We start from the raw sequence: 128,000 nt of genomic DNA on the forward strand, positions 1-128,000 counted from the left end.
TCCCTTGTGGTTTTTGGGTTTCCCTAGAAATGGCTTCTTAATTAGACTCTGTATCTAACTCTCTCAGTTATAATCCACTTTTATTATACTGGAGCCCTATTATAATAATGAAGTATTGGGGAGGGGAGGAAGGGAGACATTCTATAATCATCTGCTTAAATCTCTCTCTCGCTCTCTTTTTTTTTTTTTTTCTCAAATGAGCAAAGTCCCTGGGCTGTAACTTCCAGAATAATTTCTTAGCCTTTTTTCCCCTTCTTTATGTGAGACAAGATGGGTAGAGTGCACTAGAGCTGTCTAATTGTCCCTATGTTTGATCAGATAAGGCCCTGGTAAAGTAGTTTGGGTTGAGCGCAGGTCTTTGTTATGAAGAATAGAACACTCTGGGCCAATTTCAAAAGGACTGCTTTCCTGTTTTCCCCTGCCCAAAGCACAAGGAGATGTTTTCTTTCCTTTTCACTGTGAGACCCTTGGTTGGGCTTTTAGAAGTAAAATCATAAGTGTGGGGAACCCTACGCTGGGTCACCAGGAGTTTTTAATTCTCAAGCTAATTTGCAATCAGTTTGTAGCGATTTGTCAATTACTATTTAAGTGTTCCTATCAGTTACTGACTTCAACAGTTTCCGCTCCTGGTAAGTTGTGATTCACTGTATCTGCCCATCTCTCTGGCTTTCAGAGTGGCGGTTTGCCCTGTGACCTCAATTCTCTGGGAGATCTCAGTTGGTGATTTTTAATTTGTTCAGCTTTTTTCTTGTTGTGTCAGTGTTTTCTTGTTGGGTTAAATAAAATCATTAAAATTAATTTTACCTGTTTCTTTTTAATTTTTAATGTGGCTACTAGAAAATTTGAAATTACACATTTGGCTCACATTTTTCCATTTGTCTACACTACTCTATGGTTTAAAATATGTATATTTGATTTATTATAATCTACTTTTAAATGTTGTAATGATATTTCACATATAATTTGAAACGCTTAAAGTAGTATTTTATTCCCCATTCTGTCCCTTGTGTTATTGTTGTCATACATTTTATTTCTGCATGTTATGAACCACACACTAAATTATTTTGATCTTAGAATTAAATTATCCATTAAAGATCTTAAAAATGAAGGGAATAGTCTTTTTTATGTAACCACATATATCCGATCTGCAGTACTCTTCATTCGTTTGTGTAGATAGAAGTTTGCAAGTTACACCATTTTCCTTATGTCTGGAGAACTTCATTTAACATTTCTTGTAATGTAGACCTGCTTCTACTTAATTTTCTCAGCTTTTGTTTATCTGAAAAAAAAGTTTTGATTTAGTATTCATTTTTCTTTTATTTTGATTTTTATTTTACTTTAAGTTCTGGGAATATGTACAGAACATGCAGATTTGTTACACAGGTATACCTGTTCCATGGTATTTTGCTGCACCTATTGACCTGTCCTCTAAGTTCCCTCCCCTCGCCTCCCAACCCCCAACAGGCCCTGGTGTGTGTTGTTCCCCTCCCTGTGTCCATCTGTTCTCATTGTTCAACTCCCACTTCTGAGTGAGAACATACGGTGTTTGGTTTTCGTTCCTGTGTTAGTTTGCTGAGGATGATGGCTTCCAGCCTCATCCATGTCACTGCAAAGGACATGATCCCATTCCTTTTTATAACTGTATACTATTCCACAGTGTATATGTACCACATTTTCTTTATCCAGTCTGTCATTGATGGGCATTTGGGAGTTCCATGACTTTGCTATTATAAATAGTGCTGTAATAAACATATGTGTGCATGTGTCTTTATAGCAGAATGATTTATATTCCTTTGGGTATATACCCAGTAATGGAATTGCTGGGTCAAATGGTATTTCTGGTTCTAGATCCTTGAGGAATTTCCTTACTGTCTTCCACAATGGTTGAACTATTTACATTCCCGCCAAGAGTGTAAAAGTGTTCCTATTTCTCCACAGCCTCACCAGCATCTATTGTTTGTTGACTTTTTAATAATCCTCATTCTGACTGACATGAGATGGTATCTCATTGTGGTTTTGACTTGCATTACTCTAATGATCAGAGATGTTGAACTTTTTTTCATATGTGTGTTGGCCCTGTAAATGTTTTCTTTTGAGAAGTATCTGTTCATGTACTTGACCTAGTTTTTGATGGAGTTGTTTGTTTCTTTCTTGTAAATTTAAGTTCCTTGTAAATTCTGGATATTAGCCCTTCATCAGATGGGTAGGTTGCAAAAAATTTCAACCATTCTGTAGGTTGCCTGTTCACTCTGGTGATAGTTTCTTTTGCTGTGCAGAAACTGTAGTTCAATTAGATCCCATTTGTCAATTTTAGCTTTTGTTGCAATTGCTTTTAGTGATTTCATCATAAAATCTTTGACCATGCCTATGTCCTGAATGGTATTGCCTAGATTTTCTTGTCCTTGTCTTGTTTCAGTTTTCAAAGGGAATGCTTCCACCTTTTGCACATTCAGTATGATATTGGCTGTGGGTTTGTCATAAATAGCTCTTAGTATTTTGAGATATGTTTCTTCAATACCTAGTTTATTGACAGTTGTAAACATAAAGGAATGTTGAATTTTATCAAATGCCTTTTCTGCATCCATTGAGATAATCACGTGGTTTTTGTCTTTGGGTCTGTTTATGTGATGGATTACATTTATTGATTTGTGTATGTTGAACCAGCCTTGCATCTCAGCAATGAAGCTGACTTGTTCGTGGTGGATATGTTTTTTGATGTGCTACTCAATTTGGTTTGTCCGTATTTTATTGAAGATTTTTGGATTGATATTCATCAGAAATATTGGCCTGAAGTTTTCTTTTTTTGTTGTGTCTCTGCCAGGCTTTGGTATCAGGATGATGCTGGCCTCATAAAATGAGTTAGGGAGGAGTCCCTCCTTTTCAATTGTTTGGAATAGTTTCAGAAGAAAAGGTACCAGCTCCTATTTGAACCTCTGGTAGAATTTGGCTGTGAATCCATCTGGTCCTGGGCTTTTTTTGGTTGGCAGGCTATTAATTACTGCCTCAATTTCATAACTTGTTATTGATCTATTCAAAGATTTTACCTCTTCCTGGTTTCTTCTTGGGAGGGTGTATGTGTCCAGAAATTTCTCCATTTCTTCTAGATTTTCTAGTTTATTTGCGTAGAGGTGTTTATAGTATTCTCTGATGGTAGTTTGTATTTCTGCGGGGTCAGTGATGATATCACCTTTATCATTTTTTATTGTGTCTATTTGATTCTTCTGTCTTTTTTTAAAATTTATTTATTTTTTATTATTATTATACTTTAAGTTCTAGGGTACATGTGCATAATGTGGAGGTTCGTTACATATGTATACTTGTGCCATGTTGGTGTGCTGCACCCATCAACTCGTCAGCACCCATCAACTCGTCATTTACATCAGGTATAACTCCCAATGCAATCCCTCCCCCCTCCCCCCTCCTCCCTCCCCATGATAGGCCCCGGTGTGTGATGTTCCCCTTCCCGAGTCCAAGTGATGTCATTGTTCAGTTCCCACCTATGAGTGAGAACATGCGGTGTTTGGTTTTCTGTTCTTGTGATAGTTTGCTAAGAATGATGGTTTCCAGCTGCATCCATGTCTAGTTTTTTGAATTTTTTATTTGTTTTTGCTTTGTTGACACTATAGTCAAGATTGAAAAGGAAAAGTTGAAAGTTTTGCTTTTATGAATTTGGTAGGCAATGGAAATGACGAGTGTTGCTTAGAAACCCAAGTGACAATTTGTGGCAGGGTGGTGTGGAAAGGTCTGATCCAGTAAGCACTACATGCAATCCAGCACTGCCCTCTCTCCTGAGCATGGCAGATTTAAGAGAGTTCAGATAGAGAACACTTGTCATGGAGTTGGGGTTTAATGAGGGACACTATTAGCAGTGTCTTCTCAGAGAGTCCTTCAGGCAGCCTCTGAGGGGTAGGCATCAGTCACAGAAGGTGACTAGCAAAAGCATCATGGCAGAGACCACAGGGTTAATGTAGTGAACATGGTGGATGGCAAGCTGGAATAAGTCATCCTAAGGAACCATCCGAAAGTAAGAAGTGGTGGCAGTGCCAAGAAACAAAAATCATGCTGGTGGAAATGCCATTTCATATAAATTAAAATACAGTAATTACGTTAAAATACAGTTTGAGCATTAAAAGAAATTTCATATCATAGATTTTGATAACAGGACATGTAAGATCCATGTATGAGTGTGACTATGTAGTATTTTCCATGAAAATAATTTTTCTGTATACTATTTCATTACTTCCTTTTATTTTGCTTAGTAATATAATGTGAATATTATGCCACATCATTAAATCTTTGAAAATTTAAATGCAAAAAAAAAGTTGATTGTGTCATACTCCCTTTATCTGAGATTCTGTTATCATTTTCTTTCATTTCAAAAGACCAGACATTGGGTATAAATTTCAGTTTCCTCTTCTTACAAGATGTACGGTAGTGATATTCCTATTTTGAAATTTGCTGAGCTCATCCAAAATAGCCAGCAATTACCTCCCTGCCTCTCAGGGCATCTTTCTCCTAGCGGTGGATATGTTTCTAAGGAAAGGGCAAGATAAGTGTCAGCTCTCAGTAATTTAGTATCACAACCCAGTATATATTTTTTTCCATCAAAAGAGATTCATTTATTGAATTGTTTCCTAAACTATAAATGTATACATGGATGTGCCAGGGAATAATAGAAGTCATAGGTTAAAGCTGGTGCAACTGTTTGGGTCATCCATTGTAATTTTGGTTGGTAATAAGAGGGTAGAGGAAAATAAAAAGGATACTTACAAAAAAAAAAAAAAGTTTAAGGCTCCCTCTGGAGTCAATTACATAATCAATTTTTATAAATGTCTCATGGTATATAAAAAACTTGTATATTCTTTTTTAAGGTATGTTAAGTTCTATATATTATCTCTTAAATCAAATTTTATTGTATTGCTCAATTTCTCCAAGTTCTTCTTTATCCATTAGCTGTAGCTAATTCTAAAAGACTTTTTTTTTTTAAAATACATTTTAAGTTCTAGGATACATGTGCAGAATGTGCAGGTTTGTTACATAGGTATACACATGCCATAGTGATTTGCTGCACCCGTCTACCCGTCATCTACATTAGATATTTCTCCTAATGCTATCCCTCCCCTGGCCCAGTAACCCCCGACAGGCCCTGGTGTATGATGTTCCCCTCCATGTGTCCATGTGTTCTTACTGTTCAACTCCCACTTATGGGAGTGAGAACATGCGGTGTTTGATTTTCTGTTCCCATGTTAGTTTGCTGAGAATGATGGTTTCCAGCTTCATCCATGTCCCTGCAAAGGACATGAACTCATCCATTTTATTTTGGATGCACAGTATTCCATGGTGTATGTGTGTCACATTTTTTAAATCCAGTCTATCATTGATGGGCATTTGGGTTGGTTCCAAGTCTTTGCTATTGTGAACAGTGCTGCAATAAGCATACATGTGCATGAGTCTTTATAGAATGATTTATAATAATTGGGGTATATACCCAGTAATGGGGTTGCTGGATCAAATGGTATTTTTTGTTCTAGATCCTTGAGGAATCACCACACTGTCTTCGACACTGGTTGAACTAATTTACACTACCACCAACAGTGTAAAAGCATTCCTATTTCTCCACATCCTCTCCTTATGCTCCCACCAGCAGCGTAAAAGCGTTCCTATTTCTCCACATCCTCTCCAGCATCTGTTGTTTCCTGGCTTTTTAATTATTGCCATTCTAACTGGCATGAGTGGTATCTCATTGTGGTTTTGATTTGCATTTCTCTAATGACCAGTGATGATGAGCTTTTTTTCATGTTTTTTGGCCGCATAAATGTCCTCTTTTGAGAAGTGTCTGTTCATATCCTTCACCCACTTTTGATGGGTTTTTTTTCTTGTAAATTTATTTAAGTTCTTTGTAGATTCTGGATATTAGCCCTTTGTCAGATGAGTAGATTGCAAAAATTTTCTCCCATTCTGTAGGTTGCCTGTTCATTCTGATGATAGTTTATTTTGCTGTTCAGAAGCTCTTTAAATAGATCCCATTTGTGAATTCTGGCTTTTGTTGCCATTGCTTTTGGTGTTTTAGACATGAAGTCTTTGCCCATGCCTATGTTCTGAATGGTATTGCCTAGGTTTTCTTTTAGGGTTTTTATGGTTTTAGGTCTTATATTTAAGTCTTTAATCCATTTTGAGTTAATTTTCATATAAGGTGTAACGAAGGGGTCCAGTTTCGGTTTTCAGGATATGGCTAGCCAATTTTCCCAACATCATTTATTAAATAGGGAAGCCTTTCCCCATTGCTTGTTTTTGTCAGGTTTGTCAAAGATCAAATGGTTGTAGATGTGCGGTGTTATTTCTGAGGCCTCTCTTCTGTTCTATTGGTATATATCTGTTTTGATACCAGTACTATGCCGTTTTGGTTACTGTAGTCTTGTAGTATAGTTTGAAGTCAGGTAGCATGATGCCTCCAGCTTTGTTCTTTTTGCTTAGGGTTGTCTTGGCTATACAGGATACAGGATAGCATTGAATCTATAAATTACTTTGAGCAGTATGGCCATTTTCACGATATTGAGTCTTCCTATCCATGAGGATGGAATGTTTTTCCATTTGTTTGTGTTCTTTCTTACTGCCTTGAGCAGTGGTTTGTAGTTCTCCTTGAAGAGGTCCTTCGCATATCTTGTAAGTTGTACTGCTGCATATTTAATTCTTTTTGTAGCAAATGTGAACGGACATTCCCTCGTGATTTGGCTATCTGTTTGTCTATTATTGGTGTATAGGAATGCTTGTGATTTTTGCACATTGATTTTGTATCCTGAGACTTTGCCGAAGTGGTTTATCACTCCTTAAGAGTTCTGGGGCTGTGACAATGGGGTTTTCTTTTTTTTTTTTTTTTTCATTTGAGATGGAGTCTCCCTCTATCACCAGGCTGGAGTGCAGTGGCACAATCTCGGCCCACTGCAACCTCCACCTCCTGGGTTCAAGCGATTCTCCTGCCTCAGCCTCCCGAGTAGCTGGGACTACAGGCACACACTACCACAGCCAGCTAATTTTTGTATTTTTAGTAGAGATAGGTTTCACCATGTTGGCCAGGATGTTCTTAATCTCTTGACCTTGTGATCCACCCACCTCAGCCTCCCAAAGTGCTGGGGATTACAGGCGTGAGCCACTGCATCCAGCCGACAATGGGGTTTTCTAAATATACAATCATGTCAACTGCAAACAAAGACAATTTGACTTCCTCCCTTCCGATTTGAATACCCTTTATTTTTTTCTCTTGCCTAATTGCCCTGGCTAGAACTTCCAATACTATGTTGAATAGGAGTGGTGAGAGAGGACATCCTTGTCTTGTGCTGGTTTTCAAAGGGAATGCTTCCAGCTTTTGCCTATTCAGTATGATATTTATTGGCTGTGGGTTTCTCATAAATAGATCTTATTATTTTGAGATATGTTCCATCAATACCTAGTTTATTGAGTGTTTTTAGCATGAAGGGGTGTTGAATTTTATCAAAGGCCTTTTCTTCTATTGAGATAATCATGTGGTTTTTGTCATTGGTTCTGTTTATGTGATGGATTACAATGACTGATTTGTGTATGTTGAACCAGCCTTCCATCCTAGGGATGAAGCTGACTTGATCATAGTGGATAAGCTTTTTAATGTGCTGCTGGATTCAGTTTGCCAGTATTTTATTGAGGATATTCGCATTGATGTTCATCAGGGATATTGGCCTGAAATTTTCTTTTGTTGTTGTGTCTCTGCCAGGTTTTGATATCAGCATGATGCTGGCCTCATAAAATGAGAGGGAGAAGTCCCTCTTTTTCTATTGTTTGGAATAGTTACAGAAGGAATGGTATCAGCTCCTCTTTGTACCTCTGGTAGAATTCGGTTGTGAATCCATCTGGACCTGGGCCTTTTTTGGTTGGTAGGCTACTAATTACTGCCTCAATTTCAGAAATTGTTACTTGTCTGTTCAGGGATTTGACTTCCTGGTTTAGTCTTGGGAGGGTATATACATCCAGGAATTTATCCATTTCTTCTAGATTTTCTAGTTTATTTGCATAGAGGTGTTTATAGTTTTCTCTGATGGTAGTTTGTATTTCTGTGGGATCAGTGGTGATCTCCCCTTTATCATTTTTTATTGTGTCTATTTGATTCTTCTCTCTTTCCTTCTTTATTAGTCTGGTTAGTGGTCTATTTTGTTAATCTTTCCATAAAACCAGCTCCCGGATTCACTGATTTTTTTGAAGGGTTTTTCATGTCTCTATCTCCTTCAGTTCTGCTTTGATCTTAGTTATTTCTTGTCTTCTGCTAGCTTTTGAATGTGTTTGCTCTTGCTTCTGTAGTTCTTTTCATTGTGACGTTAGGGTGTCTATTTTAGAACTTTCCCGCTTTCTCCTGTGGGCATTTAGTGCTGTAAATTTTCCTCTAAACACTGCTTTAGCTGTGTCCCAGAGATTCTGTTATGTTGTGTCTTTGTTCTCATTGGTTTCAAAGAACTTATTTATTTCTGCCTTAATATCATCATTTACCCAGTAGTCACTCAGGAACAGGTTGTTCAGTTTTCATGTAGTTGTGCAGTTTTGAGTGAGTTTCTTAATCCTGAATTCTAATTTGATTGCACTGTGGTCTCAGAGACTGTTATGATTTCCATTCTTTTGCATTTGCTGAGGAGTATTTTACTTCCAATTATGTGGTCAATTTTAGAATAAGTGTGATGTGGTGCTGAGAAGAATGTATATTCTGTTGATTTGGGGTGGACAGTTCTGTAGATATCTATTAGGTCCACTTGGTCCAGAGCTGAGTTCAAGTCCCAGATATCCTTGTTAATTTTCTGTCTTGCTGATCTGTCTAATATTGACAGTGGGGTGTTAAAGTCTCCCATTATTATTGTGTAGGAGTCTATGTCTCTGTAGATCTCTAAGAACTTGCTTTATGAATCTGGGTGCTCCTGTATTGTGTATATTTAGGATAGTTAGCTCTTCTTGTTGCATTGATCTCTTTACCATTATGTAATGCCCTTCTTTGTCTTTTTTGATCTTTGTTGGTTTAAAGTCTGTTTTATCAGAGACTAGGATTGCAATCCCTGCTTCTTTTGCTTTCTATTTGATTGGCAAATATTCCCTCATCCCTTTATTTTGAGCCTATGCGTCTTTGCACATGAGATGGGTCTCCTGAATATGGCACACTGATGGGTCTTGATTCTTTATCCAATTTGCCAGTGTGTGTCTTTCAATTGGGGCATTTAGCCCATTTACATTTAAGGTTAATATTGTTATGTGTGAATCTGATCCTGTTGTCATGAGGTTAACTGGTTATTTTGCACATTAGTTGATGCAGTTTCTTCATAGTGTCATTGGTCTTTATATTTTGGCATGTTTTTGCAGTGGCTGGTACTGATTTTTCCTTTCCATATTTAGTGCTTCCTTCAGGAGCTCTTGTAAGGCAGGCCTGGTGGTGACAAAATCCCTCAGCATTTGCTTGTCTGGAAAGGATTTTATTTCTCCTTCACTTATGAAGTTTAGTTTGGCTGGATAAGAAATTCTGCATTGAAAGTTATTTTCTTTAAGAATGTTGAATATTGGCCCCCACTCTCTTCTGGCTTGTAGGGTCTCCACAGAGAGATCCGCTGTTAGTCTGATGGGCTTCCCTTTGTGGGTAACCTGACCTTTCTCTCTGGCTGCCCTTAACATTTTTTCTTCATTTCAACCTTGGTGAATCTCACAATTATGTGTCTTGGGGTTGCTCTTCTCGAGGAGTATCTTTGTGGTGTTCTTTGTATTTCCTGAATTTGAATGTTGGCCTGTCTCTCTAGTTTGGGGAAGTTCTCCTGGATAATATCCTGAAGTGTTTTCCAACTTGGTTCCATTCTCCCTGTCACTTTCAGGTACACCAATCAATTGTAGATTTGGTCTTTTCACATAGTCTCATATGTCTTGGAGGCTTTGTTCGTTCCTTTTCATTTTTTTTTCTCTAATCTTGTTTTCACACTTTATTTAACTAAGTTGATCTTCAATCTCTGATATCCTTTCTTCCGCTTGATCAATTCAGCTATTGATACTTGTGGATGCTTCACAAAACTCTCATGCTGTGTTTTTCAGTTCCATCAGGTCATTTACATTCTTCTCTAAACTAGTTATTCTAGTTAGCATTTCCTGTAACCTTTTATCAAGGTTTCTTAGCTTCCTTGCATTGGATTAGAACATGCTCCTTTAGCTCAGAGGAGTTTGTTATTACCCACCTTCTGAAGCCTACTTCTCTCAATTTATCAAACTCATTCTCTATCCAGTTTTGTTCCCTTGCTGGTGAGGAGTTGTGATCCTTTCAAAGAGGAGAGGCATCTGGTTTTTGGAATTTTCAGCATTTCTGCACTGGTTTTTCCTTATCTTCATGGATTTATCTACCTTTGATGTTTGATGCTGAGGACCTTTGGATGGGGTTTTTACATGGGCTTTTTTTTTGTTGATGTTGATATTATTGCTTTCTGTTTCATAGTTTTCCTTCTAACAGTCAGGCCCCTCTTCTGCAGGTCTGCTGGAGTTTGCTGGAGGCCCATTCCAGACCCTGTTTGCCTGGGTATCACCAGCAGAGCCTGCAGAACAGCAAAGACTGCTGCCTGTTCCTTCCTCTCAAAGCTTCATCCCAGAGGGGCACGAGCCTTATTGTGAATACTGCTGTAATAAACATGTGAATGCAGGTTTTCCTTTGATATATTGCTTTTTTTTCCTTTTAGTAGATACCTAGTAGTGGGACTGCTAGATTAAATGGTAATTCTATTTGAGTTTTTTGAGAAATCTCCATACTGTTTTCCACAGTGGTTGTACTAGTTTACATTCCCACCCATAGTGAATAAGAGTTCCCTTTTCTCTGCATTCTTGCCAGTTTTTTTTAGTTTTGTTTTTGTTTTTGTTTTTTTTGAGACGGAGTCTCGCTCTGTCGCCCAGGCTGGAGTGCAGTGGCCGGATCTCAGCTCACTGCAAGCTCTGCCTCCCGGGTCCACGCCATTCTTCTGCCTCAGCCTCCCGAGTAGCTGGGACTACAGGCGCCCGCCACCTCGCCTGGCTAGTTTTTTGTATTTTTTTAGTAGAGACGGGGTTTCACCGTGTTCGCCAGGATGGTCTCAATCTCCTGACCTCGTGATCCGCCCGTCTCGGCCTCCCAAAGTGCTGGGATTACAGGCTTGAGCCACCGCGCCCGGCCTTTTTTTTGTCTTTTAAATGGTAGACATTCTGCCTAGGGTAAGATATTATCTCATTGTGGTTTTGATTTGCATTTACCTGATGATTAGTGATGTTAAGCCTTTTTTTTTTTTTTTTTTTTTAACCTCTTGGCCATTTGTATGTCTTCTTTTGAGAGTTGTCTATTATGTCCTTTGCCCACTTTTTTATTCTTTTGTTGACTGTTGAGTTGTTCAAGGTCCTTGTGTATTCTGGATATTAGTCACTTGTCAAATGAACAGGTTGCAAATATTTTCTCCCATTTAATAGGTTGTCTCTTCACTCTGTTATTTGTTTTGCTATAAAGAAGCTTTTTAGTTTAATCAAGTCCCATTTTTGTTTTTGGTTTTGTTGCCTGTGCTTTTGAGGTCTTAAGTCATACATTCTTTGCCTAGAACAATATCCAAGAGAGTTTTCCCTAAAATTGCTTCTAGTATTTTTATAGTTTTGGGTCTTATTTTACAGTCTTTAATGCATTTTGAATTTACTTTATGTATGGTGAGAGGTAAGGGGTCCAGTTTCATTCTTCTACAGGTGGCTATCCAATTTTCCCAGCACTATTTGTTGAAGATAGTGTTTCTTCCCCAGTGTAAGGTCTTGTTGGCTTTGTTGAAGATCAGCTGGCTGCAAATGCGTGGCTTTATGTCTGGATCCTCTATTCTGCTCCACTGGTCTATGTGTTTATTTTTATACTAATACCATGCTGTTTTGGTTACTATAGCTTTGTAATATATTTTGAAGTCAGGTTATGTGATGTCTCCAGTTTTGTTCTTTTTTTAAATTATACTTTAAGTTCTAGAGTACATGTGCACAATGTGCAGGTTTGTTACATATCTACATATGCCATGTTGGTGTGCTACACCCATCAACTTGTCAGCACCCATCAACTCGTCATTTACATCAGGTATAACTCCCAATGCCATCCCTCTCCCCTCCCTACTCCCCACAATAGGCCCCGGTGTGTGATGTTCCCCTTCCCGTGTCCAAGTTCAATTCCCACCTATGAGTGAGAACATGCGGTGTTTGGTTTTCTGTTCTTGGGATAGTTTGCTGAGAATGATGGTTTCCAGCTGCATCCATGTCCCTACAAAGGACACAAACTCATCCTTTTTTATGGCTGCATAGTATTCCATGGTGTATATGTGCCACATTTTCTTAATCCAGTCTGTCACTGATGGACATTTGGGTTGATTCCAAGTCTTTGCTATTGTGAATAGTGCTGCAATAAACATACGTGTGCATGTGTCTTTATAGCAGCATGATTTATAATCCTTTGGGTATATACCCAGTAATGGGATGGCTGGGTCATATGGTATTTCTAGTTCTAGATCCTTGAGGAATCGCCACACTGTTTTCCATAATGGTTGAACTAGTTTACAATCCCACCAACAGTGTAAAAGTGTTCCTATTTCTCCACATCCTCTCCAGCACCTGTTGTTTCCTGACTTTTTAATGATTGCCATTCTAACTGGTGTGAGATGGTATCTCATTGTGGTTTTGATTTGCATTTCTCTGATGAGTAGTGATGATGAGCATTTTTTCATGTGTCTGTTGGCTGTATGAATGTCTTCTTTTGAGAAATGTCTGTTCATATCCCTTGCCTACTTTTTGATGGGGTTTTTTTTTCTTGTAAATTTGTTTGAGTTCTTTGTAGGTTCTGGATATTAGCCCTTTGTCAGATGAGTAGATTGCAAAAATTTCCTCCCATTCTGTAAGTTGCCTGTTCACTCTGATGGTAGTTTCTTTTGCTGTGCAGAAGCTCTTGAGCTTAATTAGATCCCATTTGTCAATTTTGGCTTTTGTTGCCATTGCTTTTGGTGTTTTAGACATGAAGTCCTTGCCCATGCCTATGTCCTGAATGGTATTACCTAGGTTTTCTTCTAGGGTTTTTATGGTATTAGGTCTAACATTTAAGTCTCTAATCCACCTTGAATTAATTTTCGTATAAGGAGTAAGGAAAGGATCCAGTTTCAGCTTTCTACTTATGGCTAGCCAATTTTCCCAGCACCATTTATTAAATAGGGAATCCTTTCCCCATTTCTTGCTTTTGTCAGGTTTGTCAAAGATCAGATGGCTGTAGATGTGTGGTATTATTTCTGAGGGGTCTGTTCTGTTCTGTTCTATTGGTCTATATCTTTGTTTTGGTACCACAGTTTTGTTCTTTTTGCTCAGGATTGCTGGAAAATAACTCTGAAACAAATTTTATATTTAGCCAGTAATTTATTCAAATGTGTATGAATAGTAAAAGATTCTGAACTACACTAAGTTCCTAAAGTGGGGTGATGGAGTGAGACATGTTAGCAAGGTAGTAAAGTGGTCCAGGCCAGCATCTGCTGGTTCTATTTCTCTTATTTAAATAGTTCCTCCAAAAATGTTTTTAAAATGAGTACTTTGTGGCAAAACCACTGAGACTTTTGGAGATGTCATTATATGTCTAGGTATGGGTTCTCATCTCTTCTACTTAGTACTCTCTGAACACTGTCAATTTGAAGCAGTTTATCTTTCTTTAATGAGAAATTTGTCTCCAATATTTATTCTAATAATTTTTCATCTCCATTTTAATCTTTCTGTCCTGTATAATGCTATTATCCAGATGTTGTCATGTCTATCCTCCTATATATGCATTTTTAAATTTTCCTTTTCAAATTTGTTTAACTTGACATATAAAATTGTATTTATCATGTACAACATGATGTTCTTAAGTATATATACATTGCAGAATGGTTAAATCTAGCTAATTAAGAAATGCATTATCTCATATATTTTTGATGACAAACATCCATTCTAAACATTTTTCAATAATCATTAATGTCATCTTATTGTACATTAGCAAGATAATGCTGTACCCTAGATGTCTTGAACTTATTTCTCCTAATTGTAAATATGTACTCATTGCCAACATCTCCCCAACTCCCCAAGACCACTAACCACCCAAGCCTCTGGTAACCACCATTCTGTCTCTACTTTGGAGATCAACTTCTTAAGATTCCACATATAAGGGAAATCACATGGTATTTTTCTGTGTCTGGTTTATTTTGCTAAACATACATCCTCCATGTTCATCTGTGTTGTCACAAATTACAGGCTGAATAGTAAGTATTCTGTTGTGTATACATATATTTTCTTTATTTAGCCACTGATGAACACTTAGCTTCCATATCTTAGCTATTGTGCATAATGTTGCAGTGAACAAGGGAGAACAGATATCTTCAGCATACTGATTTCATTTTCTTTGGATACAGACCCAGTAGTGGGATTGCTCAATCATATGTTGTCATATGGTAGTTTCGTTTTTAATTTTCCAAGGTACTTCCATACTGTTTTCCATAATGGCTGTACTAATTTATATTCCTACTTAATGGTGTGTAAGGGTTCCCTTTACTTCATATCCTTGCCAACACTTATCTTTTTTTTGATAACAGCAATTCTAACAGGAGGTGATATTTCATTGTAGTTTTGACATGTATTTCCCTTATGATTAGTGATGTTGAGCATTTATTTCATATACCTGTTGGTCATTTGTATGTCTTCTTTGAGAAATGTCTATTGAGATCTTTGGCCCATCTAAAATATCCAGTTATTTGTTTCTTTCTATTGCATTATTTCAGTTCCTTATATATTTTGGATATTAATCCCTTATCAGATACATACTTCGCAAACATTTTCTCCCATTTTGTAGGGTATGTCTTCACTTTGTTGATTGTTTGCTGTGCAGAAGGTTTGCAGTGTGATGTAATTCCATTTGTCTATTTTTGCTTTTGTTACTTATGCTATTTAGGTCATATCATTGCCTGGACCAATGTCATAAAGCTCTCCACCTACGTTTTCTTTTAGGAGTTTCACAGTTTCAGGTCTTTAATCCATTTTGAATTGATTTTTTTTTTTCTTATAAAAGATGAGAGAGAAGAATTTAATTTCATTCTTCTGCATGTGGTATCCAGTTTTTCCAGCATCATTTATTGAAGACATGTCCTTTCCTCATTGTGTATTCTTGGTGTCTTTGTAAAGAATCTTTACTGTAAATGTGTGAATTTATTTTTCGTCTCTCTATTCTGTTTCATTGATCTGTGTCTGTTCTTATGCCAGTACCATGCTGTTTGAGTTACTACAGCTTTGTAGTACATTTTGAAGTCAGAGAATGTGGTATTTCCAGCTTTGTTCTTTATGCTCAAGACTGCTTTGGCTATTCAGGATCTTCTGTGGTTCAATACAAATTTAGCATTTTTTTCTATTTCACTTTGATAGGGATTGTATTCAATCTATATATAGATTGCTTTGGGTAGTATAGACATTTTATAACAATATTAATTTTTCCAATCTGTGAACAAAGACTATCTTTATTGTATTTTCTTTAATTTATGAATGTTTTACAGTCTTTAGTGTAGAAATCTTTCACCTCCTTGGTTAAATCTTTCTTCCTAAGTATTTTGGTTTTTGGTAGCTATTGCAAATGGATTGTTTTCTTAATTTTTTAGATAGTTTGCTGTTACTGCATAGAAATTCTATTGATTTTTGTATCCCTCACCTTTACTGAATTTATTAGTTCTAACAGTTTTTTTGATGGAGAGTTTAGGGTTTCTTATATAAGATCATGTCTCTGCAAACAGGGACAATTTAACTTCTTCCTTTCCAATTTCAATTACTTTTCTTTCTCTTGCTAGCACTTTTAGTACCATGTTGAATAGATGTGGCCAACGTGAGCATGCTTGTCTTGTTCCAGATCTTACCATAAAGGGTTTCAACTTTTCCCCATTCGGTATGATGTTAGCTATGGGTTTGTCATATATGGTCTTTATTGTTTTGAGGTACAATCCTTCTATACATAATTTGTTTAGAGTTTTTATCATAAAGGAATTTTGAATTTTGTCAAATGCCTTTTCTACATCTATTGAAATGATTATAAGGTTTTCGTCATTCTGTTAACACTGTGTATCATTTATTGATTTGTGTGAATGGAACCACCCTCAAATTCCTGGGATGAATTGCACTTGATCATGATGGATGACCTTTTTCATGGGTTGTTGAATTTGGTTTGCTGAATTTTGTTGTTGAAGATTTTTACATCTATGTTCATCAGGGATATTGGCCTGTAGTTCTCTCTTTTTTTGTTATATCCTTGTTTGGTTTTGGTTTGACTGTTGGTATTGGGATAATGCTGACCTTGTAGGATAAGTTTGGAAGTATTCCATTTTCTTAATTTTTTGGTACTAATTCTTTATAAATGTTTGTTAGAATTCAGGAGTGAAGCCATCTGTTCCTGGGCTTTTCTTTCCTGGGAGGCTTTTTATTACTGGTTTAATCTCCTTGTTCTTTATTGGTCTGTTCAGATTTTTTTTTTTTTTTTTTTTTTTAGACAGTGTCTTGCTCTGTTGCCCAGGCTGGAGTGTTCTGGTGTGATCATAGCTCACTGCAGCCTCAAACTCCTGGGCTCAAGTAGTCCTCCCTCAGCCTCCTGAGTAGCTGGCACCACAGGTGCAAACCACCACACCCAACTAATTTTTCATTTTATTTTTAGTAGAAACAGGGTCTTACTCTGTTGTCCAGGCCAGTCTCTCACTTCTAGGCTCAAGTGATCCACCCACCTCAAAAATGCTCAGATTACAGGTGTGAACCACTACACCTGACCTCTATTCAGATTTTTTGTCTTTATAATTCAGTTTTGGTAGATTGGATGTGTCCAAGAATTTGCCTATTTCTTCATTGGCATATAATTATTCATAATAGTTTCTTATCTTTTTTTTTTTTTTTTTTGAGATTGAGTTTTGCTCTGTTGCCCAGGTTGGAGTACACTGGTGCAATCTCGACTCACTGCAACCTCTGCCTCCCAGGTTCAAGCAATTCTTCTGCCTCAGCCTCCCAAGTAGCTGGGATTACAGGTGCTGACATCTATTTTTAGTAGAGATGGGGTTTCAGCATGTTGGCCAGGCTGTTCTTGAACTCCTGACCTCAAGTGGATCTGCCTGCCTCAGCCTCCCAAAGTGCTGGGACTATAGACATGAGCCACCACGCCCAGCCTGATCCCTTATATTTCTGTAGAATCAGTTGCAACATCTCCTTCATCTCTGATTTGGAGTCTTTTTTCTTAGTCCAGCTAAAGATTTATCTTTTCAAAAACCAACTCTTCATCTTGTTGATCTTTTGTAATTTTATTTTTATTTTTTGAGATGGAGTCTTGCTCTGTCACCCAGGCAATCTTGGCTCACTGCAAGCTCCACCTCCTGGGTTCAAGCCATTCTCCTGCCTCAGCCTCCCAAGTAGCTGGGACTACAGGCACCTGCCACCACGCCTAATTTTTTGTATTTTTAGTAGAGACAGGGTTTCACTGTGTTGGTCAGGATGGTCTCAATCTCCTGACCTCGTGATCCACCTGCCTTGGTCTCCCAAAGTGCTGGGATTACAGGTATGAGCCACCGCACCCAGCCCATCTTTTGTAATTTTTTAAGTCTCTATTCCATTTATTTCTGCTCTGATCTTTATTATTTCCTTTCTTCTACTAATTTTTTTTTTTAGTTTGTTTTTTTTTCTAGTTCCTTGAGTTATAATACATTGCTGGGGATCTTCCTTCTTTTGTGATTAGGCACTTACTGCTATAAACGTCCCACTAAGAACTGCTTTTGCTGTATTCCATGGGTTTTAGTGTGTGTTCATTTTCATTTGTCTCAAGAAATTCATTCCTCTTTATTTCATTCCAGCCTGGGAAACAGAGTGAGACTCTATCTCAAAAAAAAAGGTGGGGGAGGGGGCAGGCGTGGTGGTTCATGCCTGTAATCCCAGCAGTTTGGAAGGCCAAAGCGGGTGGATCACGAGGTCAAGATATCGAGACTATCCTGACCAACATGGTAAAACCCTGTCTATACTAAAAATAGAGAAATTAGCTGGGGATGATGGCATGTGCCTGTAGTCCCAGCTACTTGGAAGGCTGAGGCAGGACAATTGCTCGAACCTGGGAGGCGGAGGTTGCAGTGAGCCGAGATCGCACCACTGCACTCCAGCCTGGTGACAGAGTGAGACTCCATCTCAAAAAAATAAAGGGGGCAACTGCTAGTCTGACACCATGAAAATAACGTTTTTTTCCATATTCTCATTTTAAGATTTAAACTATAATTAAGATTAATTAGAGTTTATTATAGTCCCCAAATTGATAGCTAGTTATTTCCATAAAATTTCAACTCAACAAAGATTTGAGTGTCAGCTTACTGGTTTGAAATTTTTCTAAGTATAGCCTCATATTTTCTTGACTTTTAATACATTTTTCTTTACCTTGTAACAAGCCTACGACTTCTTTTATTTTTTTGCCCCCAAAAAACTATTTTCTATTAAGTTAATTAACCCTTTAAAAATATAGCTTAAATCAGTCCTTTTTTCTCAAAGACCTCGCTGTCCAGGCAAGGGTTAAGTAAATACACTGATGAGAACATAGGGAGCTATGTAAGTGCTATAAACCCAGCTATCATTGGTAGCCCTGCGAGATTACAATTTAGTGGGAATGTAGAAAATGCCTTTTTCTGGGTTATTAAAGACTAGATTTGATAGGGGATGATGGATGCTGGGAAAATAATTTAGAGGAGTAAGGCAGTCGAGGAAGAGGCACCAGCATAAGGAGACACACCAGCATGAGCCCAAGTGAGAAACTGCAGATGTCTTTTGGAAACAAGAAGGCAGACTGTGGTGAAAAGTAAGTAATGCTAGAGTGAGTTTACACAGTCAGCCCTCTGTATCCGTGGCATCTACATCTATGGATTAAACCAACTGTGGACGAAAAATATTTTTTAAAAATTACATATGTGTTGACCATGTACAGACTGTTTTCCTTGTCATTATTTCCTAAACAATATAGTATGACAACTATTTACATAGCATTTACATCTTATTAGGTATTATAATCTAGAGATGATTTAAAGTATACAGGGGGATGTGAGGTTATATGCAAATACTATGCCATTTTGTATATAGGATTTGAGCATCCCCAGATCTTGGTATCCATGGGAGGTCCTGGAACCAATCCGCCATGGATACTCAGGGACAACTGCTTCAGTTAGTCGATGGGAAAACAGAAAACACAGACGTAGAAATAGTTTAGGGCTCAAAAATGGCTGATCCAAGCTGTATTTTTAAAGGGTTAATTAATACAGTTTTTATGGGGCAAAAAATGAAGTTGTAGGCTTGTTATAAGACAAATGTATTAAAAGTCAAGAAAATACGAGCCTATACTTACAGAAGAATTTCAGCAGACTTAAGGTCCTCACTGTCTCAATAAGTGGGATTTTTATACTCATGGTTAGGATGCACAAAAGCTGATGTTTAGTCTACAAAAGCTCAACGGTGAATAAAATCTGGTATCATCCTCCTGGCTCCATCCTCAGAGGGGACAGTGAGATGGCATCAAGATATGGTGTGGAAGAAAGAAAACAAGCCCTTGGGGTAAATAGAATAGATAGCTGCTCTCATTCTATGTTCCCAGAGAATGATACCACTTTGATAGAAAGAATGGATTATAAAAAATAGGGCAGATTTCTGAATACGTAGTAGGACAGTGTTTTTGACTCTGAAGAGTTAAGAGAGGTGGGCAAGCAAATCAGGGCACTGCCACTGAGAAGTGACCCCATACTGAAGGGAGAATGTGCTACATGGGTTTTCTGATCTTCCTCCATATTGTTTATGCCCAGCTTACCAAAAGACCAAGGTTCATGGGTCAGGGACTACATCCAGAGAAAAATCCCACATGACTGGAGCATGGTAGACAGAATAGGGGGAGTTCTAATCTTGCTTCCAGTTGTAGGCAAGACTTAAGATACAAATCTTAAAGATTTGTATCTTTGTAAAGATACAAATCTTAAGATAAAATCTTAAAGTTGTTATAATAATCTACATGTTAAGGATGGTGGAAAGAGTAGTGGATAGGAGGCAGTTAAAATCGATGCAAGTTTTGGGAGAAAAAAATTTAAGGAATGCTGAATTTTTGATGAAACAGGTCTTCAGCATGATGCTATATACCTAAGGGTGAATATGTGAGAAGAGAGTCAGAATAGGAAAATGCAGGTACCACCTTCCTTAGAAGACCATGGTCCTGGCTCTGAGTCCAAAAGCCAGGGTTCCCCATATCAAAGCCCAGGACTGAGACTTCTCATGAGGTCTCCATAGCACTCTAGGTGTTGATGGCCTCAAGTCAGCAGAAATGTTGCTGGGTGAGGATACTCAGCCAAGACTGAGACACACCCAAGTGTGAAAAGCCACGACTTAGAGTCTTCCCTCCATGACTCCTTCTCTGTTGGTACTTGGTCTCCTACCCTCCCCAGTATCATCAGTCATGCTGTGATGGGATTGCACCCTTTTCACAATTCCCTTATTCCTTGAAGCTGAATTGGATTTGGTGGCTAGGAGAAAAAAGATCCTATGGTTTTTCTGAAGTCACATTTGACAAGCTCTAGATCAATGTATTTTTTCCAGATCTTGATGTTGTGCAGTGCAAAAAGGAGAAGGAAGTACACTATTTGTCTGGATAAAGAATCTCACTTCTCAGTCTCTCTTCCTGGGTCCTTTCTTTTTGAAGGCATGAACTGGCTGAAGGTGCTTCCGGCTCCCAGAGCCACTCTGTTCTGTGACCTTTCATATCTCCTTAATCCATACGGCCTTTCCCTCTATAAAGTAATCATTCTGGTAGAGGAGAAGAAAACTAAATACAGGGGGAAAGAAAGCAATAAAACCATTAGGAATGGATAATTTATTATTATGCAACTAGCAAGCTGGGGTCAAAGGGCTTTCCCAAAAAAGCTGTGTTTCCCTATATTACAGGTGCCAAAACAGAGCAAAACATCCAGGAGAACCACACTGAAACTCAGAAAAGAGACAATTTTTGAGGCCCACCAGATCCTGATTCCATTTTGAAATATTCTATTGCAGTAGCTCTGGGTAAATATTAGCTGGTTGCTAAAGACAGGATCTGAGGCTGGGCCAATTGTTAAGGCACCAGCTGTCTTGAGGAGGAAGATGAGGACTGTGAATAAAGGACACTAGACTTGCTTCTAGGAAAATAATATCTGATAAGGATGGTCAAGGAAGATACATGTCATCACTTTAAAACTAACTTTACCAAAACGACTAGTTCTCTAGTAATCACTGAAATAACTGTTCTAGAAGTAGTATACTTTAATTCTCTTTCACGATATCATAAATACTTTCAATATTGTTAGTACTTATTGCTGCTATTGTTTTCGGGGTACTAAAACTCTTTACATACTGCTCGAATTGTGCAAGCACATAAAAGCTGGCTTCTCTACTAAGTTTTTATAGTGATTTAAGTATCTTGAAGACCATTACTGAGTGAATTTCAGTCAAATATCTAAGTAAAAAGATGGAGTTGCTGTGTGATTATAGCATTTGGGGGTCAATTCTGCTTTCTCTAGTAATTTTGGGACTCAGTAAAATAGTTCAAAATATGCTAACTTATATAGCAAGGAGGTCACTAGAAGAAAACACTAGTCTAACTAAAGTAGATCATGACTTCATGGTTAAAATAAATGTCATACTGCCTTTTAATAATACATCAAAAAAGTTCAGGAATATTATTGTATTCACTTATTTGTTTGCTTAACTGTTCATTAAAATGAACGGTATGAAGTTCTTAGAATTACGCCTTGTTCCACAGACCTGAAGGATCTCTAGAGAAGTCATGTGACTCAATATGTTACCAAATTAACAATTGCTCAATTAATTCTCCCCTTCATGTATCTTTTAACTTATCTGCTAGCATCCAGCAATGCTTGGATGTGTTGATCTTGTTGGGTATACATATTTGATATACACAAGTTAGAAAGCGCTTCTTACTTTGTCTCACTGAAGAGGGGGAGAGTAAAGACTGTGGCAAGAAGAAACTTGGCCTTGAATTAAGCAGTGACACCAGAAAATGAACACATTTTCCCTCTTGGTTTGGGAGAACACACAATTAAGATCACAAAAGGATACATGTAAGTTGGGATGCCTCTTGCAGCCAGATGTTTCCGAATAAGTCGCTCAGTACCATACCAGTTAAAACCTTTCGTGGCATGTCCAATACGTGGAAGATGAACACTTGCTATTATGAAGAGAAGAACAGATGTCTTCACTCATCAAAAATTGATTGATGGGTATAAAATATACATGGGAGAAAATAATTATTGACTATCTCACTCAAAGCACGTAATTATAATGTCAAAAATATTCTGCGGGAAGAATTGTAATAAGAAAAATTAAATTATTCTGTTGAACACAAGGACCCACATGTTCTAGAAATACATACAATGGAAAAAGATTACGATTGGTGGAGGCAAAATTAAAATAAGCAAAGATTCTCTAACAAGCCAATCAATTCAATAAGCTCTGAGACACACTAGGTTTGGAAACAAAACTAAACTCAATTTTTGTTGAAGAACTGTCTGTTACTGGGAACTGTGATTAAATAAACAGCATTTACCAACTACATATGACCAAGTTGCTTCATGTCTAGTCCTCTGCCTCCTCATCTGTAAAATTATGATAAAAATACCCAGGGAATGGAGACGGCCTACAGAGATAACCAACATTAAAAGTGTTTTGGAAAGGACGGCTATATGACTACAAGATGGTGGGGTGATCACTTCTGTGGTTTGCCTTTACCATGCATATTAAGTGGGGTCTTGAAAAGTCCTATCAAAAGTCATATCACATGCCTAGACACAAATTCATCTACTCTTGAGCACAGGTGGAAGAGCTTACCTTTCTTCTTCTTTGCTGCTAAAAATATCTTCTTCAGGCCCTCTTCTAGTGCTGCCATCTTAATGCCAGACAGGACATTGGAGCGATCACGATGCTGAGCCACAATCAAGGCCAACTGGAAAGAACCTCCATCAGATGACCAACCCGACATGAGACAGCCACACCATCAACCAAGTGACCGCCCATGGAGGCGGCACAACCCTTAATGGATCACTGGGCCTTGGCTCCATCTCTTTCAGATGCTGTGTCTGAACAGCAATGTCCTAACTGTGTGTGTGACTTCACATGCCATCATAATTCTCACTTGGTGGTCACTTTATACAGGCTTTTCTTCTTCTTTTTAAAGTATGTTAAAACCAGAGAATGAGTCCAAAACATATACTTTCCAAAAGTTCTCAAGGGTTAAAAAAAAAAAAAAAAAAAAGGAATGTTTCTGAATTGTAGGCATGGAAAAGATCTTAGAGGCTCCTGTATCCCAGCCCTTTGATACCTGAGTCAGCTCCACAACCCCCAGGACAAGCAGTCATTCCATCTGTTTGAACAATTCCCATGAAGACAAAATGCTAAGTATCTCTCAACCATCCTAACCTAAGTGGGCAGAGCTGGAGAGTGTCAAGGGAGCTTCCGGGATAACATCAGCACAGTCATATCATAGACATGGCACTCTACTCACTGTAAACAGTTTTCCTGAATCACTGGATTCTGAGTTTCTCATGCACAGACACTTTACTTTTCTCCTTTTTTAGCATTTTAGAAGTTACTGAAGGAGTGACTCTACAGGAACCACTTTGCTATTAGTCACTGTGTAGTCTGGATGTGTGTCCCCCTCCAAATCTCATGTTGGGATGTAATTCCCAGTGTTGAAGGTGGGGCCAAGTGGGAGGTATTGGATCATAGGGTGGATCCCTCATGGATGGCTTAGTGCCATACCCTTGGTGATGAGTTCCTGCTCTGGTAGTTCACATGAGATCTAGTTATTTAAAGCAGTGTGGCACCTTCTCCCACTTTCTCTCTTGATCCTGCTCTTGCCATGTGTCATACACTAGCTCCCCCTTTGCCTTTAACCATGACTGTGAGCTTCCTGAAGCCTCCACCGGGAGCAGATGTCAGTACCACGCTTCCTGTACAGCATCAGAACCATGAGCAAATAAACCTCTTTTCTTTATAAATTACCCAGTCTCAGGGAATTCTTTTATCACAATGCAAAAACAGCCTAACACAGTCACACAGACAGCAACCTCAAGAGGATGAGTCTCTCTTTTGGCCTGGTTTTGAAATTTCTTCTTAATTCTGGCTTAAAATTTGAATGTGAATTCAGGCCTTGGAGAAAGCCGTTACGTAGGGTAAATCAAACTCACTACAGGCATCCCAAGATGCCTAAGATGCAAAAGGATTCTGAGGTGGGCACAGGATACATGTATTAGTTCCTGTCCCCTGCTTTATTATGGCTGACTAGAAAACACAATCTTTCACAGAAATTTTCACATAATAAGAAATGAAACCCTCAGAGTTCTGAGTCATGCCTTCTTACTCATGCAGTAAATGTTTATGGAGCATTTCTTACGAGCTAGTACTATGTAGGGTACTGAGGATAAAAACACAAATAGAAACCCTGTACTTAGTTGGGGTCTACTGTCTGGACAGTGCTCCGGGGACGGATGGATGGAAGCCTGGGGACACGGGAAGTGCAGTGAAGGCTATAGCCCAATCTGCTTGTTATGGGCTGAACTGTGTCCCCACCAAATTCATACATTGAAGCCCTAACCTGTGGTACCTCATGTTGACTGTATTTAGAGACAGGGTCTTTAAAGGGGCAGTGAAGTTAAAACAAGGGTTTAGGGTGGGGCCTGATCCATTGTGAGTGCTATCCTTATAAGAAAGGAAATCTGGACACACAGACACCAGGGCTGTGCATGCACAGCAAGACAACCGCCATCTGCAAGCCAAGGAGAGAATCCTTGGGAGAAACCAAACCTGCCGACACCTTAATCTTGGACTTTCAGCCTCCAGAATTGTGAGGAAATACATTTCTGCTGTTTAAGCTACCTAGTCTGTGGCTTTCTGTTATGGCAGCCCTAACAAACTAATACACTAGTAGAGAGGCCAATGGGGGCAGGGGACACTTCAAGAGAAGTTGATGTGAGTCCACTTTTAGTTCTGAAAAGAGATGGGTTTTACTTACCAAATCCTGCCCTTTGTTTCTTGATTCTTTATCATCAACAGGAAATAAAAGGACACCTCCCAAACTCAAGTCTGAGGTAAAACAGAAAGGAGTAAAGAACACCAAGTTCACTAAGGAATGAATCCTCCTTGTATCTCGCCTTCTTCAAATTCAGTTGAGTTTCAGGACCCACCTTCCTACATAGCCCTTTCTCACTTTCCTGGCCTCAGTCAACCTCTTAGCTGGGTACTCACCTGCTTCACTCCTGAATTTTTATGATCTCCTAATTTAATGCTCCTCAAACGTTAACAACAAAGTACCCTTATAGACATCAGAAAGTGAATACAAAACCCAGAGGTAGCTGGGGGGCTTTGGGGAGGGAGCATTATGAGCTTGAAACTCCTTTGGTAGTTTTGTGCTTGTCTTAAATCATTCAAATTATTACATTCTACTTTATCTGTATCTGTTTGTATATTTTCCTACTCTATCCAAATCAAATAAAACTGATAGTGAAGAAAAATGCACTAATTTAATTCTATGGCTTTACATAAGCTGATGTGAAAGCAGTTAGAATCAAAATAGAGATACTTGTGTTAAAAACTCTAACAAATATGGCTGGGCACAGTGACTCACGACTATAATCCCAGTGCTCTGGGAGGCTGAGGTGGGAGGACTGCTGGAAGCCAGGGGTTCCAGACTAACCTGGGCAACAAGGCAAGACCCAGTCTCTACAAAAAATAAGAAAAAATTAGTTAGGTTTGGTGTTGTGAACCTGTAGTCTTAGCTACTTAGGAGGCTGAGGCGGGAGGATCTCTTGAGCAAAGGAGTTCAAGGCCGCGGTGAGCTATGATCACGCCAATGCACTCCAGCCTGGGTGACAGGGTAAGACCCTATCTCAAAAAATAAAACAAAACTCTGACAAATACAGCCAGGGAAGGCCATGAAGGGAAGGTTGTAATGCACGAATGTCTGAATACAAGAACTGTCACAACAGATTTTACAAAAACCACAACCTTGCACAAGGGCCTTGGCAACCTTACATAAAAATATACTTCTGCAAAGACATCTGTTCATCAACTGCCTGCCCAACCACGGCCTGGTGCCACCCTTGTTACTAATCCTTGTAGCCAAGGATAACTGATTCAAAAAAAGTAGGTAATCTTCCTCATTTCTCCTTAAAAACCTCAGGCTGGGTGCAGTGGCTTATGTGCGTAATCCTAGCACTTGGGGAGGCTGAGGGAGGTGGATCACTTGAGCTCTGGAGTTCAAGGCCAGCCTGGGCAGCATGGCAAAACCCTGTCTCTACCAAAAATTCAAAAGAGTGACCAGGTGTGGTGGTGTGCACCTGTGGGACAAGCTACTTGGGAGGCTGAAGCAGGAGGATCGCCTGAGCCTGGGAGGTGGAAACTGCAGTGAGCCAAGATCATGCCACTGCACTCTAGACAGTGAGACTCCATCTCAAAAACAAAAACAGAACAAAACAACAAAAAACCTTTGTTCATTTTATTTTACAGACACTGTCTATTGGTTAGGCTGATACCAGTTTGAACGTTTTGTTCAGTCATTCTAAAATACTGGTTGTGCTACGCCATCCTTTTGATCAAATCCCCCAAAAACAACCAGCCATTACCCATTCCATTAGATAAGGTTCTGCTCAGAATGGCATCTCCCTGGACAAATCATATGAGGACTTCAGGCCCAAGCCTCCGGTGAAAACAAAACTCTCCTCTATTCTTCTGCCTCAACCCTCCACTCTGGCCTGTATGCCATCCTCCACACAAAGGAACGGGGTAACTGCCGGGGTCCTTCAATATCCACACACGAGGAATACTAGGTGTGGTAATGAGCAGTTGGGAACCCTCTTGCCATTTCACTCCACCTACTCAAATTCGACCCACCTTTCCAGGCCCAGGACCTCCATGAAGCCTTCCCTGGGAATTCTAGTCTACAGTTTCATCTACTTTGCTGCACCCTGCTTCAATCCTTCTTCAGAGAAAACCGCACACTCCCATCTCCATTTCCTTACTGAGCACTCAGGCCTTAAGTCCAAGCTTCCCACTCTCCTCAAAGTGCTCCAAGGTGAGCAACCTTGGGTCAAATCCATGGCCTTTTCCCAATTCATCCTCACTTCAGTGTCTGACACCATGAACTTCTTTGCCTTCTTGACATACTTGCCTCCCTTGTACCTCAAAATACTGCACAAGATTCCCTAATTTTCTGACAATTCCTTCTGTCAGATATTCCATCTTCTTGTCTCAAGTCCTAAGTGGAGGTGTTTTCCAGGTCTGTTCTATGCCTCTCATTTCTCCATCCTCTCTCCCACATGGTTTCAAACACAGACTCTAAACAGGGACTCCTCAATCTGCACCTCCAGGTCTGACCTTTCCTGGGTTTTGCTTTGCCAGCTGCCCAATCAGCATCTAGATCTGGATTGACTATTTCAACACACATTAAACTGTTCTTTCAGTAACTTGTTTTACTAGAAAAAGTAGTCATTCTAAGTTCTTATATCCCTTTCCACCATAGAGAACTGGGCAGAATTAGGAAAAAACAATCTCTAAGGAATCTGGAGGGCCCTTCTCTATCATATGAGGTCCTTCAATCTCCAGAAAATAACCACAACAATAATTTTATTCCTCTTGCCACTTTTTTATTTCTGGATGTAAAAGGAGGTGCCTTTTTCCCTTCTCCTTGCCAAGGGACAATATTGTTCAGGCTTCTAAGTTCCCCTGGCACCAAACAGCTTTATTTCTGTCTCCAGGGAGTGTTATACCCCAGGTTGTGCTGACCTCGTAAAACCTCTTCATTCCCCTCAGCACCAAACCAAAGCTCTTGTCAGTATTTTAATGGTATGTCTGATTTCTCTCCCACAGGTCTTTTCCTTGAGTCAGTCTTGCTCAGTCACCCAGGCTGGAGTGCAATGGCATATCTCAGCTCATTGCAACCTCCACCTCCCAGGTTCAAGTGATTCTTCTGCCTCAGCCTCCTCCTGAATAGCCAGGATTACAGGCATGTGCCACCACGCCTGGCTAATTCTGTATTTTTTTAGTAGAGACAGGGTTTTGCCACGTTGGAGAGGCTGGTTTTGAATTCCTTGCCTCGTCTCAGCCTTCCAAAGGGCTGAGATTACAGGTGTGAGCCACCACACCCAGCTTCCCATAGATCTTTGATGTTTCCATGACATATTCCTTCATCTTTATTCCAAAACTTTTTTTTTATGAGACAGGGTCTCACTCTCTCTCAGGCTGTAGTACAGTGGTGCAATCACAGCTCACTGCAACCTCAACCTCTTAGGCTCAAGTGATCCTCCCACCTCGGCCTCCTGAGTAGCTGCGACTACAGGTGTGCACCACCACATCCAGCCAATTTTTAAATTTTTGGTAGAGACAGGATCTCACTATGTTGCCCACACTGGTCTCAAACTCCTGGCCTCAAGCAATCCTCCTGCCTCAGCCTCCCAAAGTCTGCGATTACAGGCATGGGCCACTGTGTCCAGCCCATTCCAATACTTTAACATGTATGCAGGGATCAACATTTTTCAGAATACACACATTCATTATGCTCACTACAGTTCCATGAAGTAGGTAGAACAAATATTATTCACAAATCACAGATGAGGAAACAGGTACAGAAAAGGTAAGGGAATATCTTGAATTCACAGAACAAGTAGCTAATTTATGACAGAATTCAGTTCCCAATCAGTTATTCTGATTCCTTATCCAGTGCTATGTAACCCTCACGATACAGTCTTAGGTGTCCTTTCCTCTCTTATTCCACCCATAACCTTTCCCTCTGCTTTGCTTCTTACCTTTCATTTTCCCCGCCAGCTCATATATTTTTCTTGGCTCAGCAGATCGTTTTTCCAGAGCTGTAAATAAACCACCTCTGCCCCAGTGGCCAGAGTCATCTGATTGAAGAAAAAGATTTGCATCTATAGGAGGTAAAGTCCAGTCCCCAATTTAGAAAAACAAAGGCACACAAAAGGGACTTGTGGAAGAATGATTTTTCAAAGGGAAGAAACAAAATATCTTATCTCCTAGGAATATCACAGGTTGGACTTTCCAAATATGTTTATGTTTTCTGGAAGATATAGCTGGGGCCATCATAATAGGAAAGCATCTCAAAAATTAGTGTTCTCAATGAGCAAAATCTCTGTGGTGCATCTGTGATTCCTGGGAGATGACTGCGGAAGGACAGAGAGTAGACGGAACATTACAGAGAGAGGAGAAGCAATGGTTATACAACAGCACACAGGCAAGGTTATAGAACAGCACACAGGAAAGGTTAAATGACTTATTCAAGCTGGTACTAACAAAGCTGCTTAGTATCTTAGCATTTGTAGGCATTCATTCACACTACAAACGTTGGGTAGCATGTATTACGTGTAAGGCATTGTTCTAGGCACCAGAGTCACAGCAGCAAACAAGAAAAAACCCCTGCTTCCATGAAGTGTATTTTTAATGCAATGCAACAGCCAAATAAACAAATATGTAGGTAATATGTCAGGTGGGACAGGTGTGATAAAGGAAAATATGGGAGAAGGGACAGAGAATAACAGAGGGAGGATGTGGCCTGTTTTATATGAGGTAATCACAGAAGACCTCTCTGAGAAACAGACATCTGAACAACATTTGATGTGGTTATTTGGGAAGAAATGGTTTTAGGTAGATGAAGTAAAAAGTACAAAGGTCAAGCAAGGGAACGAGCTTGAAGTTTTGCTTTTTCTCAAAGGATTTGTCTGTCTTGTCAATGCTGCTTCACTTCACCCTCTTAAAAACCTTGTGCAGAGGATAAGGCAGATATTGTCCCATTCTGTGGATAAGGAAGTGGAAGTTGAGAGACAGGGTAACTAAACCAGGTAAACGAGAGAGCCAAGAGTGAAATGATTCTGGAATGTGTCCTGACTTTAAAATTCACACTTTTTTGACCGCGCAATACTACACTGGGACCACCACCCCTGGGTCAGGGCTCTGCCCCATCCTCCCCAGCTCTTGGCACCATAAGGATTGAGGCCCCCATCCTCAGCCCATACCACTTCTCGTACCTACGCAGTGCACGATGAGAGCATCCTCGGCCCCAGCCTGAGGGTGGGTGACATCACCACTAACGTACTTGAGGGAAGTAGCATCTGGGTCTTGGTAATCCAGCTCAGCAGAGCTCTCATCTTCCCCATTCTCAAGGTCCTCTGGCTCGCTCTCCTCAGAGGGCAGGCAGAAGGACTGATAATGGTTGGATTCCCACCAGGCCATCCTTTATTTAGCAGGCCAGAAAGAAAAGGAAATTAACCCAGACAATCACAATTTTCCTTGGAGCACATTTTATACTGCTGTTCACAAACAATATCTGCCAAGTAGAAATGCAATTAGAAACTCACTCTGATTGAAGTTTTCTACTTATTTGTAAATAAACAAGTCTTACTGATTAGGCTAACTGCTTCCTGACTACAGTTCAATAATGAGCACTCACTGAATGTTCCTGTTTTTAAGAACATGACTAAAAGAGATTGTTCAAGTAAACTACTCGTTGTCAGACAGCTACAATAAAATCTTAAAATTTTCTGGTTTTGGCCAGGCAGAGTAGCTCATGCCTGTAATCCCAGCACTTTGGAGGCCAAGGCAGAAAGATAGCTTGGGCCCAGGATCTTGAGACCAGCCTGGGCAACACAGTGAAACTCTGTCTCTACAAATAATAAAAAAAAAAATTAGCCAGGCATGGTGGCACACACCTGTGTTCCCAGCTACTAGGGAGGTTATAGTGGGGAGATCACTGAGCATGGGAGATTGAGGCTGCAGTGAGCTGTGACCGTACCACTGTACTCCAGCCTGGGTGACAGAGCAAGAACCCATCTCAAAAAAAAAAAATTTCTGGTTTCAATGGAATGCATCTTCCCTGCCTTATGCACTGAGACTTTTCACTTACATAGAGGAAATGTTTTTAAAAAGTATTCTGTTACCAATAGGAACCAGCTTAAAAGAAATTTTCTGTATTTTTAAAGTGATGTTCAGCTATGGTCTCACTATACAATAGTGACTCCTTCAACTGTGGTCCCCAGCTTGGTTAACGCAGACATACTTTTTCTTATGTTCAGCCTCTTCCTTTTGCCTCTTCTTCTCCTCTATCAGTCTCCTTCTCTTGGCAGCGGCTTCTTGTCTTTTCTTCTGTCTGTCCTCCAGTTCTTCTGGACTCAGAACCTGCTTCCTTTTGGTGGATCCCTCCACAAGGCCTGGGATGAGAACCTAGAGGAGGAACAAGATCCATCACCAGGGTCAAGAAGATTCCTCCCCAAGTTTCACTATCTCTAATGCACACGGTACATTAGCAACATGCTTAACATTCCACAGAACACTGCATCTCCACCCACCCTGCAAGGTGGGAACTGGAGCCAAAGCGCTTGGAGGCACTGTTCATACTACACACTTCTCAGGCACAGTGGTCAGGATACCATGCTGTAAACTCAGCCACAGCATTGGCATGGTTGAAACAGTCATTTTGATTCATTTCATTAGGAATAAGGTACTTCAGAAAAGTAACTTTTTTCCTTGACTAAAAGCATACCCTGCAGGATGCCACTTCACCCATTTTTAATGGAAATCTTTCTGCAATGTATTATATAGCTTTTTTAAGACTATATTTCAACATCATGATTATCTTAGTGATAGCTAGCATTTAATGAACACATATGAACTGCCAAACACTGTGAACACTACATGTATCATTTATGATTGCCATCCTCTTATTGCCATAGGGTCATCATTACCAACAGCAGGATATGGTATTTTGGTATAATATAGGGATGCCTTTAGGGGTGACTTAGATGGACAACGCTGCTTTCCCCTGCATTAACTCGTACAATATATTCTCTCCTTCGTAATGTTTTTTATGCTGACTTTCTTACATAGTTTTTATACTGGGGTATAGTTATTATATTAACATTTCAACAAACACATACTTATTTCTTGACAAATCATCCTAAGAGAACAAAATGACGCCAGCATCATTTTTTGGTTTGTTTTGTTTTTTTAGAATGAGAGTTTGGAAGAACAACTTTTAAATAAATTAACAGTTCTTACACTGCCTTTATTTCGGAGTGATCGGCCCTCTTGACTAGTTTTCTCCAAAAGGGTTTTCTGAAGGTTTACCAGTTGTTCAAATGATTTTCTGTCTTCCTTACTGGGCTCTTTAGAATAATCTTTACCTTCAAATAAGTACATATGATTTTCTAACAACATAAAACACAGAGAGAGAAATGTTAGATACCAAGGAAAAATAGATTAATGCTATTCAAAACAATAACTAGAGTGGACAAGAGAACAGCCTACATTCTAAATGGGCTAAGTCTGGATGAAGGTTATTTCATTTCCCATCCCACTGACACTGAAGATTGTGGGTTCTACATGGGGATCCCATGTGTTTACTTTTCCAAGGGGAAAGCATGGCTTAAAGCCCTTTTGTTCATCCCTAGATGGTTTGTGAATCTCTGCTGGATTCCTCCATTCATTGTTCATTCATTCATTCCCAACTATTCCTCAGCACAAATCTCACTGACATTAAGATCATCTAATAAAATCTATACTTTTTTATCCCAAACACACTTTTAATATTCAACTTGGCAAATCTATGAGAGAATGAAGAATCACAAGAATAATCCCTTGGATTTACAATATTCTTTACAGATCTTGGCAAGCATCTTCATCATGATCCTCACCACAATCCTGGTATAACTAATCCTACTTTTGAAAGGGAAAACTTTCTGCTCAGGCAGAAATTAAGGGACTCTGTAATTCTCACTAGAAGAGGCGGGATCTTCTGATTCTAAGGCCAGTGTGCTCTTTTCAGTATTTAACTGGGTCTCTAGAAGGGTGGAGAGATAGGCTAGCAAATAATAATTGTGGTAATAACAGTAACAGTGAAGACAGTAGTATCATCTTGAATAGTACTTCATGCTGTCAGATTACTTTCACAACTATTATCCTGTCTGATTGTTCCAACTGTGTAAAAGAGTAAAGCAGGCATTAATAGGACCATTTTACAGATGAGAACACAAAGGCTCAATGAGGTGGAGTGATCTGCCAACATCATGAATCAAGTGATTAAGAAAAGTTAGGACCAGCCGAGACTAGCAACCACAGATAGGTAAGATAATGATTCAATAGGGAAGCATCTTTAGTAGCACATGTTACCAAATAATGTATTTTCACAACATTTGTGAAATCTGCTATAAGTATGTTTTCCCTAGAGAGTATGAAAGCAAAACATTTTCATTCTCAAGAGATCAATTGCTTCACACTTGTACCCAGATCTAACCAGCTGTAATTCTAATTGGCATTTGCTAATTAAATCAGCAGGGGGCTTTCAATGAGGCACTCTATCAACAAGCAGAAAAAAATAGAGCTGAGAAGTGTCAAATATGATCAACATATGTAGCTTCATACTGCATGTAAGTCTCAACTTCCAAACATGCTTTTTAAAAAAAAAAACCCTGGCATTCAAGATAAAGCAACCCTGTTTTTTATTTAATTCTGACTGGGGCCACATTAATTACCAGTCTTTCCTATCCACTTACATTCTTAGTAATCATGCTCCCTATCTTCACTCTGCCATCACAAGCCTAGACGCGCATCTCTGTCCTACCAGGATAATCATTTACCACAGGGCAGACCCATACCCATTCATCAAAGAGAAAAATCCAAAGTTTAATACAACTGGGGATTTTTCCTGGCAGTTGGACTGTCTAAAAAAAGTAAAATTATTTTAGGCAGTTGGATTGACTGAGAAATATAATTATCTTTCTGGAAAAGAGTGTGACTTTATTTTGTTCTAGTAAACGTTAGGAAAATAAGCTGAAATTATCTGGATCAGTACAGAACTGAGTGTAAGTGTTGCTATTTAATATAATCAATTATAACTTAAAAATATGATCACATGCATCTATTTCTTCTCTCACTTGAAACCACCAAGTGACAGTTAAAGGAATTTTAAAAAAGATATATGAGGCAATGGTGGATGAAAAAGTTCAATAACCTTTTGGAAAATGCAGAGTAGCTGGAGGGATAATGACAGATTAAGAAGAGTCATGGAAACAAAACACAGGTGCCTAGCCAAGGGCTCATTAGAAGTCTAGAGACCCTCTCAATCTCCAAAGAGCTTAGGACTTATAAGTACAGAGTACTGCAAAGGGGGGAACTGAGAGAAGATGTGCACCCCAAGGAGCAGGAGTGCTATGAGCCCTTGACTCACCCTGCCTTTTCAGTTTGAGCAACCAGATGAACTCCATTCTCACCTCTGCCAGGGAAAATACTAGAGGATTAGTCTCAGGAGAAAATGGGCTGCCCAGTGAAAAGATGTCAAATATGGATCAGGGAAGGTGCCCTCCACGTAAAAACTGACTCGCCAACCAGGAATAAGGCCCCAAGGCCCATGCCCCTGCCCATGCCAGAGCTGCCATCAGCTTTGTGGCACTTCATCAGCACATGTGATCAGACAGCCAGGGAATACCAGACAGTTGGGGAAACTATCAATGAGAACAAGAGACCCCCAAACAAGTTTTCTTTTTTAGAAAAAGAGGTACCATGGTGACTAAAACTAATGATGACATATTGTATTCCTGAGAAATACTAGGAAGGTGGATGTTAAGTGTTCTCACCACAAATATATAACCATATGAAGTGATGTATGTTCATTAACTAGATTTAACGATTCCACAATGTACGTGTGCTTCAAGAAATCATGTTGTACATGATAAACACAATTTTATCTGCAAATTTCAATGAATAGATAAATAAACAAATATATATATGTGGTTTTTTTACAAAAAAAGAAGGAGAAGTAAAAGTCAATGCAGTGGGAAGAGAAATACTTTTTAAAAAGATATAATAAATATCCTCCCTGGAATACATATTAAAAAGCCATAATAAATGTCCCCAGAGAAGACAGTATGTCCTTGAAATGAGAACAGAGTACAATTAAAACAATAAGCAGAGAACAAGAAAGAGTTCTTGAAGAATACGAACAAGATATTTTTATAAAGAATTTTAAAGTAAAACATAAAAAAAGTCAAAAAGCAGTTTCCTGTAAAACAATGCCAGCTGCCCAAATTCCAACTTTTCCACCTATCCTACAAAAACTATACAGATCAACAAGGAGAACAAAGCCGCCCCAATCCATGCCTACTACACTAGGAGTCAGAAAATACTACACACTTCAACTTACGGAAGTAAGAGAAATGAACCCCCAAAACCAGCTGAGCCAGCACCAAAGCCCACACTAAAGTAGACAGTCAGGCAGAGACTATGCCGAGGAGAGGGCAGGGGGGTTCCGGAAAGGTCAGAGATAAAATTTACCCGCAAAAGAGGGTCACAATCCAAGTGGCAAGATAATGAGGATAGGTCTGAGACCTGGTGGATCAGAGAAGTGGCTACTAAGGAACTGAATGGAAGGGAAGGTATAAAAACACATGCAGCCAGGAATTTGGGAAGGCATTGCTTCTGGCAGGAAGAGAGAGACAACTTAGAAGTGGGGAGACATCCTTTGACAAGTTTGTGGCAAAAAGAAAGAGAAAGCAAGTGATGGAAATTCACAGTCCTATAGAAACAAAAGAGAACTGCAAAACCAGAAATCATGCCACTACCACTACCCAACATGAAAAGGAGCTACCATCTAGTAAAGAAACAGCACTACTCTCTATTATTGAAAGAAAGCACTGGTGAATTAAGAAGCCTAGTAAGACTCCCAAACCTCTCACCCCAGTCCATATTGAATCTCTGCTGCAGCTGGTCCAGAAAAATAAGTCATTTCAAAATAACTACAAGATGCCAGGGAATGCCTTTACAAAGTTACCATGGGAAAAATTACTTCAAGTCAGAAATTTAAATACTCAGAATAGCAAAGAAGAAAATGACAAATGCTGACCAAATTCAGAAAAGAAAATTTAAGAGAAAGGGAACCATCTCCTACATCTCATGGCGTATTGTGGAAATTAAATGGAGAAAGCACATGACAAAGTCCACACTATTGATGAACACAAAGTAAATGCTCAATGTTAGCTGCAATGTAACAAACAAGTAATTCTCCTGTTTAGAAGAGGAATAATTATGTGCAGAGCATCATCCCAAGGATGGTAGAGGCTCCACTAATAAACAAAGGAGAAGATGCTTGCAACCAAGGGAGGAAAGCGACACATTCAAAGTCTTAAGATTGATACTATCACAAACATTAATACTATGATTTTGGTTCACAGTTCAGCTACAAGGGAAGAGCCACACATATTTCCAGTTAGTCTGGGTACAGTTCTTGTATCAAGCAAGTCTTAAACAGTGTGCCCAAGATGACAATAGGGTAGAGTAGAAAAAAGATGTCCCAGAGAGCAGCATCCAAAACTTTCCATGGGGACGTGAGCTCTAGCTTGGGGTGGTTGTGCCATTTGCTCTGCTCTAATCTCCGACTTACTTCCTTCCTCTTGCTCTCTTATCCCTCCTTGTGCTGCAGGCAAGGCATCAGAGACCCACTGGCCATCTTTTGTTTCTCCCAGGATGGACTCCAGGTCTATTTCATCCATGGTACTCCCCTCAGAGGCAAGCAGTTTATCCAAACCGAATTTGAGTATCTCACTCAACTTGAATAGAGGAAACAAAAAAGCCCAGTAAGTTCTCATGAAAAGAAACATTAGGATATCAGTGATTGGCTAAGTGGATTAGCGACACCAGGCACAGTCCTTCTCTAATGAACAGGCAGCCTTTCTGCTGTCCCCATCATAGATGGTAACAGCCAGGGACATTCCATAGTTGGAGGATGGGTAAGCAGAGAGGTGATAAATGATTATCGGAGGTAATGACTTTCACAGTTCTGCATAAAAACAAAAAAATATATATAAGCCTCCAATTTTTTTGAAGAATAACAGTAATTTCCGGCATTTTCTACAGCACCTCTCACTGACTCTTTTTCATAAGCATTCCCAGCAGCCACCTGAGGTCAGAGACCCTGTTAGCTACTTTCCGACCTCTCCACTGCCAGACTCCTTAGAAAGGGAAGGTTACACTGGGAACTTTACCTCTACCATGAACTGACTCCTTTTCTTTGGCAATTTGTTTTCCTAACGCAGTGGTCTATGGAAAACACCTTGGCAAAGACCAGTAACAACTTCTGACCACCAGACCCGAAGGCCTTTTCTCTGTTTGAATTTTTCTGGATGTTCCTCTGGCATTGCACTATCCTGCTTCTCTTCTCTCGTCCCTCTCTGGAGTACTGTCAGTCTACTGCCTATGGCTGTAGGAACCACACAGAAAGCATAGATCATTTTTCCTGGCTTTCACTTGCTACTTCCAACTTTGCACCTCCCTAAGTACTAATGCTGAGATCCTGACCCAAGGTGGATTCCAACCTTGGGCCCTTGTTCTCATCTTGCCCTTTTAGACTGGGTTAATTATCTCCAGATCGTCTATTTTGTGAGTAACTTGGAAATCTTAAGGTATTCTGTAATAGCTTGAAAAAACAATAGACAGCTCACTTAAGTATGAATGTACCTAGATATATTTATATTTACCCTCCATATATATAACCAGGATGACTGGCTTTGGCAGCTGGTACCAAGAATAGTAGGAAGTCAACTATTCATGATAAGAATTAGTCCATACTGGGACTCTCCCTTCAACCCCCTTGTATTTATGCTCACCTCCTGGCTCTCCCTTGTTATTGCTCACTTGCAGTGTGTCTTAGTCATTAAGGAAATTACATGTGTTTTTATGAGAAGCTGTATATTAACAGTAATTAAGGGCATGTGCTCGGAGGTTAGAGAGTGCTTGGATAGGAATCCTAAATCTGAATAACCTTGGGCAAATTACTTAAGATGGGGATAAAGATAGTGTCTATCTCATCCTGCTATTATTCTTATTTACTGAAACAACTGGAAAAGAGCACTTCAGACAACTCAGCACACAGCATCCAATAAGTGTTCACTATACCTGCATCTGCCTGCCTGTTTCTACTGTGTCCTCCCTGCAGGATAAAAAGCCTGCTTCCTTCTTTCAGGACTTCAGAACTCCATACCTACTGCTTAGATTTACCAAGTCAGAACCACATCTTTTACTTTTGGTTTTCTGGTATTTAAAAAAAAAAAAAAAAAAAAAATTCTACCAGGCGCAGTGGTTCATGCCTGTAATCCCAGCACTTTGGGAGGCCAAGGCGGACGGATCACGAGGTCAGGAGATTAAGACCATTCTGGCCAACATGGTGAAACCCCGTCTCTACTAAAAATGCAAAAATTAGCTAGGTGTGGTGGTGCACGCCTGTAGTCCCAGCTACTCAGGAGGCTGAGGCAGAATTGCTTGAACCTGGGAGGCGGAGGTTGCAGTGAGCTGAGATCGCGCCACTGTACTCCAGCCTGGAGACAGCAAGACTCCATTGCAAAAAAAAAAAAAAATCCCCTGCTTTCCTTCTAGACAAGGGCATCGGGTTATTACCTTTGCTTTTGGCAACCACAACTAACTCATAGCATCTGCTTGGGGAAGAGATAAATCAGACATTAGAGTCAGAAAGTAACTTTCCGATAACCATGAGCTGGGCAGTAAGTCCAATAGAGTCCCTCTCAGCCAACAGTCCATGTTCCCACTAGTATGTGGCCCCATGGGGTGGAAGTATGTCTACACCTTTCACAGTGATGTGTCCAGCAGCCCACATCACAAGATACCCCGCACTGGACCCCTGGAGCTCCCTCCATTGGGAGAGTGCAAACAACCTAAGACATCCTTCCACCTCTAACAAGAGAATGTGGGCCTTCTGCGGCTCTGTCATTTATCCCTTCAACATGCCCAGCAATGCCCTTCTCTTAAGGTTCTATGAAGAACTGTTCTGTAGAAAACTGCATTTAAGGGTATCTACAGCGTACCTCTACCTCTCTCTCAAGCTTTCATCTCACATTTGCAATTGTCTCCTAGACAATGTGAAAACAAAACGTACAGCCTGCCCTATCACCATTATGGTTAATTAAGCATGCATGTGACATAGAGTCAGCAACAAAAGGAAAGTCAGAAAAAGAAAAAAGCCACACTTACCCCCTAAGATAAACAAAGAACAAACAAATAAATAAAACCCAGGGTTACTCTTTCTAGTTCTAGTCCCAAAATTAAGAAAACCTTGAGCCTTTCCTGTAATTACTGACTCCCTAACAAAAACAACAGGATCCCTGACTTTTGCAACACTGATATGTAGAGATATGCATTGGCCTTTGCAGATATGGTAACCATGTGAGAAAACTGCTGTTTTTAAACCCATGCTCAGACTAATTACAAACTTAGTAACTGCTTCTAATATTGTGTAATTTTTTCTCTCTTAAACACTTCTATTTTTTGATAGACTAGTCCTTTCCAAGCCTACTCTATCTTGCAAACTTTTGCAAATAAAATTCTTTCCTTTTGTCTGAGTCTGCCTCTAACAATAGTTTATGTTTATACTGTATTGTTACTGCACACCCTGACTAAAGCCTAAATTATCTTTATCTTCCTAAAACTCTGCCCTACCTCCTATTTTTCTTTCTACTCTCCTCATCATAGGGGCTTAAAACCTCACAGACATCTTTGAGTTTTCTATCTCCCTACTGTTGAGACCCACCTCTAAACAGCAGCCAGCTCCTGTCCTTCCTTCTTTTGCAATGTTTCTCACACCAGACTCTCCCACTGATGCTGCCCTTGACAGACATTTATTACTCCCTTCATACCTGCATCTTTCTAGTATCCTGGGAGTTGGTTTTTTTTGCATCCAGCCCCTCATCCTTAGGGCAAAAACAAAGGATCCAGGAAATGGAAATCTCATGAGTTCTAATTTTAACCCAAGGGTTGCTACAGAATAACTCTAAGTCCTCTTCCAAAAGAGAGCTCTAAAATTTTCCAATCCAGTGTCTGTCTCCCATCCAGTATTCCCTTCTTTAAGCAAATTACCTCTAGTTCTTTCACCCATTTTTTTCTATGGCACAATTTTGAATTCCTGATCTCATTCGCCCTCTTGTGAGTATGAAGTAATGTAAGTCACTGATCAAAGGGTCTGGGATTAAGAAGGAAGTACAGCATTAATTGTTATTGACTATGCTGAGTTCTTTAACTAATTCTCTTAATAGCCCTCTGATGTAACCCGTGGTGTCTTTGTTTTTAGAAATGCAAAAAGAGTAGATCTAAGAGGTTAAGAAAGCTGCTCAAACCCGAACAGCCAAGAAGTGATGAGGCTTGGATCTGAATTATTGGTTCCTACAGACCCTGCACACAGCCAGCACTGTGGCAGGTGTGAGGGAGGCCAAGAACAAATGTGTAGCTGGGGAGAGTGGCTGGTGAGTGCTGGTTCTTTTCATTCACATGCTTCTCTACAAAGGGTACTGGCATATTCCAAAGTGAAGAACAACATATCATATCATACCTGGAGGTCAGCATCGGCAGAGGGTTTCTGAGCTCCCAGAGTAAAATGGCCTCCTTCTATGATCATGTTGGTGAGCTGCAGTTTGGAGGCTGCTTTCCTGTACACTATTTCTTCCACAGTGTCTCGGCCAATTAGTCGAATAACTTTAACAGACCTGGACATAAGTCAAACGAGGGTAGTGTGCTATAAAGGTCTGCAAAGCTGGGCAAAAGTATGGAAGGTAAATACATCTAAAAGCAAACAAAACCAAATACCATATTCAGGGTACAATGAAAGGGAGATTGGTTCAGGTGGACCTGAGCACTTGTTAGAGGAACTTGCCTGAAATTCTCTCTGAACCATTTCAAGAGAGTCAAGGAAAGAATGATGGGGTAACCATGACTGGGATTCCTTATCTGTGGCCAAGGAAAATCTCTGGAAGGTCAAATTATCCTCAAAGGGCAACGTCTATTTTTTATTTTTTAGCTTAGCTCCATAGCCCCATAACCCCATTTTTTAACTGAGTTAGACCTAACTCAAGAAGGATGAGTTAAATGACTTCTAAAGTTTCCTTCTAATCCTTTCACGGTTTGATTTTGCTCTTTCCAATAAAGTCAGTCTGGACTGATAATGTGACCCACCCAATACTACCCTAAGAGTCAACAGCACAGACGGGCTAAAACCTGGTGGTCTCTCAGCTTCCAGTGTGGGACTGTCGCCAGGACTATATTCTTCACCTTTCTCACAACCCGGAACTGCTGCTGGGCAAGCCAAGGTAGCAGAAAAAAATCACTTACTTGTTTTGGCCAATTCGATGAGCCCTGGCAGCTGCTTGCAAGTCATTCTGAGGATTAAAGTCACTGTCAACAAAAATCACAGTATCTGCTGCTGTTAAGTTCATGCCAACTCCACCTGAAAACAATGCAAAAAGGAACGTAATCAGCGGCACACAGACGAGGAGCTAGAAAATAAGCACAAGGCTAGAGAGGGTCAGACTGATAAACTGAAATCAGTCAAAACAATTGGCTTAATCCTTCAAATGGACCCACACCCCCAACTCCAGAGCCTTGTTCTAGCAGTGAGAAGTGCTACCTGACCTCTTATTGCCTGAAGGGAAAATTTTTATAACTGAATGAAACCGAATGAGCGGAGCAGGGGCAGGTGGCAAAAGTGGATACTTAAGTCAGTGCCATGGAGCCACTTTTTCTCTTCTGCTTAAAAACCTTGATTAGGTTTTGATTAGAGTAGTCTGAGGAAAAGGACACATGCTCTTTCAGAAAACAGATCTAAATATGAGAGGACTGCAGCGTGCACTGTCAAGAGAAGAGCGCCAAATGTCTCTTGCAAGTTACAACTAGGAAGAAAGATCTCTGATAAAAAGTTAATGAGAAGAGGGGATGGTATTATCCTCCTGAGCAGAGTGGGAAACCACCTCCCTCTGATTAGGGAAAACTCCAGTGAGTCTTTTTTGTACTTGTTTCCACATTAATCAAAGCGAAAGTAACAAAACCAACGGCAAGACAAGAACACTCCATGGAACAACTTGCTGGTCTTTCTTCAGTGCTGCAGGAAGAGAGCGGAGGAGGTACCTTGAGTTACAGGGATTAATTAAGAGAGCCATGAAGGTAAATTGCAGCCTTCTCTTTGATTAATGTGAAAACAAATACAAAACAGACTCCCTCTTGCCAGGGTCGTTAGAGCTTGTTGCTGAAACAAGCAAGCCTGAAAGGGCTTGTTCCATGAACCTGAATTAAGGACTAACTTTTGAGAAGGACTACTGACCATAAGCTGGATCTCCAGACAAATCAGGGAGGAATATTCTAATTGAAGTCTTCATATCAAGTTGAAGTTGGAACAAGGAGGTAATCATGACTGATTACTGAGAGATGCTATATTATACCTAATAATAATGATAATGTCACTTATGCTGTGCTTACTACTTGCCAGGCATTATTCTAAGCACTCTCTCTATATTAACTCCTTTAACCCTCACAACAACTCTGTCGGGAAGTTGAGTAGTTGCTACGATTATCCCCACTTTATAGATGTTGAAAGGGAGGGTAAGGGACTTCTCTGAAGTTGCAAGGCTAGAAGGTGAAAGAGCCAGGATTCATTCCCTTGCAGTCTGGGTCCAGAGCCCGTGCTTTTATCCACTGTACTGTAATACTTTTCAAGCGCTTATTTCATTTTAAAATGTGTTCCATAAAATTATCTTCTTGAATTCATGTTGTCTAAGTGCAGCTCTTCTTCACTGAGGGGTGAGATTTTTTATAAATAAGCTACACCCACATCCATGAATAGGAACATATTCATGAGCTATCACTGCCATCTGGTGGCAATATGATTCAATCGCAGAAATACTTGAAAGTTGGAAGGAAACCTGTTAAATAAATGAAAATACTGCAAAACTGTGATAGCAAACACAACAGTCAGTGTTTGAAAAAGGCTAATATCCAGGACAGCTTCAGCCCCCAGAAGATCTACTCTGAGTCCTCCAAGGAGATTAAATGAAAAGCAGAGATGTCTTTTTTCCTAATTTTAGACATTTCAGACATAATGCTGCTCTCTGAAGATGATGAAATCATTAAAGCATAAATAAAACTGTCTTCCTGACAGTGATGATGCACTGCCTGATTCTTTCAGTTTCTCCTGAGACTAACCCCGAGGCAACTGATCACATGAGAAAATGGCTGAGATTCTGCGTGCAGTCTATGATCTTGGAAGACTGAGGCCAAATGAATATGTTATTAATTTTATTAGCGAGATAAACACAGGTGAAATAATCTCCTTATGATCAAAAATTGTATCTAACACTTCTTTCACATACCCTTATAGTACTAGGCATTTATAAAGCTTTCTAAATAAGACTGAACTTTCTTTTTAGAAAAATATCAATCTGTCTTTAATAGTGGACACACATCCCTTTCATGTTCCTACATGTACTCCATCCAGATTTATGTCTACAAAACTAAGATAATGAAACTAGGATCTTATGAGTTCAAAACTAAGGTCAGCTTGCTCCAGGACATGAGAATAATTTCTTATTTTATTTTTAAGATAGAGTCTCATTCTGTCACCCACGCTGGAATGCAGTGGTGCAATCTTGGCTCGCTGCAACCTCTGCCTCCTGAATTCCAGCAATTCTCTTGCCTCAGCCTCCCTAGTGGTTGGGATTACAGGCACGCACCACCACATCAAGCTAAGTTTTGTATTTTTTTTAGTAGAGACGGGGTTTCACCATGTTGGCCAGGCTGGTCTCAAACTCCCGACTTCCAGTGATCCACCCATCTCGGCCTCCCAAAGTGCTGGGATTACAGGCGTGGGACACCGCGCTGGCCTCTTTTTTTTTCTCTCAGACACCATAATGACTTAGAGAATCATTTCATCTCCAAGAGCTGATTTCAAATTATGTAACATATTATGAAAGCACTCTGTAACTGGTAAAGCATTACAAATGTCATAATATTCATGATTTAAGTCATATATGGACAATGTCATAAATAATTCTAAAAAGTTGGTAGTTTCAACATAATCATATTTTTAAACAACTAGATTTTTGTTAAGCTTTTCAACACTATTCCAGAGGAATAGTCCAGAGGAAGGACAACTAGCAGACAACTTCACAGCTGGGAAGAAGAGCTACTTCCACTGAATGTAAATGAAACATTCCACAAAATTACAGAAACCTTTCAGGACATTCCCAGGTCAATGGTCAAAGCAGATTAAAATTACTTTCCAATAACCCCAGGTTTCAGCCTTGCTTCTTTGATGAGATGACAGTTTGGACAGGGTGGATAGAAAAGAGCACCATGCTTGAAGTCCAGTACTTTGTTTTACATTCAATAATAACCTCACCTTTCAGAGAATTAAGGAAAAAAGTGTACTAACAGTTGGGATATAATAGTACTCTATTACCCCTCATTTGTCTGTTTCCATCAATGCCTTTGCAGCCTACCTGCCCTAGTACTCAGGAGAAAAACGAAAATGGGCTGCTGTCCAAAGTTCTTAATGGCCAAGTGTCTCTCTTCTCCTCTCACAGAACCATCCACACGCTCATAGCTGTAGCCTTTACAGAGAGAAAGAAAAACAGAAATCTTAACCCTTTTCAAGTAGTCTTTGGGGAATAAAAAATTAAGCCCAAAACCAAAGGCCAATTTTGTCCCTTTGCATATACAGGCACAATCCTACTTTAAGCAAATCCCATGGGAAAAATTTAAACTAACAGGGACAATTATCATTTTACAAAAGAACTCACCATAACATACTCCTCTGGATTTTTTAAGTACATGCAGTTGAAGTCGTTGGCATTTACGGAATTAACACTCAGTTTTGACTATTCTCAAGCAACCCTGAGCATCTATCCTTATGGTAGTTGCAATTTTGCTGAGACATAATTCTTATGCAAACACAAGACAAGTGCTTGGAGGCAGGTGAGTGAGCCCTTCTAACCACCCAGCAATCTGCCTTTCAAAGAGGCTTTAAGAGTTCACCACCTGTCTCCGTGCATCCATGTGTGGAAGGGGGGCTACAAGCTCAGGCGGTCTGTGCATCTGGGGGCCCCTCAATAGCCAGTGGCATGTGCCAACGGCATTTCTGCAAGTGTCCGCTGGACCAGGTATACTACGGAACTCAAGACACCCGGTCTGAACTACTTTTCTAAATTGTAAGGTCTGGAGCCGATACTTATTCAACACTGAGCTCAAGATCAACTCATATTAGGGGCTTTTCTCATCATCTCACACAAATCTTATTACATATTAAACAGACTTCCCAGGTAATAACCAATTATTCTTTATTGTCTATATAGAAAAAGTTGCTCTTACTTTTCCCCTGGCTTATCTGGTATCTCTATAATTTCAGTATTCGCCTTTTCACTGATCATGAGTAAGTGCCCAACTGTTGAGGTGAATGTTACAAGACACTAAAAGTTCTAGTCACCGAAACTTTATCATACATTTTCAAAAACACAACATTTCCACAACATTTGCTCTACAGTCCATAATTTTAAACCACGTGACTGACGGGAAAGTGGGTGTTTACTTCTGCCCACGTGCCTCTTCTCTGCTGTCCATCCTTGCCTTCACACATCACTCTCCTCTCGCCTCACTTTTGATTTTTTGGTTCTGAGTAATGTTCTCACCCTGCTTTCCTTTGTAATATTCTCATATCCCATATTATCCTTCATGAACCTATCTGGACTGTTAAGTCTAACAGAGCCTTAGGTAATGTAGTGGCCAAAAGGTGTCACCTCTGTAATCCATATAGTCTTGGAGAATATCCAACATCTGGGTCATTTGGGAGAAAAGTAAAACCCGATGGCCCCTGGCAAGAAAAAGAAAAGGAAACACTGCCAAGTCTAGTGGTATTTAAGGTCAATTTCCCTCAGGCAAAATTTACCAAAGAATACAAGTTTATAAATAAATACCAAAGTAGAAATATAAATGTCATATGACTTATAGACTGCCTCAGAAACTCCAAATGTTTTCTATGAGAGTACACCTCCACAGGTAGCTGTATCCCTCAGAGCATTCATCCTCAAACTAGAGTGGAGATTATTCCCAGGGGACATGTCAATGCAACAGGGGATATAAGCCCTAGAATAAACAAGGTGCCTCCTTCTGGAATGTCACTTTGCTCAGTGGAAAGAAATATAAGCTTTCACTTTTGTAGCAAAATAAATACCGATATGTGAAGAGTAAAATGCAAAATTCAAACGCACAAAAAAAAAAAAAGAAAGAAAAACTGGAGACTCTGAAGAAAGCTGTGGTTAGTCATCTACAACCCTTCCCTGTCGGGGGTGTAAAGTTACTATCCTCTCATCTACAGCTACATGGGTTGAGAAGTCTGAGAAGCATTACTTTAGAGAAGCAAGGGGTAAGTGACGTCTCATCTTCCATAATACACAAGAAAATTTTTATATAGTGAGAGGAGGGAAGAAAGGAGGAGGCAAAATGATGGAGTAAGTCAAGAACAAAGTCAGGCTTAGAGTCCCTTGTTACTTGCTGTTATTTTAAATGTGCGTAAACAAAGAAGCACAGCACTGTCAAAACAACATTCTCATTATAAAAACTTATTTAATCTGAGCTTGCAACAAGTGTAAGAGGAACAATTATGGGAAACTCTTTCAAGATTCAAGCCCCAAATGGGCAGAGAAAACATTGAACCTGAAAACCTCAATTCTAATCTCATTTCTGCCATTTGTTGGCTGTGTGACCTTGGGCAAGTCATATAACCTTTTTGGGTCTGTGAAATAAAAAACTGGCCAGAAGGCATTTATAGGTCCTTCTCCAACTCTAACATACTTATGGCAGATATATAAGAACCAATTAAATACAGTAAGACATTAAATTATTTAACTTGCACATTCCTAAAGTTGAGCAATTTTGCCAAATCCAAAGTTTTATATTAGTTCAGCCCATACCTAAGACAGTCATCCCAAAGGGATAATTCTGAAACCCATGGGAATCTGGGCTTTTCCTAGACTCCTCTAGAAAGACAGAACTCTGGTGACTAGGAGGATTAGGCATCAGCTGAAGACATGGCTGCTGAACACTAACTAAACCTGGTCTTTTTTTTTTTTTTTTTTTTTTTTGAGATGGTATCTCACTCTGTCACTAGGCTGGAGTGCAGTGGCGTGATCTTGGCTCACTACAACCTCCGCCTCCCGGGTTTAAGCGATTCTCCTGCCTCAGCCTCCCAAGTAGCTGGGACGACAGGCACAAGCCACCATGCTCAGCTAGTTTTTATATTTTTAGTAGAGATGGGGTTTCACTATGTTGGCCAAGATGGTCTCGATCTCTTGACCTCATGATCCGCCCACCTAGGCCTCCCAAAGTGCTGGGATTACAGGTGTGAGCCACAGCACCTGGCTCTAAACCTGGTCTTCTAATGAGCAACTCATGTCTCTGAGAAAGTCCTTGAAGTTCCTCTTGAGTTTAAATCAAATCCCACAGGTTAACAAAAATGAATGTTTACTGAGCCTTCATTATGTGTCAATTCAATGCAAGTTACTAGCAGGCAACTATAAAAGAAATGCTCAGTGTTGTCTCTGTCCTTGTGGAGCTAAACAATATATAGTTGGAGTGATACGGTAAACATACGCCAATTAACCAGACAGCAGATTAAGGCAGCACATTGCCAAGTGCTGGATTAGGATCAAAGTGCTGTAGAAATTCAGGAAAGGAAAGAATGATTGTGGAAGGGGTAAGGTGGGGTGAGATAGAATGGGGTGGGAGTGTAGCCACAGAGAAGGCAGAACCTGATTCAGCGTTAAGAAAAAAAAAAGAAAACTGGAATTGACCTGAACAACTCAGTGAGTTCCTCAATAGTCAGGTCTTAACAGTCGTTAGCTCAGAGCAGCAAATGTGAACCTACCCAGAATACAGGAATGCTAGTAGCTTATCCAGCAGGTGAAGCTTCCCACTGGCCTCAATCAGGTGGTCTCCAACTTCAAAAGGCTCCGGCTCCACACCTAGAAAAGAAAGAACCTACTTCCAGTAATGTGCCCTCAGTAAGGGCAGAAGCCAATAGCTAGGCTACAGGAAGAAAAGCCAAAAGCTCCTCATGTAAGTAGTAGTTTGCATGATGATCTTAGTCCTGTTTAACACCAATTACAGAGCCTGGTACATCCAACAAGCCTAATAAACATCTATCTAAGGAATAAAACCACTCTTCAGGAAACTGAGGCATAAGAAGATGCTAAAGGTCAAGAAGACCCAAAACTGAAATCTTGAGACTCACTGTATAAGTCAAAATGGCAGTCAGAATAACCTGGAGGGCTTCTTTCAAAACCTATGTGTTCCCAACACCCCCTCCTCTTAAAAAAGTTCTCATATGCACCTACTTGAGATTTTGTACAATCTTTAAACAGTTTGTAGCACTACTTGGCAGAGATTCCCTTAAAATGACTGCAGCAAGCCCTCTGTACTGATCCCATCTAGAGTCTCAGCGGCTACAGGAGTGCCTGCTCCAAGGGCTACCAATCAGGGAATCAAAAAAGCCCCAGTCTGAAGAAAAACAAAAACACCACACATCAAAATTCCTAGGATGCAGCTAAAGCAGTGCTCAAGGGAAAATTTACAGAGGTCTGTATGATGAAGTGGAAGCAACAAAGGAGACTGAGAAGGAGCAGATGGAAAAGATAAAGTATATCCCAGAAGCTGAGGGAAGAAAGTGCTTCAAGAAAGAAATGATCAACTGTGCCAAAGGCTTCTGAGAGGGTAACTGAAATGTGAACTGACAAATAACCATTGGTTGGGCAACAGGGAGATCATTAGTGAACCTGGAATAGTGGTGAGGAAAGGCTGACTGAGTCAGTTCAAGACAATGGGAAATCTAATCATGAAGAAATGATTTTTAAAAACCTAGATTATCATGCATTCCACAAAACCACTGGTCTTGACTTTTCATGTCATGAAAGAAAAAAAAGGGGGGAAAAAACACTGAAGAATGTTTCTAGATTATAGAAGAATAAAGAGATATGGCAAATGCAATGCAGGGTCTGCAGGGTCTAGGACTGGATCATGGATTTAACAAAAAAAAGAAAAACATACCCAGAAGGGATATTACTGGGACAATCGAAGATATCTGAACATGAACAATATACGAGTTAACATCAATACAGAGAAATTGAGAATAAACAAAGTAGACAAAGAAAGTATATGCAATTATTTTGAAGAATTTTGGTATGATTTGGCCACAGAAACATTACCAAAGAATAATGTGGGGGGAAAAGGCAGTGCCTCACCATCAAACAAATATGGGTGATCCACACACTTTCGAAGCTGGGACAAGATGTTCTGTAGTTTAACTTTCTTTGCCGTCTCATTTTCAAATGCATCTGAAATTTAAAAAAAGAGAGAGAGAGGGAAAGAGACAGATGGCCTACTGAACAAAAAAAAAAAAAAAAAAAAAACCCTGAGTTTTTATAAATAACCTTAATCATTTCAATTATATCCTTCGAACCTATACTAACCTCCCAAATTTCACTGAATTGTATGGAGAATTAACAGCATGTTCACATAAAATTTTCTTAACCATTTTGTTTTAAGAAAGACCCTCCACTATAAATTGAACTCAGGAGTACTCTGTTACTCTTTAGCAAATTCTAAATGTTCTTTAACTGTTGTTGTGGCGTCAAGGGTCAAAAAAATGCAAATTGAGAAATTATTTCATTTCTATCTCTCCTTTGCCACTTCCAATTCCTCCCAGTGAGTTTGATTCAACAAAAAAGTTTTGCACTCTCTTAAATATAGCAGTTCCCCCTTATCCATGGGGAATATGTTCCAAAACCGTCAGTGGATATTAGAAACCACGAATAGTACCAAACCCTGTACGTATTCTGTGTTTTTTCCCCATACATACATACCTATGAAAAAGTTTAATTTGGCACAGTAAAAGATTAACAATGACTCATAATAAAATACAACAATTATAACAATATACCACTATTCACAATGTTACAAACAGAAGAGTTGTTCTTAGCAATCTCAGCATATAATTGTTTTTCATTTTTTTATTGAGAACTTAAACCTTTTTTTGCTTAAAGGAAGCACTTTATGGCTTCTTTAGCATATCCAAAATGCAGGTATCACTACTCTTGTGCTTTGGGGCCATTTGTAAGTAAAATAAAGGTCACCTGAACAAAAGCACTGTGATACCATGACTATCAGACTGATGACAGAGCAGGCTACTAACGCTGACGGCATGGATCCGCAGAACAAAAGGAGGATTCGTGTCCTGGGTGGAACAGAATGAGATTTCCTCATGCTACTAGCAACCGAGTTTGATTTAAAATTTATGAATTATTTTTGGAATCTTCCATTGAATATTTTCAGACTGCAGTTCAGTGCAGAACTGAAACCTTGGAAAGCAAAACTGCGAATGAAGGCGGACTACCGTGTCTCACAGGGTGGGAGGATGAACGGCGTGACTGGGACACCTGGAATGTTTGCTTAATTACAGGCACTAAGAAAAACTGAGTGAGGGGAGAAAAGGAAATTTCACAACTGCAACAACCGAGGCTGAGTTAACATTTAAGATGCTCCGCCACCGTCCCACTGTAGCTGACCATAATTATTCAGAATACAAAATTCCATCCCATATTCTTGGGATCATACAAATGAGTGTGATTATAAAATATTTTACTACATGAAATCACATCCTCATTTAGTTTCTAAATTGACAAGTGCCCTCTGATTACCTAGGTCTTTCATCAAAATGGCCTTGTAGTATTTCTTCTGCAATGCTGACATGCCATGGTATATCACTACTTCTGTCTTCTTGGGAAGCTCTGTAGCTACGTCAGCTTTCACTCGCCTCAGCAGAAATGGCTGTAAGAGTTTGTGCAGTTCACTTGCTATGTAAGAAAAAAATATATATATAAGAAGTGTCGGACAAAAGTAGAACCAAGGCAATGAACTACTAGAGAACTTAAAGGAATTTATTTTTGTTTCTCATTTCACGCTTATTCTGCATTCTAGGCCAGTATGGTCATTTTTTATAGTATTTCTTCCTTCATTAGGATCTTCTTTTTTCTGGAATCGGGACTGGTTCTTAACCCAAGATCTAGGAACACTCAAAATAGCTTGATTCTTACTTATCTCATTTGCACAAAGCTCTTTTGTTTCCAGAGTATTTTTACATTTAATCTCACTGATCAGCAAAACAGCTTAGAAATTTCAAGTGAGGAATACTGTCCCCACTTTTATAGCTAAGTGAGGCTCAGAAATTAGGCAGCGTATCCAAAGTCACACAGCTGGATGTGAATGTGGCCAGCATTCAAATTTGGTTGACTTAAAAATCCCTTATTCTTTCCCCAGGTGTCTTGAATTTCAAAAATTATTCTAAATTAGAATTACACTACCTTTAGGATTGCCAGATATGCAAATGGAAATAAAAACAGGTGCCCAGTTAAATCTGAATTTCAAATAAATAATGAACAACTTTTTAACACAAGCGTGTCCCATGTAATACAAGTATGTCATGCATTTGACTAGAAGTCTTATATTTTATCAAGTAACCCAAAACATGGGAGTAATCAGAGCAGGTTCACCAGGTAATCTTCAGTCTGTGGTCTGGGGATTTTTGCTGTGAGAAGCCCCCTCAAATTCACACTTACCTAGTACATACAAACTCACTAGTTGGCATACCTCCCATCTGTTTTGAAAAATCATCCCAGGATAGTATCACAGGGATATATAGATAATCCTCCAACACAGAGGGGCAAAGATACAATAACAGAAGACTACAACTCTTGGTTGTATGAATGAGGAAGGGTTCCCATCCCACAATTCTGGTTTTGGTGCAGCATTAAAAGACATACCAGTGCTGTAGAATGCTGAACAGTAGTTTGGGACTACAGCATCCACATACTCTTCTCCCTCAGGAAGTGACATATAAAGTTAACAAAGTCTTTACAGAAATTACAAGTTGGGAAAAAAAAGTCTACAAATCAGCAGGCACTTTCTATTTCTTCCAAAAATGAACTAAAGAAGCTCTACTGCAAAATTACATAGCAAACAAGAGAGTCATGAATAGCAGACAACTGGGAACATGTGTGATCTAACGCCTCCCTAATATCTGCAGCTCTCTGTCTCCCCGGAAGGTGTCCTCTGGTCATCAATTCTCCTTCTTTTCTACCTATAACCATTATGCATGAGGATGGTTTCTGTGCCAAGACTTCTTGGGGATGATTTGTTGGAAAGGAACTTGCCTGACTCAGACTCTTTCTCAATATCCTGGTAGCGCTGAACAAAATCTCCCACCTCTTCCTTGGAAAAGAGATCAGGCTCCACAAAACTGAGGAGGGAGTAGAGCTCTTGGAGGCTGTTCTGGATGGGAGTTCCGGTCAACAGGAGACTGAAGACCACTGAGAACTCAAATACACAAATAAATACAATAAAAATTCCGTAACACTGGAATGCAAGGCTGAGTTACCCCATCACCACCTTTACCCACACAGAGAGAGGCATGATTTAATGGAATGACCAAGGGGACATGAAATCAGATGGCTCAGGTTCAAGCTGCATACTAGCTGTTTGATGCAGGAAATAATACCTCTTCAGTTTCAACTATAAGAAGGGGATAATAATCCTGTGAAGAAAAGACTGTTATATGAGGAGGTAATAACGCTTTGTGAATTCTGAAGTACTGCATGAGGATTTAATATGGCTGTTATTATTCAATTTATGTGGGGATTCAAACTATGTGTTACTACCTGTGTGGGGGAGTCTACTGAGCTATCTCAGACACAATGCACATGCTCATGCAGTTTGAAAACCCAACACTACAGCATCAGGCCCCACCACTGAAAGCAAGAAGTAAGATTTATAATAGGAGGCTGTCCTTTTATAAAATTTAATGGTGTGCCAGATGCAAGATGTCAAGATTTCTGGATGTTTCTGGACATAGGACGACAGAGAATCTCAAATGGAAAAAAAATTTTCTTAAATTTTGAACAACAGAGAAGAACATCAAGAATAAGAGACAGATGAAGTAGAAGGTTAGGAAAAAGAAGAAAAGATATTCGATCAAGCAAAAGATATTCTCTAAGCTGACATTCACAAGAACTTACACCAGTAGAATTAAATAATACATCAAAAGGGGGAAGCCACATCTTGACATCTTGAGTATGTATATCATTTTTTTTCTTTTGTTGAGACAGGGTCTTGCTCTATCACCCAGGCTGGAGTACAGTGGCATGATCTTGGCTCACTGTAACCTCCTCCTCCCAGTTCAAGTGATCCTCCCACTTCAGTCTCTGCAGTAGCTGGAGCTAACAGGCACTTACCACCACACTCAGCTAATTTCTTAATTTTTTTGTAGAGACAAGGTCTCACTATGTTGCCCAGACTGCTCTTGAACTCAAGTGATCTTCCTGCCTCGGCCTCCCAAAGTGCTGGGATTACAGGTGTGAGCCATAACACCCAGCCTGTTTTAAATGTCAAAACATAGTATGTAAATGTATATATATACACACATATATACACATACATACACACACGTACATACACAAGTATACTGTATTTTGATATTTAAAATAATATACATTTTGACTTCTTAAATATTATATGCATATATACACTACTTTTTGGGTATATACACACAGCAAAGATTATGGCAGCATACACACCATTAAAGTGTTAATGTAGGAGTAGGATTACTGGAATATTTTCCTTTTCTTCTTGTCTTTCTATATTTTGATTTGGAGGGGGTCATAGAAGACACTGCTTTTATAATATAAAAAATGATAAATGAATAACACAGTCAATGAAAACATATGTGAACAATTTTTTTTTTGCCATCTCCCTTTTTTGTTTGTTTCTTTTTAAATGTCTAATCAATGTCTACCCATTCATGCTTGTTCTGCTTGTTAGGTGATGTTTTTGTAGTATTTCAAGTATGGGAACTTGTCAAAAGAAATGTTTCCAAAAATCAATTCACATTCTTACAATATGTGTTCACCAAGTAAAGAGCTGAAGTAAATGAAGGCTGTGAGGTGACAAAGGAAACCTAGTCACTATAGGTAACTTAACCTATGACACAAATTAACATTTTGATTCAGTTAGGTCCATTTTGGGATCAAAATTATAACTGAGTAAAGATTAAGAGACTATCTCTGTTTGTAAATAGTATTTTGTAAGCTTTTTTCTGTGTGTATAAAATACTTTGCAAACATTTTCCATGTTATTAAATATTCTTTTACATAATTGTTCTTGGTAGCCTTACCTTTTGCAAATGCACTATGTGAATGTGGCATAAATTGTACAACCAATTCCCTATATTTCACATTTAGGTTGCTTCCAACTTTTATAAACTGAAAACAATATTAGGGGGGAAAAAAAAACCACCAATAGCAGTATGCCCCTCCCCATCTCTCAGTCCAATAAATAAATGTATTTTCTTTCCAACCAACTAGTTATCTGCAACCCAAGCCTCATCTAAAAAGAAATGCTTAGATGACCCAGAACCATTTCTTCACTTAATCCCTTTGAGCCTTAGTTTCCTTATGAATAACAAGAAAAGGCTCTGGGGCCAGCAAAAGAGCTTAGCTTCCCCGCTCAATGTCCAGGTTCTTTAACTATGCCTGCTTCTCTCCTCCCATTGTAAATTAGTAAACTGGCACAGTAGTTTATGAAGTCATCTTTTGTAAGGTTAGATGCCAGGATATGACAACTGCTACGGATTGAATGTGTTTCCTCCAAAATTCAGGTGTTGCCAATGTGATAGTATTAAGAGGTAGTGCCTTTAAGAGGTGGTTAGTTCATGAGAGCTTTTCCCTCGTGAATAAGATTCAGGCCTTTATTTAAAAAAAAAAAAAAGTGTCATGCAGCATTTGGATAGCTTGCTCTTCTGCTCCCTCTTGCCCATTCACCTTCTGTCACGTGAGGATGCAGTTAAGAAGGTTCTTGCCAAATGTTGGCACCTTGACTTTGGACTTCCCAGCCTCTAGAACGGTGAAAAGTAAATTTCTGCTCATATGAATTACCCACTCTGTGAAAAACAGACCAAGACAAGCTCTCAGAAGGAGATACTGTTAAAAGTCCCTACAAAGAAGGCAAAGGACACCAGGGATAGAGGGGGCCCCACCAGGGGACAGTAACCTTTGAGACTGGGCTAATAATACACAGTGATCATATCTACATTAAGAGTCTAAAAACTGCAACTTTTAGGCCAGTAAATGTAGAATTCGTATCTAAGACTTTCCTCCAAATGACCTTTAAATTTATCAATTGGTTTATTATAGGACAAGGAACAAACTTCAATTATCATCACAGAAATTAACATATAAGGTCTCATCAATGAGCAAACCTTTACCAAGTCAGTAAGAAGAAGGGTATTTCACATTGCACTGACTCCTCAGAAAAAAGGACCAATCTAGGCTACAATGATATTTCTCATCTACTTTGCCAGAATGATGCAAGAGATCCAGAGAAAGGAATGAAAGCAAGTGTATTATGCTCAAAAGTAGGAGAAAGACAAGAAACTGGAGGTAATATTCAATAGCATGTAAATGGTCTCTTTATGACCCCAGGTGAACTATCAAATTTTTTCAACAGGTAAATTGGGGAGAGGGGTACATGTCTTGATATATCTACTATTGTGTAGAGAAGAATCATAAGATTTTTTAAAAGAAATTGTCCCTTTGAAGATGTTCAAAAGAGAGTTGAAACATTTCTGAAATAAAATGCATTTTACTGGGGTAGGGTTCTTATTCACCAGATATTAGTAAACCTATCTCCTATATAAAAGAAAGAAGTTAGGCCATATTCAGTACTACTTCTGTCTTCCATAAAATGTTTATTTAGCCCTGCGGAAATCAAACTCGAAAAAAGGTTTCAATTTAATTGACTCTGTATAGGCCTAAACTAGTATTTTTTTAAGGGAGTTACGAAGAAAAGATGAATATGTGGAGCACAGAGAATTTTTAGGGCAGTGAAACTACTCTGTATGATACATAACAGTAGCTATCATGGTATTGTACATTTGTCCAAACCTACAGAATGCACACCACCAAGAGTGAACCCGAATGTAAACTATGGACTTTGGCTGATAGTGATATATCAATGTAGGTTCATCAGTTGCAACAACTGTGCCACTCTGGTGGGGTATGTTGATAACGGGGGAAGCAGTACATGTGTGGGGACAGGGGAGAGCTGTACATGTGTGGGAACATATGCATGGGAAACATCTGTAGTTTCTGTTCAATTTTGTTGTGAATCTAAAATTACTCTAAAATATAATGTCTATTTTAAAAGAAGAGGTTATATAAAAACTAAGGCTACACTGTAAGTTTACCTCTGACAAGGTCTTATGCAGCAGGGAGCTTTGGTTTTTCAACCTGTGAGCTTCATCCACAACAAGAACACTCCAAGGGAATCTGTGAGAGAAAACCCAAGCTTTCAGTTTTGTGTAATTTAAACACATATTTCACAATCAAAAGTCTTACTACAAAACTGTGCCTGTTATTAAAAAGACTAACAGTAAGCCCCTTCTATTACAAGTGCTACCAAATTACCTTCCTATCTGAGAGGCTACCATGTGCATAACACAGTATCTGGATAAGGCAGTAAAACTAAGGGATTTTTTTTTAACAAAATGGGAAAGACCTATGAAGAAAGGAAGAAGCCAGAGACAGAAAGGAAAAGGAAACATTTATGATCTATTACTTTGTGCCAGACACTGACCTCAGGGCTTTATGTGTTATTTAGTCCAAAAGAATATAGCAGGCAGACGATTGTGCTCATTTTACTAACAAAGACACTAAAGCTCAGAAAGGTTAGGTGACTTGGTGGAGGTCATAAAGACAGAGCTGACGTTCAAACACAGAAGAAAAAAATCAAGAGACAGTGGTGCTGCAGGAACTTAAGAAATGTGACTTTACAATGGAGAAGTGGTGAACAGAGTCAAATCTCACAGAGATGTCCAGGAAGACACATCCACTGAATTTGTTGCCATGGAAGTCATTAGTGGCTGCTGCCAGAGCACATCTTATAGCATAGTGGGTCACATCAGCAATTTCTCAAGAAGTTTCAGTCATAAAAGCAAATACATTGACAAACACTACTGGGAAGCTATTTTTAAAAAACTACTGGGAAGCTATTTTTAAAAAATTCAAAATACAGAAGAAGATTTATGTGGGAATTTTTCAAGTTGTATTATTTAAAACAGCAAAAAATGGAAAAATAACCTAAATGTCCAATAATAGATGGTAAAATATTACACGGCATTTTAAATAATAAATATGATTATGTTGCAATTTAGAAGGCCTATAGAATAATAAAAAGATACAAATATCATATATTCTCTTTTACAAATGTAAAAGTCATGCAAAAGATAATAAAGTGGAAATTATAGGATGCTTACTTTTTATTTTATAAACATTCTGGAATCCCACTACTTTATTTTCATATTTAAAAAACTAAATGTATATACTGGTAAAACAGAATATTAGAAAAAGAGTAGGTATGGAAAGGAAAATTCCCCCAAAATTAGAGAAAGATCTTGAGCAGAGGTTCACCTTAAAAGGAGGAGGCCCTCTTCCTGAGGCTACAGAGAAACTCCAGAGGACAGGCGGAGGAAGAGAGGTGCCTACTACACTACCATTCACCTACTGAGAGGAGTGAGTAGAGGGAGGACGGAAGGTCCAAAGAGAGTGCAGGAAGTCGAAGGAGAAGGCTGGGTGGCATGAGCAGAGGATGCATTTAAGGATGGTAAGAAACAACGGCCCGGATGAAGTTGCACAGTGGTCATGAGATAAGGTACAGAAGTTTCTCTAGGATGGTGCCTGGCTGTGTTTGAATTAGCTTTCAAAACAGATTAGGTTCTATTCCCTAGTGAAGAACTAGACATTTAGGTGTCCAAAAAATGCTTGTTCAGTGAAACAGGCTATAGAGAGGTGGATTTTGGCTCATGAAAGGAAGTGGGTCAAATCCCTCATCAAAGGATACTCTAAAGGATGCTCCCTGAAGAGGAAAAGATAGGGGTAATTCCAGCACTGAATGGAAAGTCTGATGAGGTAAATTCTAATCCTCTTGATCCAAAGAGTTTCACAAGTCTATTGTCCAAAACATTTCAAATTTTTCATATTTGTAACATGCACAGCCTTAACTCTTCATAATAAATCTTTTTAGGGCAGAGATGATATTACACTTCCCTGCTATTCTCAGAATGTACAATATGGTAATAAGCAATATAACCTTCCAAATATATTGAAAGAATATAGTTGTTGGGATTCATACTACAAGACAGCATTATAAATATCCCTCTGTTACTTAGGTTCTTAAATCTACCTGAAAATGCATTGAAAACAAATGATCTGAAATAGAAAGATTCTATTTCTGCTGAATAATGTAGAACTCCAGTACAACTAGCTATTTTGAGAAGTTCTCTTAAAAAGAGGCTCCACAGCACCAAATGCTGGGTTTAAATGTCTGCTTTGTTATTTATCATCAGCAACGTAACCTTGGATGGGTTACCAAATCTGTTACTTTCCTCACCCGTAAAATGGATGATAACAGCTGCCTCGTAGGGTTTTCATGAAGATTAAATGGGGTAATTTATGTAAAGTACCCAACAACATTTATGTCCCAATTTTACTGTCTTTTGAGACTTCCCATATATTGCTATGTATTATGGATATCTGTATACTTCTTATCCCTCCACTGGAGTTTATGTCTTCTTAGGGTAGCTCTATGATTTACTTTTCCGAGAGTGCCAATAACTCTCAGAACAATGTCTTTCCAGTGAGTGACTTTCAACAAATATTAAGTTGAATATTAATAACAAAAAGAGAGGGAATGTATATCTTCTTAAGAAAAGTAAGATAATATGCTCACTTAAATGAAATACTGGATAGAAGTCGTGAATCTATGACCTAGCCCCTAGTATTTCAAAATAACACGAAAATAGAAATCCAACTCACAGGAACCTGGATGAGAAATAACATTTAAAATATTGATAAAATACTTTTAAAACAAAAATTTTTGAATATTAAAATACAGAATATCCACCTAACCATGTCATAACTGCAGAGGTTATACAGAATGAAACCCTGTCAACATATCTTTCTTATCTAAACTCTAGCCCTTGTTTAATTTGCATTTTAACTGTTATCTTGACATGACCCTATCATTCCCATTATCAGGTGGTATTGAGAGTTAAATCTGAGTTTCCAATTTCATGGGCCAACATGAGGTCTAAAAGTTAACTAATTAGAGGTACACTTAAAACTCCCTTTCTAAAAAGTTAATTCCATAGCACTGATTGCTACTTTAGGTTATTTCCAACAAACAGCTCAAATGAGTCTCCTTCTATATTACAGTAAAATCTTCAAATGGTAGTACTGAAAGGGGTCTATGCAAGTTTCATGTAAAGAGCCTAATATCTATTAACCATACAAAGTATATTTAATCTCATTTAATTTTCATAACAGCTATTTGAGGTAAGAAACAATTATCCCCATTTTACAGATGAAGAAGCTGAAGTTCATGGAGATTAAATAACTAACCCAAGGACACACAGCTAATGAGTAGAGGACTGTAACATGGGGACTCCCGCCATGCTGCCTACCCATAAAGAGAACTAAGACATAACAGACATGCCAGGAGAGGCAAAGTACTAAAACGTGAAGGAAAGACATGACATTCACGATACATTCAACGCAAGTTCTTAAATAGTACAACCTACTCACGATTTTAGAAATGATGCATCTTTCAAGCAAATCTGAAAAATTAGGAAGACACATTATAAAGGCTGGAATTGATAAATTCTGATATTGATAAGCTAGTTTTCTGTGAACTCTCTTAAACTACAGGATTTATCTAAGTCTCATTTGTTCATTAAGCAAAAAATGTTCTGAAAATAAGTTCTAAGTAGTGCCGTCTTAAAAACAAAGAGAAAAAAAGCCCGATTAAGTGGAAGGTCAGCGGCACACACTGTCTTAGACTGAAGAACGAGGATTTAAAATAAGGCAGCCGAAGCTGTCTTCCATTCCTATCCTCCAATAACAGACATGATTCCTCAGTCCACAAAACCCTTTCCCCTTCCTGCCTGCCTGACTTCTGTTCATCAACCAAGAGGCAGTTCAACTGCCGCCTCCTTGAGAAGCCTTCCCCCTTGATCCACCAAGAAAGGAAAAGATTGAACTAATTTGAAGTGCAATGATCCTTCACTTCTTTTGGTCACAGCCCTCTTTTGAGACTCTGATGAAGGCAGACTCCCTGCCCAGAAAACTGTGTGCTCTCATCAAAACTTAAATATAATTTCAGCAGACTCTACAAATTCTAAGGTCATAGGTTAGGAGTTCTTGCTATAGAGAAATGAATGAATACCTCATAGGTAGTCAGTAGCACATGAAAATGTGACTCCTGTTTCAGGTCTTGCTGAAGGCAGGCTCTTTCCTCCTTGTCGCCTGCATATGTTACACAGGAAAGACCTGGAGCAAATCTGAATCCAAGAAAAGAAGTAGATGAACATAAACACTAGATCCATATGACAGCATGTACATATCTGGAAAATTACATTTCATGGGAGGATTGCAATGTGCCGACCTCATGAGGTCCTACAACCAGAGTCTTAGGGCTCTGAATCTTATCTAAAGTAATGGTTGAACCTCAGAGCAAGTTCCTATGTGAACAGGTAAAGGGATCAGATCTAAAAAGGTCTTGTGCTGACTCTTAAAAATAAAACGATCTCTTCCACATTAGTTACTTGCTACGTCACTATGAAAAATAGGCCGGGCACGGTGGCTCACACCTGCCATCCCAACACTTTGGGAAGCTGAGGCAGGCGGATCACATGAGGTCGGGAGTTTGAGACCAGCCTGACCAACATGGAGAAACCTCGTCTCTACTAAAAATACAAAATTAGCTGGGTGTGGTGGTGCATGCCTGTAATTTCAGCTACTTGGGAGGCTGAGGCAGGAGAATCATGTGAACGCAGGAGGTGGAGGTGGCGGTAAGCCAAGATCGTGCCATTGCGCGCCAGCCTGGGCAACAAGAGTGAAACTCCATCTCAAAAGAAAAAAACAAACAAAAAAACAAAAACAAAACAAAAAATGGCTTCTAAGTTCAATACTTACTATAAACGACTACTGACCTTTAAATTGCCAATTACTCTTCCCCTATTATATCCTCAGTGTCTACCTACACTGCATAAGTTCAAAGTTTTCTGGAATAAACTTACTAATTACAACAATAGGTTGTTTTATCATATTTTATACACCATCCAGAAAAAAAAATCTTAATGAAGATAAACAATAAAATTTCAGCTACATCTACTCTGTACCTTTGCATTTCTTCTTTCCAGTTGCTCAAAACAGACAAGGGACAAAGAATCAGAAATGGTCCTTCATCATTTAATCTTCCTGCCAAATAAATTAAGAGAGCAATAGTCTGGAACACAGAAAAAGAAGGCAGTTTTGATCACATTTCTCCATGAGAAACAACCATGAAGTTCCCACAATCCTGTAGGGAACACACACACTTGTGTAAGACTTGTTTTACAAAGAAATATCGTACAATCTTCCGCACATTAGGAGAGTAATCCATTCGTAGAGCGAAATCATGTAAGCCTCAATATACTTGCCACGGAAATTTATGGAACTCAATTACTTCAGTAGTTAACAAGCAATGAGGCTCAATGTTTAGGTAATTGAACCTCTACTGTAAAGAAAAAGTCAGGAAAGACAATAAAAATCAATGAAAATCCAACTGATGACCAAGATCTGCAATACTCTGAAAATATTAAGCAAGAAGTGCCAAGATATGACTGTAAAAACCACCAATCGCATGGTGGCCCTCTGCTGCCTGCCAGGCTTTCCCGAGGGAGGATGCTTTCCTTCCTCTCTCACTTCCTCCCACCTTCCCCTACTGTTTTCCTTTCTTCCATATGTATTTACAGGGTGTCTTCTATTTGTTAGGCACTGTTGTATACGCCAGTGATATAACAGTGAACAAAACAGACAAAACCCCCAGCCCTCCTGGAGGACACATTCTAATGGGGAAAACAGACAATACGTGATCCTCCTAAGCTTAAGGAAGGGTATAAAATGGAAATACTGGTAAAGGCAAATGAGCATACTTCAGAAGATTCTAGTACACCTTATGACTTGAATGTTGCTGTAATATACAGAGAAAATAACCTATTTTAAAACAAAAATGTGTCAACAGACTCCATCTTCAAATGCTGAGCTATTTCTGAGAAAAATCTGTCCTAAGGATATAATTCAAAATCCTGAGAAAGCTACAAACACAAGGATGTTCCATCAAGATTAAACAGCACAAAAAGAGGAGGAATCATCGTTTCTCATCTGTAGAACATTTAAGTAAATTATAAATTCTCTTGATGGAATATTATGCAATGTTGATAATGATTGTGAAGAATATAACAAAGTAAAACATTATAGTGACACTGTTAGATTAACAAAATACAAACTATATATGCACTATAATTTCAGCCACGGGCTGGGTGCAGTGGCTTACACCTGTAATCCCAGCACTTTGAGAGGCTGAGGCAGGAGGATCACTTGAGCCCGTAAGTTCAAGGCCAGCCTGGGCAACACAGTGAGACCTCATCTCTACAAAAAAAAAATTAAAAATAAGCTGTGCATGGTGGCCTGCGCCTGTAGTTCCAGCTACTCAGGAGACCGAGGATTCCTTGAGCCTGGGAGGCAGAGGTTGCAGTAAGCCAAGATCATGCCACTGAATTCCAGCCTGGGTGACAGAGCAAGACCTTGTCTCAAAAACAAAAGTTCAATCATGCAAAACATTCACTGCAATTCATGGTTATGGTTAGAGTGCTTACATTACAGGGTGGTAGTTAGTTTTTAAAACAGAAATAATTTTCTTTTTAAATTATCTATGTTTTCTCAGCCCAAACTGTGCCTGGAACCATTCTTTAATAAGTGACTTAATGAATTAAAACCATTCAGTCTAGCTTTTCCTGAGGATGCAATTTTGAGAAAGTTTATCTTTTATTCTATAATCCAGGTATGTCTACAAAACAAGTGTGGAGTCACTAGTGAATTCTAGCAAGAATTTAAGGAAGAAATTACAGCAATTCTATATAAACTCTTCCAGAAAATGGAAGAGAAGGGCATACTTCTCAACTCATTCTACAAGGCCAGTTTTACCCCAATACTAAAATTAGATAATGACACTACAAGAAAATTACAGACCAATGTCTTTCATGAACATAGATGCAAAAAGTCTAAACAAAATTTGAGCAAAACAAATTTGGAGGTGGTATCTTTTTAGAGAGCTTAAAGCAGAGCTATGTGAACATCTGAGGAAAGGACAAGTAGCATTTGCTGGCCCTGAATAAAGTCAACAGGGCAACTGCAATGACTGAGGCAGAGAAGACTACAGGGAAGGCCCTTTCCTGGTGCAAGAGCCAGTTAGCCTGGATCCCAGGGACATCTGTGAAACTGAGCTTTGTTTTAGCTCCAGAGCTCTCAGCTCCAGAATGAGTTATAAGGAGGTACTGCAGTGGCAGTGTGCAGTACTCGTCGCATCGTAACACACCTGGCATGTCTTCCCCAGGCCCATCTCATCTCCCAGGATACAGCCATTCTGACAATGGAAGCGCTGGGCGAGCCAGTTTACTCCCTCCAGTTGATAAGAGCGTAGGTGAATCCCTAGAAACAAAAAATAAAGCAAATCCGAAGAGCAGACATTTCAGCACATGCACAGGCAATGTTCTAAGAGTTTGAATGAGGAACACAGCCTAAATTCACGTAACTCTAAACCTCACTGGCCATATCTTTTGCTGAGGAGTTATGGATATCTAAACATCTGCTGACTTCCAAACTACTTTTTGAGCAAACTTATTCACCTTTATATTCAAAGCCCCAAAGTAGCCCGTCATTGTTAGCTGATTCACTTGATAGACGAGAAAGTCAACTTGGGATCTGGCCTCTATACTGCCTGAGACTCACACCAGTGTCCATTCTGGGAAATGAGGCATTACTGATACAACTGAACAAAGAGCAACAACACATGGATTGTACATGTGTCTGCTTGCTTAATTGCACCCATTTAAATATGTCATCAATGCTAAAGGAAAAAACTTAGGACTACATTGAATAACGCTTCAACACAGAAGCGCTGTTTTTAAAAATGGAAATGATGTTTCACAAAGGGTGCTTAACTGTGTACAGGGATGGCAGAAAACGTGTGAAATTAATATGGAGCTTACTGACTCTCTTTTCTCTTTCCCTTGGTGAAAAAAATCAGATTTCAAAGAATAGCCATATCTTGGGAAGGTGAAAAACCGTAAACATACTTTATATAAGAACTATTAGCAAAAACATAACTTTCTGGTTGAACTTATACCTTTAAAAAATCTTCAAAATATATATTAATTGTACAAAATTTTAAAAATTATTTTTCTTAGGCAAAATACCAAAGGAGCAGTAAACACTTTACATAAATTACAGTATCTCAGGCCAGGTGCGGAGGCTCATGCCTGTGATCCCAGCATTTTGGGAGGCTGAGGCGGGCAGATCACCTGAGGTCAGGAGATTAAGACCAGCCTAGCCAACATGATGAAACCCTGTCTCTACTAAATAATACAAAAATTAGCTGGGCGTGGTGGTGCATGCCTGTAATCCTAGCTACTTGGGAGGCTGGGGCAGGGGGAATTGCTTGAATCCAGGAGGCAGAGGTTGTAGTGAGCTGAGATTGCGCCACTGCACTACAGCCTCGGCAACAGACTGAGACTCTGTCTCAAAAAATAATAATAATAAATAAATTACAGTATCTCATTTAATGCTTATAATGATTCTATGGAGTAGGTATTATCCCCGTTTTATAAATTAGAAAATTCAGAGATTTCTATTTCTGATGGGAGTATACTTATTTTCCCTTATTCCTCTTGCTAACTACAAATAAAAACCCTAGACATGCTACAGAAAGCAAGCACAAAACTCTGAAAGCTGCCGGGCGCGGTGGCTCACGCCTGTAATCCCAGCACTTTGGGAGGCCGAGGCAGGCAGATCGCGAGGTCAGGAGATCAAGACCATCCTGGCTAACACGGTGAAACCTCGTCTCTACTAAAAATGCAAAAACATTAGCTGGGCGTGGTGGCGGGCACCTGTAGTCCCAGCTACTCGGGAGGCTGAGGCAGGAGAATGGCGTGAATCCAGCAGGCGGAGCTTGCAGTGAGCCGAGATTGCGCCACTGCACTCCAGCCTGGGCGAGGGAGCGAGACTCGTCTCAAAAAAAAAAAAAAAAAAAAAAGCTGCAGTGAAGAAGCAGACTCGCTAGGGACCTTGGGACCTGAGGAAGGACAGGGTAGTAAGTTCCCTGGAATTTATTTTTGTTTTATATATCCCAGTCTGACAGGTCAAGAAATCAGCAAACCGGAAACACCAACTGATGTAGACCAAAACCAAAATCAGAACACAACCCCCCCATATTAGTCTCTTCTCATGCTGCTAATAATACCTGAGATTGGGTAATTTATAAAGGAAAGAGGTTTAATTGACTCACAGTTCCACATGGATGGAGAGGCCTCACAATCATGGTGGAAGGCAAATGGGGGGCAAAGCCACATCTTACATGGCAGCAGACAAGAGAGCTTGTGCAGGGAACTCCCATTTATAAAACCATCAGATCTTGTGAGATTTCTTCACTACCACGAGAATAATATGGGGGAACTGACCCCATGATTCAAATATCTCCACCTGGCACCACTTTTGACATGTGGAGATTATTACAGTTCAAGGTGAGATTTGGTTGGGGACACAGCCAAACCATCCCACCCCCACCCCTCACAAGTCTGCTCCTGCTAGAAAATGGCAGCCTAGCAAGACAGGAAACTTTTAGATAATAACTGCTCTATTCTAGTAAACAGCACAGGAATAAACCTGTGGTCCCCACCAGCAAAGGCCAAGTGGAAAGCATAGACTTCTCACCTATAGCTATAACGAGTGCGCCAGCACCCCAGCCAGGATGGTATAAGAGAAGGCCAAGTAGGGAGCTGGGATTTTTATCTCCACCAACCAGTAACAAGGCCCTACCCCTTGGCCTTCACCTGCAGGATCAGTAGAGACTCAGGAGGGAGCCACAACTCCCACCCTCGCCCAGCAGGAAGGAGGAGCCCCTTCCCAATCCCCAGATGTGGACAGAGGCTGAAGGGAGAGCCTGGACTTCTATCCCCACCTGGCAATAACAAGGCAGCAGACCCTCTTCCCCTGCCAGAGCAGCATCAAAGACAGACAGTCAAACAGGAGGTTTGAACATGATTTAAACACACACACACACACACCTGGCTCTAATTATTATAAAAATCATTCATTATATCAAGAACTGGGAAGATTTTAAACTGAATGAAAAAGATAATCAATAGGTGCCAACACCCAGATGACACAGACGGTAGAATTATCTGACAAAGACCTTAAAGCAGTAATGATAAAATGCTTCAACGTTATGGATGCACTTGAGCAACTGAAAAAACAGAAAACCTCGGGTAAGAAACAGAAATCTCGGCAAAGAAATAAAAGATATAAAGAAAGACCAAGTGGAAGTTTTAAAACTGAAAAATACGCTAACCAAAATAAAAGGCTACTGATGCTGTTGATGGCATCAACAGCAGAATGGAAGGAAGTGAGGAAAGAATCAGTGAACTCTACAGAACAGAAGTTAGAGAGAGATTACAATCAGAAGAGAGAAAGCAGAGTGAAAACAAATGAACCTCAGGGACCTTCAGGACTACCACAAAAGATCTTACATTTGTTCAATGGTGTCCAATAAAAAAAGGTGAAGGAGGATAGGGCTGAAAAAGTACTTAAATAAATAATAGCTGAAAACTTCCTGAATCTGGCTAAAGACTTACAGTTTCAAGAAACTGAGTAAACTGCAAACATAACAAAATCCTGCCAGGCATGGTGACTCACCCCTGTAATGTCAGCACTTTGGGAGGCCGAGGCAAGCAGATCATGAGGTCAAGAGATTGAGACCAGCCTGGTTTCACATGGTGAAACCCCGTCTCTACTAAAAATACAAAAATTAGCTGGGTGTGGTGGTGGGTGCCTGTAATCCCAGCTACTCAGGAGGCTGAGGCAGGAAAATCGCTTGAACCCAGGAGGCAGAGGTTGCAGTGAGCCAAGATAGCACCACTGCACTCCAGCATGGTGACAAGGAGAGTCTCTGTCTCAAAAAAAAAAGAAAAAAAAAAAAAATCCAAAGAAATACACACCAAGGTAGGTAATTATTAAAATGCTGAAAACAAAAGACAAAGAAAACATCTTAGATGCAGCCAAAACAAAAAACCAAACACTACCTTACTTAAAGAGGAAAAACTATTCAAATGCAAGCAGATTTCTTGTCAGAAATCTTAAAGGCCAGAAAGAAATGGCACAACATGTTTCAAATACTGAAAGAAAAGAACCTCCAATCCAGACTCCTGTAATCAAGAAAAATAGTATTCAGGAATGAAGAGGAAATTCTCAGATGAAGGAAAACAAAGAGAATTTATCATCAACAAACCTACCCTCAAAGAATGGCTAAAGGAAGCCCTTGGAAAAAAAAGGAAATGATAAAAGATGGAACCTTGGAACATCAGGAAGAATGTGAGAATGCAGCATTCAAAAATATGTGTAAATACAACAGGTTTTCCTTTTCTTGAGTTTTTAAAATTATGTTTGACAGCTGAAGCAAAGATTATAACAGTGTCTGACGTGGTTCTAAAGGTATATAAAGGAAATATTTAAGACAATTATAAACAGAAGGTAAAGCTAAAAATATAAAGGGAAGATAAATATTTAGGGAAGTAATGTTTATATAAAGGGAAGTTATGTTTCCGTACTTTACTCAAATAGGTAAAATGACAGTATTAGTAGTCTGTGATTTTATACACACACATATACATTTATATATAATACCTGTAACGACCACTAAAAAGCTATACAAAGAGATAAACTAAAAAACACTGTAAATAAAACTAAAATTCTAAAAAATGTTCAAATAATTCAAAAGAAGGCAAGAAAAAGAAAACAAAAACAGATAAATTAAAAACAATAAAAATAAGATGGCAGAGTTAAGCTCACAGTAATAATTACATGAAACATAAATGGTATAAGTATACCAATTAAAAGACAAAGACTCGGCTGGGCACAGTGGCTCACACCTGTCATCCCAGCACTTTGGGAGGCTGACGCGAGAGGATCACCTGAGGTAGGGAGTTCAAGACCAGCCAGGCCAACATGGAGAAACCCTGTCTCTATACTAAAAATACAAAATTAGCCGGGTGTGGTGGCGCATGCCTGTAATCCCAGCTACTTAGGAAGCTGAGGCAGGAGAATCACTTGAACCTGGGAGGCAGGAGGTTACGGTGAGCCGAGATCACGCCATTGTAGTACAGCCTGGGCAACAAGAGCGAAACTCCATCTCAAAAAAAAAAAAAACAAAAAAAAGACAAAGACTTCCAGAGTGGATTTTAAACATAACCCAATTATAAATTGTCTACAAGAAATTCAACCCAAAAATAATTAAATAAGTGAAAAGTAAAAGGATGAAGTGGTAGACAAAATAGTGGCCCTCACAAAGATGTCCAAGCCCTGACTCTGGCATCAGTGAGTATGTTGCCTTACATGGCAAAAGGCATTCTGAACATATAATTAAGGCTAAGGGGCCTGAGATGGGAAGAGTATTCTGAATTATCCAGGTGGGCCTGGATAATGCAATGGACATACAATCTAATCACATGCATCATTCGGAGAATCTTTAACAGCTGTGGTTAGAGAGGAAGCTGACTAGAGAAGGATCAAAGAGATGAAATGTTGCTGGCTTTGAAGTTGGAGGAAATGGGCCAGGAGTCAAGTAATCTGGGCAGCCTCTGGATGCTGCGAAATATATTCTCCCCTAGAGCCTCCAGAAAGGAATGAAGCTCTGCTGATACCCAAACGCAGGAGAATACACATTCTTTTCAAGTGCCATGGACCGTACAACATATTCAGGTCCTGTCTTAGTCCGTTTAGTGTTGCTATGGAATACTCGAGGTTGGATAATTTATAAATAAAAGATGTTTATTTGGCTCATGTCTCTACAGACTGTACAAGAAGCATGGCACCAACATCTGCTTCAGGTGAGGGCTTCAGACTGTTTCCACTAATGGCAGAAGGGGAAGTGGGGCTGGCATGTACAGAGATCACACGGTGAGAGAGGAAGAAAGGGGTGGGGAATGCCAGGCTCTTTTTAACAACCAGCTTTCTGGAAGCTAAAAAGTAAGAAGTTGCTCACTCTCTCTGCTCCCCGCTCAGGGACAGCATTAATCTATTCAGGGAGGATTTGCCCCCATGACTTAAACACCTTTCACTAGGCCCCACCTCCAACATTGGAGATCAAATTTCAACATGATATTTGGTGGGAACAAGTAATCCATATCCAAACTAAAGGAGGGCCAGAAAACTTTAACACATTTAAAAGAACTGAAATTGTAGAGTGTATGTTCTCTGACCACAATGTAATAAAATTAGAATTCATGGACAGAAACATTAAAGGCAAATCTCTCAACACTTGGAACCTAGACAACACACTTCTTTCTAAACAGTCCATCAAAAGAGGAAGTCTCCAGGGAAATAAATACACTGAACTAAATAAAAATGGAAATACAACATATCAAAATTTGTGCAATAAAAATTAACTCAAAGTAGATCATGGACTTAAATAAGAAACTGTAAAGCTTTTAGGGAAGAACTCCTTAGGATCTAGGAGTAGGCAATGAGTTCTTATATTTGACACCAAACCACAAAAAAACTATCCGTAAGAGAAAAAAATTGATAAATTGATAAATTTTAGCCAAAATTTAAAACTTTTGTTGTTGTAGGAACGCAGGGACCCCAAAGGGAGGGACAGGCTGAAGCCACGGCGGAAGAACATAAATTGTGAAGATTTCATGGACATTTATTAGTTCCCCAAATTAATACTTTTATAATTTCTTATGCCTGTCTTCACTGCAATCTCTGAAAATAAATTGTAAGATTTCATGGACACTTATCACTTCCCCAGTCGATACCCTTGTGATTTCCTATGCCTGTCTTTAATCTCTTAATCCCGTCATCTTCATAAGCTGAGGAGGATATATGTCGCCTCAGGACCCTGTGATGATTGCGTTAACTGCACAAATTGTAGAGCATGTGTGTTTGAACAATATGAAATCTGGGCACCTTGAAAAAAGAACAGGATAACAGCAATGTTCAGGGAACAAGAGAGATAACCTTAAACTCTGACTGCCAGTGAGCTGGGCGGAACAGAGTCTTATTTCTCTTCCTTCAAAAGCAAATAGGAGAAATATCGCTGAATTCTTTTTCTCAGCAAGGAACATCCCTGAGAAAGAGAATGGCCCCTGAGGGTAGGCCTCAGAAATGGCTGCTTTAGGGGTGGCTGCCTTTTACAGTCGAAGGTGAAGGGATGAAATAAGCCCCAGTCTCCTGTAGCGCTCCCAGGCTTATTAGGACAAGGAAATTCCCGCCTAATAAATTTTGGTCAGACAGGTTGTCTGCTCTCAAATCCTGTCTCCTGATAAGATGTTATCAATGGCAATGCATGCCCAAAACCTCATTAGTAATTTTAATTTCACCCCATCCTGTGGTCCTATGATCTCGTCCTGCCTCCATTTGCTTTGTGATATTACCTTGTGAAGCACGTGATTTCTGTGACCCACACCCTATTCGTACACTCCCTCCCCTTTTGAAAATTGCTAATAAAAACTTGCTGGTTTTACGGCTCAGGGAGCATCACGCAACCTGCCGACATGTGATGTCTCCCCCAGTCACCCAGCTTTAAATTTTCTCCTTTTGTACTCTTTCCCTTTATTTCTCAGACCAGACAACGCTTAGAGAAATAGAAAAGAACCCACGTTGAATATCTTGAATATCGGGGCGGGGTTTCCCCTGATACTTTGTAAGACATATATCTGAGAAAATACCAGTATCTAGAGTATATAAAGACTAGAGTATGTCAAAACTCAACAGTGGAAAAAAAAACAACAAAGGATTCTATTTTAAAATGGGCAAAAGACAGAAGAAGACATTTTATCAAAGAGGTTACGTATTTCATTAGCCAATAGGGAAATTCATATCTAAGCCACAATGAGATACCATTACACATACATTAGAATAGTCAATATAAAAAAGTGGCAATATCAAATGCTGGCAAGGATGCAGAGAATCTAAACTCAATCACTCATACATTGCTGGTGGGAATGTAAAATAGTACAGCTACTTTGGAAAAAGTCTGGCAATTTCTTTAAAACCTAAACATGCAACTACCATATGACCCACTCACAGAACTCCTAGGCATTTATTACAGAGAAATGAAGATTTATTTTCATACAAAATCTATCCACAAATGTTTACAGTATCTTTCTTTTCTTTTTTGGCAATAGTCACAAACTATAAACAACTCAGATATCCTTCAGTGGGTGAGTGGTAAAACAAACTGTGGTATACTGTGCTGTGGAGTACTACTCAGCAATAAAAAGAAACTATTGATACATGCAACGACCTGGATCAATCTCCAGAGAATTATGCTGAATGAAAAAAGCCAGTCCCCAAAGGCTACATGTTGTATGATTTTACTCACATATCATTTTCAAAATGACAAAATTATAGAAATGGAGAACAGATTAGCGGCTGCCAGGGGTTAAGTTAGTGGTGAGGTAGAAGGGAGGTGAGTATAGCTACCAAAGTGCAAGTTGAGGGATCCTTGTGGAGATGGAAAATGTTCTGGATTTGACTGTCCCAATGCCAATATCTTGTTGTGATAGCGTACCATCGGTGCAAGCACACACAATGTGATAGTGTACCACACTGCAAGATGTGACCATGAGGGGAAACTGGGTAAAAGTTACATGGGATCTTTCTGTATTATTTCTTACAACTGGTGACTCATGCCTGTAGTCCCAGCTACTCAGAAGGCTGAGGTGGGAGGATCACTTAAGCCCAGCAGGTCAAGGCTGCAGTGGGCCACGGCACTCCAGCCTGGGCGACAGAGTGAGACCCTGTCTCAAAAAAAAAAAAGTTGAATTTTCAAAAATAATATGGAATTACATCCACAAAGATAACAATACTTAACACTTAGGAGTCAACAGCAAAAAACAGAAATTACCCTTGGTAGGTTAGGCAGAAAAGGATGTAATACAGGGAATTAGATAACCACAAAATTGTCGAAAGGGCTGGAGGAGTAACATCCAGGCTGATCTTCTGGGTGCAACTGCTAAATCAAGCACCACAGAACAGGCACACCAAGGAAGTATCTACCTCCATGACCTAGAAGCCAGGAACCAACCAGGAGGCCACCGTACGGTCAGCTCCAGGAACCTATCAACCGTGATAACGAAATGAATGCTCTGTACCCACCCGGAGACCCATGAGGTAGTAGCCAAGAGGGAAGCAGAAAACCCAAACCCCTCTGAGTCCTTTCCCTCACTTTCCCCTTCTAAATCTCCCACAGTCATGTGCCTGGCTAAAGCCAAGTCACATTTACAACCAAACTAGGGTGGGGTTTGGGAAAGGTAGTCTTTAGTTTTTTAACCTCCAGATGTAGATTCTTTTGCCCTTCTGTCAGGGAGATGACAAGTAGTGAAACAGCAAGCAAAATAGCAAGAAGTAATAGGTCTGCATATTCCAGAAACAAAAAGTCCTAAGGTAATTTCATGATCCAAAGATGAATATCCAAATGTCCATCAATATTGGTAACCAAATAAACATTAAATTAAACAATACAATAACATGTTAACTTCTGAAATTAGAAAATACTAGTGTTACTGAGAGTATGGAGAAATAAGCAAAAATTTTGCATATTCTTTATTCTAGAAATAGTACTTTTCAGGAATTAAATGTCCATAGCTATAATAAATATTTGGTTACAAGGATATTTATTAGTGTTACTTACAATAGCAAAAAAAAGAACCTAAATAAATACCAAGAAGAGGGACTGTCTAAACTATGGTACCTCCATATACTGAAACACTGTAACCATTAAAAATGATGTTGAAGAAGACTGAATGATAAAGAAAAAAAGTTATGATTTCCCAAAAGCATGTACATCAAACTCCATTTTTGCACCTTCCCCCTCCACCAGAAGGTAAAGGAAATTATACAGGATAGAGAACATGTTAACAGTAAGGAGATTATGGAGATTAATATTTATTTCTTTATGCATAGGCTATTTCCCTGAATGTTTTACTGAAAATACGTACTACTTCTGTAACCAAAAGAAAAAAAAAGCAGTAAGAATTTTTTTAACCAACTCATGAAGAATAGTTTCTCATAATACTAGTTTATTCTGGTAAACAGAAATAGAAATTACAAGTTGTAATATTCAGTACCTATTCCTTTGACCCTGCTTTTTTGTTTTCCTTCTCTCCACTACCAATTTATCCAAGCTGCCACATTTGCCTACTTAATTCTGAATTTACTCACTCCATTCCATCAACTCAAACTTGCAACCTCTTGTCTCCTCATTTTCACTGAAACACTTGCCCATATGTACGTTTCTCCCGGCATATTATCCACAGCTAAGTATCAACTGGCACACTTTTCTGAGCCCTCTCTCACACAAGTTCTTAAAGAACCATTCCCAACACTTGAAAGGAAATAGGCAAACACCACAAACATCAACTTAAGATAAAGTCAAACCAGTCGACAAGCTCGTACTTAAACTGGATACATACTCCTTACAGCCACAAATTCTTACAGACTCAGGGAATCAAGGCGAGGTCTTTCTCTTTCCCATCTGCATCCTCTCCATTCAACTTCATCCTTCTCTCTTCTAAGCTGAACACAGAACTGCACCTTTTGTTTCATTCCTAGAATGAAAAACCTCACTCTTTCATGGTATTGAGCACTTAAGTTATTGTTTATACTTTTAAATGCACTCTCACTAGTCTAAAACTCTAGGTAGGAAGGGTCCATATTTGTTTAGCTCATCTCTGTAGCCAATGCCTAAGAATACGCTCCCAGTAGCATTTAATCAGTAATGAATAAACGACTGTATTATTATTACTGATGCACGATTCTGTTAATACAAAGCACACACTACGTTCCCCATTTGTAAATAAGGAAAACGAGGCTGGGGGTTCAGCGGCGAGTCAGCGCAGACCTGGGAGGAGAGCGGGGTCTGGGGCTGCAGTAAGTACCGTCAGCAGTGCAGCTGCAGGGCTGCGGGGCCTGCAAGGTTCGCGCTTTGCAGACTCTCCGCAAGGGCTAGTGTCAATAAATCGAGTTACGTGCGGTAGTGAGCGGACAAGCTAAGTTGGCATATAGTGCGTGGTTCAGTCAGTATTTATGAATGACTGAAGACACAAAAATAGCTTCATAAAACAGTGCTTTGCTTGAGTCTGTCCGCTCACTACCGCACGTAACTCGATTGGGAGAATTAATCAGTGGCGAATTCTCCAATAACTGCGCGCACACAGTAAACGGAGAAGCTGAAGCTAGGAGATGAGTTGATCGTTTTACAGAAACAACTAATAAACTCCCCAGGCCAGGACCCAAACCCACTGTAACTGCAACTGGAAGCCTACATGCTTGGTGCACCACGCCGTCCAACTCCTCATCGGAGGCCTGCAGGTGGCGCTGATGTCACCATGTTTCCCCTCCACAGGCCGGGGGCCGGGCCTGGCTCCCGGGACTGCGACCTCATTCATCCCGCGTCCGCCGCCCCGCGCGCCGCGCAGGCGGGGGACGTGGCCAGCAGGCCCGGGCGCGGTTTCTCTCCGCCCACGGCAGGAGCGAAGGAAGGCCCTGGCGCCGGCGGGTAAACAGCCCACCGGGCGGCCCACCCGCTGCGCCTCCGGCCCGCAAGAGGCAGTCCCAACAGGTTGGCCCGCCTGGGCGAAGTCCGCCCGGAGCCCGCTCACCTGTCAGCCCCCATTGCCGTAAGTCCTGCTCCTGCACCCGCGCCCGCGCCGCCTCGGCTCTGCCCTCAGTATGAAGCCGCAGTAAGAAGCCAGGCGCTTGGCCCCCGCGGCTGGCAGCGCCCGCACGCTCCATCAGGCCAATAGAGGCCCCGCCCCGCGCGCCCCTGCGTGCAGTTCCCTCCCAACCTCCCAACGCGCGGGGGCGAGCGGCGGCGCGCTGGGGCCCACCTGCGAGCGAGGCGCCGCCAGAGGGCGCGTCCTGCCACGATTTCCGGAGCGGAGCTGGTGCAGTTACCCTCCGGCTTAGGCAGTTTTTGCAGTACGGAGTTGAAGGGCCGCCCAGTTCTCACTAGTTATGCTTCTGAAGCGCTAGGCGTCTGATCACGCGCAGGGCGTCTGGTTGCCTGAACTGCCCGTCAAGGAGGTGGCATATGCTCTTCATTCATTTATTATTTAATCAATATCGACTATCATGTGTCAGATACTCCGCTGGGCCCTGGGGGTTGTAGAAGTGAGAAGGACTTGTTCCATGCCCTCCAGTTATTCATGACAAGATCAAACTGTCCTTGATCGGTTTACATAGTGATAAGTTGGTTTAGTCCCTGAAATCCATTTCTTACTGCCTGTGACCTGTAGGCCAAAACTGGGAACCTCTGAATAGTAGTAAATTAAAATCACCAAAGACGTCATTGTTGCAGTGGGTATCTCGAATGCATTATGGCGAGCAGATTGAGGCAATGTGTTCAGTGACTCAACATCAGCTTTGAGTGGATTTATCATGTACTACATCACTAATATAAATATGATAATAACAAAATAGCTGCATTTATTGATGAAGTTCTAGGTGGTGTCCTAAGGGCATTAAGTATGTTTTCTTATTTAACCCTCACAATAACCAATAATTAGGTGTTATAATTGTCCTCACATTGTAAATGAAGATATTGTGACTTGTAATGGTAATTGGCAGTACTGGTACAGGAATGATATTATTCTCTGGCTAATGTCATTAGAATAGTATTCTCATTTAGGTTAATCTTGGTGCTTCCTTCTTCAGTAAACTCATGTTAAAGTTGCACCCTCCATTATTCTCATCTTCCCCTAAAACAAAAGGGAGAAATTCGTTCTGAGCTACAAAAGGGATGACTTCTGTTTGGTTTATTCATAAAAACTCAAGCAAAGCACTGTTTTATGAAGCTATTTTTGTGTCTTGAGTCATTCATAAATACTGACTGAATCATGTACTATGTGCCAAGCACTCTTTATGGTACTGAAGATAGAGGCCACTGATCTCCTGGAGCTTATGTTTTAAAAGGAGGAGAAGAGCAATAAATAAAAATCAGGTAGGATTAATGCTAAGAGAAAAGTAAAACAGAGTCACATAATGGGGCAACAGTAATTTTGTACAGCAGCTTTCCTGCTTGGGTGTTTTCTCAAAACAAACCTGAAGACAGATTTATATCCTTTGGTGGCTTCTCCAGAGGGACCTCTGTCCTATGTGGCTACTCATGAGTGGTTTTTGCATCTTGGTCTCCATGTTTGACTTATTTCCTCCCCTCTAGATTCTACCAGTAGACTTATCTGCTGAAGCAGCCATATCAAGCACTTGCCACTTACATACAAGCCTGTTTATTATTTTTAACTTAAAGTACGTTTGTTGTAACAGAATACCAGATGATACAGTCCTAGTTATAAGCTAAGTAGACTGTTGGTATACTGAGTCTGGCACCTAAAATATGAAAGGAATACAAATTAGAAACTTAATAAAAATTAGAAACTTAAGTTAGGCCATTTTGAAACTTAGAAAAACAACCCACTCAGACCCACCCAACACCAGATGGCCACTCAGACCCACCCAACACCAGATGGCCCCTTAGTAAACACCCAATATCCCCGGAACGCAAACAGAAAAATAATTCCAGGAGAAACCCCTCATACGAGCCCACCCCAACCAATCAGAGAACTAGCCTACCCCAACCAATCAGAAAAGACACACCCTGCTCGCACCATAGCTGGCTCCAATCATTTTGAACCTTAAGCCTTGTTTGAATCTCGCACCTCAAGCTTTGTTTGAATTTCGCGCCTTGTTTGAACCGGTGGTGTTTGCCTATATAAACTACCTGTAACAAGCAATCGGGGTCCTTTGCCACCTTTATGCAGAGGACCCTAGCGCGCTAGTAATAAATCTCTCTGCTGTGACTCCCGTGTTGAGTGGTCTCTCGAGACGACCCCCTATCCCAGGAAGGAATCTAAACCTAGGTTCCAACAAATACAGCTAAGAAAGGTAACTGAGAGACTCCAAGTCTGCCAGTGCGGTGACACATAGAAAGGTTTAGCTCTGAATACTGTATGAAGAGATCTGTAGATGATCAGGATGGAAGCAAGGAGGTAGTTTGGAAACTACTGCAGTAGTCTGGGCAAGAATTGATAGTTTTGGGGCCAGCATGGTGATAGTGGAGTGGTGAGTAGTGGTCTGATACTAGATATTGAAAAGATAGAGCCTATAGGATTCACTGATTGAGCGTCTAGTAGAAATGGAAAAGCAATGGTTGGTTTCAGGGATGTGGCCCAAGCAACTGGGGGTATGTTGGATTTGTACCAACAGTGTTGGGCACATAGTATGCACTCAATAAATATTGTTGAATGTTTGAATGAGGTGCCTGTGGGACAATTTTAAAGTCTAGGGCATATGATTGTTTTAACTTTGAAGTACAGAGAGTGCATTTCACAGATGGGCAAACCAAGGCACAGAAAGTTTAGGAAGTTGGTCCAGTGTTTTCTAATGAGTCATCATTAACTGCCAGAATAAAATTTAGTCTCAACTCATTTTTCATTCATTGTTCAGGTTATACAATCATGCTGTTTTTGTTAATTCTTTGTTTTATTCCTCCACAGAAAGGATATATCCTTTGGCAACAGCAACTCCATGAGATTAATGCTAACTTAGCATGTGCAAACACTACCAAAACAAACGTGGATTAAGCACAGATTAAGAAACAAGTTATGTTTGCTGTTCGTTATGTCCTTGCTCTGTTAGGTAACATCAGGGCACCAGTTGGAAGCACCTAGTGAGTCAGATATGGAAATCGGATAAAAGCTGTGAGCAAAGTGAACATTTATTCAGACCTCTTGAGTAAATGAACTTGGAACTTTGGGCTTAGGTTAGAATTAGGTCAGTGCTCATGGGTGGAAAATTTTTGTGCTGGGATGAAAAACACTTGGGTTTTCTTTCTTGCAAGAAATGAAAAACTGTATTTTGACTTTTAATACCAGTATACCTCTTTGTCATGAAATAACATGTAATAAATTTAGAACCCGGAAAGCCAGGGAAAATATACCAGAGTATAGAAGTATAGAAAAAAAGTAAGTTGGTTTCATAGGACTCTTGCCCAGTCACCTCAGAGAATTGCCACTCCCTTTTACTATCAAAGGTAAGGTTGTAAAACAGGAATATTATCAAGTAAATCTTCGAGAACATTGTTTAGAAATTGTAGGCATCAAAATTTGCCCACAGTCTTTTTGTTTGAAAGGATGGTATTTCCCTTTTTAACCAGATGCCTTTTGAGTGTTGTGCCGTGCCATCACATTGGTCACATAGAATTTCATTCTTTATGTTCTCTAGCCAGCAGCACAATATTTATGCAATCTACCTGTCTAGTCCCTGAAAGCTTTTGAGTTTGCCAACTCTGGAAATTTAACTTTTGTGACATATTGATGGCAGTGATGGCCTGTCTAGAGCAGCTGCTCTCATGAAGCCAGCTGCAATGGGGGTGGCACAGCAGGGCTGCCAGCTCCATGGAGCCAGGGGGAACCAGGAGCAGGTGGAAGCCCTGCCTCCTTCTGAGTTGGCAGGGCAGGAGCTCCCTGCTCCCCAGGCGCAGCTGTGGCTGCCCAGCTGCAGCTGCAGACCTGGGCATCCCTGTGCTCTTTGGGGCTGAGAGCAGGCAGGAGCCCTACCCTCTCAGGCACAGCTGCAGCTGCCCAAGTCATGTCCACCAACTGGGCCTCCCTGTGCTTTTGGGGGCCTGGAGCAGGCAGGCGCCCCACCCTCCTGGGTGCAGCTATAGCTACTCAAGCCACAGCTGCAGACCTGGTCATCTCTGCACTCTTGGGGGCCCTGGAAGGCCCCTCCTGTTCCTGCAGGCTAAGAGGTGTCTGCTCCCATTGCTGGCCTCTCCCTGCTCCCAGCACCCGCTCCATTCCCAGAGCAAGGTTGGAGCTGAGGCTGGGTGCTGTCGCAGCCTGGCTGGGTGTGCGCCCATCCAGGCAGCACTGACATGTGGCTTTGGCCCCCTCTGGACTTTGGGTGCCAGCATGGGAGGGAGGGTGAGGGGGTGCTGAGGGCAGCTCAGCCTCTGTGCTTGCCTGCAGGTGCCCCTTTGCACGAACAGTCTGGGTGCCATGAATGGCAGCAGGAGGCAGGCTCCTGGGTGGAAGGGAGCAGGTCACTGGTGAAGACGTACCCTCAAGCTGGGTGGGGCCTGAAGCCTGGAGGCTGGGATGCTGGTCCCAAAGACAAGAGTGAGAACTTGTGGTGTTTTATCTGAGTGCCTATGGACCAGTAGGTGTGCACTTCCTCTCCTCTGAGGCCTGCAAAGGCCCCAGACTCAGTCAGACTTGAGACGATGGGATGACCGGCCACGGAGAGGAGCTACCCACCACAGGGTCTCCTCTCTGCTGAGAGCTGAGGAGTTGATGATGACCTACCAGCTGAGGAAAGCAGCTGCTTACTCCAGGGTCTCCTCTCTGTGAGAGCTGAGTAGACGCTGGGACTACCAGCTGCAGAGAGGAGCTATCCACTCCAGGGTCTCGTCTTTGCTGAGAACTGAACACTCAATGGGATAACCTCCATGTGGAGAGGAGCTACCCAATGTGGGTCTCCTCTGAGCTGTTCTGTTGAAGGGGTGGCCTGCCCCTCCACACCTGTGGGTGTTTCTCGTTAGATGGAATGAGAGACTTAAGAAAAGAAATGAGACATAGAGACAAAGTATAGAGAAAGAGAAAGTGGGCCCAGGGGACCGGCGCTCAGCTTACAGAGGACCCACGCCAGCCCGGCCAGGTCTCTGAGTTCCCTTAGTATTTATTGATAATTATCTTTACCATCTTAAAGATAAGGGAGTGGCAGGACAATAGGATCATTGTAGGGAGGAAATCAGCAGTAAGACATATGAACAAAAACCTCTGTGACATGAATAAGTTTAAAGGAAAATGCTGTGCCTTGAGATGCATATGCAAACATCTCCATAAACCTTTTAGCAGCATTGTTTCAGCCTATCACATGGGGAGAAACTTTGGACAATACCTAGCTTTCCTAGGCAGAGGTCCCTGCGACCTTTGGCCCTGTACTCCCTGGGTAGTTGAAATTAAGAGAATGGTGATGACTTTTAACCAGCAAGCTGCCTTCAGGCACTTGTTTAACAAAGACACATCCTGCACAGCCCAAAATCCATTAAACCTTGATCACCACAGCACATGTCTCTTGCAAGGACAAGGTTGGGGGTAGGGTCACAGATTAACAGCATCTCAAATACAGAACAAAATGGAGTCTCTTATGTCTACTTCTTTCTATATAGACACAGTAACAGGCTGATCTTTCTTTCTTTTCCCCACATCTGTCACTCAATAAAGTTCTTCTTCACCTTGCTCACCCTCCACTTGTCCACTTACGTCATTCTACCTGGACGCAGGACAAGAACTCAGGACCCGAAAAGAGTTGTAACACAAACAGGGATGAAACATGCCCATTGTTTGCCACCTTGTGGGCAACAAGAAGGATAGAAGAGAGAAGGAGAGAGGAGCTGCAGCCCTTCGGGAAGCCCAGACCTAGGAGCTCACCAAGCCAGGGCTGTGACACCCTCTTTGGGGTTCTGTAGCTCCTGGCATCTCCAAGCTTCCAGGTACCACTGCATCCCCCAGTGCCAACCATGAAAGCTGCTTGTGGTACGTCTGGTCCAGCTGCAGCCTCATAGGGAGTCAGTGCCCATACTGGCACCTGGAGCTGCCCACCTTACCACACCTGGCATGCCTCGCTGTGCACAGTAGCTGGACCCCATGTTTGCTCACATACCCCTCTCTGCTCTGCATCTGGCTGGCCCTTGGCAGGCATGGGATCCAGGCTGGTAGCACAAGCCAAGTACAGCCTGCCAGGCTGAATGGACCGAACAAGCCCAACAGGCTCGAGCAAAATTTGTGCCCCAATGGCCACAGAGGTTTCTGTCTGACAAGGCAACACCCCAAGAATCCCGGGACAATATTTCCATGTAGGGGACAGGTTGTCTCCATAATATAACCATATCAAGCCAAAATGTTTCTCATGATTCAGCCTACTCTAAAATATTTTTAGGCAATGTAAAATTATGACCCTAAGAACTCTCTATGACCTTCTTCCTCCTCTGATTGACAAGAATCCAAAGCTATTTTTTTTTTGCCCTAATCCTACAAAGCCTGGGTTTTAGGTTTGAAAAATGAGCATACCTGTTCTGGGTTCTGTTGCACATGTATCTATCCCTGAGGCATAGTTATAACTTTGATGCAAGGAAGTTCCCCCACCTCTATCCCCTCAAACTGCTCAAAAATGGCATGTATAATTAGTCTTCCTATTTAGAGGGTTTTAACAATCAGAGTGCTTCTGAAAGGTCCATAATGCATAGTAAATTATAAGGATAATAGTAGCTATCCTATAATGCTGTTGTAAAAATTAAATGCAACTTTTTTTCACAAGAAACTAAATACAAATTTGAAAGTCCAAGGTATTATGAAGGATCAAAAACCTTTACTTGGGAATGAGCCTGGGGGTCACTCAAATATCCGCATCTCATCAGTGGAGACTTAAGAAATTGGAAGTTATCCCTCATTATTGAGGTTCCATGGTAATCTCATTTGCTTGGGGTGTCTACAGGCATAGTGTTTTCCCCATATGTGTGGCCCACAGATATGGGTCATATCATAAAGGTAAACAGAAACACACATGCACACACACACTGTGGGATATCTACTCCATGGTAGGCTCTAACCAGCTTTGATAGATTGTATTACTGTTCCTAACTATCCACTTTCTCTCCATAAGATGGTTATACATTTATGCCCTTAGTCATATGAGTTGCAGTGCTTCCTACTAGGAAGAACCCCTGTGATTTGTCTTGGCCAATGGAATATGAGTGAACGTGATTTACCCTAGCATATTAGTTGAAGCTTTAAATGTGCTTGCCCAGATTGTTCCTGCCCTCTGCCCTGGAAACTATACAAATGAAATAAGGGCCATGCTGGTTAAAATCTTTCCTAATTTTTTCATGTCAGTATAAATTCATCTCATTAAATATAATATGTAATATAGTCCTTCCCCATCTTGATGAACACTTATGAAGTCATTTTAAATTTTTCACTATTATTCCATAAATATAGACAATTGTTATTTGTCAATTCAAACTAAATTAGTGAAAACATTTTTAAGTTAGAAAATAAAATAATTTTTTACAATTAATGCCAACTAATACTTGAACTCCAATATGTGCCAGGCCATGTGTGGGCACTTTACATGTATTATCTTATAACATCCATAGTTTCTGCAGCTTAGGACACGGGTATCTTTGGGGACCATGTTTTCAGCCTACTGTGATGTCTGTGATTTATCTCCTCATCCTTTTCAGATATGCACTTTCCCTTCCTCCTCTCTGAGTAACAAAGTACCTAGCACATAGCAGGCATAGAATGGATGATGTTGGGGAGATCAAACCCAACACCCGGTCGTGGGGGCGACGAAGTCTGGCAGAGTCAAAGGACTGAGAAAAGACAGTTTGAGAAGTAAAGTGAGACCAGGGGACCATTGCGATTGTGGAGGCTGCGAAGGCCGCGAGCTCTGGGAGCCCAATATTTATTGGTAATCCAACAGAGAAACAGGTGGTGAGAATGTGGGGGGTCAAAAGGGCAGGCTCATGATCTACAGCTGTGACGGTTTAGCATTTATATGGAACATATTCTGCTATTTGAGATAATGGGAATACAATCAATCTAGGAGCTTGGAGGGCTAGAAGCAAGGAGCCAGCAAGTCTACACACATTGCAGAGGACATTATGTCAGACATGCAAGCCCTGCCTCGGCTTTCTTCCCAACACTCAGCTTTTTCCCAACAGATGCTGTGCTAGAAATGACTCTTGCACTAGTCAGGATTGACTTATTAAGGGTTTACTGCTGAACAAATAGCTCTCCACATTTTAACTCAGCAAAAGTATGTTTCTCACTCATGTCACAGTCCAATGCTTGTCAGGCACCTTTCCTTGGCAACTGTCCCTCAAAGAAGCTTCAAGCCTATTCTATCTTACAAAGATGACATTTAAAAGTGGCCTCCATGGAGCTTGCAATGAGCCAAGATCACACCACTGCACTCCAGCCTGGGCGACAGAGTGAGACTCCATCTCAAAGAAAAAAAAAAAAAAAAAAAAAAAGGGGCCTCCAAAAGAGACTTTGCTGAATGAATATAGGCAAAATGCAAATGTAATAGAATTGGAAAACAGGATAGCATCTGAGTAGAAGTGAGACTGTATTGTTCGAAAGCTCTTCCTGGGATGGGCCTTTGCAGAAACTCTGCAAACCGAGTTCCACATGCAAGTGCATCCATACCCATACACTCCTTCAAAAGCCTCATGCGTTATCTTGGAATTAGTCATTGTTATTTCTCACTCATAATATTGCTCTTTTGTAATAGCATGAGTAATTGAGTTGAGTCTGTATGTTAATTTGGGTGTATCAAGTTATTGGTCAATGAAGAAATTGACTCACTTGCAAATTGTCAGCTAGCTGAGAGAGAAAATTTGAGTCAAGGTTTAAAACATTGTATAAGTAATTTTTAAAACAACACAAAACATATTTGCTACATTCGAAAGCAATTGATTATAAGACACAATTGAAGTAGGGGGACATTAAAATAAAATTACATTGTTTACTAGAGTTTAAAAGAAATTCTTGCATTATTTGTAAAACTGATTCAGTAGGAAGAAATTAATACTCAGTTTATAAAAGTATTCATGTTTTCCTTTAGGCATTTCTTCTAGTGCATTCAAAATTATCCAATTTACAAATAATTCATTTTAAGTTAACATCCAGCATATAAAATGGTTGTGTTGAAACACTGTCTTCAGAATTTTACTTTTAAAAGATACTATTTTAGTATAAATTCACATTTATAGCTGAACACTTTTGTGAAAGATACTAGTCTTTAAAATATTTTACAGGCTGGCCTTGTTGGTCATGCCTGTTATCCTAGCACTTTGGGAGGCCAAGGCAGGTGGATCACTTGACCCCAGGAGTTCAAGACCAGCTTGAGCAACATAGTGAAACCTCATTTCTACAAAAAATACAAAAATTACCAGATGTGGTGGCACACAGCTGCAGTCCCTACTCAGGAGGCTGAGGTGGGAGGATTGCTTGAACCCAGGAGATAGAGGCTGCAGTGAGCCATGATTTCACCATGCACTCCAGCCCAAGTGCCAGAGTGAGAGCCTGTTTCAAAAAAAAAAAAAAAAGTTTGACAGTTCCAAAACATATTCATGTTAATTAGAGTCCGCTAAGTTGCTATAAATACAACAAAAAATTCAGTGGCACAAACAAAGTATCAGTTGCCTCATGTAAAAGTCCAAGATTAGCAGGTGCAGATTAGAAGAGCAAAACTGACTCAGGGAGTGGTAGAAGGTGAGCAAGGATCCAAGGCATGAGTCACAATCCATGCCTCTTACAACCCCTCACATCTGTCAAATAGAACCCTTGGCGGGATGGGCCCTTGTTCTAGCCCAGTGCCTGAAATCTTGTTTCTATTATATTGGTGGTTCTACATGATTTTATATTTGAAAAGTTACATTTTAGAAGTGGATATTTTGTATTTTTGGTTACTCATATAACTGTAGGAAAGCACTATTAAAAATACCTTTATTTCATTAAAATTATCTGCTTATGTTTTGGTCTCCTCCACCAAACTGTAAGCGCCTCTGAGTAGGAAACAATACATTCCTCACTATATTCCAGCACTCAGCTCAGTGCACGGGGATTTAAAAGTAAATTTCTACCAGAAGTATAAATTCTTAGATCCAGATTGTGAGGAGGGGAGGAGAGAGGTATAGGCGAGGCGGGGGCGGAAGCGGGGGCAGGGTCATCTGTTTGAACAGATCATCTGAAGGGTAGGTGTTCACTTAAGCATTTGGAGCAGAACTTGCTTTGGGGTTGTTGACAGTTTTCTTTTCACTAGGAAGTGTTTGTCAGTTTAAGGCAAAAACCAGGAAGTTAAAAGTGGATGCAGAGGCGAGCACAGATGGGACTAGGGGGCACTCTGTTTTCAGAGAAAGTAGTTGAGAGTCCTGGCAACAGCAGCTGAAATATAAAGAAGTTGTAGGATTAACTTTTTCGCCCAAAGCAGCTTCAGCCCACGTTTCATTCCCATCAAGGGAGGGAGAATGGGTGCCGCTGAGTGGGCGGGGGAGTAGTCTCTGAAAGGAGGTGGAGCGCTACAGCCCCTCCCCGTTGGCTCTCGCTGTTTGTATACTGTTGGTTTGTACTGATTTGACAACAGCCGGCTGTTGAGTCGCCTCCTGATCGCAGCTGAAGGGTCTGTGGAGGGCTTCGGGAAAGGCGGTGAGATCCGGTACAGCAGCAGAGCACTCCCGGCTCTGGGTCTCGCAGGCGCAGGGCTCCTCCTTGCCAGCAGAGCGATTTCCTCTAGTGAAGAGGACCGTCGAATCTGTCCTCCTCAAGGCAGCTCTTGTACAGAATTTATTCGAATGCCATGGCCAAGGTCTTCCTTGAAAAATGTTGACCGATGTGTGCTTTTTGTCTTTTGTCATCCTTTCTTTAGGATAGGCGACATTGACCCACAGGTGAAGATCTCTGGAGAGCATGACTAAGAAAAGAATTGCTGTGATTGGGGGAGGAGTGAGCGGGCTCTCTTCCATCAAGTGCTGCGTAGAAGAAGGCCTGGAACCTGTCTGCTTTGAAAGGACTGATGACATCGGAGGGCTCTGGAGGTTCCAGGTACATACATCTCCTAGTCCCTTAATACTTGAAACCCTCCCTGCAACTAGGTGCATACTACAGTTTATCTTAACAGTGTCAGGTGGCCGGCGCGCTCACGCCTGTAATCCTAGCACTTTGGGAGGCCGAGTCGGGCGGATCACGAGGTCAGGAGATCGAGACCATCCTGGCTAACACGTGAAACCCCATCTCTACTAAAAATACAAAAAAATTAGCCGGGCGTAGTGGAGGGCGTCTGTAGTCTCAGCTACTCGAGAGGCTGAGGCAAGAGAATGGGGTGAACCCGGGAGGCGGAGCTTGCAGTGAGCTGAGATTGCACTTCAGCCTGGGTGACAGAGCGAGACTCCGTCTCAAGAAAAAAAATAATAAAAAATAAAAAAGATAGTTAAACTTATTATATTCCAAAGAATACCAGCCACCTTTATTGATCTCCAAACTGACATGCATTGGGTTTGCTGGGTTTGCTTTTATTTTTTTCATTTTTTGAAGGATAATTTTTATCCTTTTTATTTACAGAAAATTCAGCAGTGTACATTTAACTCAGTTTAGTGGCAACTTCTTTCACCTTTCCCTTTTCCAGCTTGGTGATTCAAGCGACAGATTTAGGACCCGGGACATTGCCTCCCCAGTGGCAGCGAATCTCATCGTATCTGTCGATGTAATTGGTTCTGAAAACTGCCACCAACTTAGCCACATCTCCTTTGTCTTCCTAGTGAACCTGTGTGAAGGCAACATCGTGCAGGTCTTCCCGTGGACTAGACATCACAATCTTAACTTCCCCTTGATAATGCAGTAAGGGACCCCCATTTTGGGACACAGGGCAGGTAGGAAGACAACCAGCTCGATGGGATCCGCATCGTGTGCCATCACCACCAGCTGAGTCTTCTTGTTCTCCACCAAGGTGGTGATTGTGTTAACCCCTGCTGGAGAGACGGGTGGTGTCTCGGTGGGATATCCCCTTTGCCAGCAGCTTTCTTCACAGTCCAGGACAGCAGTCTCTGCTGCTTCTCTCGTTTTGTCTCTGGTCTGTGCTTGTGGGCCTGCATAAGCAGTCAGTAGCTGTTTGGCAGTGCAAGACCTGGGTGAACTGGTTAATGGTGGGCAGTGCTTTCAGCAGCTTATAGAAGGATAGCTCTTTGCTGCTGCAACCTGATACAGGGGGGCCATTTGACAAACAGGGTGAGGTCCCTTTGGGGCTGGATGTCCTGTCCAATGCCAAAATTCTTAGGCTTTTTCTCAAACAGAGGATCCGCAACATTTTTGGCTTCCTGCTTCACGATAGCAGGGGTGGGGGCCGCCTTCTTTCCCTTAGCCTTCTTTCCTATTGGCATCTTGGGTGGCTAGAGGAGAACAGGTTTGCTTTTAAGCTAGCTTTCTGAACAGTGAATAGTATTGAGGTGGCCTAGATAAGTTTTACATTTCATATTTCATAAAAACTAACACAGTGTTGGCCAGCTACATAAAAGTGGCTTTATAGCATTTCTTAGTTGAACAGAACTACAATCCTCTTGCACCCTGACTCTGTTTTGGGGACTAATTTTATGTGACAATGGTCCTTATTCAGATCTGGAGTGGATCCCCTTGGCTGACCTGCATACCTATATCATCATCAGTCTTGGACATGGGCAAAACGCCCGTTGTTTTTAGTAAACAGCAGAAAATTCTGCTCTTAAAATCTGGCCACGATATGGTATGGAGGTTAAGAACGCAGTCTTAGGCTCAAATGTTATTTCTGTCACCTACTAGCAGTGTGACCTTGGGCACATCATTAAGCCTCTGTGTACCTCTGTTTCTTCATCTTTAAGAAGTGGATAATGATAGTATCCACTTTATAGAGTTATTGTCAGGAGTAAATGAATGGATCATTATGCCAAACACAACAGCGCCAGGAACATAGTGCTACATGTTGGTTATTATTCAGTAGGCCTAGGATGGGACTCACACATGTGATGTCTTTACTAAGCAGGTTTGGCAGTTACTGAAAAGGCATGAAATCAGTTAAGGATGAGAGGAGGTTGGGAGAGCATCCATCACCCTGTCTGATTATCAAGTTCCTGGTTTTTATCTCCAATGTGGTTTAAAATTATTATCTGCTAAAGACTTAATGTGGAGGTTTTTCTTCTGATTATCCACTTGGCAAAATTTTAACACTTTACAAACTGCTTCCTTGAAAATAAATAAGCTGTGTTTCATCATAATGCTCTGACCTCTGTTACGACAGACCACCCCTGTGTTTCACCATTATATTTCTAGAACCAAGCATGTGTGCTACTATCTCCATGTTTTAAAGCTCCCCAGATGATTCCAATGTGCAGACAAGGTTAAGAATAACAGTTCAAAGAGAGTTTCTATTCCATGGGATTTTGAGAAACTGACAGGAACAGTAGCCCCAAACCGTCCTCATTCCTCCCATTTAAATTTTTCTTCTTTCTTCTGTCCTTATTACTTCTTCCAATCCCATCAGTTCCAATTACCCCAACTTCCATCCCCCGCTCTCCCTCTCTCCTTTCTTTCTTTTTTTTTTTTTTCTTTTTTAGACAGAGTCTCACTCTGTTACCCAGGCTAGATGGAGTACAGTGGCATCATCTCAGTTCACTGCAACCTCTGCCTCCTGGGTTCAAGCGATTCTCATGCCTCAGCCTCTCAAGTAGCTGGAATTATATACATACTACCACGCCTTGCTAATTCTTGTATTTTTAGTAAAGACGGGGTTTCATCATGTTGGCCAGGCTATTCTCGAACTCCTGACCTCAAGTGATCCGCTCACCTCGGCCTCCCAAAGTGTGGGGATTACAGGCATGAGCCACCGTGCCTGGCCTCTCTTTTCTTACACAGACTTCCTGATCAAATAAATGTGTAAGCCTTGTGCCTAGGAAGGAAATATAATCAGTGTATAGAATTTGTAGAGGGAAGATTTATTCATCAATGGTAGAAAATTGTAAAATCCAGGAGCAGAAGCTCCTTTTTCTTCTACTCACTAACCCAGTACTGCTCTATGCTCACTCTTTTGTAAAGCAGTGGATTGGCACAGTGATAAAACTTACCTAAGGTCCAGTTGGGTGGTTCGAAGGACTTGAAGGATTTTGTTGACACAGGATAACACTTTGTTGTGGTTAGTGATTTGAAAAAAGAGTTGAAATATAGGAGTACCTCAAAGAGGTGAGATCTATCATTCATTTCACTCACTGATCCCAACAGACCTGCTGTGGAAAGCATGGCTCTGCTCTTTCTAAACTTTGAACTTTTGGAATACAGGTACAGACTTGCATTTATCAGTACCTCATAGTCTATTTTATTACAGAGGGACTTTATAAATATCTCTTGAATGAATAAATGAAATAAAATTCAGAAGTTAGGAACATGCCTCCCCTGTTCTCTTTACAAACAAACATCTTAATTCCAAAATGACCCTGCCATTCATTAATTTACCTTAATTTAAAAAAGATATACTTGTGTACAAACATGTTTAAATAAACTTTTAATTTTAGAACAGTTTTAGACTTACAAAATTTATTAGGAAGATAGCACAGAGAATTACAGTACACCTCATGTCCAGTTACCTCATTATTAACATCTTATATTAGTATGATACATTTGTAAATAATTAATGAGCCATATTGATACATTATTATTAACTGAATTCCATAATTTATTCAGATTTACTTAGTTTTTCCTAGTGTCCTTTTTCTGTTCCAGGATCCCACCCAGGATACTGTATTACATTTAATAGTCATATCTCCTTAGGCTCATAGTTTTGATGATTACTTACTGGTCAGATATGTTGTAGAATATCCCTCAGTTGGGATTTATCTGATTTTTTTCTCATGGTTAAACTGCAGTTATGAATTTTGGGGAGGAATATTATAAAGGTGAAGTGCCATTCTCCTAACCTCCCATCAAGGGTACATACTATCAACATTATACCCACTGTTTTTTTTTTTTTTTGAAACTTAAAACTCATTTTATGTTATTGTAAGTAAATTAGCATTCAATATATGCCAAAATATATCTTTGTTGAAGTTTAAGTTTGTTTTACTTTTCTATTTTTTGTTTTCCAACTTTTATTTTAGGTTCAGGAGGTACATATGAAAGTTTGTTACAAGGATAAATTGTATGGGGCTGGGATAACTGCTAGCCATATGCAGAAGACTGACACTAGATCCCTTCCTTTTGCCATATGTGAAAATCAACTCAACATGGATTAAAAAGTTAAATGTAAAACCTCAAACTATAAAAACCCTAGATAATATCACTATTGATGTTAACCTTGATGTCCTGGCTTGAAACAGTGTTTGTCAGTTTTTGCCACTGTAAAGTTACTCCTTGTTTTTCCCTTGCCATACTGTGTTCTTTGGAACAAAGCCACTATACACAGCCCACAACTAAGGACAAAGTCTTCTATTCTAGGCCTTCAGTCTTTCCATATGAACTTTAGAATCCATGTGTTAACTTGGATTCTAAAATAGCTTGCTGGGGTTGATTGGGATTGCATTGTATCTGTAGGTCAAGTTGGAAAGAACTGACATCTTAACAATATTTAATCTTCCAGTCTACGAATTGGAATATCTCTCCATTTATTTAAATCTTAGACTTTCTTCATCTGTGTTTTATATCTGTGTTTTATAATTCATGCTTATAAATCCTATACTTTTTTTATATTTATACCTACGTATGTAATTTCGGGGGCATTATTATAGATGGAGTTTTTAAAATTTCAAATTCCAGTTGTTCATTCTGGTATATAAAAAAGCAAATGGCTGGGCACGGTGGTTCTTGCCTGTAATCCCAGCACTTCGGGATGCCGAGGCAGGTGGATCACGAGGTCAGGAGATAGAGACCAGGCTGGCCAACATAGTGAAACCCCATCTCTACTAAAAATGCAAAAATTAACCAGGCACGGTGTCATGCGCCTGTAGTCCCAGCTACTCAGGAGGCTGAGGCAGGAGAATTGCTTGCATCCAGGGGGCGGGGATTGTGGTGAGCCAAGATTTCGCCACTGCACTCCAGCCTAGGCAATAGAGTGAGACTCTGTCTCAAAAAAAAAAGCAACTAACTTTTGTATGTTAACCATGTATCCTGCAACCCCGCTGTACTCACTTGTTGGCTCTAAGAGTTCTTTTTCTTTCTTTCTCTCTTTCTTTCTTTCTTTTTTTTTTTTAATTCTTTGGGATTTTCTATGTAGACAGTCAGGTCATCTGCAAATAAAAAGTTTTTATTCCTTCCCAATCAGTATATCCTTTACTTTTCTTTCTTGTATTATTGTACTAGCTAAGACTTCTAGTACAATGTTCCATAGGAGTGGTGAGAGAGGACATCCTTACCTTGTTCCCAGTCTTAGGGGAAAAGTGTCTAGTTCCTCACTGTGAAGCATGATGTTAATTATAGGTATTTTACAGATGTTCTTTATCAAATTGAGGAAGTTTCTCTCCATTTCTAGTTTGCTGAGAGTTTTTATCGTGAATGGATGTTGTACAAACAATATTTTAACAAAAATAAAAGAAAAAGAAAGAAATCCTACTGCCTTAATAAATCGACTGGTTTTCTGTGTTTTCACATTTTTTCTATTTAAAATAAATAAAGTATACTCAAAAGAGACATGTCCAACAGGGAGAGATTATACAATTATAATTATATACCCACAGGTAGACATAATATTACATATTTGGTGAATAGAATGTAAATTTAATTTTATAATTAGTTTTTTACTTCAAGTTATATCATAGGCTGTTTTAAACGTTCCTGCACAGACTTCAAAATCATAGTTTTTGGTGTCTCCAAATTCACTTTCCATGATTCATTAACTAATTCATTTCAAAGCATTTATTGCACATCCAGTACACACCAGGTCCACGATAATAGAGATTTAAAGAAGGATATGGCTACTCTCTGGTTTTTCACAGTCATGGAAACAAATGCATGATAATACAGTGTGTTTAAGTTATCTTTATAGAAATATGAACAGAGAGTTTTGGGAGCTGGGAGGATGAATAGGGGAATCTAATTCCCTGGAGAAATTAGAAAAGTTTTCTTGAAGGAAGTGACATTTGATATAACTCTTGAAGGACAGGAAATTTTCCAGGTGAAGAAATAGTAATATGTACAGAGGTTTAAAGTTGTGCAAGAGCTTAGAGTGTTTCAGGAACAATTTAATGACTTAGAAATTTGAGATTAAATAAGGACAACACTGGATGAAGATTAAAAGATAAACCGGGCTAGATTGTGAAATGTGCTAAATTTCAAAATAAGGAATTTTGTTTTCCAGATGGAATCAAGAGAAACTATTAAGCAGTGGAGTAGCAGGATCTACTTCGTATTTATCAGGATACCCATGGAGTGGTGTGGAAGATAAATTCTGCAGGTTGAGACTGGGCGCGGTGGCTCACGCCTGTAATCCCAGCACTTTAGGAGGCTGAGGCAGGTGGATCACGAGGTCAGGAGATAGAGACCAGCCTGGCTAACCTGGTGAAACTCCATCTCTACTAAAAATAAAAAATAAAAATTAGCCTGGTGTAGTGGCACGCGCCTGTAGTCCCGGCTACTGGGAAGGCTGAGGCAGGAAAATCGCTTGAACCCAGGAGGCAGAGGTTGCAGGGAGCTGAGATCGTCCTACTGCACTCCAGCCTGGCAACAGAGCGAGACTCCGTCTCAAAGAAAAACTTAAAAAAATTCTGCATGTTGAGATAATGTCACTTACTAAACCATTCATCTATTTTGGGAACATTTAACATTGTTACTAATTAATTGCTATTTAAGTTATACAAAAATATGTCTTTCTGCATTTGACTTTATATTATTTTTGCAATTTTTCTTAGGACAAAATTTTGGGAGATACATGTGTCTTATTGAACTCTTTTTGAGATAAATGTTGATGTATATTATTAGTTTTGTTATGCATTTTGCGAAACTTATATCTCATTCTGTATATCCCTTTCTCAATACAATTTGATATGCATCCATTAAACATTTATTGAGTGCTATGTATCATTGTGGATGCTGGGGGGAAAACCATGAGTACAATTCAAGGGGCTTACAATCTAGTTGGGGAGATAAGGAATACACTACAAAACATTACAGAGGTCTTTGAATCCTAAGCTCAGAAATAGGAACTTTATTCTACAGGAAATGGGGCAACATCTAAAATTTTAATTAGGGCAGAGATATAGTCCAACCACACCTTAGAGAGAACACTTTGGCTGAAATAGGTAGGATAGGTTAGAAGAAGAGACTTCAAAGGAGACTTGTGACAATGTTATTAGCAGTTAAAGAAGTAAGATTTTGGATTATGGGTCAGAGAAATGGGAATGATCAATTTAGGATTCCTAGATTGAATATGCAATAAAAATGGGAGAAAATCAATCCTAAAGGAGGACAAAGCCAACAAACACTCTCCTTTGTGGCCATTTAATGTTTCATAATGCTCAATATTTCAATATCTGTTCATTTCTAGAATAAAAAGGGAGGAGGAGATCCAAATTGATTAAGGTGATTTTCCATAGTCAAAACAATTTTTGAAAATCTAAAAATTTGAAAACTCCTCATTTGTGAAATCTCTGTGACAGAATAATAGGCTGTGTAGATTGCATCATTGCATTACTTTATGTGATCACCACAACAATGCTATAAGGTAGTTAACAGGAAGTTTTTTTTTTTTTTTTTTTTTTTTTGAGATGGAGTTTTGCTCCTGTTGCCCGGGCTGGAGTGCAATGACGCGATCTCAGCTTACAGCAACCTCCGCCTCCTGGGTTCAAGCAATTCTCCTGCCTCAGCCACCTGAGTAACTGGGATTACAGGCATGTGCCACCACGCCCAGCTAATTTTGTATTTTTAGTAGAGACGGGGTTTCTCCATGTTGGTCAGGCTGGTCTTGAACTCCCGACCTCAGGTGATTCGCCCGCCTCGGCCTCCCAAAGTGCTGGGATTCCAGGCATGAGCCACCACGCCCAGCCTCAATAGGAAGTTTTTGAGGATGCAAAGAAGTTTGTTGTAGGGGAAAGAACACTGAATTGGGGATTAATGTCATCTAATGCAGTGCATCTCAGTTTGCATACACATCTGAATCACGTGAAGATTTTGCTAAGATGCAGGTTCTGATTCAGTAGGTCTGAGGTGGGGCCTGAGAGTCTGCATTTCTAACACCATCTCTCAAGTGAAGCCCCTGCTGCTAGTCTATAAGCCACACTTTGGTAGTAAGGATCTAGAGCAGTGGCTCTCAAATTTCAGTTGTTTTGTTGGGCATTTAGCTTGTCTCATTTTTATATTATGAATAATGCTGGTATTAACATCCTTTAACATAAAGCTTCCTCAGCAATGCTGAATATTTTTTTAAAAGGCTAGGTAAATTGCAAGGAGTTTCATATACATTTTGACACTGCTCTCCTGAAAACATTGGAGATGTTATACTGTTTCCAGTACATGGAAACTGTTACACTCTTTCCTATATATGTTCCCATTTTGCCTCACTGTTATTCATTTAAAAGACTATTATTCAGTGTTAGTAACACTCTCTTCACATGTTTAGAACTTTAGCTGGGATAGAATAGAATAGGTAGAATTTCTGGGGACTGGTCACATATTTTCTGTCCCGTCCCAGACATTCTCTTCATGTGGTGAGGCTGGACTTCCTCATAGTATGGTGGTCTCATGGTAGTTGGATTTCTCATATGGCTGCTAGCTTCTACCAGAGCGAGCTTTCTGAGACCCAGGCAGAATCTGCAAGGCTACTTACGACTTGGTCTTAGAAGTCATTCAGTATCATTTCAACTGTATGCTGTTGGTCAAAAGCAAGTCATAAAGATAACTGAGGTTCAAGGGGAAGGGACTATATAAGGGCACAAATACTGGAAGGTGTGTGTGTGATTGACACTTCTTTCAGAAAACTTTTTCAGATGTTTATTGACTATTTATAGTCATGAAGATGATTCTCAAGCTGCTATGAATATTTTCTATTTATTGCAGGAAAATCCTGAAGAAGGAAGAGCCAGTATTTACAAATCAGTGATCATCAATACTTCTAAAGAGATGATGTGCTTCAGTGACTATCCAATCCCAGATCATTATCCTAACTTCATGCATAACGCCCAGGTCCTGGAGTATTTCAGGATGTATGCCAAAGAATTTGACCTTCTGAAGTATATTCGATTTAAGGTAGAAAATTGTGTGGATATCTTTGTGTTTGATGTTGTTTGCTAAGTAAATGAATAATGTGGTTTCAGTTACCAATGTACTTCTAAAGATTGGCTTGATTTGCACATGTATTTATCCTACCCAGGGAAAAACTCCATTCTTTGTCCTCCTTGCTCCTCATATATTTGGCTGCAGATATAGGAAGCCCCCTGGCAGAGTGTTTTCATCACCTTCATTTCACATTATTTGCACATAACTGCAATCAACAGATGAAGGGAATTGCTTTCCCCAGTACAGAAGGGAACTGATAGGTATGGGAACTTTAAAACTTTCTGGTTCCACAGTCCTTTACTGCTTTGCCCTTTTGTACTTTCTGAAGTACTTTCCAATACATTTGTTTACATAAACATCATAAAACCCAGTGAAGTATAGTTGTTGGATAGTTAACTTTGGTGTAGAGGGAAGAACATGGAATTGCAGAACAAAAACCTGAATTCTGGTGCTTGCCCTACGACTGACTAACTTAGATGTCAGACAAGCAATTTCCTCAATTTCAATTTTTTAAAATTTTCTTGTTCTTAAAACAAGATAACTGTACTAGATCACTTCCGTGGTTCCTTCCTGCTCTAAAGTATTCTAGGACTTTTCTATAATTTCTGATCATGACCATAAAAGAACAGATATTTCTGACAGCTGGCAAAAAGCCCAAAGCTTCTGCCTTCTGATCATCTTGCTAACTCATGCCTTTTTCTGCTTAACAACAATAAGAAAATGAAAACATCTAGTGAACTTCTAAAGTAAGTCATTTACATTCCATTAATGCTTCTCTTCATTTGTTTAAACAATACTTATTGAACAAGTTTGTTATCATACTAAGCATTGAATATGCAAAGACAGAAAAGAAAAATCAGTAACTTTATAGTCTACTTAAGGGGTAACAAATGAAGAAAAATTTTATTATAAATATAATTAATAAAAATAAAGAGTTACGTGGGGACAAATGCTAGAGATCTATACGTTGCAGTTCGGAGGAGAGATGTTGAACCCAACAGGACAGGTTCCAGGGAAGTTTTCTTAAAGGAGATAAAGTTTTCTTAAAGCTGAGTCTTGAAGGGTGAGTAGGAATCTACCAAATAAGGAATAAAAGGGTGATCTAGGCAGAGGCACCAGCCTGTGTAAAAAAGAACATGATAGAGGAACTATAAATAGTGCTGGATGGCCAGGGCATGCAGAGATGGTCTCTCTCTCCCTCTCTCTCTCTTTTTTTTTTTGAGACAGAGTCTTGCTCTGTTGCTCAGGCTGGAGTACAGTGATACAATCTCGGCTCACTGCAACCTCCACCTCCCAAGTTCAAGCAATTCTCCTGCCTCAGCCTCCCAACTAGCTGGGATTACAGGCACGTGCCACCACACCTGGCTAATTTTTGTATTTGTAGTAGAGACGGGGTTTCGCCATGTTGGCCAGGTGAGTTTTGAACTCCTGACCTCAGGTGATTCACCTGGCTCAGCCTCCCAAAGTGCTGGGATTACAGGCGTGAGCCACCGCACCTGGCCAGGGGTGGTGTCTCTCATAGTCCATGAAGACATTATGGTCATAGGCCCTTAGAAGCACATACTGTTTCCTTAACCTAAGTAGGGCAACCCATATTTATTATTTTTATAAAGTTAAAAGTCGTAACACTATCCTGTTTCACAGCCTCTTTCTTTACAGTTCCTTGTAAAATGGGTATTTATGGTAGCTAAAGGGAGATTCACTTCTATAAAATGAGAGCCACTGAGGTGTTTTTCTACCCTGCCAGGAAAAGGAGCCCTATAGCTCAGCCACTTGTTTAAAGGTGGCCAGGAGAAGAGAACCTGGGGTAAGAAGACATCAGAAGATCTCAGGACATATAGGGATCAGGAGAAGAATAGGCATTTAGTGCATGGAGTATCATAAAAACACAGGAGAAGCCCAGGCTTTAATCAGGTGTTACAGTGCCTTAGGACATGGACCAAGAGACCTAGTGACTTGCACTTTTCTAGAAGAGGAGGGTACATTAGCCTGGCAATACTTCGTTACTTTTTTCTGTCTTGGGGAAGTTTTCTCATTCTGACCACAGCTCAAAACAAAACAGTTCTTATTTGTGGAATATGAAAATCAAATATCCCTGCATGGGTCCTATTATGTGATAGTACCTGTGATACCAGCCCTTTGTGTAACACTGTGCAAGGAGAGCCATGTCAGGGATGTCCCTGTGGTTATCACTTTTCTTTTCAGACCACTGTGTGCAGTGTGAAGAAGCAGCCTGATTTTTCAACTTCAGGCCAATGGGAAGTGGTCACTGAGTCTGAAGGGAAAAAGGAGATGAATGTCTTTGATGGAGTCATGGTTTGCACTGGCCATCACACCGATGCTCATCTACCTCTGGAAAGCTTCCCTGGTGAGCAACTTACCAGGAAGGAAGACCTTTGACCCATGCCTGTGACCTGACCCCTGAGGAATGGGAGGATTGTAGTCTGAGTAATTCCTACTTTGGAATGAAGTAAGACTTACCCTAATTCTTCTTGTTCCCCAGAAAGATGTTGGGGTAACTTGTATTATTGTCATTTTTGTAATTTTGGAGATTAGAGCAAAATGTGAGGTCTCTTTAGTTTTACAATGACTTTAGTTTTTCTAAGTATCAAAAGGAAGAATGTGGAGTTCTTGAGGAGCATTAGGCTAAATGAAGAATTTTTCAGCAATAAACAGGAATATTGAGTTTCTAAGGAAGGAATGAAAGCTTGAAGAACTTCAGTCTTTGGCCTGGATTTTCATTTTTTAAAAAAGTACTCTGTATACTCTAAAGTATATAAGAATATATGTGCTATAAGCGAAATGGGAGTAGGTATTTAAGGGGATGAAAAGACAAAAGAGAATGGAGGTTTTCTGAGGCAGTTTTTATTTATAGTCTCTAAATCCAAAATACAAACACATCCTGAGTTAAGCAAAGTACCTATGACAAGGAAATCACAAGGTACTACTCTGAGGTTACGGGGGAAAAAAAATAGCCAAAAATACTGAGAAAGGCAAGAAAGTAGCTGAGTAAAGAGAACACTTGGAGAATATATGCTTAAATTTAAGTCTGCAAAAAGACCAAGTGACTTGACAAATGATATCCATCATATAAACCATTACCCAATAATTATTTTCCCTTCTCTTGCAGGAATTGAGAAGTTCAAAGGGCAGTACTTCCACAGTCGAGACTATAAGAACCCAGAGGGATTCACTGGAAAGAGAGTCATTATAATTGGCATTGGGAATTCTGGAGGGGATCTGGCTGTAGAGATTAGCCACACAGCCAAGCAGGTTTGAATCACTCCATTATTTACTTTGCCTAACTCTAGCTTCAGTTTCTCCAAGGAAGCTGCAGGTGGGCCCAACAGACAGTAGGGATACCTGCACATAGCCCATCAGTGCCAGTAGCAAATGTAGGGCTTGGTTTCATTACCTCAGTTGGCAACATTGTGATTGATGCTAATAGAGGAGTTAAGGCTACCAGTTAGAGTTCCATTATGCAGCTGGCCTCATACCAAGGAACTGGATCGGCTAAAGTCTGGGCTCATTATCTTAATCAGGCATCTTCTTAGAGTGTGCCTCTGGCTTTGATAAAGATCAAGTAATTGCTGGAGGTTGTTAGAGAGCAGTATTGAGAGTGAGGATCTTCTGTTGGCCAGCAGAAGTGCTATGTTCTTATATAAAGGAAAACACACTATGATCATTAGAAACTTTTCACTCATAGGATAGTGGGTGAATTTTCCTTTACACTCCCCAAAAAGAAGCAATCTTATCTTCCCAAAGACAATGTGGGTATCCGTATAGCGTCCAAACCGTAGCACATGCAAGCAGCTTGCCCCAGCCTTTGCATGCAGTTAAGTAACTCAGAATAACATTCACTCTAAAGCAATTATATCTCCTTGGCTTTTTGTTTTGTTCGTTTTGGTTTTTGTATAGCAGATTTTGAACTGAGAAGCAAGTGTCTTCACTATGAATTCCTGGAAAAAGACATGCCAATATTGTATTTTGTTATCAATGTCTTTATTGAATTAAACTCTATTGGCAATAGGTAAACATCTTGGTTGTTCTTTAGTAACTTTAATTAAGCCATGCTTCTCTACAAAGATGTTTTAACTTGTTTTATTTTAATGAGAAGCTAAGTGCTACAATTCTGTTAAATGACTCTTACTCAGCAACTTTGTTTGAAAAACACTTCTTCTCATTACTATCCTCATCTACAACCACAAAAATTATTTCATATGTTACTTAATGAATTAATTCAACAGACATTTATCAGGAAATAACAATATAAAAACAAGGATTAAAAATAATTAAAGTAATTATATAAACAAGGGTTAAAACGTGTGTGGGTGTTATGGTAGAAGAATGTGCAAAAAACGAAGAGTGGGGACCCATGGCAAAAGCTTTCTTTAATATCATTGGCTTGTCAAATGGACAGTTCTAAGGGATCTTGGCCTTACCTGCCCTGGGGAACTGCAGGTTGCCAAATAACAAAGCATTTCTGCATAAGGTGGCTGTGTCTGTGAGAAAGCCTGGGAAAATGCAAAGGAAAACTATGTCTGCATAGCAGAGGCAATACTGTCACACCACTAATGCAAGCTGAAGAAACTCAATTGCTGAGTTCTAACTTTTTGCTTTACTTGTAAATTGTATTTATGAAGATTTGTTTACAAATCAAACATTTTAAATGGACCTATATGTTTCAGTATATCATGGAAGTTTTTCATATAATTCTTGTGGATGCTTTTGTAAAGAGAAAATATTCCTTTCTTTCAATATTAATTTCATATAAGATTACATTGATTAAACAGTTTTCCTTATATATCTGATTTGTAAATGTTATTTGCTTAAAATAAGGTATAAATGGAAAACTGAAATAAGAAATATGACAGCAGTTAAGCACTTATCAAGTGTTTACTATATACCACAACTTTTACAAAAACACTTCTTAATTATCACAACAGCCTTGTGATCTATGTATTATTGTTACTATTTCATAAATATGAAACCTTTTAATGAGGGCTCTGAGTGTTTTCGTTACTCATCAGAAATTATATAGCCGGCACACAAAACTGTTCAATTTCTAAGACCATATATGCCCTTTCAACTGTGACTATGGAAGTACATAATTATCACAGCGCTTACAGTCACCACAGGGAAGATAAGATTTGTGAAGTAAACAATTATCCCTCTGTAGACAGGTCATCTTAGACAAAAAGACTATGAAGCAATGTACTTACATAACTTACCATCTGGAAGCCATCTCCAGACAGTTTCATAATGTAGGAAAAGTGATTCTTTTGCCAGGTAACTGAATATCAAATCTTTATCAGCTCTGAACATGGACTTTAGCCAGCGGAGGACACAGAAAGACTGACTAGCTTCCTGTTGTTCTACTAGCAATCTTATTTTTCTCCATTAAATAATCAGTCAAACATTTCTTAAGCACAGGCTTTGGAGTTAGTCAGACCTGGGTTGGAAATTCAGCTCTGCCACTTACTAGCTCTGTGATCTCAGGCAAGTTATTCATCCTTTCCATACCCCTCATCTATAACATGGGTGTAATAATACTTTCCTCAAGAGGTGGTTGTAATATAGATGAAGGACCTAGCACAATGACGTAAAGGTCACAAATCCCAATAAACAGAAGTGATGATAATCTGCTGTGGATGTGTAGGCTTTATCTCCTACCCTTGAGAAAACACATTTGAAGAGACAGAAATCAAGAGTGTAGAAAGTTTAATATCAATAAAAATGATAAACAGCAGGAGTTTTTGTAATAATGCAAACAATGTCAATGGCAAAAGAATGAGGGTTTTAGATTAAATGGTCTCCAGCTGCTTTCAACTTTACCAGTACATGCTTTTTAATGAGTTCTACAGGTGATAAGTGCTAGAGAAGTTCAGAGGATGGGGAGAAAATTGTCAGCCTGAATGGTCACTGGTGTCTTCATGGAGGAGGCAGTCTTGATCCGGGTCTTTAAAATGAACAGGATTTGGAGAGTTAAGAAGAGAGAAGGCATTTCAGGCAGGCATAATGGCACTAAACAGAAATACAATGGTAGATTAGAGCAAGACATATTCTTGGACAGTAGATACACCAATTTAATTGTAAGTTTAGTGTTTGGGAAGGAAAATGGCAGGAAACAAACACAAAAACCCACAAAGATTATGCAGGGGTTAAAAAGCCAGACTAATGAGTTTGAACTGATTCTTGAAGAAAATGGGGGTGCTTTTGAAAGTTTATGAATCTGAGTGACAAAAGCAAACAATTTCTTCCATGCCCCAGGTTTTCCTCAGCACCAGGAGAGGGGCTTGGATCCTGAATCGTGTAGGGAACTATGGATATCCTTTTGATGTGTTGTTCTCTTCTCGACTTACACATTTTATGTGGAAGATCTGTGGCCAATCATTAGCAAACAAATATATGGAAAAAAAGATAAACCAAAGGTTTGACCATGAAATGTTTGGCCTGAAGCCTAAACACAGGTATGTTCCCAGGATGGGAGTACAGGGATAATGGCCAAAGCACAAGAATAAGGACTCTTCACACTGGCTAATGGTAGAGCTACCTCTACCCATACATTAAGAAAATCCATAGTGGCTGGGTGTGGTGGCTCACGCCTGTAATCCCAGCACTTTGGGAGGCAGAGGCGGGTGGATCACCTGAGGTCAGGAGTTCAAGACCATCCTGGCCAACATGGTGAAATCCCATCTCTACTAAAAATACAAAGCTAGCCAGGCATGGTGGCACCTGTCTGTAGTACCAGCTATTCAGGAGGCTGAGGCAGGGGGAATCGCCTGAACCCTGGAGGCAGAGGTTGCAGTGAGCTGAGATTGTGCCACTGCACTCCAGCCTGGGTGACAGAGTGAGACTCCGTCTCAAAAAAAAAAAAGAAAAGAAAGCCTATAGACTCATAGAATCTGAAATCAGATTTCTAACTTGTACCCACAGATGTCCAAGATCTATTGCTCTGTGGGTTTTTAGTCTAGAATTCTCTTTGGCAGTAACGCTTTTCTCATTCCCCCAGGTATCAGTTCTTTTTGCATGATGCCCAACAACAAAATGGGAGCTGAGGGCAGTGCATCATTTACTCATTGAGCACCCGTTATGAGCCAGGCATCATACATGGGCATGAAATACAGAGAGAAAAGACATAATAGTAATAGTAATAGAAATAACACTCACCTTTCTGAGGACTTTCTATAAGATAAGCACAGTGCTAAATGAGTTACATGCAGTATCTCACTTAATCCTTACAAGAGCCCTATAAGTTGGGACTATTTTTGTTTCACAGTGAGGAGGTCAATGCAAACCTACTCCAAAGGCTGAGGAAGCTGAGAGACTGAAGAAAAAGCTGACAGATTCAGTTTCTTAGAAACATTTTATAGGGACTTACAAACAGAAGCCATGTCTGTCTCAGGCAGTGGTGAGACAAGATGGTAGATCCCCACACCATTACCTCCTGACCCAGGGATTATATACATTAGGGGAGGGGCACACATACTTCAGAGCGAATGGGTAGGAGTTTGCCCTAAGAGTGGGATTTACGGTAGGTACATGCTATTAAACAACAGATTAACTGGAAATCTCAGAGGTATTCCTGGAACCAGGGTTGATCAGAAGTCAATATGGTAGATTAGCTTCTAAGATGGAGTTGCTTTGGCCTCCACAATTTTTTATCTACATTTTACAGATATAAAAACTGAGATGTAGAAAAAGTAAGCAATTTTCCTGAGCGCAACAGAAATAATAAATAGCAGACTCAAGAAATAGATCTTACCTTAAATACTCTAATGAGAAGAAAAAGGACAGAGTATAATGAAGAAATACATAGAGCGCTATGAAAGTACAAAGGGTGGGGTCCTCACAGAACCAGGGAGGGAAAACATTTCTAGAGGCTGATTCCAAATTTATTTTCCCTCCAACTTTTTATTTTTTAAAATGTTCAGATCTACAGAAAAGTTGCAAAATGATAAGTACAATGAGCACCCATATACCCTTCACCTGGATTTACCTGTTAAGTTTGCTATATTTGCTTCCTCTCTTTCCCCCTCTCTGTAGATACATCCACACATATAGGGCATACATACACACGTACATTTTTTTTTCTGAAACCATTTGAGTACATTACAGTCATTAAGACAGTTTAAATACTTCAGTGTATAACAAGAAAAAGGGCATTCTCCTACATAACCATCATATAATTATCACACCTGGGAAATTTAACATTGATAAAATACATTATCTACTACATTGGCAATATCCCCAGTTGCCCCAATAATATTTTTTATAGCTTTAAAAAATCTTTTTAAATCTAGTGTCCTGCCAGGTCATCAATCACCCCATTACATTTAGTTGTCATGTCTCTTTAATCTCTCTTAATCTGAAATAATTCTCTCTTTGACATGGGCTTTCTTTTTAAGAACCTAAGGCATTGTTTTGTAGAGAGTCTCTAAATTTAGACTTGCATAGTTTTCTTCCTTTTTCATATTCAGGTGAAATGTTTTTGACACATATACTACATAGGGGATGCTGGTCTTAGGGGGTCATATCAAGAGTCACATGATGTCAGCATCTCTCACAGTAATTATGCTAAATTTGACCACTTACATAAGGTGGTATAGATACCACCGAGTTTCTCCACTATAAAGATATTTTTTCCCTTTGAAGTTAATCAGTGTGGTGACATTTGGAGACTGTGTTTCCTAAAAACCTTTCACCTAATTATTTTAGCATGCATGTTTTTGGTGGTTGCAAAATAAATTGAGGCTTTGTTGAATAATAGGAGATAGCCAAACAAATAGAACAAGGGAATAGCATTCTAATTATAAAAACAAAGTCTTGGAACAGCAAAAAATACATAATGCTCCAGGACCTGCATGTAGTCTGGAATGGCTGGACTATATAGCAAAGATGGAAGAGTGACTGAATGTATCTCTAGGTTCATCAGGCATGACAACCTTTGCTCTACTACATAAAAAGTATGGAATGAAGACAGTCCAAAGCCATTCAAAGATTTAGGCAAGTGAGTAACATAATAATACGTACATTTTAGAAAGACTATTTTGAAAATGGTGTGGGAGTGGGATGGGACAGGAGGTCCTAAAGACAATTGTATCATCTGGTTGAGATAAAGAGTAGATAAAACTATTCTGGGGATGTTAAGAGGAGAAAGGGAAAAGGCTTGGTGACCAAATATAAGACTCCTGGTTTTGTGCGTTCGGCAACTATATGGATGGATGGTGGTATTGCTGGTGAAAAGGAGTAGGTTTGGAGAAAATGATGAAATCATTAGGTTGGAATGCAGAACACAATCGACCTAGTGTCAAAGCATAACTAAATGCAACAACCAGTAGTGGTAATTTAAACATGTAAAGTTCCTGAGGCCAGGATAGCTCCGTCTGAAGATGAGTTAATTTAGTATTCAGGCATTAAGACTGCTTTTTAGGCCAGGTGCCGTGGCTTATGCCTGCAATCCCAGCACTTTGGGAGGCCAAAGTGGGAGGATCACGAGGTCAGGAGTTCGAGGCCAGCCTGACCAACATGGTGAAACCCCGTCTCTACTAAAAATACAAAAATTAGCCAGGCATGGTGGCAAGTGCCTGTAGTCCAAGCTACTCAGGAGGCTGAGGCGGGAGAATCACTTGAACCTGGGAGGTGAAGGTTGCAGTGAGCCAAGATAGTGCCACCACACTCCAGCTTGGGCAACACAGTGAGACTCTATCTCAAAAAAAAAAAAAAAAAAGACTGCTTTTTAGAAAGATCCACGATACTAGGAACCAGCCTTATTATTATTAAAAGTAATGGCAAAAAAAAGCAATTACTTTTGCACCAACCCAGTGTTTCCAGTATCCATATCCTACGCTGTCTCTAGGAAACAATAACAGACCCAAAGTATACCAAGATAATTCATTGAAAACAACTTTGAGATAAATTCTAAAATCCTAGGCTGTGTATCATTGGACGAGTCACATAACTTTTCTAGGCCTCAATTTCCTCATTTACAAAACTGGGATAATGACACCTGTTCTGCTTCCTTCATAGAGTTTTGTGAGAGTCAAATAAGTTAATGCATATAAAAGCCACTTACAAACTGTAAGTTGCTACATACATGTAATTTATTATACAGTTTGGAACACAGTGGCCTAAACCTAGCTCTTGAGCCTTTGAAACTGGAAATGAGACTGAACAGAATGTTGACAGCTTAGTTCCGTCAGACTTCTTGATATGAGGATACAAACTATTGACCTGTGGCCTTATCATATCACACACAGAATATTACTGTTACTTGAGAAATCATATATCTACTCCTCAAACAACACTCTTCCTTCACCCCTCCAACACTGTCCCTTTCAGTGCATCCAGGGTCCAACTTCAGCTCTGATCTTCATCTGTGCCAACCTAGTGTAAATTAGACATTTCCCAAACTTCATGCATAGACCAAGGGGAAGATTATTGGCATACTGTTTACCTCCACCAAAGCAAAATTTTACTTATATGGTACTGATTTCTCTTTCTCTCATTTCTCCTTCACTTGATCTTTGTCACCACTCACAGAGCTCTGAGTCAGCATCCAACCATAAATGATGACCTGCCAAATCGTATCATTTCTGGCTTGGTGAAAGTGAAAGGAAATGTGAAGGAATTCACGGAGACAGCTGCCATATTTGAGGATGGCTCCAGGGAGGATGACATTGATGCTGTTATCTTTGCCACAGGCTATAGCTTTGCCTTTCCGTTTCTGGAAGATTCCGTCAAAGTGGTCAAAAACAAGATATCCTTGTATAAAAGGGTCTTCCCTCCTAACCTGGAAAGGCCAACTCTTGCAATCATAGGCTTGATTCAGCCCTTAGGAGCCATTATGCCCATTTCAGAGCTCCAAGGACGCTGGGCCACTCAGGTATTTAAAGGTAAGTGACCATGCAAATAGACTACTTAATTACTTGGTGATATGTTTACCTCTGTTTAGATACTTGTTTCTAAATAGCTAGAGATAGCATGTATGATTACAACAGTGCCTAGCACAAAGTTAGTACAGAAAAATTTATTTTTGAGTGTATCTAAAGTAGCAATTTATAACCTGAGAAATTTTTCCAAGTTATGCATGCTTTGAAATACATACATACATCATACCTGAGAAATTTTTCCAAGTTATGCATGCTTTGAAACCATCCTTGCTGATGCTTATTTAGTTAGCCTGGGGTGGGGCAGTCATAACATCTTTGAGAAAAATATTCCCCAGTGATTCCAATGTGTACTCCAAATTAGAATTTACTCATCTAGATTTTAGCCAACTGGCATATATTTATGAAGTAAAATAGTTTTATCTTCTTTCATTATAGATAAAATAAAATATAGAAATAGTATGACTTGCTTTCAGCCAAAACTTAAGACCTGATTGCAGACTAGTCAATAATGTAGGATATTCAATCTCCCTAATTCTCACTTTTCTCCTTTTATGTCCCCTCTTTCAGTTTTGGCTAGGAATATATGAAAAAAATAATGGGGAATAGGTTTCATATGAGTCAGTAGAATGCTGTAGCTTCCAAATAAATAATTAAATCTAGCATCATTAAAAAACTATAATGTCCTAGAACATTACAACTGTTGTTCTCTAAACTGGCCAGACCTCACCTAATGATACATTTTAAAAGTGAAGGTGGAGCGCATTAAATAAGGAGAGAGATTTAAATGGTTTAAGGGATTTGAAAACATGCCATCTGAAGTACATGTGAAAGAGTTGGAGAGAGATTTAGCCTGGAGAAGATAAACTTCAGGAGAGATATGAGAATTTCCTTCAAATATCTGAAGGGAAGGCCCATGAAAGAAGGATTAGATTTACTCAGTATAGCTTCAAAGGGTCAAACCAGAATCAAGGAGTCAAATCTTGAGGGTTACATATCAGCTTACCATTAAGAAGAAAATTCAAAACCTTTTTCCTATCAGCCAGTGCCATTTCATGATGGAACCGGCTGCCTCTGAAATTCTAAGCAGAATAGGAAAAGGATGCCAATGACTGAACACTCACTGGGCCGAGGCGGGATGGGGGAAGGTATGGAGTAGATTCAAGCCTCAGGATGGAGAGAAACAAGGTGATGTTTAAGGGTCCTTCTAAAGAAGAAATTCACTGATTCTATGGTTGTTATAACAAAATTTGCTATTGTTACTTGCATTTAATTAAAACTCAGAGTTCCTGTTGGAATTACACCTTTTTTGTTTTCCCTAGTGAAAATCTTCACAGTTACAGAGAGAAAAAGAACCAATGTTATTAGAGTTGATAATTCAACAACCTTTCTAAATTTCCCCAAATTTCTATTACTTCCAGTCCTATCCAGCAGATTATGTACAACCTGAGAGCACTATACAAGTAGTCAAATGCAAATAGCCCATTAGGTTGGCCTGATTCTAGTCATATTAAAGTGACCTTTTAATTGGGTCAATTATATAAGGGGAGAACAGTTCATTAAAACAGGCCACAGCATCTTAGTATACTTTAAGCAACTGGGACTCTTTTCTAAGACCAAGTGAATTATTGAGAGGAAATAGAGAAAATGAGTATTTGCAAGAGTCTGCATTATGGCTATGAGATTAGGGGATCTTAGGGAAAATGTACAAAAAGCCCAGCTTCCTATGGTAGCAGAAGCCTAGTGCTAATTCCTCCAGCTTTTTTCTAACACCTGGAAGGAAGAAATCTTCAGAATTCTATAACTTTACCAGACTTCCAACAGGAACCCTGAGTTTTTTATTCTGTCCATGACCAATCTGTCTGCCTCCCACATTCTTGCCTTTCTCTTCCCTGAATTATCCCTTCACTATGCCAATTTAAAACCCTTTGAATTAGCTTGTTTTTCCCATTTTTTCATGTCTACCCAACAAAGCCTGCATCCTTCCTTGTCTGTCCCCTTCCAAGCCCCGTTTTCCTTCTTCTGTTCTCTGGAATTATTGTTCTCTTGTCAAGAAAATGTTCTACTCTTTTCTAGAACACTGAATTTACTTCCTTGCCTTGACTGAAATGAAACGTAGTTTTTTTCATTGCTTCTTTTGCAGCCCTTGCAAGTGTTTTATTTTCACTCAGCAACTTTCTTTCCTTGAAAACTATATCAAGTTACACCAAATCTCTGGATCACAAGAAGGCATTATGTCATAACCTGGCATTCAAGATCCTCCACAAATTGGATACAACCTCCAATTTCAGGCCCATCTTTTTTTTTTTTTTTTTTTTTTTTTTTTTTTTTTTCGAGACAAAGTCTCGCTCTGTCACCCAGGCTGGAGTGCAGTGGCACTATCTTGGCTCACTGCAAGCTCCACCTCCTGGGTTCACGCCATTCTCCTGCCTCAGCTCCCAAGTAGCTGGGACTACAGGCGCCCGCCACCACACCCAGCTAGTTTTTTTGTATTTTTTAGTAGAGATGGGGTTTCACCGTGTTAGCCAGGATGGTCTCAATCTCCTGACCTCACGATCCATCCATCTCGGCCTCCCAAAGTGCTGGGATTACAGGCGTGAGCCACCACACCTGGTCTCAGGCCCATCTTTCACTAGTCTTTACCATACTTCCTACAATACTGTAGATGCATTGGATGACGTACCCACTAAGCAGCAAACACAGCAGGTACCCTTGTACCCTGTGCTTTTGCTTCCACTGTCCTTTCTCCTTGATATGCCTCCCTTTACTTTTTATTTGTATAGGAAAAGCCTATGCATATTTCTTCCCTCCCTTCGTAGTATAGTGATAGCTCTTTACATAAAGGACTCATGTTTATTTGCCTTTGTATTGCAAGTCTAGACCAGTGCCTAGCACATAAGAGGTATCTAATAAACGTCTATTCTAATAAATGCCAGTTTACCCTTGAGGTAAATGAAATTCTAAATTCTGATGTAGAAATTTCTTATCTCAGGATCTCAGCTTCTGGGCTACCTTAGCCAATTTCCAGTTATGTTAAAAGCCTGAACTGGACTGAAATTGCAGAATGAGAGCCAGATCTCTTTTCTCTCATAACATCAGCTATACATTGAAATGTGCAGGGGCAAGTCAGGAGTACACAGATACAACCTGCTTTAGGCTGACAGCAGACTGAAGGCCTGCTACCACAGGACTATAATTCAGGCTCTCTTCCTTCCCACCTTGTCTTGGAACCCTTGGAAGATCTCTGAACTTCAGTTTCACTGTTCTTCAACATTCTTCAGATAACATATAATGACCTCTTAGTATGTACCAGGCCCTCTGCTAGCGGCTGGAGATGCAAATATGACCAAACAGAAAATCCCTAACTTTCTGGAATGCAGAGTCAAGCAAGGAAGACTGTTAGTCCATTCTCATGCTGCTGTAAAGAACTGCCTGAGTCTGAGTAGTTTCTAAAGGAAAGAGGTTTAATTCACTCACAGTTCTGCATGGCTGGGGAGGCCTCAGGAAACTTACAATCATGGCAGAAGGCACCTCTTCACAGGGTGGCAGGAGAGAGAATGAGTGCTGAGTGAAAGGGGAAGCCCATTATAAAACCATCAGATCTTGTGAGAACTTACTCACTATCATGAGAACAGCATAAGCAGCCTGAGGGTAACCACCCCATGATTAAATCACCTTCCACCAGGTCCCTCCCATGACACATGGGGATTATGGGACCCACCATTCAAGATAAGATTTGGGTGGGGACACAGCCAAACCATATCAAACACAGACAAGTAAACAGATACTTAATGATTTGTTCATTCAGCAGATATTTAACTAGACCCTAAAAAAGTGTTCCAGTAGCAATGCAGAAAAGCTGCCATGGGAGCAATGGGCAGTAAGTACCCAATTCTCCCTACAACTACATAGGAATTTACTAAAAGAACAGGTAAATATTGACCATGGAGGGGAAATAATCACTACTGTTTATGCAAAGTTAGATAAAAGTGACAGAACAAGTAGAGTTCTGGGAACTGCAAGTAGTTCAGAATGCTGGTAAATAAAGTGTTATGGGAATGAAGGAAAATGAAACTAGACATATTCACAGGCAATATCAAGAAGTTTGTATTTAAGGTACACACTGGAGAACCACTGAAGGATTTTAGCTGGAAGAGGAGTCAAATCAGATGTGCAGTTTAGAAGATATGTTAGAGAGGAGTGAAATGGGAAATAGGTCAGTAAGAGCCTGTGGTAAAAGTCTCAGTAAGACATCATGAGGGCTTTAAACCAAGGCAATGACAATCTAAAGGAATTGGAGAAGCCAGACTTGAATGAAATTTCACAGGCAAATCTGAAGAATTTGGTGACAGAAAGCATATTGGAGAAGAGAGACAGAAAAGAATCTGTTCAGGTGTTGAGGCCATTCATTTGAATTGGGAATCTAAGATGGGGAGCAAAGACCTGGAGGGAGATAAGAAATATGGTAAAGCTAATATGTCTAAACAAGGAAACACTGCAAAAACAAAATTTATGAATTAAGACATAACTGTACCACAGGGTATATAGGTAAAAAGAGGTATACATCTTTTTAAAATTTTTTAATTTGTAAAAATTTTTTCACCCCAAGAGATCTAGACTAAGATGTATATACATCTTTATCTATCTATAGACAGACAGAGAAATACAGGGTTTTTTGTTGTTTTTTTTCTCTTTTATGAATTTGGTGTCTCCCACAATCAAGAAATACACCTCCTCCTTCATGTTTCTAGCTAATAGAAGTAAAACTTGTGGTTGTGGAGAAGTAATTTTGAAATTGACTCTCAAAATGCATTTCTTGAATATCCAAAGAGACCTATGATTAACCTTCAATGAAGCATTTCAGTGTTTCCTAATTGATTTGTGAAGATAAGTAATAATTCCCATGGCTAAAATGTAAAAACACATGGAAAACCACAGAAGGCTATTTGAGAGTGATGAACTTCTGAGTTCCGTATTTTAAGAGGGATACACCAGGATAGTTATTAAAGTATGCTTAGTGAAGGGCAACCAAGATGGCAGAGAATATGAAACCCATTATATGGGAAACTTGTACTGTTTAGCCTGATAATGAGAAGACTTAAAGAGTTATGACAATCATTTCCAAATGTTTCAAGAGCTGTCATGTATTAACATTAAACTCTGTGGCTCCAGAAGGCAGAGTTTGGTCAATGGTACAAATGCAGAGTCAGATCTTGGGGTCAATAAAAATAATAATGTTCCAGCAGCTAGAGCAGTCAAATAATTGTATAATCACCTCAGAAGATATAATTATTATAGATACCCATCACCAGATATGTTTAAAGAGGATGAGATAACCACAAGATTAGAGTACTTGTAGAAAGAATGCTTGTATCGGGTAAAATATATTGCCGTTCTGAAATTTTATATTCCACAATTTTATGGAGTGACACCTTAGGACTGGATGTGGCCAAAATCTTCTACATGGCATAGTCCCTAGTTACAGGGGCATACAACTAATTGTTTAAGCTTAGCATTATTCATACTGACTTAAATACTATTAAGCCTTTGTCTAGCCCTGTCCTTGGTGTATAATTCCTACTACTGGAACTGTGTGTGTAACATACTTAAATTTATCAGTCAAGGTTAGGTATTACGAGTTCCCCTTGGCCTTAACCCCTACTTTTATCAAAGAAACATGTTTAGAAGATGAGGCTTATCTTCCACAGGACTTTAGTCATAAAAAGTGATTGAGATTTTATTTTGGCTGGGCACGGTGGCTCATGCCTGTAATCCCAGCACCTTGAGAGGCAGAGGCGGGTGGATCACCTGAGGTCAGGAGTTCGAGACCAGCCTGACCAATATGGTGAAACCTCATCTCTACTAAAATTACCAAAAAAAAAAAAAATTAGGTGGGTTTGGTGGCATGCACCTGTAGTTCCAGCTATTCAGGAGGCTGAGGCAGAAGAATTGCTTGAACCTGGGAGGCGGAGGTTACAGTGAGCTGAGATCACACCACTGTACTCCAGCCTGGGTGACATAGTGAGAGTCTGTCTTAAAAAAAAAAAAAAATTTATTTTTACTCCTTCTCTTTCTGTTGATATAAGGCCCCTTTGTTATCAAGAATACAGGTGCAGGTGTGTTTCCCCACTCCTCTGCCCTTTAACTTTGTAAATGATTTTCCATATACTTTTAAGGTCATTTTCTCATGTCCATATTTCATTTCCCAATTGAAAGACTACATTAGGGAGGAGGCAGGTATTGGTTGGAAGTCAGAGTAGGGGAACTGTCTTCCGAAGACAAAGGAGAATAAGGAGAGTAAGCTATAGATGTTAATATTATATTGTGGTGACGGTAGAGTAAGGTGATCAAGGGAATTGTAACCTCCTTGAGTACAGGAAACTATCCTGTATTTCTTTGAATTCTTCATAGCATAGGATTAGTGTTCCTACTGAGGTAATTTTACAGTTAAAATTTTAATTTTTATGTTTAGGGCTAAAGACATTGCCCTCACAGAGTGAAATGATGGCAGAAATATCTAAAACTCAAGAGAAAATTGAAAAAAGGTAAGAAAATCTCCCAGGAAGATATATGGTTACATTTCTACTTATTTCTTAATAAGAGAAATATTGTACTATATTTAACTTCCTCTTGTTAGCTTGAGGATTTAGATTCTATTATGATGAAAAAAGAAAAAATAGTTTGTGACAATAGAATGGAGAGATAGCACTAGTAGTCTAAATATGGACAAGAAAGGAGAGAAAAGTTTTAGGTGTCTAAAATCCTATGTTTAATGCCTTAAAAAAAGTTACATCGGAAAACACATATGGAAATAAAATCAGAAGGCAGAAGGTGTATTATTTTTGTGAGGATTACTTGAAGTGCTAGTATACTTGCCAGAGGAAGGAAGAGTGACAGTGAATGAATGAGAGGTAGCTATGGGTGAATTACAAATCTGTGGGTAGATTTACAAGTCTGCAGTGGCCGCTTTGCTGGCTATGCTCATGTGACAGACAGCACACTCAAGTCACAGTGGCTCATGGTATGAATAGTCCATGTGAGTTGGGAACATGGTAACAGCCAGCTGCTTAGTGTTTTGGTGAACACAGTCATTTAGCAGTCTGAATTTCAGAACTTAAGCTCAATCGCTGGGTGTTTTTTATTTGGACAAAGTGAAAATTGATGGTAAGTCTCTAAATTTCTGTGGAAAACTGACAGACAATTGTTCCAGGCCTAAAGAGGTGGTTTTCTTCAACTGATTATACTAGCATAACTTTCCCTCATGTGGAGAAAAAGTTTTTATTTAATTCCATTACCACTTCCAGGCGCTCTCCTATATTCCTCCTTCCTTTCACTGCCAAACTTCTGCACTAAATTTTCTAAATTCTCACCTTTTGCTCCCTCCTAAGCCTTCTGCATTGTTAACTTCCATCCTTACTCCTTAAACTGCCCTTTTTATTTTTATTTATTTATTTATTTATTTATTTATTTATTTATTTATTTTTTGAGACGGACCCTCACTCTGTCACCCAGGCTGGAGTCAGTGACACGATCTTGGCTCACTGCAACCTCCACCTCTTAGGTTCAAGCGATTCTCCTGCCTCAGCCTCCTAAGTAGCTGGGACTACAGGTGCACGCCACCAAACCCAGCTAATTTTTGTATTTTTAGTAGAGATGGGTTTCTCCACGTTGATCAGGCTGGTCTCAAACTCCTCACCTCGTGATCTGCCTGCCTCAGCCTCCCTAAGTGCTGGGATTACAGGCGGGAGCCACTGTACCCGGTCGGAAACTGCTCTCTTAAATGTCACCTGTGATCAGCTTCATTTTCCTTCTTGTCACTACTGAGTTTGGTGCTTTTAAACATTTCTTCCTTCTTGGAGTGCTTTCTTTTCTGGCTCTCAAGTATCTTATTTTAACTTTCCTCCTCTCTTTCCTTTGACTTATTTTTGTCTAACCACCTTCTGACCCTGAGTAGTCAGTAACCCAAGGATATAATGAACCTCTTTTGTGAAACCTTCATGAATACTATAGCCTTTTTTTTTTTTTTTTTTTTTTTTTTTTGAGATGGGGTCTCACTGTGTTACCCAGGCTGTAGTGAAGTAGTGTGATCTTGGCTCACTCAGCCTCCACTTCCTGGGGTCAAGCAATTCTCCTGCCTCAGCCTCCCAAGTAGCTGGGACTGCAGGCGCGCTAACAATGTCCGGCTAATTTTTGTGTTTTTTGTAGAGACAGAGTTTCGCCATGTTGCCCAGGCTGATCTCGAACTCCTGAGCTCAAAGTGATCTGCCTGCCTCAGCCTCCCAAACTGCTAGGATTACAGGCGTGAAACACCACGCCCAACCTCATGAATAGTATAGATCTTGACCTACCATTACAGGATAAATAAATGCTTGCCTACAAACCCTTAAGCCAACATATTGTTCGTAAGGGAAAGCTCTCAAATTTTTTACAGTTTTACCTTTTTCTCTCCTAAACTTCATCCCATTTCAATAAATTCCTACTTGACCCTCTATCAGGTCCTCTGAAATTCCATCTCACAAGTTCTACCTCAAATTTATTTTCTATCATTTTTTTCCTGTCCCTATTCCTGGATTCTTCAATCTCAACTGGCTTGATTTGGCTTTTCTCTTCTTCTCTGTCCTACAGTTCTTTCTTTTCGTTACAGAAAGTAAAAAGTGAAAGTCACTCATTAGCTCACCAAGTCCCACTCCACCACACAGATATCACTGTTAATCAACCACATTTTCCCCCTAAAAAGTCATTTTTAAGTCTTTAAATCTGCACTTGGTGTAATCATTTCATTCGTCTCCATTTGGAGGGCTACTTCCTCTTGTGAAGTAAGTCACTCTCCCTCATCCTTTCAGGATTCCAAATTAACATTGGCCCTGGAAAGTCTTGCCCTGTGGACCCTGTCACCATTCCCTCATAAAATAATTGAGGATGCCATACTTGAGGATTTTTGTGATGGGTTTTCTCTTTCTCCTAACATCAGAATCCTTTGTATCTGGATGTGCTATACCTGTCCCTCATCTTATCTGTATCTTTCACATCCTTCAAGAACCTAACAATTACAGCTCTCTTTTAACTATCCCCTCTCCACATTCGTATTTAGCAGTCTGAAACCACTCAGAAGTCTCTGCTTCATGTTTATCTGTTTTATCTCCTTTTGTAGATCCTAAGATCCTTAAGGACAGTCACAAATGTTTTATCTTTCTTCTCTATATGCCACAGCTCCTAGTCCGATATTAAGCGAATAGCAGGCACTCAGAAGGCAGTAATTGATTGACTGACTGATTGAATTATTGCTAGGCCATGGTTTCTGTCTTTTCTACTTTAGGTATGTGGAGAGCCAACGGCATACCATTCAGGGAGACTACATAGATACCATGGAAGAGCTTGCTGATTTGGTGGGGGTCAGGCCCAGTCTGCTGTCTCTGGCCTTCACTGACCCCAAGCTGGCATTACAGTTATTCCTGGGACCCTGCACTCCAATCCACTATCGCCTACAGGGCCCTGGAAAGTGGGATGGGGCTCGAAAAGCTATCCTCACCACAGATGATCGCATCAGGAAGCCTCTGATGACAAGAGTAGTTGAAAGGAGTAGTTCTATGACTTCAACAATGACAATGGGCAGGTTTATGCTAGCTCTTGCCTTCTTTGCTATAATTATAGCTTATTTCTAGTTGTCCTATTGTCACTGCCCTGTTTTTCATTGGGCAGCTTATCTACAGATGCCTTCAGAATCTGACAAGATTGACTCTCAGTTTCATATTGCCCAGAAATCTACTTTAATGTCTCTTTCAAAAGCATTAATTCACTTTCCTTTTTCCTACAATGAAACCTGTTTTTCATTTGTAGTAACTCATCTCCCTTCCACTCGTGATCCATCACTCTTCCTTGTGGTAATCCCTAGACTGTGAGCTCAGGTACTCTTTTAGTCATGTTTGTATGTCTTTAGCAGAGTTCTTGACATGTGGTAGATGCTTCATAAATGTTTGTTGTTTATCAAATTTTATGGTAGGGAGAGTAAGTCAGCATCTGTGTAACATCGCTTACTCCACGTAACTCTTCTTCTGATAGGATTTGATTTTCTATTAGAAGCTCAATTTTTTTTTTCATATTATAACTAAATGTTTCCTGAGAGATACGAGAAATAATGTTCTTACAATAGTTGTATGTTTCTAAGATAAGACATAGATGCTTAAGACATTTTGTTTCACTTGCTGTTCACTAGTGTACTTGATACATGGTCATTTTTAGCCCTTTTCCTTAGGGACCATGTCTTTATTTTCTCAATAAAGAAATTACTTTCAACGTTCTAGGCTCACAGTCATTCAGATAATCTACCATCTGCCAATGAAATCAACTTGGTTGAGAATTTTGGGATTTTAAATTAGCTGTCCTACCTTCTTAAATCTCTTTGTTCCCATATTAGGATCCAACACAACTTTATCTTAGGAAATATGATAAGTAGCTTCCAACTGTTGTAGTATGGTCTACAAATGTGATTTGATTCATCTTCCCCCACTCTAATTTTCTCCCCTTTTCTCCTCCCTTACATGGAGTCTAAGTAATAAGTATTTGAACAAGTCATTTATGTATTAAATTAGAATTGATATTAACTAAATGTACGAACATTCTGCTTTTCATTCAGTTCATTCATATGCACATCATTCAGTTTTTCTCATGTCATAAAGTGTAGTTCTGAAAAACAGAGCAAATGAAATGTAAAGCAGGGGCTTAGGTTTACATCCCAGTGCCACTGATGATTCTGTTTTCTCATCTGTGGAAGTTTCACTGTTCTTGTTTCATGGAGACATTCACTAAGTGTCAGCTGTCAGGCACATTGAACTCAGGTGATGTTCATAAATAGCTCTTGTACAATATGTTTGTATTTGGATTGCTGCTTACTACTTAACAACAGGATAAATCTGAACAATGGAAAAGAACAACATTAGAGATTATTGTCTTTCCAAATACAAACACATGTAAGAGAACCAGAAATGTGAGAACTACAACGTCTTCTTGTTTAAGCATTTAGACAATTGCCTACCCTTTCACCGAATTTACCTGTGGAATGCCTTTTGAGAGTTAGAACTGAGAATTGGTATTACTTTTCAGGTCTTTTGCTTTCCGTAATCCTTGTCATACTGGAGATTTATCATCTATTAAAATGGACCTAGTATTTTTAAATCTGCAGATCAAAAGCAAATTGAATGTCTCTTGCTTCCTTTTAATTTCTCTTAACATATAAATTCGTTTCTCTTTTAGCATATAAATTTGTTGAATTAACAGCCCTTTCATAATATAATTCCTAGTTATTGGCAATAAGTACACCAGTTTCTTTTTAAAATTAGTATGTAATTCTAAATTAATTAATTCTCTCATTGTACATACTATATGTAAGGTTACAAAAAAAAAATCATTGGTTAATGATTTTTTAGCTCAACCAAGCTAAAAGTAAGATGTGAACACGAAATTGAACTAAAAACAACTTAAGATACAAAGCTCTTGTTACTGATAATGTCTAATAATATTAATCAATTTACCATATCTTGCTCTTACATTAAAATGTTCTATCATTTTCCTAATTATTTTAAAGCCGATTACAAATATATATATATACACACACATATATATATATTCTTGTAGTGCCAGAAAATAAGGAAGTGCTCAAAAAGCAAACTCAATGGCATATATCAAAGGGGGACACAAGAGCCATCTCAAAGTGGTCCCAATGGCCAAAGCTAGAATAATTTGAGCAATAAAATAACCTAGTATTGAATTATAACATAAAATACGAAAAATGCCCATGAGTTCATGCTGATATAAATAAATGATTGAATAAATTAATAAATGGGGTAGAATAGATGAATCTCCCATGAAGAAGAATTCCAAATAACTTATGAACTCTGCCCTCAAGGATATGGAGCAGAACTTCCTACTTCTCCAGTGTGAGCTGAATAGTGACTTCCTTCCAAAAATTACGTATGAAAAGGGGGAAAATAACTTTATAGTGGAGAAATATGATAAACACTATCTCAGGTGATCAAGATTAACACTAACAGTAATAAGTCACATTGACAGTATGTACCTTTGAGATGAAGTGATAAGAAGGCCACTTTACCTCTCTGTGATATTCCTCTCAAAAACCATAATCCAGTCTAATCATAAGAAAAATATCAGACAAACCCAAGTTGAAGAATATTCTACAAATACCTGACTACCTCAAAACTGACAAGGTCATCAACAAAGAAAGTCTGAGAAATTGTCCCAGAATAAAGGGGCCTAAGGGGACATGACATCTAAATGTAATGTAGTATCCTGGATGGGCTCCTGCAACAGAAAAAGAACTTTAAGTAAAAATTAAGGGACTATTAATCAAGTGTGCATTTTGGTTAATAATGTATCAATATTGGTTTATTAGTTGTGACAAATGTACCACAGGAATGTAAAATGTCAACAATAAAGGAAATTGGATGTGGGGTATATGAGAATGCTGTACTAGTTTTGCGACTTTTCTTAAATCTAAAACTCTTATAAAATTTAAAAATAAAAAGAAGAAATGTGGAGTTATTATTATTATTTTTTGGCTCAGGATTTGACCCAGAGCTATGGTCTGGCAGAATTTTCTCAGAAGAGGAAAACTGGCTAGTACCAGTCATTCAAATTACTATGTTTTTCTATGATTTCTCCATAAATTAAGTTGCTTTAATAATGCATAATATAACTTAATACAGCAGTTTTGCTTCCTTTGCTGAGTAAGTATGGACTATAATTACAGAGAATGTAAAATGGTGATATAAAGTCAAAATACACAACTTCTTAAAATCACTTAGATATGTTCTTTCTTGAAGCTACGCACATTAAGCCAGCAGACCCCACTAGCAAATTTATGGTATGTTGATGTCATGTACATTCATAAATAAGATTATTTTACTTAATACTGGGCCCGTTACTTTTGTTAGGAATAATACAGCATTTAAACAACCTCCAGACTGCCTAATGGAATTTCTCAGAGCGCCAAGTTTTTCCATGCTTTTATACACATTCTTGTGCTGTACTTTCCTCTTGATAAATTCTTCACTGGCCCAGCTGGCTAACACCTATACCATTGTCCAGATTCAAGTCATCTGTTATCTCTTCAGGGAATATCTTTCTGACCCTTAGTATGAAATAGGTCACCTTCCTCTGTGCTCTCATTACAACTGGTGTCCTTCTCAATTACATTTTATGAATAGCCTTATCATACTATATAACAATAGTTGGTTCTCTCACCTGTTTCCTCTTTGAACTAGTAAACTCCTTGATAGAATACATTTTGTACTTAATCTGTGTGTTCCTAGTGCCTGATATAGTGGCTGGAACATAGTAAGACCTCAGTAAATTAAGAATTAATTAATTAAATGAATACATTCAATATGGGAGGTAGATGACTTTTGAAGGATTAAATCCAACAGTGAATAATTTTAAAAAGTGATGGAGATTAAAGGGTGATTAACATTTTGAAATGTCTGCAGGACAAGCATGCTCTTCCAAAACATATTCTGAGTCATTGATCTAAATCAGTTTGTTATCTTTAATGTTCAGTTGTGGTTTAAAACACAAGTGTTATGTCCTTGTCTATAATTCATTTCCTCAATCAAACACAAGACATAAAAAGCCAAGATCTTAGTACAAGAAAGAAGGTAGGGTATATATATGTCATCCTCGACCCTCATGCTGCCCTAATTTCACTGCTGTTCTTTGGGGAAAAGAAAGAGAGATCAGCCTGTTACTGTGTCTATATAGAAAGAAGTAGACATAAGAGACTCCATTTTGTTCTGTATTTGAGATGCTGTTAATCTGTGACCCTACGCCCAACCTTGTCCTTGCAAGAGACATGTGCTGTGGTGACTCAAGGTTTAATGGACTTTGGGCTGTGCAGGATGTGCTTTGTTAAACAAGTGCCTGAAGGCAGCTTGCTGGTTAAAGGTCATCACCATTCTCTTAATCTGAAGTACCCAGGGACAAGTACACGGCCAAAGGTCGCAGGGACCTCTGCCTAGGAAAGCTAGGTATTGTCAAAGGTTTCTCCCCATGTGATAGTCTGAAATAGGGCCTCGTGGGAAGAGAAGGACCTGATCGTCCCCCAGCCTGACACCTGTGAAGGGTCTGTGCTGAGGAGGACTAGTACAAGAGGAAAGAAGGCCTTTTGGCGGTTGTTGGCAGTTAAGATAGAGAAAAGCATCTGTCTTCTGCCCGTCCCTGGGCAATGGAGCATCTCAGTGAGACCCGATTGTATGCTTTGTTTACTGAGATAGGAGAAAACCGCCTTATGGCAAAAGGTGGGACTTGCTGGAGCAATGCCGCTAAAAGGTTTATGGAGATGTTTGCATATGCATATCAAGGCACAGCATTTTCCTTTAAACTTATTCATGTCACAGAGATCTTTATCCATATGTCTTACTGCTGATTTTCTCCCTACAATGATCCTATTGTCCTGCCACTCCCTTATCTTTAAGATGGTAAAGAAAATTATCAATAAATACTAAGGGAACTCAGAGACCGGTGCGGTGCGGTGCCGTTGTGGGTCCTCTGTATGCTGAGTGCCGGTCCCCTGGGCCCACTTTCTTTTTCTCTATACTTTGTCTCTGTGTCTCATTTCTTTTCTCAAGTCTCTCATTCCACCTAACGAAACGCCCACAGGTGTGGAGGGGCAGGCCACCTCTTCACTGTTCTGCCTTGCTTTCCCAAATTCCCCAGCTCCTTTGAAGCACCCATAACTTCTGATTGAAGTTACTGCAGAATTGTTGACTCCCCTTCATTCAGTAAAGATTTTAGCACGAAGCGCTCTGCCTCTCCATAATATAAAACTACTCCTTAACACTGAGGTAAGTAATACTTTCACCAATCCAATGTCTTAGTCAGGATTAGCTTCAGTTACATTTAACAGAAAAACTCCAAATAACAATAACTTAAATAAGATTTAAGTTTATTTTCCTCTTATATTAAAAATGTCTGAAAGTAGATAGTCCTGAGATGATATAACAGTTCTTCAGCTTCTCTTTCTGCTCCACTATCTTCAGCATGTACCTTATACTTCATGGTCCAAGATGGCCACTGTAGCTATAGCCATTATATGGACATTCTACACAGAAGGAAGGAGAAATCTAACAAGGGCACGCCCCTTTTCTTTTAAGGAGACTTTACAAAAGTTCCACATAACATTTTCACTTAGTCTTATTGGAAGAACTTAGTTACATATCTAGCTACTGGGGAGGCTACAAAACGTGTCTTTGAGAGGCAATATGCTCAGGAAAAAAAATCAAGGTTCTGTTATTAAAAATCAGAGAGAATAAATGCTGAGGTAGATCTCTTACACTCTCTGCTATCTAGCCCTTTAGTTATGTGATCTTCTTACTCTAGTGATTTTATAATCTACCTCATCTCAACTACCTATACCCACATGGACATATCTAAGACATTGTCATGAATAACTGCAACACCACTAAAGTCTCAATTTCAAGCATCCTGCTCTCTAAAACTGTATCCTGTCTTTTCAGTTCATTCACTCTGGTACTCCAACTCCAGCAGTTCTTTGACTCCACTGAGCTGCCCATCAACCTGCTGTCTTCATTTCCCAGCCCACCTCATTTAAAATGCATGGTCCAACATTATAATCACACCCTACCATGCACTCTCAATTCCTCTGTTGCTCTCCTCCATACTTGCTTAGCTAAAAACTTCATCTTTGGTTACATGCCTGCATCAAAACAGCTAAACATGACAAGAGAAAAATACCAGTATGGTGACTTGCCTTATCTTAAATTCATAACCACCAAACATAGGTAGGCCTTCAGTGCTACTGCCAATCACACTTCATTTTTCTAGACAATTCTCTGTCCCACCCTTCTAGTTGATTATTGCATATCTCCTATCTCCTCAAACCTCAAATATGTTGTCTCCTTTCCTCACAGTCAGCTAATCATCTTACTTCTTTTTTTCCTCTAGGAAAATGGAAACAATCAAAAGACTTTCACATATCTTCACTCTGTGATGAGGCTTTTAGTGGGGGCTAGTCACATAGGCACCCTCTGCTTAGCACATACCAGAATTCCAGGCTGCCAGAAGAAAAGCAAGCGTTCAGCATAAATCACATGGTTTGTACAAACAGTTTAGAAAAAGTGAGCCACTCTTATCAGTTAAGGTGGTAAGAAACCTCCCAAAATCCAACTTCCCAGATCCCACCCATGGGCCAAACTTACAAGCTAAGCAGTCACAAGCATGCAGTTGTGCTCTAATTCCCTGAGGGGGCAGTAGCTACACAAATTATTTGGAATTCTGTGTGAGAGATTTGTTCCCCCACATCCTAGTTGCTTTTAATTGTTTATTTTTTAGGTATGGGAAGTATTATTATGGTTCTAAGAGTCAGCTAACTCCTTTCTGCACAATGCCTTTTACTGGGGATCTTGAATACTGGTCTCTAGACTCTTGCCTAGCCCGCATTTCTCAAAATGTGGTCCTTGAGGCAGAAAATCAGCCTTGCACTTGATACAAGTCCTCAGGCCCCACTCCAGACTTACAGAATCAGAAACTCTGGGCACAAAGACCAGCAATCTGTATATTTGACCCTCTAGGTAATTTTGATGTATGGTAAAAGTTTCAGAACCACTGATTTAGTCAAAAAAAGAGGCCTGTATCTGTTCTGTCAGGCCTCTCACTGATCCTTAGGCCTTTATTATACTCTATTATCTGCTAGTACCAATAGCTTCTGACTTGTGGAAATTGGGTGGGTAGGGGTAGAAATGGCATGGAGCTGGGGTGTGTTCAAACTGGCATCTTCCTTTCTCTGAGAATTTTAAATAAACTTATTTTAAGGCTCTTTTCAGGCCGGACATGGTGGCTCATGCCTGTAGTCCCAGCACTTTGGGAGGCTAAGGCGGGTGGATCACGAGGTCAAGAGATCGAGACCATCCTGGCCGGAATGGTGAAACCCTATCTCTACTAAAAAGTACAAAGATTGACTGGGCGTTTTGGCACACAACTGTGATCCCAGCTACTTGGGAGGCTGAGGCTGGAGAACTGCTTGAACCCGGGAGGTGGAGGTTGCAGTGAGCCAAGTTCGCGCCACTGCACTCCAGCCTGGCAACAGAGCAAGGCTCTATCTCAAACAAAACAAAACAAAAAAACAAAAACAAAAACCAACCAAACAGAAAAAGCTCTTTTCAGAGTCTTTTCTGTCTATTTTCAAATGCACATTCTCTCATTTGAAGAATCTTCCGACTATAGAACATGACACCGGACTTCCTCACTGGTATAATTCCTATTTTATACTAATTAAAAAAAATTATTTTTATTACGTTAGTGATTTTTAAGGCTTTTTATTTAGAAATGATTTCAGTCTTCCACAAAAGTTACAAAAATAATAGAGTTCTTATATATTCTTTACCAGGCTCCCTAAAGAGAATATTTCACACATTATGACAATTATCAAAATAAAAAAATGAACACTGACATTATACTATTAAGTAAATCATGCACCGCATTCCTATTTTACCACTTTTCTACTAATTTAGTTTTTGTGTTCCAGGATCAGATTCAGGGTCCCATTTTGCATTTAGTTGTTAAGTCTCCTTAGTGTCCTCTAATCTTTGTCAGTTCCTCAGTCTTTTGTTGTCATTCAGGACTTAGGAACTTAAAAAAAAAGGAAGTTTCATACTCAAGTTGGATTTAGTTTAACCTAATGGTCTTTTTCTGTCCTGGGATTCCAATCCAGGATACCACATTACATTTAGTCATCACCAGGCTCTTCTAGACTGTGACAGTTTCTTATACTTTGCTTGTTTTTGGTGGCCTTGATAGTTCTGAAGAGTACTGGTTAAGTATTTTGTACTTAATTTGAGATTGTCTGATATTTCTTCATGATTAGGCTGGGGCAATGAGTTTCGGGGAGGAAACAGAGATCAAAGATCAAATGCTATTCTTGTCATATCATATCAAGGTTACATGCCACTAATGACATTACTAGAGATGTTAGCCTTGATGAGTTGCTTGAGGTAGTGTTCTTCCTCCTTTCCATACTGCGCTCTTTGAAAAAAATTTACTAAGCTCAACTCATGCTTATGGGGTGGAGAATTATGTTCCATCTTCTCAAGGGTAGGAGAACATAAATTTTTGGAATTTTTCTTTTCTTTTTTTTTTTTTTTTTTGAGATGGAGTCTCGCTCTGTGGCCCAGGCTGGAGTGCAGTGGCTGGATCTCAGCTCACTGCAAGCTCCACCTCCTGGGTTCACGCCATTCTCCTGCTTCAGCCTCCGGAGTAGCTGGGACTACAGGCGCCCGCCACCGCGCCCGGCTAGTTTTTTGTATTTTTTAGTAGAGACGGGGTTTTACCATGTTAGCCAGGATGGTCTCGATCTCCTGACCTCGTGATCCGCCCGTCTCGGCCTCCCAAAGTGCAGGGATTACAGGCTTGAGCCACCGCGCCCGGCCTGGAATTTTTCAATACGAGAATTATCTCCCAATTATTTGTTTCTTCAATCATTTACTTGTATCAGTATGAACTCATGGATCTTATTTTATAATTTGGGTTATAATCCAATGCTGAATTACTTATTTTTTGAATTATTCTAGCTTTAGCCATTGGGAGCTCTTTTAGTTGGCTCCTATGTCACTTTGATATACCATCAGTTTTTTGTGTCTTTTTAAAGCACTTGTTTACTTTCTGGCACTATAAGATGTTTCAGACTCATCTTGTATATCCCCTGCCCCAGTCCTAGAATTAGGCATTTCTCTCAAGGGTTCTGGTTCCTTTTGTTGGAGAACAGTATTAGAAACCAAGAACTGTATGCTGGGTGTGCTCCTTGCTTCTGCTTGTCATTGCTTCTAGGCCTTCGGACGACAGAACTTGGAAATATATGTGTGTATAGTAATATATTACACATGAATCCACATGTATTTTTAAGTAGTTCTATATTTACCGATCTGTATCTATATTAAGCTAAACATTTCATACTGATCCTCCTACCCTAACCCAGGATTTAATGATCACATGCCTAATCCTCTCATTTTACAGATGAGAAAATTTATGGCTAGGAAGATAAAAGTACTTGCCCTACATCAAATAATTTTAGAGTTGGCAGCCTCTTTGCATCAAATTAATACTCATATGGTGATGATACATACATAGTAGATACATAGTTAATGAAGATGCTAATTGAGTTACTAATTATTCCAATAATGTATGTCTATAATTTTAGAGGAAATTTTCAGTGAATATTTAGTCTCAGTATCACTATAGACCATATCTATCTAGAGTTGTAGTAGTTTCCTTAGAGATTTCAAGAGGGTGTGCGCCTCTAGAGCAGGGGTGGCTCAGCAAAAGCTCAACAAGTATTGGGGCCCCCAATCAAGGTTTGTTGAAATAAATGGACTATACTTATCACTTCAAGAAATACTGGCTAAATATTTAACCTGCACCTCATTTATAAAATGGAATATCATTGATCATATCTCTTCTGCTTACCCTCATAGGGTGGTTCTGAGGATCACATGATAGAATTTACATGCAAATCCTTTGGAATCTGAAAGGAAAAAGTATGATACTATTTGGGGAAAATTCTGTACCTTTGAATTGGGTCTATCTTCCTTTAGGTGAGCAGAATCACTACTATTTCTCTGCCTGTATAAAAACTATAAAAAGATTAAAATCAATGGTATTTGTTTCAAAAATAATTAGTTTACCCAATGGTTGAGAAGTCTCTTGTGTATAAACGCGTATCTTTTGCTAACGCTGATTTTAGTAATAGTTTTTTAAATTTAGGCATAATTTTCATACAATAAAAACCTACTTTTGTATTGTACAGTTTGGTGGGTATAAATAACTCCACTATAATCAAGATCTAGACCTGTTCCATAACTCCCCTTCAAAATTTCTTCATGCCATATTGTAGTCAGTCACTCCCCACCCCCATCCCCAAGTCCTGGCAAACACTGATCTGTTTTCTGACCGTATAGTCTTCCTTTTTCCAGATGTCATATAAGTGGAGCCTGGCTTCTTTTACTTCCCATAATGCATTTGAGATTCATCAATATTATTGTACGTATTGAGTTATACCTTTTTATTACTGAGTAGTATTCCATTTATAGCTATGCTACATTTTAATTATTGATTCACCAGATGTATTAGCCTATTTTCACACTGCTCTAAAGATATACCTGAGACTAGGTAATTTATAAAGAAAAGAGGTTTAATTGACTTATAGTTCTGCATGGCTGGGGAGGCCTTCGGAAACTTAGTTACGGTAGAAGGGGAAGCAAGCTCGTCTTATGTGGCAGCAGGTGGGAGTCAGTGTGTGTGAATGAAGGAGGAACTGCCAAACACGTTTAAAACCATCAGCTCTGGTGAGAATTCATGCACTATTCCAAGAACAGCATGGGGAAAACTGCCCCCATTCTCCAATCACTTCCCTCCCTTGACATGTGGAGGTTATAGGTCCCTCCTGCAACACGTGGGGATTACAGTTTGAGATGAGATTTGGGTGGGGACACAGAACCAAACCATATCACCAGGTGAAGGACATTAATGTTTTTGTTTTTTTTTTTCCATTTTAGGGTTTGTGTTTTTCTATTATATGAATAAAGACATATATGTGCTTACAGGTTTTGTGTAAACTTGTTTTTATATCACTTGGATAAATATCCAGGAGTGGGAATTACTATGCTACATGATTAAGTAAATGCTTAACTTTAAAAAAAAGACCAGATTGTTTTTTGAAACAGTAACCATCAAGATCAGATGTTCTACCTATCCTTGGTCATAAATGGAGGATGAAACTTGGTGAGTGGAGATGGGAATATAAGCCTCTAGATGCCCAATTTAACCTGTCACCCAGTTCTGGAAAATCAATATATTCTTCCCTCGTTCTCACATCCTCACCTCTCAGAGGAAGCAAGATCTCTTTAGCAGTGTGTGTAAATGCTTGCATGTGACGTTGCCCATGTTATTTTCCTGTTTATTAGGCAGAATGGTCGATCTGAGGAGACCAGTGGCAATGATGTCCTAGACACAGTAACATCAGGACAACCCCCATCAATTACTTTTCCTATTACCCCCTTCTTTTCCTTCCCTTTAGAAAGAAGAGCATTGGGGTGACAGCAATAAATCTAAAGGGAACAATTATACTGATACTGGTTAAGAAGATCTTGTATCTTTACCTACTTATTCCTGAATCTAAGAAAAAAAAAGGAATTTGGGACTAAGGAGAATTCATTCTTCCTACAGTGTCATATTACATTTTTTCTGTGTCTAAAACATGCAATATTCAAAACTGACTTTTATTATTAACTGTTGAGTAACTTACAAATGTTGTTAGAGCAGAGCAGGGCAGAACAGTGTCATGGATAATCTTCCAAAGGAGATAATACAAAAGTCATTTCCATTTAGCTGTGTAAAAACAGTTTATTTCTCTCCTTCAGTTTTCCATTGGCTAACATACTTAGTTTGTTTCTGCTAAGCTGATTTCACTACTGCAAGGAAATACATACCAAGGACATATTATTTGGCATGGTGAAACCACCTTGGGCTCAGAAAACTGAATACTACACAAGTCAAGGTTTAATGTATCACACCTTGAAGGGCCTTGCTTCAGTGTCCTATGGTAAGGAATTGAGGGGTGGAGGGAGAAAGGTAGGGATAACCAAAAAGGATGTACTCAGACAGTAAAGATTTCCGAGGGGTGAGCAAGAAGTTGCAGTAAAATCGTACCTTTTTTTTTTTCCTTCCTGTAAACTGTCTTTGGTTTATGAGTCAAAGAATGAGTTTATAAGGGGCAGAGCAAAGAATGGGGGAGTAGTGAATTTGTTGTACTTAAGTGGGCTGTCAACTTCATAATATAAAAATGAACTTTTCAACAAATAGAGCTGCTCACTCAGAAAGGGTGGCCTATGTAACTTGGGGTTCCCCATCATTGGCCGTGTTTAAGCCTAAGTGGCATATCTTGTTAGAAATGGATTACAGTAAACAGTATTCCTGTATCCTTCATTCCGCAAATACAAAAGCCTGCTCTGTACAAGGTACATGCAGAATATGAAAAGGTATCAAATCTGGATCTGCTCTCTGCCAGGGGTCAAAGCATTGCT

At 39.7% G+C, this 128,000-nt stretch overlaps 2 protein-coding genes across 7 annotated transcripts; one reads left to right on the top strand and one right to left on the bottom strand.

The window, feature by feature from the left end:
• Positions 1 to 20,902: 20,902 nt before the first annotated feature.
• CHD1L (chromodomain helicase DNA binding protein 1 like) lies at positions 20,903 to 74,989 on the bottom strand. 2 transcript variants are annotated; one of them, XM_008019336.3, is made up of 23 exons: positions 74,828 to 74,989; positions 63,487 to 63,599; positions 61,250 to 61,356; positions 60,295 to 60,409; positions 59,655 to 59,686; positions 56,261 to 56,342; positions 52,176 to 52,338; positions 50,664 to 50,819; positions 49,209 to 49,301; positions 47,837 to 47,933; positions 45,711 to 45,784; positions 44,418 to 44,528; positions 41,260 to 41,374; positions 40,484 to 40,637; positions 36,533 to 36,698; positions 32,158 to 32,306; positions 31,160 to 31,323; positions 30,132 to 30,337; positions 28,896 to 28,994; positions 25,109 to 25,179; positions 22,927 to 23,041; positions 22,159 to 22,267; positions 20,903 to 21,233 (listed from the first exon to the last, which is right to left on the bottom strand). In XM_008019336.3, exons 1-23 carry the CDS (start codon positions 74,958 to 74,960, stop codon positions 21,155 to 21,157), a joined length of 2,703 nt encoding a protein of 900 aa, XP_008017527.2. In that variant the 5' UTR covers positions 74,961 to 74,989; the 3' UTR covers positions 20,903 to 21,154. The 2 variants fall into 2 exon arrangements, with proteins under 2 accessions (XP_008017527.2, XP_008017526.2); XM_008019335.3 differs by having other exon boundaries at positions 28,896 to 29,018.
• On the top strand, positions 74,623 to 116,193 carry FMO5 (flavin containing dimethylaniline monoxygenase 5). 5 transcript variants are annotated; one of them, XM_008019339.3, is made up of 9 exons: positions 74,623 to 74,845; positions 85,662 to 85,837; positions 94,793 to 94,981; positions 97,217 to 97,379; positions 98,142 to 98,284; positions 101,282 to 101,481; positions 105,554 to 105,906; positions 112,373 to 112,445; positions 115,217 to 116,193. In XM_008019339.3, exons 2-9 carry the CDS (start codon positions 85,703 to 85,705, stop codon positions 115,560 to 115,562), a joined length of 1,602 nt encoding a protein of 533 aa, XP_008017530.2. In that variant the 5' UTR covers positions 74,623 to 74,845; positions 85,662 to 85,702; the 3' UTR covers positions 115,563 to 116,193. The 5 variants fall into 5 exon arrangements, 4 of the variants coding, with proteins under 4 accessions (XP_008017530.2, XP_008017528.2, XP_008017529.2 ...); XM_008019337.3 differs by lacking the exon at positions 74,623 to 74,845 and adding an exon at positions 85,025 to 85,451; XM_008019338.3 differs by lacking the exon at positions 74,623 to 74,845 and adding an exon at positions 85,025 to 85,441.
• The last annotated feature ends 11,807 nt before the right edge of the window (positions 116,194 to 128,000 follow it).

This window comes from Chlorocebus sabaeus, chromosome 20 (assembly GCF_047675955.1).
Source record: "Chlorocebus sabaeus isolate Y175 chromosome 20, mChlSab1.0.hap1, whole genome shotgun sequence".
Lineage (NCBI taxonomy): Eukaryota > Metazoa > Chordata > Mammalia > Primates > Cercopithecidae > Chlorocebus > Chlorocebus sabaeus.

Excerpts from the sequence above, each read along its gene's own strand:
- FMO5 (XM_008019339.3), top strand. The coding sequence starts at position 85,703 with ATGACTAAGAAAAGAATTGCTGTGATTGGGGGAGGAGTGAGCGGGCTC. Across the intron at positions 94,982-97,216 it reads TGAAGTATATTCGATTTAAG|ACCACTGTGTGCAGTGTGAA; the intron begins GTAGAAAATTGT and ends TTTTCTTTTCAG. Across the intron at positions 98,285-101,281 it reads TTAGCCACACAGCCAAGCAG|GTTTTCCTCAGCACCAGGAG; the intron begins GTTTGAATCACT and ends TCCATGCCCCAG.
- CHD1L (XM_008019335.3), bottom strand. The coding sequence starts at position 74,960 with ATGGAGCGTGCGGGCGCTGCCAGCCGCGGGGGCCAAGCGCCTGGCTTC. Across the intron at positions 63,600-74,827 it reads ACGGCAATGGGGGCTGACAG|GGATTCACCTACGCTCTTAT; the intron begins GTGAGCGGGCTC and ends TTTTGTTTCTAG. Across the intron at positions 59,687-60,294 it reads TGCTACTGACTACCTATGAG|ATTTGCTTGAAAGATGCATC; the intron begins GTATTCATTCAT and ends CTAATTTTTCAG.